This window comes from Mus caroli, unplaced genomic scaffold (genome assembly GCF_978045245.1).
Source record: "Mus caroli unplaced genomic scaffold, Mus_caroli_1 scaffold_12, whole genome shotgun sequence".
Classification (NCBI taxonomy): domain Eukaryota; kingdom Metazoa; phylum Chordata; class Mammalia; order Rodentia; family Muridae; genus Mus; species Mus caroli.
In genome coordinates this window covers 66,767,679-66,911,857 of record NW_028227267.1, presented here as the reverse complement: position 1 = coordinate 66,911,857, position 144,179 = coordinate 66,767,679, and the positions used below count along the sequence as shown (strand labels likewise).

The 144,179-nt window shown below is 42.7% G+C and overlaps 2 protein-coding genes and 2 pseudogenes across 3 annotated transcripts; 2 read left to right on the top strand and 2 right to left on the bottom strand.

Annotated features, from left to right (window-relative positions):
• Positions 1–34,017: 34,017 nt before the first annotated feature.
• Dok2 (docking protein 2) lies at positions 34,018–40,801 on the bottom strand. 2 transcript variants are annotated; one of them, XM_029468736.2, is made up of 6 exons: positions 40,622–40,801; positions 38,995–39,055; positions 36,790–37,071; positions 36,473–36,560; positions 35,540–35,721; positions 34,018–35,054 (listed from the first exon to the last, which is right to left on the bottom strand). In XM_029468736.2, exons 1-6 carry the CDS (start codon positions 40,660–40,662, stop codon positions 34,440–34,442), a joined length of 1,269 nt encoding a protein of 422 aa, XP_029324596.2. In that variant the 5' UTR covers positions 40,663–40,801; the 3' UTR covers positions 34,018–34,439. The 2 variants fall into 2 exon arrangements, with proteins under 2 accessions (XP_029324596.2, XP_021037910.1); XM_021182251.2 differs by lacking the exons at positions 38,995–39,055; positions 40,622–40,801 and adding an exon at positions 38,035–38,206.
• A 4,900-nt stretch (positions 40,802–45,701) lies between these two features.
• Xpo7 (exportin 7) lies at positions 45,702–138,529 on the top strand. Its single transcript, XM_085828755.1, has 28 exons — positions 45,702–45,825; positions 97,066–97,212; positions 99,712–99,805; positions 100,955–101,121; positions 102,264–102,356; positions 104,973–105,077; positions 107,210–107,375; positions 108,222–108,295; positions 109,817–109,936; positions 111,239–111,385; positions 112,864–113,036; positions 115,711–115,904; positions 116,298–116,403; positions 118,507–118,642; positions 119,127–119,200; positions 120,337–120,420; positions 121,218–121,278; positions 121,655–121,763; positions 122,729–122,835; positions 126,013–126,101; positions 127,163–127,270; positions 132,333–132,415; positions 132,798–133,012; positions 133,375–133,513; positions 134,393–134,553; positions 135,115–135,213; positions 135,934–136,061; positions 136,992–138,529. Exons 1-28 carry the CDS (start codon positions 45,808–45,810, stop codon positions 137,083–137,085), a joined length of 3,291 nt encoding a protein of 1,096 aa, XP_085684881.1. The 5' UTR covers positions 45,702–45,807; the 3' UTR covers positions 137,086–138,529.
• LOC110309055 (PCNA-associated factor pseudogene) lies at positions 81,510–82,376 on the top strand (annotated as a pseudogene).
• LOC110309054 (large ribosomal subunit protein uL23 pseudogene) lies at positions 129,131–129,595 on the bottom strand (annotated as a pseudogene).
• Positions 138,530–144,179: the final 5,650 nt, after the last annotated feature.

Here is a 144,179-nt window from a genome sequence, read left to right as displayed (position 1 = left end):
ACTTCCAAGATCACAGGGTAGGGACAGGGGTGATCACATGATCAATTTTTGTTTTTAATCTCACACTCTTAAAAACTAAAAAACACGAGAGACCTGCCCTGCAGAGAGCGCCATCTTGGCTCCGGGACTCCGCCGAACTTAGTCTACAGGTTAGAGTGAGGACCACAGAGGCAGACAGCTTCTGGGACAGGCGGGAGCCACAGAGCCGCTGAGGCAGCACCCTTTTGGGGCCGCAGACATCCGGCACCCTCCCAGTCGGAGGACAGTGACCTGCCCTGCAGGGAGCGCCATCTTGGCTCCAGGACTCCGCCAAGCTTAGTCTCTACAGGTCAGAGTGGGGACCACGGGGGCAGACGGCTTCTGGGACAGGCAGGAGCCACAGAGCCGCTGAGGCAACACCCTTTTGGGGCCGCAGACTTCCGGCACCCTCCCAGCCGGAGGACAGAGACCTGCCCTGCAGAGAGTGCCATCTTGGCTCCGGGACTCCGCCAAACTTAGTCTACAGGTTAGAGTGAGGACCACAGAGGCAGACAGCTTCTGGGACAGGCGGGAGCCACAGAGCCGCTGAGGCAGCACCCTTTTGGGGCCGCAGACATCCGGCACCCTCCCAGTCGGAGGACAGTGACCTGCCCTGCAGGGAGCGCCATCTTGGCTCCAGGACTCCGCCAAGCTTAGTCTCTACAGGTCAGAGTGGGGACCACGGGGGCAGACGGCTTCTGGGACAGGCAGGAGCCACAGAGCCGCTGAGGCAACACCCTTTTGGGGCCGCAGACTTCCGGCACCCTCCCAGCCGGAGGACAGAGACCTGCCCTGCAGAGAGTGCCATCTTGGCTCCGGGACTCCGCCAAACTTAGTCTACAGGTTAGAGTGAGGACCACAGAGGCAGACAGCTTCTGGGACAGGCGGGAGCCACAGAGCCGCTGAGGCAGCACCCTTTTGGGGCCGCAGACATCCGGCACCCTCCCAGTCGGAGGACAGTGACCTGCCCTGCAGGGAACGCCATCTTGGCTCCGGGACTCCGCCGAGCTTAGTCTCTACAGGTCAGAGTGGGGACCACGGGGGCAGACGGCTTCTGGGACAGGCGGGAGCCACAGAGCTGCTGAGGCAGCACCCTTTAGGGGCCGCAGACATCCGGCACCCTCCCAGTCGGAGGACAGTGACCTGCCCTGCAGGGAGCGCCATCTTGGCTCCGGGACTCCGCCGAACTTAGTCTGTACAGGTCAGAGTGAGGACCACAGAGGCAGACAGCTTCTGGGACAGGCGGGAGCCACAGAACCGCTGAGGCAGCACCCTTTTGGGGCCGCAGACATCTGACACCCTCCCAGCCGGAGAACAGTGACCTGCCCTGCAGGGAGCGCCATCTTGGCTCCGGGACTCCGCCGAACTTAGTCTGTACAGGTCTGCTGACAGAGGATACTCAGAATCCCCAGAAGAACAACCTCTGAACAGAGACAACTATAACAACTCCAGAGATTACCAGATGGCGAGAGGTAAAGGTAAGAATCTTACTAACAGAAACCAAGACCACTCACCATCATCAGGACGCAGCACTCCCACTTCGCCCAGTCCAGGGCACCCCAACACACCTGAAAAACTAGACCTGAATTTAAAAGCATATCTCATGATGATGGTAGAGGACATCAAGAAGGACTTTAAAGAACTACAGGAGAACATGGCTAAAGAGTTACAAGTCCTTAAAGAAAAACAGGAAAACACAACCAAACTGGTAGAAGTCCTTAAAGAGAAACAGGAAAACACATCCAATCAGATGATGGAAATGAACAAAACCATACTAGACCTAAAAAGGGAAGTAGACACAATAAAGAAAACCCAAAATGAGGCAACACTGGAGATAGAAACCCTAGGAAAGAAATCTGGAACCATAGATGCAAGCATCAGCAACAGAATACAAGAGATGGAAGAGAGAATCTCAGGTGCAGAAGATTCCATAGAGAACATCGGCACAACAATCAAGGAAAATGGAAAATGCAAAAAGATCCTAACTCAAAACATCCAGGAAATACAGGACACAATGAGAAGACCAAACCTACGGATAATAGGAGTGGATGAGAATGAAGATTTTCAACTCAAAGGACCAGCAAACATCTTCAACAAAATTATAGAAGAAAACTTCCCAAATCTAAAGAAAGAGATGCCCATGAACATACAAGAAGCCTACAGAACTCCAAATAGGCTGGACCAGAAAAGAAATACCTCCCGACACATAATAATCAGAGCAACAAATGCACTAAATAAAGATAGAATACTAAAAGCAGTAAGAGAAAAAGGCCAAGTAACATATAAAGGCAAGCCTATCAGAATTACACCAGATTTTTCACCAGAGACTATGAAAGCTAGAAGATCCTGGACAGATGTTATACAGACACTAAAAGAACACAAATTCCAGCACAAGCTACTATACCCAGCCAAACTCTCAATTAACATAGATGGAGAAACCAAAGTATTCCACGACAAAGCCAAATTCACACATTATCTCTCCACGAATCCAGCCCTTCAAAGGATAATAACAGAAAAAAACCAATACAAGGACAGGAACCACGCCCTAGAAACAACAAGAAGGTAATCCCTCAACAAACCTAAAAGAAGACAGCCACAAGAACAGAATGCCAACTTTAACAACAAAAATAACAGGAAACAACAATTACTTTTCCTTAATATCTCTTAATATCAATGGACTCAACTCCCCGATAAAAAGACATAGACTAACAAACTGGCTACACAAACAAGACCCAACATTTTGCTGCTTACAAGAAACTCATCTCAGAGAAAAAGATAGACACTACCTCAGAATGAAAGGCTGGAAAACAATTTTCCAAGCAAATGGTCTGAAGAAACAAGCTGGAGTAGCCATTCTAATATCAGATAAGATTGACTTCCAACCCAAAGTCATCAAAAAAGACAGGGAGGGGCACTTCATACTCATCAAAGGTAAAATCCTCCAAGAGGAACTATCAATCCTGAATATCTATGCTCCAAATACAAAGGCAGCCTCATTCATTAAAGAAACTTTAGTAAATCTCAAAGCACACATTGCACCTCATACAATAATAGTGGGAGACTTCAACACACCACTTTCACCAATGGACAGATCATGGAAACAGAAACTAAACAGGGACACAGTGAAACTAACAGAAGTTATGGATCAAATGGATCTGGCAGATATCTACAGAACATTTTACCCTAAAACAAAAGGATACACCTTCTTCTCAGCACCTCATGGTACCTTCTCCAAAATTGACCACGTAATTGGGCACAAAACAGGACTCAACAGATACAAAAACATTGAAATTGTCCCATGCATCCTATCAGATCACCATGGACTAAGGCTGATCTTCAATAACAAAATAAATAATAGAAAGCCAACCTTCACGTGGAAACTGAACAACACTCTTCTCAATGATACCTTGGTCAAGGAAGGAATAAAGAAAGAAATTAAGGACTTTTTAGAGTTCAATGAAAATGAAGACACAACATACCCAAACTTATGGGACGCAATGAAAGCATTTCTAAGAGGAAAACTCATAGCTGTGAGCGCCTCCAAAAGGAAACTAGAAAGAGCACACATTAGCAGCTTGACAACACACCTAAAAGCACTAGAACAAAAGGAAGCAAATTCACCCAAGAGGAGTAGACGGCAGGAAATAATCAAACTCAGGGGTGAAATCAACCAAGTGGAAACAAGAAAAACTATTCAAAGAATCAACCAATCAAGGAGCTGGTTCTTTGAGAAAATCAACAAGATAGATAAACCCTTAGCCAGACTCACTAGAGGGCACAGGGAAAGCATCCTAATTAACAAAATCAGAAATGAAAAAGGAGACATAACAACAGATCCTGAAGACATCCAAAACACCATCAGATCCTTCTACCAAAGGCTATACTCAACAAAACTGGAGAACCTGGATGAAATGGAGAAGTTCCTAGACAGATACCAGGTACCAAAGTTGAATCAAGATCAGGTTAATGATCTAAACAGCCCTATATCCCCCAAAGAAATAGAAGCAGTCATTAATAGTCTCCCAACCAAAAAAAGCCCAGGACCAGATGGGTTTAGTGCAGAGTTCTATCAGACCTTCAAAGAAGATCTAATCCCAGTTCTTCACAAACTATTCCACAAAATAGAAACAGAAGGTACTCTACCCAACTCATTCTATGAAGCCACAATTACTCTGATACCTAAACCACAAAAAGACCCAACAAAGATAGAAAACTTCAGACCAATATCCCTTATGAATATTGATGCAAAAATCCTCAATAAAATTCTTGCTAACCGAATCCAAGAACACATCAAAACAATCATCCATCCTGACCAAGTAGGTTTCATCCCAGGGATGCAGGGATGGTTCAATATACGGAAATCCATCAACGTAATCCAGTATATAAACAAACTCAAAGACAAAAACCACATGGTCATCTCGTTAGATGCGGAAAAAGCATTTGACAAGATCCAACACCCATTCATGATAAAAGTCTTGGAAAGATCAGGAATTCAAGGCCCATACCTAAACATGATAAAAGCAATCTACAGCAAACCAGTAGCCAACATCAAAGTAAATGGTCAGAAGCTTGAAGCAATCCCTCTAAAATCAGGGACTAGACAAGGCTGTCCACTTTCTCCATACCTATTCAACATTGTACTTGAAGTCCTAGCCAGAGCAATTCGACAACAAAAGGAGATCAAAGGGATACAAATTGTATTGTGTATTTTGAAGTCAAACTATCACTTTTTGCAGATGATATGATAGTATATATAAGTGACCCTAAAAATTCCACCAGAGAACTCCTAAGCCTGATAAACAGCTTCGGTGAAGTAGCTGGATATAAAATTAACTCAAACAAATCAATGGCCTTTCTCTACACAAAGAATAAACAGGCTGAGAAAGAAATTAGGGAAACAACACCCTTCTCAATAGTCACAAATAATATAAAATATCTTGGCGTGACTCTAACTAAGGAAGTGAAAGATCTGTATAATAAAAACTTCAAGTCTCTGAAGAAAGAAATTATAGAAGATCTCAGAAGATGGAAAGATCTCCCATGCTCATGGATTGGCAGGATCAACATTGTAAAAATGGCTATCTTGCCAAAAGCAATCTACAGATTCAATGCAATCCCCATCAAAATTCCAAATCAATTCTTCAACGAATTAGAAAGTGCAATCTGCAAATTCATCTGGAATAACAAAAAACCTAGGATAGCAAAAACTCTTCTCAAGGATAAAAGAACCTCTGGTGGAATCACCATGCCGGACCTAAAGCTCTACTACAGAGCAATTGTGATAAAAACTGCATGGTACTGGTATAGTGACAGACAAATAGACCAATGGAATAGAATTGAAGACCCAGAAATGAACCCACACACCTACGGTCACTTGATCTTCGACAAGGGAGCTAAAAACATCCAGTGGAAGAAAGACAGCATTTTCAACAAATGGTGCTGGCACAACTGGTTGTTAACATGTAGAAGAATGCGAATCGATCCATTCCTATCTCCTTGTACTAAGGTCAAGTCTAAGTGGATCAAGGAACTTCACATAAAACCAGAGACACTGAAACTTATAGAGGAGAAAGTGGGGAAAAGCCTTGAAGATATGGGCACAGGGGAAAAATTCCTGAATAGAACAGTAATGGCTTGTGCTGTAAGATCGAGAATTGACAAGTGGGACCTCATGAAACTACAAAGCTTCTGCAAGGCTAAAGACACCATCAATAAGACAAAAAAACCACCAACAGATTGGGAAAGGATCTTCACCTATCCTAAATCAGATAAGGGACTAATATCCAATATATATAAAGAACTCAAGAAGGTGGACTCCAGAAAGTCAAATAACCCCATTAAAAAATGGGGCTCAGAACTGAACAAAGAATTCTCGCCTGAGGAATACCGAATGGCAGAGAAACACCTGAAAAAATGTTCAACATCCTTAATCATCAGGGAAATGCAAATCAAAACAACCCTGAGATTCCACCTCACACCAGTCAGAATGGCTAAGATCAAAAATTCAGGTGACAGCAGTTGCTGGCGAGGATGTGGAGATAGAGGAACACTCCTCCATTGTTGGTGGGATTGCAAGCTTGTACAACCACTCTGGAAATCAGTCTGGCGGTTCCTCAGAAAATTGGACATAGTACTACCGGAGGATCCAGCAATACCTCTCCTGGGCATATATCCAGAAGATGTCCCAACCGGTAAAAAGGACACATGTTCCACTATGTTCATAGCAGCCCTATTTATAATAGCCAGAAGCTGGAAAGAACCCAGATGTCCCTCAACAGAGGAATGGATACAGAAATTATGGTACATTTACACAATGGAGTACTACTCAGCTATTAAAAAGAATGAATTTATGAAATTCCTAGCCAAATGGATGGACCTGGAGGGCATCATCTTGAGTGAAGTAACACAATCACAAAAGAACTCACACAATATGTATTCACTGATAAGTGGATATTAGCCCAAAACTTAGGATACCCAAGATTTAAGATACAATTTGCTAAATGCATGAAACTCAAGAAGAATGAAGACCAAAGTGTGGACACTGTGCACCTTCTCAGAATTGGGAACAAAACACCCAGGGAAGGAGTTACAGAGACAAAGTTCGTAGCGGTGATGAAAGGATGGACCATTTAGAGACTGCCGTATCCAGGGATCCATCCCATAATCAACTACTAAACGCTGACACCATTGCATACACTAGCAAGATTTTGCTGAAAGGACCCAAATATAGCTGTCTCTTGTGAGACGATGCTGGGGCCTAGCAAACACAGGAGTGGATGTTCACAGTCAGCTATTGGATGTATCACAGGGCTCCCAATGGAGAAGCTAGAGTAAGTACCCAAGGAGCTAAAGGGATCTGCAACCCTATTGTTGGAACAACATGATGTACTAACTAGAACCCCGGAGCTCTTGTCTCTAGCTGCATATGTATCGAAAGATGGCCTAGTCAGCCATCAATGGAAAGAGAGGCCCATTGGACTTGCAAACTTTATATGCCCCAATATAGGGGAATGCCAGGGCCAAAAGAATGGGAATGGGTGGATAGGGAAGTGGGGGGGCGCTATGGGGGACTTTTGGGATAGCATTGGAAACGTAATTGAGGAAAATATGTAATAAAAATATTAAAAAAAAAAAAACTAAAAAACACAGCAGAGACTAAGACAGGAGCTGGAGAGATGGCTCAGCAGTTAAGAGCACTGACTGCTCTTCCGGAGGTCCTGAGTTCAAATCCCAGCAACCACATGGTGGTTCACAACCATTTGTAATGAGATCTGATACCCTCTTCTGGTGGGTCTGAAGACAGCTACAGTGTACTTAGATATAATAAATTTTTTTTAATGATATCGACAGAGGAGCCCAGAGAGATGCTACAGAAGTGGTCCAGCCACTGAGAGCACCAGCCAGACACTAAGCCTGTGTTCAATTCCTAGTACCCTAGTACCCATATAGTGACTCAGTAACTCCAGTTCCAAAGGAGCTCTCTTCTGGCCTCCTCCAGCATTGCATGTGCATGATGCACAAATATACATGCAGCAAAACACCCTTATGCATATAATAAATAAATAAATAAATAAATAAATAAATAAATAAATAAAGTTTTTTAAAAACTTGGCTGGTGAGATGGCTCAGAGGTTAAAAGCACTGTCTGCTCTTCCAGAGGTCCTGAGTTCAATTCTCACCAACCACATCTGTAAGTATTCTGGCACATGGTTGTACATGCAGCAGAGCACTCATACATTAAATACACACACATACATACATACATACATACATACCCTCAAGTTTAAAAAAAAACAAAAACCTTAGAGTCTCTATAGAGAAAAGTCAACGAAGGGAAGTGGTATGGCTTTAAACTTCTGTAGTCAATCCCAGATCAGGAGAGTAAATAACAAGTAACAGTCACAGGACACCTCTTCTGATTGGACTTTGCACATATCCTTCTAATGTCACCTATGCATTAAACCATAAGCCAGGGGGTAGTCTCTAGGCTCAGGGAGTGGCTGAAAGACTGTGAGAACCAGAGGTTTGAGGGAACCCGACACAATGGTGTCTTCTTGACCTTAGAGGATTGGTATGCTTATGAATTCATCGCAGCTGTGCTTGCTTGAACAAGATCAAGCCAGTCACCATCCAGCACAGAGAGGAGAGGAGCTCACAGGCTTCCACTCCCTGCTAAGGAGCCACTGACAGCCAATGGCATCTGAGGAAGAGAGAGTCGGTCTTCTTTAGAGGTACGGTCCCTGGTAGGTTGCCCACATTCCATGTACACACCATGTGCACGTGGGTATCACATATTGAAGAGTAGGGTGGTTTTTTTTAAAGGGGGGGGTTGACGTTAAAAGCGAAGGTGGAGGGATGAAGAGTGAATCTGAGAGGAGTAGGGACTTAATATAATCAAAATATATTGCATACATGTATGGAGCTCTCAAAGAGTTAGAATACTATATTTAAAAGAGGATTAACAACCTAACACTATTGGTGATACTCCACTATACTTGCAGACAGGAACCCAGCATAACTGTCCCTTGAGAAGCTTTATCCAGCAGCTGATGGAAACAGATGCAGAGACCCACAGCTAAGCATCAGGTGGAGCTGGGGAGTCTTGTGGGAGAGTAGGGGATGGAAGTGAGCAAGTCAGAGAGGTCAAGGACACCATAAGAAAACCTACATGGAGTTTTTGCTCATCACCTAATTTCATGTTTTAATACTTTGATTATTATAATTTTGAGTTCAGATAGAGAACAAAGAAAGAAAATGAATGGTTGGGATGGATGGATGGATGGATGGATGGATATAGGCACACTCTGAAGGGAAATGGAGGAGTGAATCTGGGGTAGAAAGGAGTTTGGAGGGACTCAGAGGAGTGGGGAAGGGGAAGCTGCAGTTGAAATGTAATGTGTGAGAGAAAAATAAATTAGAAAAAAAAAAGGTCATCACTGTTTTACATACATACATACATACATACATGATACATAAGACAGGTAGATGACATTTATCCACAAATGTACATAGACAAATACATACATACATACATACATACATACATACATACACACATATGTCATTTGATGAGAGAAAGAAGTTCTGAGAAATGATCATTAGACAAGGTCATTGTCTGAAACAACCATCATGGAGCCTGCATGTGTCTATGCTAGGTCTTTTGCATATAAGCTATGGTTGTGTAGCTTGTTATTCTAGTGGGATCCTAACAGTGGGAGTAGGGGGTATCTCTGACTCTTTTGCATGCTCTTGGGACCCTTTTTCTCCAACTAGGTTCCCTTGTCCATCCTTCACATGAAGGTTTGTGCCTAGTCTTGTTGTAACTTGCTATGCTGTGTTCAGTTGATAACCCTGGGAGGCCTGCTCTTTCCTGAAGAGAAATGGAGGAGGAGTGAATCTGAGGAAAGGGAGGTTGGGTAGCATTAGGAGGAGTGGAGGGACAGGGACAGGGACAGGAAACTGTGGTCGAGATGCAATGTATGAAAGAAGAATAAGTTAGAAAAATAAGAGATCATTGCTATACAAACATTGTACGCTGTTCTTCCACAGACCAAGTATACCATGACTCCCTAGCCCATATGATCTTAAGTGTCCACTGCCATGTATTGGATCCATCTTTGACTGGAACATTCTTATGTAGCATGTGGGTGTACCTATGCACCCACACACATAGGAACACGCATACTGTATCTGTAGACTAAAATGAAAGAACCAAAGTGTGGGACATGCTGATAAAGCCCCCAAGCCATTGATCCCTTCTGTAGGAAATAGAGGCCCAGAAAGGGATGCCGCCAGAGTTTCAGCAGAGTCCAGATGAGATCCATCTTTTGCTCCCTGTGGAAGCAAGGTGGCCCTAGGAACTTTTACCCTGCTCAGCTCTGGACCAGAAAGCTCATCCTTGTGACCCCTGCAGAGGAAATCACAAAGCAGGGCTAGCTCTGCATCTGACTGAGCAGGAGGAATTTCATTTCAGTGCCTCTCTGATGAGTTCCTTCTCCCAGCACCCTGAAACACCCACAGCTTTCCTGCTGACTTCTCCCTCCCTCTATGAGAAGGCCTGGCCTCAGGAGAGGACCATTAGGTCTCTTCTATACATGAAGCTGTAAGTCACTCCTTCGTTATCTTCTCCATAGCTATTTGCTCTTTTCCTGGAGGATTAAAAATCTATGTCCAAAGATGGAGCAGACTGAGGAAATGGCCAACCAATGACTGGCCCAACTTGAGACCCATCCCATGGGCAAGCACCAATCCTTGACACTATTAATGATACTCTGTTATGCTTACAGACTAGGAGAACTGTCCTCTGAGAGGCTCCACCCAGCAGCTGATTGAAACAGATGCAGAGGCCCACAGTCAAACACTGGACCAAGCGCCAGTGTTCTTGTGGAAGATTTGGGAGAAAGATTGAGGGACCTGGAGGGACTAGGAACTCCATAGGAAGACCAACAGAGTCAACTCGCCTGGACCCTTGGGGGCTTCCAGAGTCTTAAACCACCAACCAAAGAACATATAAGGGCTGGACTTAGACCCTCTACATTTATGTAGCAGATGTGTAGTTTGGTCTTCATGTGGGTCCCCCAACAACTGGAGCAGGGGCTTACCCTGATTCTGTTACCTGCCTGTGGATCCTGTTCCCCTAACAAGGTGGTCTTGTCTGGCCTCCGTGGGAGAGGATGTGCCTGATCCTGCAGTGACCTGATGTGCCAGGGTGGGGTGGTACCCAGGGTTGGGTGGGGAAGAACTGTATGAGAAGATGCTGGAAGGAGAGGGGGCTGCAACCAGGAACATGAATAAATAAATTAAGTAATGGAGGAAACGTCTACGTCCAACACGAGAACTTCTTATAGTGGCATTCCCAGCCCCTGGCATCAGCATTCCAGTCCAGAGGGAGAGAGCAGGGGAGCATATCCATGGCTTCTTTGCCTCCTGAGATAGTCATGGGTGGTTCTGAGGCACCGGTGAGGTAAGGGTTGGCTTCATTCTAGCCCATGTGATCTCCTTCAGCTGTCCTCGTCTGTGACCTGGAGTCCTCCGGGTCTCCTGCCTATAATGCTGATAAAAGAGAATAACAGATAAGATTATGAGGTTATGAATCTGCGATTTTTTTTTTAACACACTTAGCAAAATTTCTAATTCTAGATAAAGTCTGTCCCTTCAAAGCCTTCACCTTGGGGGACGTGACATTTCTTTCAACAATGATCCCATTCATTTTAGATCACTGTTTTGGGAATATTAATAATTAGCAATTATGGAATGCCGACAGATCAAAAACTAGACCGGGTACCTCACCCATCATTCTCCCTACACGCGTGAAGAAGCCTCTGCCTTTACATAGGATAAAGTAAGCCTTCTCCTGGTGGCATCAACCCGCACCAGAGGCCATCAAAACCTTAATCTCCCATTGGAGACATCATGCTTAGCTTTCAATAACTTTAGGCTATCTCCAGAGATCAAACTTACCCTTGAAATGCAGAGTGACCCCCACAGAGAGTGGTCAGAAGGTGTCACATGCACAGTTGGGTTTCCAAGGGAACTTAAAAATGCTTTAACATCTTTGCAAAAAGTTTAAGGTCTCTCGAGATGTTTTTGTTTTATTTTGTTTTCTTACTTAAAAAAAAAAAGTTGAGTGTAAAAGGGTACACGACAGCCTGTGTGCTGAGATCAAAGGACAACTTGCAGGAATCCATTTTCTCCTTCTTCCTGATAGAAGGACTTGAACCCATGTCTTCAGGCCTGGCAGCAATGGTATTTTCTCCCTAAGGCATCTTGCCTTATGCTTCCTCCTCCAAAAAGAATCCTGGATGTACAAAGTCACATGTTGTGTGTTGGAAGGGGAAGGGAATGTATGTGTGTGCAGATGTGTATGCACATGTATGCATCTGTATGTATTCTATTGACTGAAGTCAGACATGCCTAAATGTCTGTGAGAGGGAAGAAGGCAAGAAAGGGGTGTTAGCAAATTTCCTTCCTGTTCAGTGGGAGGCCCAGTCCTATCTCTGCAAACTCCTGTCTGGTTCTGACCCTCCTTCTCACCCCACTGGCTGCACTTCTGCTGACCGAACACAGCTCAAGTAAAGGAACTAGCTCTAAGATAGAGTGTCCATCTTGCCCAAAAGGCCCCTTTCTCACCTCCAGCTGATTACATAAGACTCAACACTTAGTGGGCCATGAAAGAACTTCAAGGTCAACATACCCTCTGCCCACTTCAGCTTATCTTATCCTTTATATGAACATTTTGAGGTTTTCTTGATCTTAAGAATTTAGAGAGTCTATTGTCAAAGTCCTTTCTAAGCTGGCCCATGCTGCTCCATGACTCTGGTATAGCAATTCTAGAGTTGCAGAGCCAGCTTAGAAAGATGCCTACAGCCAAGGCTGGTGAGCTGAATTCAATCCCAGGGACACACATAGTTGCAGATTTCTTCTTGACCTCCACTTCCTTACTGTTACACATATTCCAGACACACATACACACACACACATGTGTGTGTGTGTGTATTTGTGTATGTGTACATGTACGTGTATGTGTATGTATATAATTTGATGGTTTGAATCAGATCTGTTCCCCAGAGCCTTTGGCCTCCAGTTGGTGGTGCTGTTAGGGAGGTTGGGAGGTTTAGGAAATATATCAACGGAGGTGGGCCTTAAGACTTAGAATACCCAAGATATAAGATACAATTTGCAAAATGCATGAAACTCAAGAAGAATGAAGATCAAAGTGTAGACACTTTACCCCTTCTTAGAATTGGGAACAAAACACCCATGGAAGGAGTTACAGAGACAAAGTTTGGAGCTGAGACGAAAGGATGGACCATCTAGAGACTGCCATACCCGGGGATCCATCCCATAATCAACCTCTAAACACTGACACCATTGCACACACTAGCAAGATTTTGCTGAAATGACCCTGATATAGCTGTCTCTTGTGAGGCTATGCTGGGGCCTAGCAAACACAGAGGTGGATGCTCACAGTCAGCTATTGGATGGATCACAGGGCCCCCAATGGAGGACCTAGAGAATGTACCCAAGGAGCTAAAGGGGTCTGCAACCCTATAGGTGGGACAACAATATGAATAACCAGTACCCCCCAGAGCTCGTGTCTCTAGCTGCATATGTATCAGAAGATGGCCTAGTCGGCCATCAGTGGAAAGAGAAGCCCATTGGTCTTGCAAACTTTATATGCCTCAGTACAGGAGAACGCCAGGGCCAAGAAGTGGGAGTGGGTGGGTAGGGGAGTTGGGGGAGAGGGTATGGGGGACTTTTGGGATAGCATTGGAAATGTAAATGAAGAAAATACCTAATTAAAATAAATTAAAATTTTAAAAAATTTTTTTCTTTTGGTTTTTCAAGACAGGGTTTTTCTGTGTAGCCCTGGCTGTCCTGGAACTCACTCTGTAGACCAGGCTGGCCTCGAACTCAGAAATCCACCTGCCTCTGCCTCCCAAGTGCTGGGATTAAAGGCGTGTGCCACCACACCCGGTTAATAAAATTTTTTTTTAAAAAAGTCTCACTCCAGCCACTCTCTGCTTCACGCCTATGACTGAGGATATGAGCTCACAGCTTGCTACTGCTGTTTGCTGTATACCTGCTGATTACTGCCAGGCCCTCCTGCCATGATGGATTCTCCCTCTGGAAACTTAGCCAACTCAAAGTTTCTCCTTTGAGTCATTGTGATAATAGTATTTTATCACAGCAACATTAAAAGTAGCTAATATACACCACATTTTAAAAATATGGATATAAAAATTTTTAAAAGAAATTCTGGAGTTACTACTGGTCATATGAACCTTTGTACCACTCTCCTAGAAGCCCCTTCTCTTTTCTTTTCTCTCCTTCCCTCTCTTTCCCCTCCCCTCTCCTCCCTTAACCTCCCCTCTCCCTTTCTCTTCAAACTTGCCGCAGATCTTCCTTTCCCTCCACAGCCCATGATGTTCTTCTGTGGCTCTGCACTCTGCCTCTCTTCCTGTTGAGATGACTCAGCATCAACAGCCAATGAGCAGAAGGATTATGAGATGACTCAGCATCAATGAGCAGAAGGATTACATCTTCTGTGCATCTCACTGTCCTTCTCTCAGACTGCAGGTCACACCCTCTCTATTGTTCTTGCTGATTGGCCAACCCTGGCCTGCTGACTACACAACCCCAGGGACTATCCTTTGATTTACTATCTTTTTGACAAACAACACTTTCAAAGTAAGTTCAATGTCTTGTGACCTTTAAATACGAAGAAACACCCATCTTCCTAACTCTAGCCCAGGCTCTCCTGAGTACTAGACTCACACTGGTTACTGCTCAGCCACCATAGACAATTGGAAACCACATCTTAAGTGGGATCCCTGAATCTCCCCTACAGGTCAATCCCCATGTCAATCAGTGCTGCTCCATTCTCCCCTGCCTAAAAACCACCCTCGCAATGAGTGTAACCAGCAAGCATCATTTCTCAACATCCGCCGCCTCACTACAGTCGCCCAGACATTCACCAACACCATGTTGCCTGGTTTACTACAGTGGCCCCTCTATGCTTCGACACTTGCCCGCCCCCCCCCCCCGCAAGAAAAGCCTATTCTCAATACAACAACAGAATGAGGTGCTTTAAATTCAGTCAGATCCAGAGCATCTATGTGACCCAGTTAGGGAGAAGCATCACTATATAAAAGAACAGACTGGATCTGGTATGGTAGTGCGGTCCTAGAATCCCAGCACGCAGAAGGCAGAAGCAGGCTAATTTCTGTGAGTTCCAGGACAGCCAGACCCTATCTCAAAAAGAAAGAAAGAAAGAAAGGAAGAAGGAAAGAAAGAAAGAAAGAAAGAAAGAAAGAAAGAAAGAAAGAAAGAAAGAAAGAAAGAAAGAAAGAAAGAAAGAAGAAAAGGAGGGGAAGAGAGGTAGGAGGAGGGAGGAAAAGAAAAAAGAAGAAAGAAATGGAAAAGGAATGCTCCAAAGAAAGAAAAGAGCCTCCACAATCCACAAAGTTGGGCTAAAAGAGCGAAAATACCAAGAAAAAGATGGACCACAAACTAAAAAGAAGCCAAGCTGAATACTGTCCTGGTTGTATAGCTCCCTTGCAGGGAAGGGAAAACAGACATATCCAGAAGTCAGCCAGGCAGCCTAAGAGGAAAGAGAGTGGGTGGCAAGCCCACACAAACCTCGCACAGTTGTGAGTTTCGGTGCGGCAGAACTTCCTCCAGCATGTGGGTCAGCAGTGGTGCAGAACCCCTTCGTGTCATTCTGTATGACTAGCAGGACAGTGGCTAGCCACCATCTACATAGTGGTCCTTAATCTATGATACTGAGGAAACTAAGCTATCCTGAGAGACCAAAGAACAGACCACAAATCTGTCCTGCCCTGAGACAGCCCTGAGAGGCAGTTATAAAGAGCAGGACAGCTAGACCCTGACCAGTCAGAAAGTACAGACAGCAGGAGGCTCTGCTCACGGTAGAGTAATGTATGTCCCTGTGCTCAATGGCTGGGACAGAGCTTGTTAACTGAGGCTAACATTAGAACTTGGTAGCCTTGAGCCTGAGGGCAGAGACAGAATCAACCTCTAGAGTCGGCCATCTGCCATTCAGTTCAGAACTCCAAAGTGCATCCCCTCCTTTCGTCATGGAGACGAATACTTGGGACATCCTGAAAACACAAAGACTTGTCTTTCGCCTATACAGATGACAGTACTGGGGTTACTTCCACTTGGGAAACACCCTCTAAGTAAGATATTAGTCACCCCCGTCCCCTGCCAGGGACGATGAGCTTAGGCATATATCCAGTGTGTAAGAGAACCGGCCCAGCTCACAGACTAAAGCTAAGTGTGGCCAGCAGATTCCCCTATTACACAAAGAAGTATGGATAGCAAATAGTTCTGGTAGGTATCACTCTTGTGCAAGACAAGCTCAACACCAGCATAAACCACAAGAAAGAGTCTGCAAATCCAACTGACCCGCCACAGCCCTGTGCATGCAATGGCCAGTCTCGACATTTTGTGGGGCACAAAGAAGCTGCTCCAGGAGTTGGAGGGGAGGGTTCCTCTTTAATTCTGTATCCTCTCCCTCTCTTCCCACAATACGCTTCCTTTTATTTTTTCCAGCAACCGTAAAAGCCAGGAGAACATAGAACAATATCTCTCAAGGCCTGAAAGTAAGAACTTCCGACCAAGATTGCTGCCTCCAGCAAAGCTATTATCGAAAACGGACAGATAAATAAAGATATTGCAGGAAAGATAAGCCCAGACTGAGGCCATATCCACCAAACCAGCACTGTAGAGAGTGCTTAAAAGAGGACTACACAGCAAGGAGGAATACAGACACAAGCTCAGCCACGAGAGCACAAGAGTCGACTCGGTGGTAGGAAGAGAGGAACAAAGGCCTAACACTAATGGAGAAGAAAGGAATGAATACTAATCCAACCACTAGAAAAACAACCCAGAAAAATCACAAGGGCGAGTAAACAGGAAACCAAAGCCAGGTATCCATAGTGTGTGTCCAGAATCATAAATGCAAATTAAATAACACCAAAAAAGAACAACATCTGCGGCCGGCAACTAGCAAAATGGCAGTGTTGGGCAAGCTGCCTCCACACTTGCCTGGCCTGTCCATGCCTGTTGCTTGTCCTCTCTCACCTGGGGGCCCTGTGCTCACATTCAGTCAGGCTTCCTCTTGTCACCAAAGAAAACCACTGTGATAAACTGAAGCCAGCCAATCTTCAAGTCAGAGGACCCAGGTGTCAACCACATCACTGTCACCAACATGATGAGCAGTGTTGGGTAAACCCCATGGCCTTCAGCTTCCTTCCAGCAAGATTTCAGACTATTCAGAATCCCTTCAGTCAGAGTTCAGTGTCGCTGGGATGGTAGTGATTTTGTGAACTCCCTCATAGAGGAATGTGTTCACTGCAAAGAGACCTGGGAAGGGGCTCAATATATTCCCAGGCATACGTATCCAACGATGAAATTCAGAGGGAGTGGCACATGGGGTACCTTTCTTAGATCTATGGGATGAGACACTCCCAACACACAGTTGGCAATCTGACTATATGCAAAAACCTGTTTCACCCTAGATTCTAGGCCTCCTATGAGCCTCAGACTCTACCTGCTCAGCAATGCAGTGCCTGTCCCCCCCCACCCCACCCCCCCACACACACACACACATCAAAAGTCAAGAAGCCAGGCCAAAAGCAGCAGTTTTAAGTTTTGAACAGAAAACCATCAGTACTTTATTCATCTAGGTGTCTGTACACGTGCATGTGTGTGTGTGTGTGTGTGTGCACGCACGTGCGAGCGCACACACATGCTCACACACACACAGAGAAAAGGGGGAGAGGGAGGGAGGGAGAGAGGGAGGGATGGAGGATATTAAGGGCAAGAAAGGGCCAAGAGGAAAATCAGCCTTGACAACCTAATAACTGTCAATTTCTGAGGGGGGCTAAGTGGAAGATGAATCCTTAGAACTTTAATTGGAGACATGATGCTTTTCCTTTGCCAACAGCCCCGCCTCCTGCAGATCCCTCTACAGATAGTAAGTCCCTTGCCTATCTCTAATTGATGGTAGGCCTCTGCATGCTAGGATTTGTTTCTGGGCTGTTGAGACACTGGCAGGATGGGCTGATGCCCCTCCGAGAGGAGCAGGAAAGCAGCAGGATAGGGCACCCCAAAAGTAAGAAGCCCAATGGGCTGACTGACCTCACAAATAGCACTCTGAGAATAGACATGCTCCCTCCTAACTGGGGATACTTACTTCAGACCAAGCAGCTAGTCTTCCTGGTGTCTTAATGGCTCCTAATCAGGGCAGGATGGGAAGACAGGGCATTTTAAAGAGACATCTCCTTTTATTTACTGCTGGGGGTGGATTTCAGGGCTCCCTGGACAGTAAGAAAGTGCTCTACCACTGAGCCACACCCCCTGGCCCATAGATACCTCTCTTGATGAACACTGATATCATTTCAATTTTTTGTCTGTTGCAATCATCACTACAATAGAGAGCTGTTAGAAGATCCTTGGCACGTATGCAAATATATTTATAAGATACAGTCCCAAAAGTGGAATTGCTAGGTCAGAAGAGCTATGTATTTAAATCATTGATAGCTATTACTAAAATACCCTCTGCCAAGGCACCACACACTTCTCTTCCCTCACAGTATCCCCATTACAGGGGTTATCAAGTTTCGGGCCTGTTGCCAATCTGAGAGGTGAGAAAATTGTTTACCATGGTGTAATTTTAACTTACCTTTCTCTTACTCTGAATGAGGTGCTGAGTAGCCCTCTGCACTTAAGAGCCATTTGAGTTTGCTTACATCAGACACACTTTGCTAGCCATTTATCTCCTTTGGTTTTCATAACATCCCTCTGAGATGTGGGAGGCAAATATTTGTAATATCTGCATTTTAAAGTGACAAAGCAGAAAGCTCACAGCATCTAAGACTCTGATTCAAAGTTACAGGTTGATGAGGCAGATCCAAAACACCTTGAGGGCTCCCCCTTACACACACACACACACACACACACACACACACACACACGACAACACGACATCGGGATATGTTAGAAAAAGCAAGCAAGGGACAAGGAGGCTTCTGGTGTGGTGAGTTACTGACTGTGTTTCTGAGCAAGTCCCTTGACACTCCAGGCAGGCCTTCCATACCTGTAAAACCAAGACTTGAACTAAATCATCAAAGCCCCTTCTAGGAAATGTTTATAGTGGGCAGAACTCCATGAATTTTTTATTATTATTCCTTTTCGAGGAGAGGAAGTAAACATCCTAAGACGAGATCTTTCAAATCATAACCATCTGTGTGCACCTAGTTTAATCAAAGGTGGGGAGTGGATGAGCAGGAGGGGGAGGGAGAGGGGCTTCAGGGAGAGTTGGGAAGGAAGGGGGTGCCATTTATAGTGATGTGCTGGAGCCAGACGAACCTGAGAATCCATTGTAGAGTTTGCAGCCGATTGATGTTCGGTTGAGGGCTTAATGTTGGCCATGGAGGGAATCAGGCCACAGTGGAAATATTTACACCACAGCACTGAGCAAGGGATGCAAATGACAGTATCCCATCTCACTGGCCCAGAGCTGCTCCTTCACCATATCCAGTTCTGTCTGAAGGAGAGCAAAAATAATAAGGAACAGAGGCACCAAGAGGTTGACAAGCAGGGTGGAGGGTAGGAGAACGAGACGTTCTCCCAAACGGCATCGTCATGCTTAGACAAGAGCTATTGACCACAGTCATAGTTAGGACATCAAAGGCTACCTCTATGAGGAAGAGCGTGGACCCTAGTGCAAACTGCAGAGTTCCTATCTCCACTCCCCATATACTAGCTGTGTGACCTTGAGTAAGTTAAGGCTGCACCTAAGGTTCCCCATCTGAAAGATGGGGTAGTAATGACCACGGTAGCTCTCTTGGTAGGGAGTGGAGATGAGAAAGTTAGTACTTCAGACTTGTTAGAACAGATCAGAATGGCAGCTACAGCTACACTGAGCTGAAATACTCAGGCATGAAGTTCCCGGTCCTCTGGTAACTATGGGGTTTTGGGCATCTCCCCTCTATACCTGGTTCTATTTCTATAACCAAGAGGTTGGAGCCAACAGACTTCTTCTGCAGTGTCAAGGTCCTTTAATCCATCATAAGGGTTCTGCTCATGATAAGCTCCACTCTCATTAAAATGTCCTCCCCAGACTACCCCTGTCTTTCCCACAGTAGACCACAATGTCCTCTTCCCCTTCTTTCTCTGCAGGGGCCTCCCTTGTGGCTTGGCACCCTTCCTTTCCCCACTGCACTCACAGAACATTCTAGAGTGACCAAGCATGAGTCTCTCAACCTACAGTACTATTTTTCTTTTCTTCTTCTAGTTTAGGGATGTTTCTTTGACACCATCCCTAGAAATCTGTGATGCTCAAGTAGTTGGACCTTCTTCCCCTGTATCCCAGATCTACATCCTCCATCAGCCCCTAGCAGTGGCACATTATGCCCTAGGGGGGTTGTAAACCTCTCTTCCTCTTCTGAAGGTCCCCAACAGGGTGAAGTACAGAAAGAGTCTTAGCACAGTGTGAAACAAACCCAAACCTACCCTGCCTGCCCTTACACCGTAACACATCTCTGCCTGGTGATTCCCCCAGAGTCAGACTTGGAAAAAACACTCCAACCTTTTAGGCTGCCTGCAGGCTATACAGTGTGCTTGAACTTCCCAGTTTTTGTGAGCTGTCGCCCATGCTGGAGTGGGCCCTGGTGATACAGTTGTCTTTGAGTCATTTCTACTCTTGTGAGTAACCCCTCACTATACTTCTGTAAGTAGCCCAATAAAACCCGTTGGTTCACCAAATTTGACTTTGATGGTATCCATAATTAGTCTCCCTCTTGGGCTCCCTCTGTGGAGTGAATAGATATGTGTGTTGCATCTCTCCGGGAAACATTTTGTCACACAACAGGGACAAGCCATGTGAGGTGAGCTAGTACCTCATTAGCTGGTGTGACAGCTAATCTGAGTTATTACATTGATTGAATTGAGAACCACATGCATTGGCAGAGCACATACCCAAAAATGTATCTGTGGTGGTGTTTCCAAAGGTGACCAGGTCACTAGGGTCCTGACCTAATGAATGGCTTCATCAATCTCTTAACAGATTCATAAGATGCAGCATTATTGGAAATAGTGAGAAGCAAATGGGGCGTGTCTAGAGAAGGTGTGTCACTGGGTTGTGTCCTTGAGGTTGTATCTTGTCCTTGCCCCTTCTTGTATCCCCTTGTCTGTCTCCTGGTCACCAGAAGGCAAACAAGCTTGGCTGCCTTAATGTTCTGTCTCAGCACAGGGTCAAAAACACAGAGCCAAGTGACTATGGACTGAACCCTCTGTACGCATGAGCCAAAACAAATCTTTCTTCCTTTCACCTGTTGTATTTCAGTCACAGCTAGGAAGAGTGACTAATATATCGAGAAACTGGCTGGACGGGAGCTTGCCAGCTGCTCTGTCACTCTGCCTGCCCAGGAAACACCCCATCTATGGCTTCTCTTCCACTGGGCCCTGAAAGTTCTCTGGTTCTTGGAACACTGGCTGAAGGAGGAGAAAACAAGGAGGAGAAGGCTTGGGGGCGCGGGGTGCATGCGCCTCCAGGATGGAGCAAGGATCTCCTTCAGGATCATCCCCTCATCCTGGCCCTTGTGGTCACAGGCTGGTTCTAGCCAAGCCCTGCCATAAGGTCAGTCCCTCCCCCAACTATCTCCTCCCCACCCACTGCTGTATTTTTATCCGTGTTGCTTGCTGCCCTCTGACTCCCATTCACCTCCAGCTGTGCTTGTTTCTTGTCCTTCTTCCTCATGTGAGCTCCACAGGGGCAGAGGTGTATAGGGTCTTTGTTCTGGCTCCGTTCCAGCAGAACCATGGCTACCATTTGGCATTCTAGTAGTGTTTGATCAATATTTGTTGAGTGAATTAAAGAAGAAAAAAAGAGCTCCTGCCCTCAACTCAAATACATGCGCACACATGCACACATGTAAACTATTAAGACCAGATTTCTGGGTGCCACCTAATTCCTTCTAAAGTGATCATAATTAGGGTGTTGGCTGGTAATGAACTCCAGGCATGAGCACTTTATGGGGAGCATTTGCCTTTTATAAGGTAGGCTTTTAGGAATAGTAAAATATTTTATGAGCCCATGGAGGGTAGCCATCGTGAGTGAATTATATGGCAGAGGTATTTACTGCCTTGAAGGAGGTCTGCACATAGGAGTCAGGCCCCCAAATCACACAGCACCCAGCACCCAGCCTCACGGCCTTGCTGGAGCCCTTTGCTCTTCAACTCCTAGGGAAGACACATCTTGGTTCTAACTCCTGATGTCCCCAGTGCGCTCCCCTTCCCCAGACTGGCTCCTCCACATAAAAACTCCCTTTGCCTTTGTTCATAAGCTGCTGTACTTACAAGTGGATCCTGTGGCTGGCGTACTGGGATGCATGGCTCCTCTCTAGAGCAGGGCTCCCAGCCTGGCTAGGAGATGCTCCTGCTCCTGAAGCTCCTGACATTTCAGTGAGAAGTCATTAGGCCAGGGACCTCGAGTGCCAGGAGCACCTGCACGCTGGCCCTGAGCAGCAGACCCTGTAAGCAAGGGTCACGGTGGTGGCAGGTGACGGGAAGGACCTTAGCAGGAGTGCCCAACCTCTAACACTGTGACATGACACTGTCACATACAAAGTTCATGCTGTAGAACTGCCCAATCAAGTTACCGACAACCACAACAAACAGAAAAGTCTCCCCGTGTTCTGGAATAAGTTTGTGGCTTTGTATGTCGGGCTGCATTCACAGCGACTCTCTGACACATCTGACCTGCCTACCGGGAAAAGGAGCCAGTGAGTTTATCCTGGCTGTGCAGGACCCTGGGGGAACTATTTCCCACCCGTTACCCTCATCAGCTCCGGTCTTGGCCAAGGTGCTGACTTTAGAGGATCCAGACAGGAGTGCCTCTGAAAAATGGAGATAGGGGCTGCAGATTGTCCCTCCTTATGAGAAGTTCCCCTTAGTTTGATGGATATGGAACTCCAAGCTGATGGGCAAATGTTACCCTACCTTGGGGACAATGTAAAGGGGACAGAATCTAGACACACACACACACACACACACACACACAATCTCCTGAAGGAGGAACTGGTGAGGTAGCAGGGTGTAGCCATATCTCTAGCAGAGACCTAAAGGTATTCATAGATTGCAGCAATGACATATCTATAGATGTTCAGAAGGTGTAGGCACTATAATATAAGGACTATTTGCCATCCTGCCCAGTGTGAACAAAACACCTCTTAACTACCAGGAAACAGAATCCTAGCTAGACAATACAGTGTGAGGATTCCCTCACAATCTTGCCCACTGTGAACAGAACATCCCCTAAGCTACCAGAACACTGGATCATAGCTACCCACACTCTAGAGTCTCAATTCTTGTGGGCTCTATGGGAAGGGCTCCTAGGATTTCCTAATGTTGGGGAAAGGGCTGCAGATAGCACTGCACCCTTCTGTGGGGGCAGGGCTGTAGATGCCAGGCCCCAAATCCAGGTGCTCACTATTTAGCCTTTAAGTGCAACCCCACTGTGCAGGTGGTCTCCATTGATCTGCCAGAGACTTTGCCAACTGATCTGTTCTCCAATCAATTCTCCTTCCAGCTCTCATCACTCCTCCTCAGACCATCATCCGTCTCCTCACCTGACCAACAGGAAAGAGCCAAGAACAGGTGAATTATCCAGGAGTGGTGGTTCATGCCTATCACCACAGACAGAAGAATTGTACATTTGGGTTCCGGCTTGGAGGAAGGAATGAAACGAAACCGGTGAATGTAAGTTGTGCCTTCTGTGGGTCCATCCTGTGTGCTCTTCATTGTTCTTCAAGGCGGCTCCTGGGGACTCTGACAACCCTGAGATCTGAGAACGTTGGCATCTGATTGGCATCAGGTGCTTTGAGGGCCAACGATGACTTGATACTGAATAAAGTAATGCAATTCCCACTCACCTTATTTAACCCCACTGGGTTGGTGGAAGCTACTACCCATAGCTGAGAGATAAAAACACAAAGACTGAGGTCTCTCCTCCCAGCCCACCTCCATCCCCTAATGCAGTGTGGACCCAGAGTCCCCTTACCCCTTTCTCACAACCCCTCTCAGCCACTATTTCTAGCACATATCCATTCCTTTGTGATTTCTTCTGGCTCATAAAGACACTCTCTATCAGGTACCCCATAACCACCACACTTGGCTAGGACCCAGAGCATGCAGTAAGCAACCAAAGAATGGGACACCCACCCAATAAGTGTGAGACCAGATCTCCACACCAAGAAATACTCCAAAGGGCATAACTCCTGATGCTGAAGAAAAAAAAAAAAAAACAAAAATCAAAAACAAAAACCACAGCATAAACAGCCAAGACAGAATGTCTCCTCCAGAAGCCAGAAACACTATTGCAATAGGTCCTGAAAAAGAGCAGTTTGGCTGAAGCACAAGACAAACACTTCAAATAGCAATTAGGATTGTATTAATGACCTTAAAAGGGATAGGAATAAATTCCCTAATGAGACCATGACCGCAAAGAATATAGTTCAGTGAATAACGAAAACAATTCAAGACATAAATACAGAATTTAACAAAGAAATACAATCACTAAAGAAAACCCAAACTGAATTAAAACTGGAATTGAAAATCTCAGGATGTCAAACAAATCCTCAGAGGTAAGCCCCAGCAACAGATTAAAAGACATGGAAGAGTTAATTTCAGGTCCTGAAGACAAGGTAAAAGAAATGCATATAGCTTTGTCAAAGAAAATGTTAAATCTGAAAGAATCCGGGTACAAAGTATCCAGGAAATCTACGGATGCTACGAATAGACCAAACCTACAAATGATAGATATATAGGGAAAGGAGAAGAAACACAGGTCAAAGACTCAGAAAATATGTTTAACGAAATCATAGAAGAAAATCTCTCCAAACTGAAGAAAGAGATGCAAGATACAAGAGGCATATAGAGCACCAAACAGACGAGGCCAGAAAAGCAACTCCCCACAACTTTTCTTAACAGGACACCAATAGCACAGGCTCTGAGACCAGCAGTTAATAAATGGAAAGGATCTCATGAAGCTGAAAAGCATCTGCATGGCAAAGGAGCAGCCCACAGACTAGGAGAAGACCTCTATCAATTATACATCTAATAGAGGGTTAGCATTTAAATATGCATATAAATAAACAACATCAAAAGCAAAAACAAACAAATAACCCATTTTAGGATCACGTAGGAGACAGGGCATGCCCGTGAGTGTACCTTTCGGAACATTTTCAGAAGGACCTGGGAAGGAGTGAGCCATCTTGAATGTGGGTGGCGTCATCCCCACAAGGTTTGGAGATACTGAAAGAGCAACACTGGAAGAAAGCACCAGTCTCCCTCTCCCTCTCCCCAGCCCCATCTGGCTGTGCACTGCTCTCCTCTGCCCCACTCCACCACTACAATGGACATTTCTGACCCCATATGCTGAAATAAATTCCCCCTCCTGTAGGCTGTTGGATATTTCAGCCACAAAGACATCAGAACCACGTTCCTCATTCACAAGATTAGCCCTCAGCTCAGACAATCCAACCTCTCCAGCCACTTGGCAGCTTCAGGAGCTATTTCCCAAAGAAAGGACTTCTGGGAGGCTGGAGTGGGAGGGTGGATGTCAGTGAGATGATGGCCTCAGTTTCCCAGAACCAACATTAAAAAAAGAAATGCAGATGTGACGGCAAGCGTCTATAATACCAGGTGGGATGAGAATCAGTGATGAGAGAAGCTGGGGGCCAGCTAGCCTGGAGTACACAGCATAGCGGCAGAAACAAGAAATCCTGTCTCAACAGCAAAGAGGCAGAACCACCTCCCGAAAGTCATCCTCAATCCCCATGCCCTGGCACGTGCGCCTCCCTCCCCTCCACACACACAAATAAGAATAAGCATACGATCCAGGCGGTGGTGGCTCACACCTTTAATCCCAGCACTTGGGAGGCAGAGGCAGGCAGATTTCTGAGTTTGAGGCCAGCCTGGTCTACAAAGTGAGTTCCAGGACAGCCAGGGCTATACAGAGAAACCCTGTCTCAAAAAAAAATAATAATGATAATGATAATAAGCATAAGAAGAAGGAGAAGAGAGGGGCGGAAGACGAGGTAGAGAAAGAAGAAAGAACTCGGAGACAGGCAGAGTCCTCTACATCAGCTGCTGCTCTCCGGGCTCCTATAGATGACCCCCAGTCCCAGGCACTCTCTCTCTCTCTTTCTCTGCCTGCCTGTCCATCTGTCTTTCAGAGGGTATGAGGGAGGTGAGGTGGGATGGGCCCAGTAGAAGACAGTGTGGACTCATGAAGAATGGGCCTGTATGAAAGACATTAGAGGCTCTGTCCTCTGCATCTAGCACAGACTCTCATAAAAGGTAAACATGGCTGAGAGAGATGGGGAAGCCCATGGGGCCTGTCTCCTCGGGTGGGAAGTGAGGCTGTGGTCCAGGGTTGCTAAGGCCCCTTCAGGCTCAGGTATCCTGTCCCTTTGCGTTCTCAGTCCCAGGGGCCTCCAGGGAGCTCTAGCCTGAGCAGGCATGGAAAAAGGAAAAGAGAGGGGTCTGGGGAAAGACATGAGCCTCTAAGGGGAAACATGGTCATGCCCAGGGTTCTATCTGTGCCTCCTACAACTTCAGAGCAAGCCGCTGCTTCTTTTTTTTCAAACCCTAGCTCCAGAGACAGGACATGGCCACCCTCACCTACATCACCTCCTGGCAGCTCTGGGGCCTCATTTAATCAGAGGTGTTGGACACTCTAAACATTTCACAGGAGGGAATTTTAAGAGGCTAGGAGAGTACATGCTAGCCCGGTGTTCTATCCCCAGAAACACACACACACACACGTCTATTAGGCAGGATAAGCATAGGTTGCTGGCAGGCAGGCATGAGGGATGAGAAGTTTCTAGGAGGGCCATCCCCCAGAGCACCATCACTGTATATTATTAAAATATTGAAAAGCACCTGTGTTTCTCCACCTCAAGAGAAAGCTGAGTTGCATTTGGCCTTTCAATCAGGGTCAAGCGCACACTTACAAGCCTAGCTACTTAAAAAAACTCAGGCAGGGAGAGGGTGATTTGTGAAGCCAACCTGAGCTACATGGTAAGATCTAAGACCGTGAGGAGAGAAAAAGAAAGGGGTTGAAGGGAGACAAAAAAAGGAAAGTGGAAGAGGATGAGGCAAGGAAGAATTAAGGGAGGGAGAAAGAGAAAAAACGATAACTGTAATGTGTTAAGTGTTTTCTGGGCGCCTTATCTTATTTTATTCTTATTCATTCGGTCATTCATTTATTTAGAGATACGTTCTCACTGTGTAGCTCAGGCTAGCCTCAGACTAACAACCCTGACTCAGCCTCCCGTGTGCTGGGATTGTGGGCCTGCTTACCAAACTTGGCTCCCAAGCAGTCCCTCAGCTTTATGCCCACTCCTCCTCAACTTCCTCCTTCATTACCCTCAGTTCCTCTTTCTGGCTTCAGTGCAGTGGTCCCAGGATCTGCACAGACCACACCAGTTGGCAAGTGGCACTAGCTGAGCCACCTGATGCTTCTTCCCAGCCAGCGGCTAGCTCCCTTGCCCCAAAGTGCTCACTGCCTGGTGCCAGTGGATGCTGTGATCATGAAAGGGGTGCTTCCCTGAGGCTGCCTAGCCTCCAATTTTGCTTCTAGCCTATGCAGCAGCTTGCCCAGCTGGTGGCACCATTCCTAGGCATAATAGATCATGTGAGCATCAGATTCAGCCACAGGAATCTACCCTCCCCTGCTGAGTCCAAAATAGCCATATAAGGGACAGTATGGCGGTTTCCTGCCCCTGGAACAGAGCCAGCAGGGCGTGGGACTTCTTGAGTATTGGTGGTTGCTGTGGGTGTAAGGCTTGCTTGTATAATGTACATGTTTTCATGGTTCCCCTCTGAGGAATGTCCTCTCTGCCAAGGTTAATGACTCCATGATAATCAGAGACATAGTGAGCCTGGGAGGCAAGAATGTGTTCTAGGTCTCAGCAAATGTGGCAAGACAGTTCCTAAGGCTGTGGGAAAGAACATTGAAAACATGAGTTCAAAAATATATCATTTCTCAACCATGAAAAATGTGAATTGTGTAAGGAGTGTCACAGATCTGAAGAAGCAGGGGCAGCTGCATCACAAGCCATCTTGACAGAAAGGCACAAAGTCAGGCAGATTCCTGAGTTCAAGGTCAGCCTGGGACAGAGGGAATTTAGGCCCAGTCATGGTCCGCATGGTAATTCCAGGACAGGTCTGTGCTTGCTGACTCTTCCTAAGAAAGCTGAGGTCAAGGGATGCTGATTCATGGGATAACCAAAAGGAAACCTGGGGTAATGACTGAATTGATAAGAAAAAAAAAATGGGCTTTTGATCTCTAAGAGTTGAGCTATCCAGATAATTTTTAGAATAACAAAAGAGAACTGCTTAGAGAAGAAGAACATAGAGCAATTTAGAAAGCTGTCTCAAGCAGAACTTAAGCTGTCAGCTTGGACTCACGGTTTGACTTCAAGTCATTCGTTTTGCAGGTCTCCAACACCCTTCTCTCTATCTCAAACATTCCTTCTCCAAGAACCCCTCTCCAAGCTAAGGCTGAGGAGTCCTCAGCACTTCCACTCCTAGTGTGGAAAGGAAAGGCTGCGGGCAAAGCATTTTTGACCTCTCCTTGACCTCTCTTTCTCCTTTCTTCATTCATTAGAACCATGTGTCCAGGCAAATCCTTCCACCTCTACCAAGCCCAAGTCTTCTCTGCAAAGACTGTGGGAAGCTGCTTGCCTATGACCCAGTGACCCTATTACTAAGATAAGCATAACTTGACTGCTGGTTTGAGAGCCAAATGAGACTGTGGTGGACACCAGAGATCAGCATGTGCCAGGCACTGTCCTGGGAGCTATGCTTTCATTCATCCCTTTTATCTTTGCCACAAACTTCAAAGAGGAGAAGTGTTACCCTCTCCTTTTCCACCAGCAAAAACTGATGCAGGTGCCAAAGACACAGCTGCCATTGAGCAGAGGTAGAACTTGAACCCAGGGAGTCAAGCTGCAGCCTGTGTGCCCAGCCCACAACATTAAGCTGTCCCAAGCACGTTTGCTAAAAAGATGGAAGTGTTGTGAACACTGCATACCACTGCCTTCACTCTACCATCCCTATCCACAGTCTGGAGATTGATGGACTTGCTCTGTGCCGGGCAGTAGAGGACCAAAGCCAAGCAATGATGTACAGCCTCCTGCCAGGGGGAAGCCAGCCTAGCACCTAATTGGATCAGACCCCCCTTCCAGGATTCCTCTACCTCCTCTCAGCTCGCTATCTCCCCAGCCCTGCCCTGCCTGAGGTTCTACAGCTGCCCCAGCTGATTTTATAAATGGCCCTTGCAGGAGGTGGGCACCTTGGCTAATTGAATCAACGCCCAGAAGGCAAGAGGCAGGAGGCTGGTTAGCATCAAGGCCGAAAAGTGGTGGCAGCAGCAGCCTGAGAAGAGTCCCTAGGGAGGGCTGAGTGAGCCAGAGAGGCTCAAGCAATCAGGGCCTTTCCAGATGCTGAAAGTCCAGGTGGAACCTCCTGGGGGGGGGAGGGGGGCTGACATCCCCTTCTGTAATCGTGGGGCAGGTTTACTCAGATCAGCTCACACACACACGCACACGCACACGCACACGCACACGCACACACAGTTTATACACTCTGAAGAAAGTAGGAACGAAGAGAAATGGGAGAGTCAGAAAAGAATGGGAATGACACAGCATTTGGCAGTAGTGAATTTGGGTACATGCCTCCAAGCTGGGGACCTGAACCCTGAACTTCTATCTGCCCTGATGCCAATGCATGGTCCATGACACACAATGATGTCTCAGTCAATGACAAGCTGTATATAAAGTCTGTAAGATTAAAGCAGATGAAAAAAAAAAATACCTCCTGCCTGGCATGTTTATGGCCCCTCTTTTATCTTGGATGTTTATATATACACATATACCATTATGTTACCAATACATCCAGTATTTCACATATAACATAGCTCTACATGTTTGTATCCTAGGTGAAACAGGCTATGCCACACATCTATAATATATACATATTACAGATATATTGTGATTATATAGAATATATATAAATTATATATTAATGCATATATGTGTTATATTCTATATAGCAAATAGTATAAATTATATTTACACACAGACATATATAAGCATATATACAAACATACCATGTACCTTAGGTATGCAGTTATATATCACATAGGTATAAAAATTCAGTGGTGCAAGATAACCTACAGAATCAACTAACATGGGCCCCTAAGGGCCCACAGAGACTGAACCACTCTCCAGGGATCCTGCATGGGACTGACCTAGGCCCTCTGCACATATGTTACAGCTTGGTCTTCAAGTGGGACCCCTAACAGCAGGAGCAAGGGCTGTTTCTGACTCTGTGGCCTGCCTTTGGGACCCTTCCCTCCTACGGGGCTACCTTGTCTAGCCTCAATAGAAGAGGATGTGCCCAATCTTACTGCAACTTGATATGCCAGGGTTGGTTGATAGGAGGTCCCCCACTTCTGAAAAGACAGAAGATAAGTAAATGGAGATTGGCGGGAAGGACTGGGAGGAGGGGAAGGAAGGGAAACTGTGGTCGGGATGTAAAGTGAAGAAATAATTAATAAGCTGGGCGTGGTGGCACATGCCTTTAATCCCAGCACTTGGGAGGCAAAGGCAGGCGAATTTCTAAGTTCAAGGCTAGTCTAGTCTACAGAGTGAGTTCCAGGACAGTCAGGGCTACACACAGAAACCCTGTCTGGAAAAACCAAAAAAAAGAAAAAGAAGAAGAAGAAGAAGAAGAAGAAGAAGGAGGAGGAGGAGGAGGAGGAGGAGGAGGAGGAGGAGGAGGAGGAGGAGGAGGAGGAGGAGGAGGAGGAGGAGGAGGAGAAGAAGAAGAAGAAGAAGAAGAAGAAGAAGAAGAAGAAGAAGAAGAAGAAGAAGAAGAAGAAGAGAAAAAAAGAAAAGAAATAATTAATAAAAGAATATTCAGTGGTGACAATGTGTAGTGACAAATTTCTCAGAACATGTCCATTCATTAGACAACCTATGACTTCAATTAAAAGATTAAACCAGTCTATAAGAGTCCTAGATACACCTAAGTTTCTCATAGTATCAACAGGTACTAAGCAGCTTGCCTAGAGCCAGAGACCCATTCTGGGTGGCAAGGTCTTTGTAAATCCTTTGCTCAGCCCCACAATGGCAGGTCTGTTTCCTTCCTTGCCTGTGCACTTTCCCCTGGCCGCCTGGGTGGCTCAGCGGCTCTTGAAGGAGGCCTTGCCTCAGTGTGTCTGTCTGTGGTGCTCTCAAGCGCTTCTCTCCCTGACCCATCAGTGACCACCTCTGCTGCTCCCCACTGCTTGCTCCTTTGAGTTGGGGCTGGGGCTGGGGAACCTTCCGGAATCCCAGCTTCTGAGAGAGAGGGACATACACGTGGCAGTTGCTCTGTAGTATTACTGGATGAATGATGCACACACATCGCGGTGACACAGACACAGCTAAAGCTAGCTAAGAAGCATTCAGAGCTCCCTGCAGAATGGGGCACACCCACTGGCTCATTTCCTCCGAGGACACTGAAAACCTAGTCAGCATTTCCCCAACAGCCTTCTAAGGACTTTCATTGCCCCTCCCAGCTTCCCCAAATGCTCTACTTCCGCAGCTACCAACCCCTCACCCCACTTTTCCCCAATCAAGCTGTCCACCACGTCCCCTGGTGAGATCACGTGATCTCAGAGTAGCGCAACCAGAAAGTTCTGTCTCTTGAAGGTGAAGGGCGCAAAGAGATAGGGATCGGCTCAGGATCCCATATTTTGAAAGCGTGTTCACATTTCCGGAGGGGAATCCCAAGGTTCGGAAGGTACCCGCTCTAAAATGCAGACTCCCGAAGCTGCCCCTCACCCCCAGATCCTTCAGGTAGAGAAATTCGTCCCTCAGGACCAGGCACCCACCGCGCCTCACAAGCATAGTCCCTAGTTGCAGTTTCCACAGGCTGGCACTGCCCCCTGCTGGGCACATTCGGGATGAGCGCGTCAAGTGCCAAGTGAGGAAATCAATAATGTGGCTTTCTTTGCTTTGAGACACAAAGCATCTACCTGACTCCTGCCCCAATGCTCTTCCCCCATGCCCTGAGAAGCCTGGGCTCCTTGGAGAATTGGGCCCGCAGACTGAATGCAAACCTTGGCACAGACAAAAGTGACAGAGAACCTCTTACCTGCTCCAGCTCACGTACTCCGTTAATAACTGTCAAAAGCTACCATAAGACAAAACCTAGGAGGCCACACACCCGGGGTCTTGAAGGCATGGATCTGTGAGTCTGCTGCTCATTACTCTCCTGGATGCTAGAACCTTGTCTTGCACTAGAACCTCACTGTGACTGGACACAATGCAGCCGCCGTCTTTCTGTTTGGTTGCTTGCTTGCTTGCATGCTTGCTTTTTTGCTTCTTTGGTTTTTTAGGTTTTTGAGACAGGGTTTATGTATGCAGCGTTGACTGCCCTAGAACTCTGCTCTGTAGAACAGGCTGGTCTTGAACTGAGAGATATGCCTGTCTCCGGAGCACTGGGATTAAAGACACACCCCCTGGCTACTGTAGCCATCGTAATTAAACTCAGCATGTGAGGATCCAAGCTCACTACCTGAAACTTAAGTGCCTCCTTGGAAACCTCTCTTCTTCGTCACCCAAGCTGCACAGGAGCTAACTCTGTAGCACCTTTGAATCCAGGAACCCTTTCAGTGGCGTCTCTATGCTATACCTCTCACCCCCAAGTCCAGCTTCCCAGAGCTGCTGTCCCTAAAGATTTATTCCTGTGGCATTCCTTACCCAAGAGCCTCAAACCTCCCTTCCTTCTCCCACTAACAATGAGCTTCCCACAACATACTCCGAATCTGCTGCTGCCAACACTACCCCTCCACCTATAGCAGGTTTCTGTGTTGCTAAGACCTCCCAATGTTCATGTCCTCCTAAGTCAAAGTGGCATGTGACACACCTGACCTACCAAGAGATTGGAGGCCATTGCCAATGCCCCAGTGCCGGCGCTGAGGAAAAGGAGCCGATCCATAGAGATCAGCTGATCAAAGTTCAGTGTTCAAAATGTGGTTTCTACTGGATGGATGTTTCCTGCTATCACTAAGTCAACATTCCAACTGAACAGTGATGGGTCAGTTCACTCTGGGTCCAATTCCTTCCTGACTCCTTCTGTAGCTTCATTATCGTTCCTTCCAAGATGTTCGTTCTCTCTCTCTGTCTCTCTCTGTCTCTCTCTCTGTCTCTCTCTGTCTCTCTGTCTCTCTGTCTCTCTCTCTCTCTCTGTCTCTCTCTCTCTCTCTCTCTCTCTCTCTCTCTCTAGACCTATTAAGTACCATCAAAGCCCTTCCCACCCTGAAAGGCCCACCTCAAACATCACCCTTTGCTATGAAGTCTTTCTTGGACAGTTAACTGCTTCTGAAGCACCTGGCCTTGGGTTGCCTCTGTGGCACTTAACATTCCCTTCTCAAGGACAGACATCTGTGCCTTGTCTCTCTCAGCTTTACACATAGATGTAAGGAGGGGTGGGGTGGGAATCATGTCCTAGGAAAGGCTGGCCAGGGCCACACAACAGGTAAGTCTTATTTCTAGTGCATAAAAGATACTATAAGTCACTCAGATCTTGGGACCCAATGAGATGGTTCAGTGGGGAAAGATCACCAAGACTGACCGATGGGCTGAGCTCCATCCTGGAACCAACCCATGGAGGATGGAGAGAGCTGACTCCTGCGAGTTGTCCTGCATCCTCCATGTGGGAGCCGTGACAAGCCCTGCCTGCCCATACACACAGAAGAAGTAGATAAATGTAAAATCTGTTAACTGCTAAGTCTTTCTCGAAATCCAGATTTGCCATCAACCCTTCACGCATCCACTGCCATTTTTCTGTCCTTGCAAAAAGTAAAAAAGCAGACGTTTGAAGGTTTCTCATGCTTTGAGTGGACCTCATGTTTCATATGTTAAAAACAAAACCTCCAAAGTTATAGGCTCATGGATTTGGAAGCAGGGCTTTGGGATTGGACGATGAGGGCACTGTTTCTGTAGATGAATGAAGTCATTCAGGAAGCAGTGCATGATCCAGGGAACAGCTTTGCTTTCTCTATATGCTTGCTGTCTTCTTGACACATCATGTCCACTGTGGTATTACCATGCAAGAAGAAGGCTCTCACTAGATACCATAAACACTTTGTGTTTGTGGACTCCCCAGCCTGAAGATCCACAAGCTGAAAATAAAATCTTTTTTCTTCATAAACTACCTAGCCTGTGGCATTCAGTTATAGAAACAAAAGACAGATTAAAATAAAGATTTTCCTCTTGGGGCCTCTGACCCTTTAGACAAATGCTGAGGACCCAGCAGAGGCCCAGGGAAGACATCCCAGCCAGGGGAAGAAGCACTTGGCAGGTCAGCCCCAGCATTCTCTCCCCTCACAGCATTACAGGCCACAGAGTAGTAGTTCGAAATTGGTTTAATGTATAGAAAACTCTGGGAGCTAGAGGGACAACAGCCACTCTCGCTGCTAACCAGAAGCCAGGGTTGTCCCAGGAACAAAACATCTATAGGCAGGAGGCCTGCCCACACCAAGGAGCCAGGACATCTGTGGAAACCCTTTGTCTCTTAAGAGAAATGGCCCCAGTTCCCTTTAGACCCAAGGCAGTGGGAGGAAGTGGAAAAGTGTAGGAGGAGGGTGGGTCCCTCCAGGGCCCTCTTCCTGCTCCAGGCTAGTGACTCACACGGTACACAAATAAGGCACACCGAGCCTGGGGCCCAGGAAGGGGCAGTAACCAAAAGGACTCTACCAGAAGCCGCCATTTCCCCTCCACAGCTTCCGAAGACCTCCCTGGGAACCACATATCCCATCTGCTGGCCGTCCCCTACTTTGGGCCTTTTTTAAGTATGACATTGTCATACTCAGTTGCCTGTGGCCAGTCAGGCACAGAGGAGTCTTGCTGGAGGGAGCTGGGACCCCCATCGGCAGTGGCCGGCTCCCTCCATGTCTCCCCTGAGGGCCTCTGTGTCCTGTCATAGAGGGACAGGGCAGCCACACCCTCAGGCTCATCATATATGTGGTCAGGTAGAGGGGCCACAGGATCCTCCTGAATGCTGTCATACAGTGGGTCGGGAAGGAGTGGAGGGGGGCCCGTCAGGAGGCCCCTGAAGCTCTTCCTCAGGGAGTGAGCCACCGTATCAAAGGGGACGGCATACTCCCCCTCAGGGCCCCCTGGCCTCATGCCAGGCACCAGTGTGCCAGGGGATGGAGAAGGCAGAGAGTCGTGGGGCCGGGAATAGGGGCTTTCAGGTCGAGGCAGCACAGTGGGCATCATGGGCCCTGTGGCTGGCAGGGATGGAGGCCCGGAAGGGGTGGCATTCTTCTGGACAGCAATGGCCTTTTCTAAGGCTTGGAAGATCTCATTGCCGTGCCGTGTTTCGAACTCAAAGCTGCCCTCTCCAGAGAGACAGCGTCTGCCAGCCTCAAAGGAAAAAGTCGCCTACAGTGAGGGGAAAAGAGAGGGAAAGAACTGTTCTTCCCTGGGCTCCACCCACATGGGAAAGTGCTGACCCTGGCACCGGAAACTTCTCTTGAAGCTCTTGCCCCTCTGCCTCTGCATTTTGTTTGTTGGGGTTAGTTGTTTACTTGGGAAAAGGCACTCACCACGTAGCCCAGGCAGGGCCTTCAACTCTGTCTCCTGCCTCAGCCCCCTCGGTGCTGACATTATAGCTGTGTGCCACCACACCTAGCAAGAACATGCTCCTCTCCCTCCCTTCCACTTCTGCTCTTCATTCCTCCCCATCCCTTCTCCACATCATCTCTCCTCACCTAGGCCTCTTGGCTTTCACTCCTTCCCCTCCCACCTCTACTGTCTCTCTAGATGACCTTCCTCCTTGCTCCACTCTCTCTTTATTGGCTCTCTGCCCCTCCCTCGTTGTTCCCCTTAGGTAACTCATCTTTGGTCTCAGCCCTTCACTCACTCACCTTGTCACGCCCAAAGCGTCGAAGAAACCTGTAGGGCCAGTCATATAGCTGTGTGCCTGGCTCAGGGCCACCCCACAGCTCCAGGGCACTCACCCCGGTCCGGAGAGTATAGGACCCTCGGAGCCGGCAACGCTCACTGGCTTCTGTGGGTCGTATGGTCACTGTATATTCCTTGCAGAGCCCTGGAGAGGAGAAGAAAAAGAGGCAGCCTCAGGAAACAGTGGGCTCCTTCTACACCAACCCATCCTTAGTAAGCATGCCAGAAATTCTCAAGAAAACCCTGTTTGTGTTATCTGTGATCCCACCACAGATCTTAATGCCTAGGCTGCTGACCCCACCTCCTCCCCTGGAAGGCGTCCTTCAGGCCCTCGGCCACACCACCCCAACCCTGTGCCCACATCCTTCCTGCCACTGCTGCCAGAGCCACAGCTTGGTTTTCTCCACACCATCACTCCCCAAGACCCTGATGTTAAGCTACAGGTGAAGCCTGCCCCTATGATTCTCCCATAGCCAGTGCCCCTTCCCGTGGGTGGAGCGTAAATGGAAGAGTTTCTCTCCCACGCCTCCATGATGAGCCTAGAAAGCACAAAGGAAGCCAGAACTAGGCCTCCCTTATCAGCACCGCATTTCCCTATTCACAGGACGCCCTGCACAGCCAAACTGACATGAAGCAATTCTCTCCTCACACAATCACTTCAGGACCCACAAAGAGAGAGTCAAGACCAAGACCCTCGGCCTCAGTCAGGACAGGCTGAGCCAAGGCAGACACTGGGGTAGGCCGGGTTCCAACGACCTTGAGCCACACCAAGAAGCCAGGAAGAGACGCTGATAAGCTGGGCCCAGGGTAACCACAAGGCAGGAAGACTTGACCTCGCAGCCAGCCCATGCCTCCTCCCTCCCGCACTGATAGAGCCCCTCAGCCCCAACGCTCACCTGTGATGGAGCTGCTATACAACTCGTTCTCCTCCATGCAGGGACTGCCGCTCTTTTCCTCCAGTCCTGGCGACCCTTTCCTCTGTCCCTGAGGAGGCAGGTCCCAGGTCTTAGCACCAGAACCCACCCCAAGGCCTCTCTGACATAAGCTTTCAGCGCACACCCAGCCAGCTGGTTCTGGGTGCACTTCAAACTGGGCTCCCTTAAGGAAGAACTCCCCTAAAAACGTTTTGGTTCTTCTACCACCTGCCCACAGGAAGTATCTAACTAACATCGCCCTCCCCTGGTGCGCCGATGGGCCGCTTTGTACCCCTCACCGGGAAAGCCAGCAGGCAGATGGCCTGTATCCAGTCACTGCGCTCTGCCGAGGGGGCTGCCAGTAGGTACAGGCGCTCCTTGGTCTCCAGGATGAAGGCACTGGTGTCCCGGGGGCTGCTGGCCTCACTGCCTACCTCTGCTACCCGTAAGCAGTCACTGAGGCGGACAACCTTCCGAGTGGCCTCTCCTCGCCGTGTCTTCTCAGGGACGTCCTGGAGCTCTAGTCTGGCTAGGGCACAGCCAGACTCTCCATATAACACGGCTGCAAACCGGCGCCACTTCTGAGCCCAGGTATGGCAGGTAGAGGCCAAGTGGGAATGGAGAGATGGTCATGAAAGGGGAGAAGAGGAACTGTGGGAGAGGTAGAGGGGCTGCGGCAGCCACACAGGATGGGGAGAATGGCAAACATCACACACAGCCAGCCAGAGAGGCCCGAGAAGACAACAGAGACCATGGAATAACAGAGCTGACCATTAGCCAGGAGACCAAGATCCGCAGGCTAGCCAAAGGCCACAGTAAATGTCCAATGGATGTAGAGTCCAGGAAGATGACAGGCCCATCTGCCAGGTAGTGAGAACAAAAGTCACCCAGCCCAGAGAGGAACAGTGAGGGGAGGGTAGCCTAGACCAGGGACAAGTCTTCAATTCATAGGAAGGCTCTGGCTCCAAAAATTCCCACCTCCTCTCCTTTATTGTCTCACTGATTAAGGAGTTGGACCATGAGAGACAAACAAAGAAACAGAGACCTAGACAAGGAGAGGTGGGTGTTGGGGTAAGCACAGCTGGGTAACAGCAGGAGGCAGAAGAGCTTCCCCTTCAAAGAGGCTAGGGAAGGAAGAGGTTGGAACACCCTGGGGCCACAGCTCAGTAGCAGTCAAAGATGAGAGGAACCTCTGATGTCATCCCAAACTGACTGGCCCCCAACTCTCCCTTCCATACCCGCCCAAGGTACCCCCAAAAATCAATACTGAGCAAGAGAAAAAGAGAGAGAGATGATGTCAGAATCTGCTTCCTCCCCCACAAGCAAGGACAAACAGCCCTCAGCAAAGAGCGATTTGGGGCCTGGTTTAGAAGGCAAGGCACATTGAGAAGGCAGACATCTTCCCTAAGTAGTGTTCTTGTCTAAACTGGTGGAGCACATGGTCTCATAAGGGTCAGGGACATTAAGACACCCCTCTACCCAGGATAGTAACAGCCCTCCCCCCCAAGCTGCTCCGCCCAGCGAGAGCCCAGCCTTACTCTTACCTTGCCAAAGGTCTGCTGCTGCTGAAGATGCAGGAAGCCCTGCTTCACAGCCTGCTCCTCCATCCTGACCATTGCAGCTTCAGCTCCCCACTGCCATTGCCTCTGCCCTCTCTCTTCTCTCTTCTGGGCCTGTTCCCCCTTCTCTTCTCTCTAGTTCATTTCCTCTCTGACTAGAGTTTTTCTACACTATTCTAGTCTGCTTGATGACGACAGGCTGATAGGCCCTGTGGTTTCTTGCTCTGTGTGCGCCTTTTTTTTTTTTTTTTTTTTTTGAGTGCACTTCACGAGCAAGCTTCCTTCCTGCATTTCCAGTGAGTAACATGCAATTTCCAAAAAAAAAAAAAAAAAAGCCAAATTTCACACTTCTGCAGAAGCTGGTGTGAAGGACTGAGCCATAAGAACAAAGAGACCCCAAAATCAAGTTGTTCAAGAAAGTCAGCAGCGAGGGCTCTACATTCAGGCAGGATGCTGAGTGTGTCAGGGCTGAAAAAGCCCTTTGGAATCAATCACCATAACCTACTCATTGAAAAGAGAAAACTGGGGCTGGAGAGGTGGCTCAGCAGTTAAGAGCACTGACTGCTCCTCCAGAGGTCCTGAGTTCAAATCCCAGCAACCACATGGTGGCTCTGAAATGGGGACTGATGACCTCTTCTGATGTTCCTGAAAGGAGCAATGTACACCACAAGTCTCCCAGCTCAGGCAAAGCTGAGCCATATACTGGGTAATGTACAGATAGATAAAACATGCGCGTGCACACACACACACACACAACACACACCAGTCCCATTGTATGAAAGTATTTCCTGCCTGCCAAAAGTACATACAATACACAAGTGTGTGGTGAATCTAGAAATAAGAACATTCTCTCTAGAAAAGGATTTCCTCCCCAAGTCCACCTCAGCTGTTGGCTCCCTTCCTCACGAATGTTCCGAAGACCCTTGGGTTTCAAGTGGAACTTACCTTAAACTGTGGGAACTTCAGAACTTCCAATTCTTCTACACTTGCCAAGCCTGGTGTAGCCCTGGTGGAGACAGAGTGACGTGCCATGGCTCCTGCCCCTGGTGTGAGCCTCCACAAGTGTCAATGGCTGCTGTGAGCGGACTTGTTTGTGTAATAATGTGCATATTTTCACACTCTGAGGAATGTCCTCTGTTTCAAAGTTAATGACTCCATGCAAATCAGAGATAGCATGAGTCCAGGAAGCGAAAGTGAGGCCTGGAGGCAAAGGTGAGGTGGCTATGTCTCCAGAAAAATGGTAAATGCTGAGACTTTCAGGACAGCCCTTGAGGCTATGGGAAAGAACTCTAAATACATGAGTTCAATATATATATAGTTTCTCAACTATGCAAAATATAGGAATGCGATATGAATTACAAGGGGCTTCATGAATCTAAAGGAATAAAGGCAGCTACACTATGAGTCAGCTTACCAGGCAGATTCCTGAGCTCCAGGTCAGCCTAGGACAGAGGGAGGTTAGGCCCAGGTGTGGTCAGGGCAGTGTCTCACCTAACTCTCTTATTGTCTGTTCTTAACAAAGGCAGACAGACCTCTGAATTCTTTTGCAATATTAAGGGGAAAAAAATGTATGTTTGCTGTCTCCTAAGAATCAAAGGTCTGGGGTCATGGGATGCATACTTGATTATCCTATGAGATAATCGAAAGGAAAACCTGGAGTAAATGACTGGAGTAATATGTGAAATAAAAGACTGGACCTGTGCTCTTCAGGAAATGAATGAGCTATCCAGAGAATTTTTTAGGAAAAAAAAGTGAACTACTTGGAGAACAGACAGACATGCACACACAGAGACACAGAGACAGACAGACAGACAACACACAAACAAGGAAGCAGGGCATGGACAGAGAGATCTCTTCGAATAGCAAGCAAGCAGAACAGAAATCTCCAGAGAGAAAGCAGAATGACATAGAGAGAGGCAGACTGGAAAAGCTTTATCAAGCAGAACACAGCTTGGACCCACAATGTGACTACAAGTCGTCCTTTCCACTGCCCCCAGAAACCCATTCTCTCAGAACCCCTCTCCATGCCGAGGCTGGTCCTTGCCATCTACTATCTCACCAGTCATGTTTTATTCTTTGACAGAGGCCGGGGTGGGGGTGGGGGGTAAGCATACCTGCTTGCAACTTTCCTGAGATCACAGAACTGTTAGGGGTGGATGGGTAGCAATGGGGTTTTGGTTTGTTCATTTGTTTGTTTCATTGGTTGGCTTTTGATCTTTTGAGACGGAGTCCTATGTTTCATGGGCTAGTTTCTAATACATGTGCCATCATAACTAGCTAGTACAACTTTTTTTAATCGTGTGTGTGTGTGTGTGTGTGTGTGTGTGAGAGAGAGAGAGAGAGAGAGAGAGAGAGAGAGAGAGAGAGAGAGAGAAACAAGCATACCTGTGGAAGTCAGAGACCAACCTCAGGTATCCCTCCTCACCTCCCATCCTGTTTGAGACAGGATCTCGTTTGCGTTCCCATAAGTCAAAGTAGCTGGGCCCATGAAAGGCAGCTTCTGGAAATTCTCCTGCATCTGCCTCCCACCGCGCCTGCTGTGATTGAAGGTGCTACTGTGATATTGACTTACATAAACTCTGGAGATCTGAACTCAGGTCCTCGGACTTGCATCGCAAGCCATTTAGCCACAGACTCATCTTCCCAGATCTGTAACGCAACTTCTCTCAGGCTCCACTCAGAATGCAGATGCCATGCAGAAAGAGAATCTCTTCTGGGAAAAGCCGTGTTCCATGGAAAATTTCACCTTAGAGCCAGATGACTGAAGAAGCAATCTGGAATAGTTGGAAAAACTGTGGACCAGCCCATACTCCTGGGAGCAATCCTATGAAGGATTTATATAACTTAGCCCATTTCTTCTACTGAGACATGGTTCAAGCCTTCTGCTGTAGATGACCAAAACAGCTTGGAAAGGTGAACACAAAAGCTCTGGGGTTTGGAGCTGTGTCAGCCCAGCTCACCTCACCCTTGCTGCCAGGATTTTAGCAAGTTGGGTCAAACACTAAAGGAGAACCATGGAGTTGTGGGAGCACTGGCTTGGGAAGTGGCTAAGAGTATGAAGCGAGGCATAGCCTCCTCTGTCTCTAGAGCATCATAGATTCTTCATTTCTGAGTCCTTTTCACCTGGGAAATTTTACTTGAGCCCAGGTATATAAACCAGATATACAAATCAAGCTTTTACTGATAACCAATCATAAACTTACTTTTAAAAAAGTCTTTGGTCGGGCGTGGTGGCGCACGCCTTTAATCCCAGCACTCGGGAGGCAGAGGCAGGCGGATTTCTGAGTTCGAGGCCAGCCTGGTCTACAAAGTGAGCTCCAGGACAACCAGAGCTATAAAGAGAAACCCTGTCTCGAAAAAAAAAACCAAAAAAAAAAAAAAGTCTTTGGTGTATGCACTACCACTTATTAATGACAGGCAAGAACAAAGAGATGGCTAGGCTCATAACCAAAAATATAAGAACAGAAGCAAATTACATATTGAGATGGGTACACTTGCTCACTTTCACACAATAACGTCATGATGGCTGAATATTTGACAACGAAGGACATGGAAACCTCATGAATCAATCAGTCCCCACAGTCCACTCCTTGAAAAGGAAGGAAACTGAAGTTAGGGGTGGTCTGGAGAGCCTTCCAATGCAGGCAAAGCTGAGCCACATACCCAGTAAAGAAAAGTTCGTTTTTCAAAATTCACCTCTCTGCGTGTCCCATCCTGCCTGCAGGAATTGCAGCTGCTACTACAGTATCAATTTTCTCTGGTTCTAAATGCTTTTCAGAGTTGAGTGCTATTCTGACGTTATAATCATCAATGCTGAGAACTCACTGCACACTCACATAGTACAGCTGGACCTGGGGTCCACACCTGGAATCCTAACACTTGGGAGGTGGAGGCAGGGGGACTAGAAGTTCAAAATCATCCTTGGCTACACAGGTTGTTGACAAGGTAAACCTTTGATACAGAAGACCCCTCCCCCCAAAGTGCATACATCCAAGCATACATACATACATACATACATACATAGTATGAAGTGGCGCTAGTATGTTTAGGGACATATCAGAAACTGCTGGGAATTCTATGCTAACTCCAAGTAAAATACATGTAATATTATCTTTTGTGAAACAAGTGAGCAACTCAAAGAACAGTCTTTAAAATAAAATATTCTAACAATATAATCCAAGGATATACTGTTATAGGTGCTAGGAAGGATTGTAGAAAAATATTGGCTTTGGTCTTTCTTTCTTTCCTTCTTTCTGTTTTTGGTTTTTTGTTGTTGTGTTGTTTTGTTTTGTTTTGTTTTGTTTCCAGACAGGGTTTCTCTGTATAGCCCTGGCTGTTCTGGAACTCACTCTGTAGACTACATCTGCCTCTGCCTCCCAAGTGCTGGGATTAAAGGCATGCACCACCACTGCCCGGCAGGATACAGATTCTTATCAGATGGCTCTTCTTATCGGATGGCTCTGGTGTGACAGTGCTGTGGAGTTCACCAGCACATGCCTCACAGGAGTGCAAAGGATGCTTTCTTTCTCAAACACCCTGCTTACCCTCCAACATGTAGGGAAACAGGATACACACCACTCAGAACCACAAGGGGGCGCCCGAGTTTACTAGATTCCTTGGAAACTTTTTAAACCTGAACCCACGTATTCCAGAACACACCCCCACCCCTAATCCCATCCCTGGTCTGTGGAAGCTGGATACTTTTCTCATAGCCATAGTGTAAAAGGAGCTAGAATCTACTAAGAACACGTCTTCCATCAAGCTGAACTTCACCCAGCTGGGGTAGGAATCCCACTATGGGAATCCTGCACTAACCACAGTGACCTTCTGCTTGGCCTCTGGGGAGCCACAAGAGCAGGATCTTGTGCACTGTCCCCAGACACAACAGAGGTGCAGAGACTTAGAGGACTTCCGGGTCTCCAGGCGCCAGTGTAGGAAGCAAAGGTGTCAACAAATTCCCATAGCCCGTACTGAGGACAGTTGGGGTTTCAGCTGGCTCTCGGCTTCCTCACTCAGGGATTAGGTAACTCCGAAAGATCTTCTAGTTGAAGAGAGATACCCAATGGGAAGCTCTGGGCAGCCAAGAGAAAGGTTTAAAATGGGCAGAGAGATGTGGACATGAGAAAGATGGACTGGGCAAAGGACAGGATGAGGACAGATGTGGTGCCTGCCATCCTCAGCTTCAAAGGTTCCTGACTGTAGAGGGTCGGACAGTATACATCCCTAATCTCATTGCAATTTACCCTTTCCCCATTAAGTATGTAAATGGTCCTCCTATATCCATGGTTTCATAAACTAGAATTCAAAAATACTAAATGGAACACTCCAGAAACAAGCAACCCTTAAAAAAAAAACTGTGTAATGCCACACTGTCATTGTTCTATCTTATTATTTATTACCATTCATCTTACTGTGGCAACTTTATAAACTTTATCTTAGATATATATGAAGAAAACAGGATATAGATACTGCCTGCTCTGTAGCTTCAGGCAATGTATCCTCCGAGCATAAGGGAGACATATTGCACTAAGAAAAGAGAGGGTTCAGTTCCCAGCACCTTCGGACCAGGAAAGGTACTGACTAACGGCAAAAGAAGAGCAGAGCAGAGCCAGAAATGAGCAGAGCATTGTGAAGGAGCAGGGGTACAGGAGAGGTCAACCAGACCATACCAAAGATGCTCAAGAAGAGTCCTCTCAAGGGCTTCAAACACGAGTGTACGCTATCTTGTTTTGTGGGGTTAATGTTGCAGAGGTATGGGGACTGAGCCACCAAGGAGAAATACAGGGAGAAGGGGAACATATAACAGGATTCGCTATAGGACTTAGAAAAAAAATGTAAGCCTCAGACCAGCAGGATATCAGCATTGAAGACAGGAGTGGAGTGGGGTGTGCATTAGAGATATACACAGCAGACATCGAGGTGAAGACTGTGGAGGACTTACAAGGCTGAATAATCAAGATTATTCCTGAGTTTATTTTAAGAAAGTAGGTGAACTGAAGGTAGGGAAGAGAAAGGGAGAACCAGGAATCGGGAGATAGTGGACAGAGATCTGAGTAGTCTGGCCTACTAAAAAGCTACCTTATCAATCAGTCAAGAAGAATGTCACTGCAGGGCAGTGGTGGTGCACGCCTTTAATCACAGCACTTGGGAGGCAGAGGCAGGCAGATTTCTGAGTTCCAGGACAGCCTGGTCTACAGAGTGAGTTCCAGGATAGCCAGGACTACACAGAGAAACCCTGCCTCGAAAAACAAAACAAAACAAACAAACAAACAAAAAAAAAACCCCCAAAAAAAAAACAAAAAAAGGAGGAGGAAGAGGAGGTCACTGCCACTAAGACCCCAAGAATCTACAACTGTATTGTAACACAAAGTCAGGAATCCCCTGACACTACACACACCCTTGCCTATTTATACTCATGGAATTAATGATTGGCTACTGGAAGGTTGGAGAAAGAGGGAGAGGGAGAAAAGAGGGCGAGAAAGTCAAAGATTAACAGGAAGAGCTTGCCAGAAACAACAGTTGAAAGCTCTGCCTTACTTCTGCCTCCTAAATCTTCTGAGTCAGTCTCTTTCACTGAGTCAATTTTGCTGGCCGAACCCCAGTTACAAGGAAGTCTGGGTAATGTAGTTCCTACTTGTCCTACCTTTGCGAACTAGAAGACACAGCAGGAGGAAGACACGCTGCTGCTGAAAACCAGCCCAATAAATCTGCAACAGTAATACTGTGGGCCTCGCTACCACCTTCACTTGCCCCCCAAAACAAGGCAGATGTAGTCGTGTTAGCCAACTTAAAACAATGTTATCAAAATCCCGCTGATTTAATCTAGGAGCCTTGAGTACAAACTGGAGTGGAAGCCAATAGAAAATAGGAATCGGCATTATCTAACACAGAAAACTGATGGGGACTCGGCCTAGGCGTTCAGATATTACCCTCATCTGACCCCTTCGGGGGTGGAGGGGAAGTAGGGTGGGCTGCCTGTAGCACTGGTCCAAACAGCAATTGATTTCGGAAGATTTAACGGCAGCTTGTTACATTTTTGATCATCGGTATCTGGCGGCTATATCATATCATGGCTGTTTATAGAGGAGAACAAGACATTAATAAAAACAAGGCGATTGCTACCGGGGTTGTTGGTGAAACCCGGATCAGAAAACAATGACCCTGGTCCAGTAGAACAGGCTAGAAAAGCACAATCACAATCGCGGCCCAGTTCAGAGCAGTGTCCTGGGAAGTCGCGAAGGGTGCAGGTATCCCAGGTTGGAGGTCTTTGGCCCTGGGGCAGGGACGTCCAGAGAGGAGTCAAGCAGGCCGCACGTGGACAGGCAATGCCCCGGGTGCACAGTGCGGGGTGGAGCCATGACAGCACCCGGAACGACAGGCAGCGTGCTCCGCTCCCACGCGGCGCTGGCCCGCGCGCGAGTTCGAGCGCGGCCCCTTTAAAACCCATGTAAACAAAGCTTTGTTCCCCCAGCTCCCCTCCCTTGCGCTTCCACGGCCCTCCGCTTCCTCCCACCCGGCGTCTCCGGGCCGCTGACGTTGCCCGCGCCCCTACGCCGTCCCAGCCACGCTGCGCATTCTCCAACCCAGAGTGGCCGGCCGGGGCCTGCGCAGCAGAGCGGCGCTACGCCACGAGCGTAGCGCGCCGAGCCCCCAGCGCGCAGGCGCAGCGGCGACGGCGGCAGCAGCGGCGGCGGCGGCCCCGGCCGAGGTGCGCGCTGGTGGGGAGGGGGGGCCTGAGAGGAGCATGAATGGAGCAAAATGGCGGATCATGTGCAGGTGAGCGAGAGCCGGGGGAGGGGGCGGCCGAGGGAGCCGAGGCCGCCGAGTGCGGGGCGCACGCGGGCCCCGGGGCTCGAGCCCACCCGGGGCCCCGACAGGCCGCCGAGCCGTCGCCGCCGCCGCTCGGAGCCACCGAGCCGCCGCCCGTCCCGCAGCGCGGGGCCTTTCCCGCCTCCCGGACCGGGGGCCTCCTCCATCCCCTCCCACCCGGCCCCACGCCTCACGCGAGGCGCTGGAAGGACGGACTGGTCCGCGGGCGCGCACAGCCGCGGCCCGAGGCCTCCGTGCAGCCCTTGGGGGGAACCCTCCAAACCCGGGAGCGAGAGGACCCCTCGTGACTGTCCTAAGGGGCCCCCCCAGGTCACAGCGCCGGCCCTCCGCGATTAACAAAAAGAGCGCCTTACCACGCGAACCCCGCTCTCCTGACTCTTTCCGGTCGCCTTTCCTCCTCGCGCCCCCGAATCCGAGAGACCCCTTTTCCCTATCTGGCCCTCTACCTCTGCCCCGAAACGCCCTCCGCTCCCACTTTCCATTGGCACAGCCGGGAGGCCCGAGCACCCTGCCCTCCAAAATGGGAGCTGAGGCCTTGCTCGCCTCCCCTCGCGCCCCCCTTGCCATAGCCTAGGAGTTGAGCGCCCACACCTCCAGTGAAACACGGGGTGGAGGGGGGTGTGTCTGAAACCAGAGCTGCTGGGTTGGGTGTAGACAGCCCTCGGGAGGGTCTTGATCGTGCTCCGGAGCTGAGTGGGGGGATGTTTTGGGGTCCTTATAGAATAACACAAACCGGGAAGGGAAAAGGGTAGCCCACACCTAACCCAGCAGTAGCTGAAGCAAGTGCAAGCTGTTTCTTGCAAACTAGGTAAAGTTTTTGCTATCTGGGGCTTCTGATACTCTTTGACAGTTACTGATGTAAATCCATTGTCAGGAACCTTCGGATTTCCTATGCAACAAACCCCACAGGTTTGGGGCTATGGGAAGTAAAGATGATCGAGCAGAGTCGCCTTTATTTTGCATACAGTGTGGCGTCTTTCCCCAAGTTCTAAGAGTAATCTTATTCCGAGTGTGTTCAAGAAAGTGGAATGGTGAGACTTCTAGTTGTTTCTTTGACCGAGAAAGAGACTGATTAAAGACTCAACTTTGAAGGCTCGAGATTGGTGGAGTTGCACTCTGGAATGGGAGGGACTTATCAGGGTAGAATTATATCGCAAAACTTAACCACAAATAGAAGACCACAAGATTCACGTTCTGAAGCAGTGCGGTGGCCTACTTCAGAAGGAGCAGTAAAACATGACAGAGTGTTAATAATAATAATAATGTTGAAGATACAGTAGTAGATGGTTCTACTACAAAGACAGGAAGGTGTTTATGTGATTTTTTTTTTTTTCATCTTAAAAAGTAGGTAGTGTGGTTACCTCTGCACTTCAGGGAACCAGAACCAAAGCACAGAACTGCTGAGACTTGCTTAAAGTAAGTCCAGGTGAACCAAAGTTTTTTAAAATTTGAGTCCAACTTCTGCTAAGGATGTGCAATGAGTCTTCCAGAACTTTCTGTTTGTGCTAGGGCTCAAACCCAGGGTCTTGAGAATAGAGCTCATGAACAGTGCTTTGGGGAGTGCAGGGGGTGTCATTAGTTTAAAAACTATATATGCATTCATGTGTATATGCCTATATAGAGAGGAGGGTAAGGGAGATGGCTCCCAGCACACACATGATTACCCACAGTTATACAGTACTCCATATCTAGGAGATCAGACACCTGACATCTACAGGTATCAGGTATACACCATGGTATACATACATACATACATACATACATGCAAGCCCTCACATGTGTAGAATTTTTTTTTTTTAATTTTTAAATGTGGGTTCTGTCTCCTCTAAAGAAGTGTCTGCTCATGGAGTCCCCCAGTCCAGAATTCTTTTTTTTTTTCCAGGATTTTTAAAAACTGATTCTGTTATCATCACTCATTAGAATGTCAAAATGCATCAAAGCCACCTTCATAGCCTTTGTGCCACAAAAAAAGGTCTCATTTTTTTTTTTTAGAAGGCTGTTTTTCTCCCACCTACCCAAAAATAAGTAGACCAAAGTAAGACTTCATCAACTTCTAGATGAAGGGAAGCATACTCAAGACTGTAATGTGTCACTCTGAATTATTTTGGAGTGCTGGGATATACTGGGTTTTATTTTATTAGACCAACAAGCTAAGTGTTAGTATCGGATATTTAGACTCTTTATAGTAGTATTTTAATACAAAACCTTCCCATGAAAAAGACACATTCTTCCTCAGGTTGGTTAGAAACTCGTCTGCAGAACACTGAAGGAGGTACCTGATTACACTATTGATCACACACTATTGATCTTACTAAGGGAGTCTGATGATCAGGCAGCTGCATGTGTACAATACACAGAGTATATCTATACTTTTGTAGAACCGCTAGCGTGAGCAATTTTTTTTCTCTTAATGACAAGTAAGTGTATGGTAGATTTTTCTCGGGGTAGATTTTTCTCGGGCTTCTGAAATCTTCAGACATTGTTTTTCTAAGGTATATAGGGCCTTGGGGTTCTTTCCAGTATGTGTGTGAGGGGCTAGATGGAATCCCCATCTGACCTCAAACTTCCTATGTAGCCAAGTGTTGGCCTTGAACTTCTGATCCTCCTCCACCGCCTCCGTTGTGCTGGGATTATAGGTGTGTGCCAGGTTGTGTTTTATTGAAGATTTTAAGTGCTGTGAAACTTTAGTCATGGAAAAATTATAATACTTGGTTTGTCTGTGAGCCCTGTTATTGTCATAGTCAAGGGTCTTTAGAAAAGTGGCCTTAATGTAATGATTTTCTTAGTTAAAAGGTGTGATCTAACCTTTGAATAGTGTAGTTACAAAGCATTACCTGGTTGGGAAGAGGGGAGGACTAAAACTGTGTAATCATGGATGGGTGGGTGGATGGATGGATAGTTAGGTAGGTAGATAGGCAGAGAGAAAAAGAGGATGTTATATAAAGTTAAGTGGAAGTGATGTGGCAATTCAATATCTTCCCATACTAGCTTGTTAATGCAACTGAATCAAGATAACTTGGAGAACAGTGATACTGCAAAGATTAAGAAGGAACTTGCTGACTTTAATAGCTAACAGGAATTTGAGACAAAAGAAGGAATCCAGGAATTAAATAGGTTGCTAAATATGTACATGTATTAGACATACAAATTTAATAAAAAGAATAATTCTGGAGTTTTGATGTGTTATTGAGCTCTGCTTTATAACTATGTAACAGGGAAGACTTTGCAAAGTAATCATAGCTTGAAATTTCAGGTGCAGTAATTAAATATTGACTGCCAGTGTGACTCTAGGAAGTTATGAAGAATCAGTACAGCTGGCAGGTTAAAATTTAACAGAGTCCAAAAATGTAGCCTGATTATATAGCAAACGTGGTTGTCTCAGGTTTCTGAAACGTGCAAGGAGAGGATAGCACGGTAAGTCAATTTTGAGAACTCTACGTGAAAATAAATAGTAACTTCCGGAACTTTGTCAACTAAACCTATTAGTACCAAAATTCTTACTGTTTACTGTGTGAAAGATGCAGAAGGAGAAAGACCCAGGAGCCTGAAACTGAAGTACTAAATACTCATGCTCTCTTTGCACAAGCATCAGAGAGCAGGCTTCTGCCACACAGATGGAGACAGAGGAGACACATTTCAGAGCAAGGTTCCCTTCCCTAAATCCCTCTCAAATGGCAATTTACAAAATAATGTCTGGGATTTATTTTTGTCTCGGGATCTCCCTGTGTTGTCCTGGCTGGCCTTGAATTCCCAGGGTCAAGTGATTCTCATTCAGCCTCCCAATAGCTAGAACTGCAGGAGTGTGCTCTTCTGCGTAAGTATTTGCCAGCAAGTGTCAATCTTAGAATCACCTGTCTATATTTACTTGATAACTCGTGTTTGTTAGATTTCCTCCTGTGAGAAAAGCCTTGAGAACAATGTGTGTGTGGTACCATCCAAACACTGAGCAGTCTCTGATTTAGGTTGAAGTACTAGAAGCGGCAAGAAGATCCCTGTCCATCCATACCTTACAGGAAGTAGCTTCCATAGTCACCAGCTGCATTTTCTGTCCGGGTTGGATTTTAGAAGCCATATTAGCATTGCTCTTCAGGAAGGGAGAATGGCTCACTTAAGCCCATAAGCTAACAGTTCTCTGTAGCTACAGCTACTACTTCACTCCCTTCAGTATGTGTAAAGAAGATAGTGTTCTGAATTTTTTTTTTTCCTATTTTAATGCCAGACATCTTATCTCACAGATTTTCTCAGGGTCAGAGACCTGGGAGTGGCTTATCTCAATGGTCCTGGTTCAGGGTCTACTGTACAATCTGCACTGTCAGCTGGGGCTGCAGTTTCAAGGCTTGACTGAGGATGGAGAATCCTCTTTGAAATGCACCTTCTTTAATAGGCTCAGTTCCTGTAGGTTCTTGGTTGGAGTGAGGGCTTTACTTCCACACCAGCTGCTGTTTGGAGGCTTCAGTTCCACCAGCCTCACCTAGGACACCATCTTACAATCTTAACTTTTTAAACTGTCTAATAACGTCTACTCAGTATGAGTGACTCATCTTTGTTTCTTTTGTAAGTTACTGAAATGTGGTCTACCTAAAGACAGGTAAAGAAAATTCATTATTCAGCTTGATGAAATTTCATCAAGTGAAAATTCCTTTGTAACCAGCTCCCAAATTAATATTGTCAGTACCCAGAAGCCCTCTTGATGCCCCTGCTTCTACCCTGTAACACCACCACTCCCTTCTAGATAACTCCTACCCTGTCATTTAGTTTTTTTAATTTATTATTATATCTAAGTACACTGTAGCTGCCTTCAGATGCACTAGAAGAGAGCGTCAGATCTCATTACGGATGGTTGTGAGCCACCATGTGGTTCCTGGGATTTGAACTCAGGACCTTCGGAAGAGCAGTCGGTGCTTTTAACCACTGAGCCATCTCTCCAGCCCGTGTCATTTAGTTTTTAAGTATGCTTTCACAGCTAAGGCTTAGTAACTTAAATTCAACTGGAAGGCCAGGGGGAAAGCAGTTGTTACTCAGCTTATTGAGTATTTTTACTCATTTTTGAGAACACATTAGAAACTGTGTGAGTACTCTGGTGAGAGAAAGGGGAAGTGTACCTAGACAAGTTTAAGGTAGTGGTACTTTATGGGTATAAACAACCACAATATTTTATTATTAAGTTTACAAGTTATTTACAAGTGGTTCTCTTTGACCTCTTGATCCTAGTGGAAGGTCATAATATATGTTCCTAGACAGCTGTACCCAAATGAATTTTTAGGTAAGGAGATAGATTCCTTTTTTTAACCCACAGTAGCAGAGGCCTTGCATCTATGCAAGGGCCATACACACTTTTAACCCATTAACAGTTTCTCCAGCTCCTACTTTGGTTGTTTTTTGTTTTTGTTTGTTCAGTTGGTTTTGTTTTGTTTTGTTTGAGACATAGTTTCTTTATGTAACCCTAGCTGAAACTTGCTCTGTAGACCAAGCTGGCCTCCATCTTACAGACCCCCCTGCCTCTGCCTCCCTGGTGCTGGGATTACAGGAGTGTGCTACCTCAGATACCTCCAGCCCCTACTTTTTAAATTTTGAGACAGGTTCTCAATTGTTCAGATTAGCCTTAAACTTTGAATCCTCCTGCCTCAGCCTCCCAAGTAGCTAAAATTACAGGCATGTGCAACCAAGCTGTACTATGAGTTACATTCTTGAGAATGATTTGTAGTGATAACCATAAACCATCTTCTGTTTTCTGTTGTTGTGGGGACTTGGAAAGGATGCACAAACGTGGTACTCTACCTTCAGGGTTCTCTGTGTGAATTGGAGAGATAATAAAAGCCTGAGTTGTCAAGTTAAGACTTCATAATGAGAGTCCATGCTTTTGTCAATATGTCCCTAAATATGTGATTATTAATTACTCTTTCTTCACATTACAGTACCTCTGAAGAGTGCAGCTCATTCTTATTTATAGCCTCTTTAAAAGCAAGAAATTCTTAATAGAATGAGCATAGCATGAAGGAGCTGACTTAAGAGTCTGTGCTGCTGCAAAGAAACACCATGACCAAAAAGCATGCTGGGGAGGAAAGGGTTTAGTTGGCTTACACTTCCACATCAAGGTACGAACTCAAACAGTGTAGGAACCTGAAGGCTGCAGTTGATGCAGAGGCTATGGAGTGGTGCTGCTTATTGGCTTGTTCTCCATGGCTTGCTCACCCTGCTTTCTAATAGAACCCAGAACCAGGGATGGTGCCACCCACAATAGGCTGGGCCTTCCTCCATCAATCACTAATTAAGAAAATGCCCTACAGGTTTGCTTACAGCCCCATTTTATGGAGGCATTTTCTTAATTAAGGTTCCTTCCTCTCTGATGACTTTAGCTTATGTCAAGTTGACATAAAACTGTCCAGGACAGGAGAATATATTAAAGTCATTGGAAGGGAAAGGAATTGCTCACCACAAAAACTCAACCCTTAGTAATTCTGATACCTACATCCTTGGCTCGTGACCATGTCACACAAATATGTGCTTTTATGTCTGCCCACACTCTTGTGCCATAAAAGTGATATATTTGAGAGAAAGTAGAATTAGAAACTACCTACACATTAGCACTAATTGGACTTTTAGATGCTTGCCATTTTATAGTGTTGTCATTTGACATTCGGAGCCATTCTATAAGATAGGTATTGTAGAGATGTTACTAATGGAATTTTCCTTGAAATGGGTTGATTAAATAAAAACCTGCTATCCCTCGAAGAGTGGAGAACCACCGGAAGATTTAGATATGAGTGTAGTGGCTGTAACTGTCAGACTTAAGGAAGTTCAGGAAAGAGGAATGTTATCATCTGACCTTCCCAGGAGTTTGCAGACTTCTGCTATATCTCCTTTGAGAAAATGTCGTGCCTAACTTCTATTGTCTGAATTTTAAGAAGGGCTAATACTGACCCAGCATGTCTGTAACCAAAGCCTAGATTGGCAAGAACCAAAGTCAGAAATTCCTTGATAAATGTATCAAGTTTGTTTGCTTTGCCATTCTGGAATTTCTAACTGTCCAAATGATAACCTCTGGCAACAAGTCACTGTTTCAATCACATTTAAATTTAAGCTCTCTAGGCATACTATGTGTCTAATGGCTGTCATAATACATCATGCAAGCATAAAATCTTTACATTATCATGGACATTTTGGTGTGTGAGTTCATGTACAGGCTAGAGCTAGACATAGAGTTTCTTTCTCGATCACAAGGTCTCAATGAATCTGGAGCTCACCAATTTGGCAATACTAGCTGACCAGCAAGCCCCAGAATTACTCTTGTATTTGCCTCTTCTACACTGGAATTCTAGGTACCTCCCGCTACACCTGGCTTTTTGTGTGGGTTCTGGGGATCCAAATTCAGGGCCTCATTCTTGCCTGGCAATGTTTTATCAAATGAGCCACTGCCTCCTGTCATAGACATTTCTTTTGAACAGTGCTGATTAGAATAAGTATGCTTTTGAACCAAAGAATATGCAGAAGTGGAACATGAGTTTGAAAGTGATAGGTCCATATGCCAATAAAAATAAGCTAAAGTATCCTCTCAAGTGTGTATGAACACAAACAGATGTATGGGGTGACTTATTTAAGATTATTTCCTACACCATATTCTGTTCTCTTGGCCAAGTGATGACAAGAAGCAGTATACTCATAAATGAAATTTAAGAACTTAAAAGAAAATGAACTTAATGTTTCTTGTCCAAAGCACTTAGTAAAAGCAAACCTAGGTGATATTCTTTATATAGGTGTAAACATAAATATGTCACAAACATAAAGATGTCTTAGAGGCTTTTAGAAGGTTCATGATAAAACAGCTCCTGCCATTTCTGATTTTAGACATAACTTGTCACATTGTTACCTGTCTGGATGTTTTACAGATGTTCCCTAAATATGCCACCTACTTGCTAAGTAACAGACTGGCAGTGTTTAGGACAGAATTAATGTATTGGTGATTTGTTAAGGTGAAGAAATGATGGCTAAATATAGTCATCAGTAAACATTTATTAATTGGGTTTTTAAAAATATTCTATATCAAGATTGCTAGGCATATGAGGATATAAATGAGAATAAGACATAAACAGCTAGAGATGTACACCTCTAAGGGTTTTGAAGTGATATCAGTAATATGACATAGGTACACAGAGAACATGAAACACAGGTGTCAGTTTTCCTTCACAGAACCAAGAAAGGCTTCCTCGTCTAAAGTGGTTAGATGGTCAAGCTAGATGTAAAAGTACCTGGCAGTCTCCAAGTTAATAGTCCATACCCACAGAGAGAGTGCCATATGCAGTTATGTGTCCCCAGATTACTCCAGGAAAATAGAAATAAAAAGACGTTAGGTGAGGAATAAGGCTGCTGGTAAGAAGAGACCAAAACATGAAGAAACCTGGTAGGTGGCAGAAACTGGCAAACATGGAGGAAATTGATACAGTATAGACAAAGTAAGAAGTGAAGCAATAGTATATGCCAGAAACAAATAGCGCTTGAGGGGATGTATAACTGGGGATAGAAAATAGAGGCTGACCAGGGTAGAAGTTAGTTGACAAGTATAGTATGTATACGTGGCTTTGTGTGCGCGTGTGTATGGTACAGATATTTGTACACCACAGCTCAGTGGCAGGTATCTTTCTCAGGCCCTCATTTCTTAAAACTGTCTCAACCAATTAATAGTGATATGAATGTGGATAGAAAGAAAGCAGGCTCCCATCTTTGTTGGCTGCCCAGTGGAGCGTGGGTGAGGCAGTAATCCTGAAGCAGTAAGTGAGGTGAGTCTCAGGAACGGAGTGTGGGTACTTATGAACATTTGAACACAGGTATCCATCAGCAGTTGCTTTTCAGTTACCACGCTGGGTTAGGATCCAGGTTTTCTCTATGTGTGTTTTGTTTGACTTGTGAGACAGGCTCTCACTACGTAGTGGGCCCAGGCCAGCTGCAAATTCATGGTGTTACCTTAGCCTTCTATTTTCTGTCATTTCAAACGTGTGCCACCTGTGTTCAGCTCATATTTTCATAGTGAAAACGTTTAGCCTTAGATGTTATAAATATGTTAAGTGCTAACTGTCTAGCTGGTCACAATGTATACCTATCTGTTATCCTTTTAGTTTGTTCATCTTCAAGACAGTTTCTGTGTGTAGCCTTGGCTGTCTTGAAACTCACTCTGTAGACCAGGCTGGCCTCGAACTCAGAGATTAGTGTGCCTCTGCCTCCGGAGTGCCAGGATTAAAGTGTGCATCTCTACACCTGGCTAACTGTCTTATCAAATAAGTGACAGCAAATGAACTTTAGTGAATCCCTGATGGTTTCTGTGTGTGTGTGCGTGTGTGTGTGTGTGTGTGCGTGTGTGTGCGTGTGTGTGTGTGTGTGTGTGTGTGTGTGTGTGTATGTGTGTTCTGCAATAGTAGTATCTTAGGGTTATGATTGCTATGATGAAACACCAGGATCAAGGGGGAGGAAAGGCTTGTCTTATACTTTGATATCACTGTTCATCATTAAGGGAACTCAGGACAGGAACCTGGAGGCAGGGGCTGATGCAGAGGCAGAGGGAGGGTGCTTACTCGTCTGTTTTCTCAGCCCACAGTGGGCTGGGCCCACATCAATCACTAGTTAAGTAAATGCTTGATCTTATGGAGACATATTCTTAACTGAGGCTCCCTCCTCCTGACTTTAGATTCTTTTCTTTTTTTAAAAAAAAGATTTATTTTATTTTTAATTTATTTTATTTATATGAGTACACTGTGGCTATCTTCAGACACACTAGAAGAGGGCATCAGATCCCATTACAGATGGTTGTGAGCCACCATGTGGTTGCTGGGAATTGAACTCAGGACTCTTAGAAGAACAGTCAGTGCTCTTAACCACTGAGCCATCTCTCCAGCCCATGACTCTAGTTTCTGTCAATTAAGATGACATAAAACTGTCCAGCACAACTGACCTCTTAATAAACTTAAGACACATCACTATTATGCCACAACCTTCCTTTCTTGTTCATCTCCAAGATCACAGATTAATATAAATATTGCAATATGAAACATTTTACAAACTTAAAAAGTCCCACAGTCGTTACAAATTCAAACACTTTAAAATTCAGTTTCTTTACAATCCAGAGTCTGTAACTGTGGGTGACAACTGTGGGCTTCTATAAAATGAAAATCAAGTTAAACACTTTCTTCAAGACTGAAGAACCAGAACCAGAGCCCAGTAACAATGGGACAAAGCAAAGCAAACTCAGTCTGTTTCAATTACCTCAGTGTCTAATGTCTGGTGTCCACTCAAGAGCTTCTGGGCTCCTCCAGAGGCTTGGGTCATGCCTCTGGCTCCAATCCCTGCAGCAGACACAGCTTGTTTCTATGTTCTGGCTGGCCCCATGCTGCTGCTGCTGCTGCTCATCCCATCCATGGTTCTAGCAATCTCCAAAGAGCTGGAGTCTCTTGCTGCAATTGGACTGTGCTTTCATCAGTAACCCCTTCTGGAGGCTTTTCAGGGACTCCAGTTCTGCCACACAGTGCCAAGCCTGTGCTCCATGACCCCTTCATGCTTTCAAAATGGGTACTACATAGGTGACTCTGCTACCAAGTTTGGCTGCCAGCATGTGATACAACCTTGGCTACCTCTGGAACACAGCTTTTGTGTTCTGACTCAGGAAACACTTCCCAGATATCACCTCGCTGATGCTGCTAATTTCTCAGCTGCAGTTGAGTAGTATCAATGGTCCCAGCAAAGGTTTCACTGTCACAGCTGACTCTTCAGCTAACCAGAACCACACAGTACTTAACTCAAGATATGCAGTAGCCCAGGAGAGCCTTTAAGTAACTTTCCTACTTCCCTCTGGATTGTCACAAGCCAGGTCCCCATTGTCTGCATTGCTCTCAACAGTCATAACTTCTGTAGTTCTAGGAGTCAGGGATGAACCTAGGGCTTTACACATTATAGGCAAGAACTCTTAAGCTTCCTCATTCTGTTTTTCCTCTTGGAAAAACATTCCCTTTTCTACATTGACCTCATCTGCTTATCCCCCATCAACTTGTTTTGGAAATATCCAGAGAAGACTTCTTTTTAAAATTTCTCTATAAGAAGATTCTTTTAAATTTTTTACATCACATCTATCTGGCCTTTCTTATTTGCTGACTTAATTTTCCTGAAAAGTGTTTTTTATAGTTTATACAGCAGTGTAAAGTTTGAAAAATGAATTGAAAATGCTTTAGCTTTCCAGAGACTTAAGAAGAGCCAGCAGTGTGGTGTGTGTGTGCCAACCTCTTAAGAAGTATCTACTTGGGACCCTCTCACTTTTTTTTAGAGAATAAATATGGAACTATGATTTTTTTTCTTCTCAGAATCAAAGTACAGTGCTCCAAGATTAAGTATTTTTGATTTTTTTTTTTTTTTTTTTTTTTTGCTTTAATGTTCTGTTTTGGATTTTCATGTTTCTGCCTTGTTGAGCCTTCTAAAAAGAATTCAGAGAGTGTTCATGGTTTTCTCGTAGGAAGAGATAAGGAGAGATGAGATGCTTTCTTGGGAATTTTTATGTTAGTAAGAACTCTGTGACCTTTTTTGTGCCTATATCTCTTGTCTTCTCTTTCATTCTTCCTAACTTTCAAATGTTTGTATCAGGAGTTAGGCTACATGTAAGTAGGCCAGAGGAGATTCTAAGTCTTAAAAGACTAGCAGCTAGTGTCAAACTTATAGGTTGTTCATCGTGTATGTGATATGAGTCTAAAGAAACAAAAGTCAGAATGAGAGCATTCAAGGAAAGTTATTTGGCTATTAACCTGTTAGGGGGCGAAGGACATGTTTCTGTGGAGTCGGGAAGTATTACTTTGTGTATGATAGATATCCTGCCGTACTCTTCTGCCAAGATCATAGGCACAAATCACATTCTCGGACTTCAGAGGAGAGGTAAATTGCCTTCTTATTTTGGTGGATCTTTTTATTAATGTTTTATGTGTACAAATATTTTGCCTTCATGTATGTCTCTGCACCACAAGCATGTCTGGTGCCTGCAAAGGCCAAAAGGGGACACTGGATCCTCTAGAACTAGACATGGAGCCAGTTGTGAGTTACCATGTAGATGCTAGGAGTCAAACCCCAGTCTTCTAGAAGAGCAACCAGTGCTCTTGTTAACCGCAGGACTGTCTCTCTGGCTCCAGGTTTTTGCTGGATTTTATGTTAGTATTTTTACTGTTCTCTAATAATGTACTATAATTTGAAAATTCCTGTACTTTGAGGTTTCAAAGTTTTATAAATCATTAGTTCTCCAGGCATATGCACTTTTTTTTTTTAACATTAGATTATTGTCCTGACCCTGTTTTTAAACAGAGATAGGAGCTGGAGAAATGGCTCAGTGGTTGAAGAGTACTAGCTGCTCTTCCAAGGGATCCAGGTTCTATTCCCAGCACCCACATAGTGGCTTACAAATGTCTCCAATTCCAGGCGATCCAACAGCCTCTTCTGGCCTCATAGGCACCAACTGCACACATGATACACCATTTCAACAACCATAAACATAAAGTTAAAGTAAAAAAATTTTAAGTATATAAATAAATAGGCTTAATTATGTAGAGCAGTAGTTTGCTTCATGTTGAGTATTTTACTTTTATTACTATACGAGTATATTAAGAGAGCATTTTCAGTAACAGCACTTCTGCCAATTTACTGGTGTTTTTGTTTACTCATAGCTGAATATTTGAAACCTTTCATTTGTGAATGCAGTAATTTTTCTACATGTCTGTATTTATCTGAATAATAGCTGTCAGGCTAATGAAATGTGATTTATTTATTTTTATTTTATGTGTATTGAGTGCTTTCCTGCATTAATATATATGTGCCATGTATGTGCCTAGTACCCACAGATGACAGAAGAGGGCGTTGGATCCCTGGAACTGGAGTTGTGGGCTGCCATGTGAATGCTGGGAACTGAACCCATGTCCTCCAGAAGAGCTTTCTACCCACTGAGCTATCTCTCAAATTTGTGTACCATCTGAATTTCAGTTGCAGGGGTGTTATAATAGCAAAAAGATTAAGAAAGTATATTCCCAAACAGATTATCATTATCTGTGTGATTAATTTTTTAAAAAGTTTTCAGCTTGGCTTTTGTTAAAATTTGCTCTTAAAAAAAATAATATAAAACAAGTCATGGTGGCACACTCCCTTAATCCTAGCACTCAGGAGGCAGAGGCAGGCGGATCGCTGAGTTCAAGACTCCAGAACAGTCAGAGTTACATAGGGACACTCTGTCTCCAAAAACCAAAAATTAAAGTAAAATATAAAAAAAGAAATAATATTAAGCCAGGTGTGGTAGCACACATCTTTAATCCCAGAAGCTGGTAGATTTCTGAGTTGCAGGCCAGCCTCATCTACATAGTAAATTTGAATTCTAGGGCAGCCAGGGATATGTAGAGAGACCCCTGTCTTAGAAAAAACAAACAAAAAAGAAAGAACTAAAATACGGACATTTGTATTAGTAAATAGACTGTCTTTCAAAAAAAATGCCATTTTCTTTTATGATGATCTCTAAGCACTATATTAGTTATGGTAACCATTTTCAAAAGGCTTAGCACCAGAAATATTTCAGGTGTGTGATTTTGTGGGGTTTTTTTGGGGGGGAGGGTGTCTCATTTTTGTTTTTGTTTTTTCATTTTGGAATATAGGCCAAGTATTTTATAAGATCTTAGAGATGGGACTGAAGTTTAAGCATGAGGTTTGTTCTGTAGTACTTTAAGCATACAGTCTGGTTATTTTATCCAGTATTTTCAGCTTGGACTGTGAGCCCTCACTTAAGGTCACTTACAGACATTTCTGTTTGTAGGTTCATGTCAGCCTTTAGAAAGTTTTGTACTTGGGGTTTTCAGACTAGAAATGGCCCACTACATACTTAGGTTGAAGTTGTATGTTAGCATATATGTGCTCAAGCACAGATCCATGTACATACAACTTACTATGTCATAAAAATATAACCTAAGTTTTAATTCAGATTGGTTCTTATACCTATTCTAGTATTTTACAGTAACCTAAACTTTTCATTAAGAAAATTGAATGTTCTTTGATTGAATCTATTCTATGTTGCTATTTGTATGAAACAAAGAAAAAATGTATGTTTCTTTGGATTTGGTTGTATCTGTTGAAATATCATATTGAATCAAGATCTAGTCTTTCTCCCTGCCACCCACCCCCAAGAAGTTTATCAGATTTTGGTAGTACTGTCCTCTTAACTGTTGTCTGGGATCTGTATTTCTGTCTTTGTGATGCTGGCTTCCTTTCTCAGTGTTTATTACTCCCATCGCCACGCCATGTGTGTGCATTCTTATACCTGTGACTTCCCTTTTCCTTCCTCACCCCCACCCTTTGCTCTTTTCCAGAACAAAAACTTTAGTTTTGGTAGTTTACTTAGAGTGTGCATGGCCCACGTTTTTGTCTGTCTGCTTGTTTGTGTGTGATATTGGGGGTCAGTTCAACAATTTACTCATACCAGGCAGGAGCTCTTCTGCTGAGCTTATTTAAATGCCAGCTGTTGGTGTTTGTGGCTGAACATTTGAAGCTTAGTAGCCTTTCATGTTGCTGGACCCAACTCTCACTTGCTTGCTTAATTTACTTACTTAGGGTCTCTTCTCGGTGTAGCCCTGACTGATCTGCTGTGTAGATCTGGGTGGGTTCACGGTCTCAGAGATCCTTCTGCCTCTGCCTAGGTAGTGCTGGTATCGAAGATGTTGTACACCACCACACCTGACTCACCCAGTCTAGTTTGCAGAGTATTTTCATGTTTTTTTTTTATTTCAAGATTCAAGCTTCTTGCAGATTAACAAACTTTGAAAAGTGATCTTTTTACCCAAAGCCATATAACCAAAGGGAGCCAGGATTAAAGTTTTAATCTCAAACTCTGGTTCAAATGACAAATGTTCCCATAGTCTCTTGTACTTGAATACTTGGTCAGTTGATGATACTGTTGGGAAGGTTTGAGGGTAGGCCATCTAGTACTCCTTCCTTTCTGCTAAAGCATGGAGTTGTAGCATGTATTTGGCAAACTTTCCTTCTTTTTCATAGTTAGGATTTTAAAGAAAATTATTTCTTTTACATAGTGTGGCTTAACAGAACAAGCATTGGATATGAAGAAATACCTAACTTTTAATATTGAATAGGGATACAACCTTGGATAAGTAACTTTAGCCCTCGAAGCTTTAGTTTTCTTGTATATAAAATGGTTTTGAGGCTTTATACTGACTAAATCCACAGTACATTAAATCTGTGAGGATACCAGAGAGGAAAATGCATAGGGGATGAGGTTCAGCGAACTGACCTGCCCGCTCCACTGCCTCTCTATCTCCCTAATTCATATTAGGTAATCCTGGGAACTGTGTAAGTGTATGCAACATGAGTATGGGTGCCCATGGAGGCCAGAAAAGGGCATTGGATCCCCTTGAGAGCTATAGTTACAGGTGGATCAAACTTAAGTCCTATGGAAGAGCAACAGGTGTTCCTAAACTCTGAACTATTCCTCCAGTTAGGTTTTCTTTTCAAAACAGTAAAAACAACAACAGAAATGTAAGGTTTCTTACAGACCTTTGTTTCATCAGGCAGTGTTACTCTTAACCACTAGTGGATAGATGACCCACAATAGTAGAACAGCAGTCTCAGCTGCTTAGGCACTAGGATCACAAGTCTGTATCACCATCTGCTCAAGTGAGGATTCTCATTCTGGCATTTTAATTTACTCTTTAAAATTGCACCCGCCAGTTCTTCTAGATAACTATTATTCTGCAGTGGCCACTCCATGACAGTAGATGTAGCTAGTTGGAGATTCTTTGTCTTTTTGCTTCGCTGGGACCGTCTGAGCCACAGCATCTGTGGTCCTGTCCCGCAGGTCACTGGGTTTATGCCCTATAGAGAATGCTTCTGTGCAGTATGATCAGTGTTAGCTGCCAGGATTAAATAATACCGTCAACAGTCTGCAAAGAATAATCTCCGAAGGGGCCTGAAAAGCAGCGTTTCCTAAGCATATCGTGGCTCGTAGGTCTTAGAAATCGGTAAACTATATATTGTGTATACTTTAGTTTAAAAAAACTGCTTTTACTTTTAAATTGGCAGTTCCCAGACTGAAATTTCTTTGATTCATAGAATCTTAATAGCAGATGTGAAATGCTTGCTGTTCTGTAGGTAAGGTTTTCTGGAGGTGTTTTGGTTTTGTTTCCATTGGGTATAAAATAATACCTTCCTTACTAGGTGATATTGAGGGTAAAATGCAAGTGAGAGTTGAGAGCTGAGTGGTTTACTGTACTCCTGCTCACTATCTAACTTAATATCTGTTACCCAATTCAAGTGCCTTAGCACAGTGAGAACTTAGGCTGGAGCCCACAGGATAGGTCAGTGTATCAAGGTGCTTGCTGCCAAAACGTTCATGGCAGAAGGAGAAAACTGACTCCTGAGCTTCACATGGGCACTATAGTGTATAAGTATACATGCATAAGTGAAGAAGTATATGTTTTTAATATGTTAATTAAACTGTTTTAAGTTCTTACTTATTTTATGTATATGAATGTTTGTAATGTCTGTGTATTATATGCATGCCTGATGCCCTTGGAAGCCACAAGAAGGCATCAGATCGATCCCCTGGGATTGTAGTTACAGATGGTTGTGAGCCACCATGTGGGTGTGGATATCATATCCAGGTACTCTGGAAGAACAGCCAGTGCTCTTTACCCATGAACTAACTTCACAACCCCTTAAATGCTTTTTTAAAAAGCGTAAACAAAAACAAAAGCTTACTCTGTCATAAGCCCTAGACTTGATAGACTTGGGCTTCATCAAATCTATGTTCCAAATTGTTATATTCTTTAGTGGTAAGCATAACAAGGTCTCAAAAGAAAATTCACACCAGCGTGTCTTCTGTAGGTTTCAACATGTATGAAAACTGTTTAGAATGATGTCTATAATTTATGCTATTACTTATAGATTGTAAATTAATCAACCAATCTTGAGAATACGAAAGTTACTTTTTAAAACAAACTTGAAGCAGAGCAAGGTGACAAACGTTTTACTTTACCCCAGCCTTTGGGAGGCAGAGGTAGGTGGATCTCTGTGAGTTCAAGGCCAGCCTGGTCTACATAGTAAGTTCCATGACGGCCAGAACTACATGGTGAGACCTGACTGAAAACAAACAACAACAAAAAAAACCCGATTTGACTTTTAAAGAATCTCGAACCCTTGTGTCCAAGCTGAAGCATTTTGATCTCTTCTCAAGAGGAAACTTGTTAGTGCTCATGTATAACAGGAAAGACAGTTAATTGATGTTTTGCTGGCAGGCCCTGCAGGAGCTGGGCTTAGTGTCCTTTTTAAACATGTCTTGTTCTTTTAGATTCCAGGGATGCTCCTAGCTGTGTCCTGTTCCCATCACTGCTCCTTGTCAGTTCAGTGTCCCTCTGCAATAGCTGGTGGCACAGATATTCTTTTTGTTTGCTTGTTTGTTTGTTTGTTTATTAGTTACTGGAAAGTATGCTAAAACCACTAGAAGTCACTGCCTACTAACTTGGTTTGTCTGTAGAGAATCATGCAAAAACTGAAGTATCCTGAAGTGACAAAATTGGTACCTGATGCTAGGTGTCTTTCTTCCTCTTCGATGAAACAATTGGAATTTATTAAGAAGATACTATGTTTAAACCAATACATAGGTTTTACCAGTAGAATGTTATATAGATAAAGGACATTCTAAGGCTTTGGAGTAATATATAAAGGAAATACAAATTTTGTAATAAATTCCTACTTTTATTAAACTGTTTTATTACTGAGTGTCAGAGAATAAGATAAAGATAATGTTTATGAGTTTCATGTCAGTTTTTTTCAAAGTTTCTTAAAATATAGACCCTTTTAGAAGGGCAAATGGTATCTAAAAGATGCAATATCAATTTAGTATTTAGATTTTAATGTAATAAATATAGACAAACGTATAACTAGGTATGAATTCTTTGGGGCTGCCACTTGTTTTTGGGAGGGAGAGGTTGGGTTTTTTTTTGTTTGTTTTTTTGGTTTTTTGGGTTTTTTTTTGATCTACAAACTGATTTTTATTTTAGCCACCATGTGGTTGCTGGGATTTGAACTCTGGACCTTTGGAAGAGCAGTCGGGTGCTCTTACCCACTGAGCCATCTCACCAGCCCCTGATTTTTATTTTAAACAAAGCCAATTGCATTAAAATTGTCAACATACATTTAACATGCTTGGTGATACTATAATACTGATTGTAATGCTGTACATTCATTTTGGTTTTACTAAAATAAAAATCACCACTAGAAAGGTGATTCAAGCCCAGGTAGTGGTGGCACACGCCTTTAATCCCAGCACTTGGGAGACAGAGGCAGGTGGATTTCTGAGTTTGAGGCCAGCTTGGTCTACAGAGTGAGTTCCGGGACAGTCAGGACTACACAGAGAAACCCTGTCTCAAAGAAACAGAAGAAGGAAGGAAGGAAAGTAGGTAGGCAGGCAGGCAGGCTGGCTGGCTGGCTGGCTTCCAGTACAGTCACAGAGGTAGACAACCATCAGCACCATCTGATTGCAGAACATCTTCATCATACCCAGATCAAGCAGGATGACCATAAACAGCCCTGTAAATCCTGAGTTCAGCATGCTGGTACCACCATGTCGTGTAATGGCCTATTTTCACTCCAAGTATTAAGAAACTCTGTTCCTGGTGTAATCCCTCCATTCTGTAAGGGACACGTCTTCTATTTACCTAGCCTACCTCTGCTCCTTTTTAATTAGCCTTCAGTTAGAAAGTATACCTGTGTGTCAGTAGGCCACCAGCAAACTAGAAAGTATTCTAAAATCATGTGATCTACCAGATGATTCAAAATATACTTGTGTTTCTTTTTTTTAATAGTCATACAATGAAAATCTGTTATTTATGAATACCCACAAACTTGGAGATAAGACTGTACTTCAAGACCTCTGTTTAGGAAAGACCATTAGCAGTAATTCTTGAGGTGCCTCATGTGCCTCTTAATGAGAGTGAGGAGCATGGGTGTTTGAAACTCCATTTCAATGTTTAGGATAATGGGCCTGCTGTCTACAGATTAACTTTGGTTGGAGTAGTTTTATTTGTTTCTCATTTTGGTAACAATAAGATTTTAGTTACATAATTCTTTTCACTGGGAAAAATACTCTTGAAAATTTAAAGTGGGTAATAAAGGGAAGTGATTTTTATATTTTCCCTTACATTCTTTCTTTGCTCCATATATTAATATTCTTTATAGCTTAATAAACAGGTATGAATTTTACCTGCACAGTGTATCCATTGTCTTCTAGGAGTAAATATATTTTTAAAGATTTATTTATTTTATGTTTGTGAGTACACTATAGCTGTCTTCAGGCACACCAGAAATGGGCATCAGATTCCATTACAAATGGTTATGAGCCACCATGTGGTTGCTGGGAATTGAACTTAGGACCTCTGGAAGAGCTGCCAGTGTTCTTAACCACCGAGCCCAGGGGTAAATATTTTTAGATATATAGTTTATTTCTTTTTGAACTTCATTGTTGATTTAACTTGTTTTAGAAATAACTTTCATATACCCAAATAAAGTTAATTGACTAGGTAAACAGTATGAATTTTTGTATGCTCAATAGTGGAAATTTATAATCTGCCAATAATTATGTAAAGTATAGATGTTCTAAACAGTCTTTGGCCATGTTGAAAACTACAGAAAATATGCAAGTTTGGATTTTCTTTGAGCCTTTGTTACACCATTAAAGAAGATAATACAATTTTAGAACATGAATTGAAAAAACAAAAACAAGAAAAGAAAACAAACTTCTAACAAATAATAAAATATAAGATAAATCTAACACATTGGAGTTTGATAATACAAACAGAAGGAAGAGTCCAAGATAAGGCACAAGAATCAGAGAATCACTCAATCATGTACAATTAAAAAAAAAAAAAAAAACTAAACTAAACTAAACTGGAAGCCATAATACATACAGAAGACCTGGTGCAACCTTTGCAGGCCCTGTGCACACAGTTTCAGTCTCTGAGTTCATATGAGCTTTGATCATGATGATTTAGAAAGCCTTGTTTTCTTGATGTCCTCCATGCCCTCTGACTCTTATACCTTTACCTTTTACCACCTCCTCTTTTTTAAAAAAAAAAAAAAAAAAGATTTATTTATTATTATACATAAGTACACTGTAGCTGACTTCAGACGAACCAGAAGAGGGCGCCAGATCTCATTACGGGAGGTTGTCAGCCACCATGTGGTTGTTTGGATTTGAACTCAGGACCTTTGGAAGAGCAGTCAGTACCACCTCCTCTTTAAAAGAGTTTCCTGAGCCATGAAGGAAGGGATTTGATGGAGCCATTCCATTTAGAGAGCTGAGTGTTCCAAGATCTTTTACTCTGTATAACATCTGACTGTAGTCTCTCAATTTATTCCTAGCTGCTACTGATGGCTGAACTAGGTGCACGGATCTATGAATATAGCAGAATGTCATTAGGAATCATTGGGGGTGGGGGGAGAGAAGAGAGAGAGCGCACTTTAGAACCCTAGGTCTCTGAGCTATCTAGACTCTGGTTTTGGTTGCCCAAAGATGGGAAGATGGGTTTCATCTTGTGGAATGGGCCTTGAGTCAAATCAGCTATTGTTTGGTTCTTTTCACAAGCATTGTCTTGGTATGTACGTTTCTCCTCTGGGAGTGTCCAGAGTACCTTTCTGTACCAAAACCACTAGAGCATGAGTTGTGTGGGTGTCTTCAACAGTGGGACCTCTCCATCGATTGTGGAGAGCAGCCTGTGTGTATAGTCTTGCTGACAACCTAGGTTATGTGGAGAGTCCCCTGGAACCCCTCCCTTTGCCAACAACCCTGTTAGATGTAACCCAGTCCTGGTACAGAAAACTTCATTTGGTGACCAGAGAATGCCAGTTGGGACTCTGTCTCCCCCATTTTTTGGTAATTTCACTCAGATCACTTTTATATCTGTATATATTTTAGGAAGCTTCTACTATATTAGATTTCCATACTCCCCTCCCCCAAAGGCCCTTAATTTTAGCTATCTTTCCCCATATTTCTTTCCTCATCCCCTCACCACTACTCCCCATTTAATCTTCTTGTTCCAGTTTCCCCATTTATCCATAACCATTCCATTTCCCTTTCCTAAGAAGATCTAGCTATACCCCATAGTTCTTTGCTCTATACCTAACCTCTATGTTTCTATGAATTGTGGCTTGGTTATCGTTGACTTAGAGATATAATACACATATAAGCAAATTCATATCATATTTGTCTTTCTGGGTCTGAAATAACTCAATCAGGGTGTTTTTTTTTTTTCTTGTTCTATCCATTTGCCTGCTAGTTTTATGGTTTCACTTTTTAAGTTGATGAATAATACTCCATTTATACCACAAATATACCACATTTTCTTTACGATTCTTCTTTTAAGGGACATTTTGGTCATTTCCAACTTTGGGCAGTCATGACTAGAGTAGCAGTGAACATGGTTGAGCCAGTGTCTCTGAGGCAGAATGAAGCATATTTGGGTATATGCCCAAGAGTGGTATCATTGGAGCTTGAGGTGGATCAATTACAATCTTCTTGAGGAACCACCCCACTGATTACCATGGTGGCAGGCAAGTTTCCATCCCCACAGCGATGGGTGAGTGTTCCCTTTACTCCACTTCCTAACCAGCATGAGCTGTCACTTGGTTCATTGTTCTTAGCCATTCTGACAAGTGTAACATGCAATCTCAAAGTAGTTTTGATTTGTGTTTACCTAATAGCTAAAGATTTTGAACATTTCTTTAAGTATTTCTCAGCCATTTGAATTTCCTTTTTTGAGAATTCTATTTGGATCTGTACCCCACTTTTTAATTGGATTGTTTGTTTTATTGGTACCTAGGGGTTTTTTGTTTGTTTGTTTGTTGTTTTAGTTCTTTATATATTTTGGATATTAGCCCTCCATCAGGTGCGTATTTGGTAAAACTCTTTCCCATTCTGTAGACTGCTGGTTTGCCCGAAAGATGATCTCCTGTGTAGCAGCCTCTCAGTTTCCTGGGGTCCCTTTGTTGTTTGTTTACCTTTATGACCCAATCTCAGCCCTTCCTCTCCTCCCATCACCTCCTCACGCAAGTCTTCTTCCCATTCCAGGAGAAAAGGAAACCTCCCCTGGGTGTCACCTCCTCCCCCACCCTACTAACACTGCACTTCCTTACCCCTGCACATCAAGTCACTGTGGGGCTAAACACATCATCCTCTCCCACTGAGGCCAGACAAGGCTGTCCATTTAGGGACACAGGATCCACGGGCAGGCAGCAAGATCAGGGACAGCCCAGCTCCAGTTGTTGGAACCCACATGAAGATCAAGCTGCACATCTGCCACATACGTTCAAGGGCCTAGGTCCAGCTTGTGTATGCTCTTTGGTTGGTGATTCAGTCTCTGGGAGCCCCCAAAGGTCCCGGTTAGTTGGCTCTGTTGACCTTCCTATGGAGTACCTGTCCTCTTCAGCTCCCTCAATCCTCCCATCTCTTCTGTAAGATTCCCTGAGCTCCATCTAATGTTTGGGTGTGAGTCTCTGCATCTCTTTCCATTGGCCACTTGGTGGAGCCTCTCTGAGGACAGTTATGCTAGGTTCCTGTCAACAAGCATAACAAAGTATCATTAATAGTGTCAAAAATTAGTTCTTGTCTTTGGGGTGGGTCTCAATTTGGGGCAGTTATTGGTTGGCCAGCCCCTCGGTCTCTGCTTTATCTTTGTCCCTGCACATCTTATAGGCAGGACACATTTGGATCGAAGGTTTTGTGGGAGGATTATTGTCCTTATCCCTCCAGTGGGAGTCCTGCCTGGCCTCAGGAAGTGGATGAGATCTCATTTATTATTTAGTAATTGTTGATCTTAGTGCCTGTGCTAACAGTTCAGAAAAGGTTTTTCTGTGCCAATGGAATTTCAAAGCCATTCCCTACTTTCTCCTCCATCAGGTTCATTGTATGTGGTTTTATGTCGAAGTGTATGTGTGTGTGTGTCTGTCCATGTCCATGTCCATGAGTATATACAATGAGGAAAGCCAAAGGTTTCTGATCCCCTACAACTGGTGTTATGCAGTTGTGAGGTGCCTGATATGGGTGCTAAGACCTGAACTCGGTTCTTCTGGAAGAACAGTTCTGCATGCAGCCATCCAGCTTAACCAGCATCATTTGTTGAAGATGCTGTCTGTTTGCCAGTGCGTGTTTCTCAATTCTTTATCAAAAGTCACATGTCCATGGGTATGTGGATTTGTGTAGGTCTTCAGTTTGATTCCATTGATCAGTGTGTCTGTTTTGTACCAATATCATGCTCTTTTTATTACTGTAGCTTTATACTACAACTTGAAATCTGGGATTGTGATACCTCCAGCAGTTCTTTTATTATTCAGGATTATTTTAACTATCATGTTTTATTGTGTTTCCATATGAAGCTGAAAATTGTCCTGTCAAGGTCTGTGAAGAATCGTTTTGAAATTTTATGGGGATTTCATTGAATCTGTAGATTGCTTTTGGTAGATGGCCATTTTTATTATGTTAATACTGCTCATCCATGAGCATGGGAGATCTTTCCATCTTCTGACATCTTCAGTTTCTTTCTTCAATATCATGAAGGTTTTTAATCATACAAATCTTTTACTTTCTTGACTTTCTTGGTTAGGTTACACCAAGATATTTTATATTATTTGAGGCTATTGAAAGGCATTGTTTCCCTAATTTCTTTTTTCAGTCTATTTGTTGTTTGTGGGGTGTGTGTGCGTGCGTGCGTGTGTGTGTGTGTGTGTGTGTGTGTGTGTGTGTGTGTGTGTGTGTAGACCAGTTTTCTGTTATAGCTCTTGCTGTCCTGGTAACTTACTCGGTAGACCAGCAAACTGATCTTGAATTTAGACTTGCCTTCATCTGGGACTAAAAGTGTGTGCCGCCACCCCCACCCACCCACCCCCACCCCCCCGCCCAACTCCTTCAGTTTTCTTACTGCTCTAAGACTTCAAGTCATAGATACAAAGAGTACAAATTGAAGTAGAAAATTTTGATTTTCTTTTTTTGTTAGAGACTTAGTTATATCATATGATGTTTTTTAAAAAATAACTGTCTAATGAGAGGATTTTTTGCTTGAAGCAGACACGTGAAAAGATGTTTTACTAAAAACAGACCCATATGTTTTTCTGGAGACAACCTAGAAGAAGGGCATGTGATATTTTACTAGAGCGAATGTTTGAGAGAACATGTGATATTTAGAAAGCTATAAGTAAAGCCAACAGATAGTGGATGATACTGAGTAGTAGTGGTACAACTTGCCATTCTTTATCGGTCATCATTTGTCATGACGTCATAGAGAAAAGCATACCTAAAAACTTCTAATGATATTATGATCCCTGCAGAGTCAGGCAAATTGGCAGAGCCTTACAGTTTCTCAACCTGCTGTTCATAAATGGTGTTTGTGAGTCCTGCCATTGCTGATTCATAAATGGTATTTACAAGTAGTTCCTTTCCGCTGCCTCTAATAGGTGATAGACTAAAAAAGATATTAAAAATTTAAAAACCCTTAATTAAAAATCAATTTTAAAAAATCTAAACCTACAGTGGACAACCTTGTCTTCTTCTGTTTTGTTGTTGGTTTGGGGGTTTTTTTTGTTTTGTTTTTGTTTTTCGGGACAGGGTTTCTCTGTATAGCCCTGGCTGTCCTGGAACTCACTTTATAGACCAGGCTGGCCTCAAATTCAGAAATCCACCTGCCTCTGCCTCCCAAGTACTGGGATTAAAGGTGTGCGCCACCACGCCCGGCTATTGTTCAGAATTTTAATGGAGCTGCTTTGATCTTCTCTCCATTTAAGTTGATTTTGGTTATAGGCTTTCTTTATGACTTTATTATATTAAATTATGTCTCTCTTATCTCTAATTTCTTCAGGGCTTTTATCATGAAAGGGTGTTAGATTTTGTCAAAGTCCTCTTTTGCATCTACTGAGATGATCATGTAGGGTTTTTTTTCTCTCAATTTGCATAGAAAGTGGATTACATTTGTTGATTTTCGTATATTGAACTGGCCCTGCATCTCTGGGATGAAGCCTACTTGATCATGGTAGATGATCCTTTTGATGTGTTCTTAGATTCAGTTTGCAAGTATTTTATTGAGAATTTTTACATCTGTGTTCATAAAGGAAGTTGATCTGTAATTTTTCTTTGTTGGATCTTTATGTGGTTCTGGTATCAGAGTAAATGTGGTTTTGTAAAATTAGTTGGGGAGTGTTTCTTGTTTCTATTTTGTAGGATAATTTGAGGAGTATTGGTGTAAACTCTTCTTTGAAATCCTGGTAGAATTGTTCACTAAAACCATCTGACCCTGGGTTTCTTTTGTTTAGGAGACTTTTTTTTTTTTTCCTTAACCACTGAGCCATTCTCCAGCCCTGGTTGGGAGATGTTTAATGGCTGCTTTTATCTCCTTAGGGGTATTAGGTCTGTTTAAATTACTTATTTAATGCTTACTTGACTTTGAGAAATGGTTTGTGTTTTCCAGTATGGTGGATTACTGGGTTTTAAAGTATGTTTAGATTCCTTAAGTGTTTTTATGTCCCCTTTTTCATTTCTGATTTTATAAATTTGGATTAATCAGTCTTTTAGTAAATTTGAATAACAATTGTCAGTCTTACTGATTTTTCTCAAGAACCAACTCTTTTTTTCCATTGATTCTATTGTTTTTGTTGTTATGATTGTTGTTGTTTTTTCAGCTCTGAGTTTGATTAATTCTTGCCTTCTGTTCCTTTTTTGGGTGTGGTTTTTATTTTTGTTCTAGCACTTTCAGGTGTGCTGTTACTTAGTGTGCCATCTCTTTTTTTTTTTAATGCAGACAGTGCTATGAACTTACCTTAGAACCACCTTCACTGTGACCTTAAGTTTGAGTATGTTGTTAATTCCTTTTCATTCTGTTCTAGAAAGCTTTTAATTTCTGTCTTGGCCCACGTTTCATTCAGTAGTGAGTTGTTCAGTTTCCATCAGTTTGTAAGATTTCTGTTCTTTCTGTTGTTGATATCAACTTTAATCTGTGGTAAGATAGTATGCAGGATATTATTTCAATTTTCTTGTATCCGTTGAGACTTGCTTTGTGTCTGAGCATGTGGTCAGTTTTGGAGGAAAGTCTTATGAGGTGCAGAGAATGTGTATTCTTTTGTGTCTGGGTGAAATGTTCTCTAGATAACTGTTAGGTCCAAATTGTGTTCGGTGCATAGATGTTAAGAATTGCAGTATCCTCTTGGTGAACTTTTCTTTTGATAAGTATGTAGTGCCTTCCTTGTCTCTTCTGATTAGTTTTGGTTTGAAGTCTGTTTTGTCAGATACTAAAAATGGCTCTCCCAGCTTGCTCCTTAGGTTCATTTGTTTAGAATATCTTTTTCCATCCTTTTATTTTGAGGTGATGTCTATCCTTGATGTTAAGGTATGTTTTAGATGCAGCAAAAGGATGAGTCCTCTTTTCACATCCATTTTGTTAATCTGTGTTATTGGGAAATTGAGACCATTGATATTGAGAAATATCAGTGAACAGTGGTTGGTGGTTCTTCTGCTACTGTGTGTTTCCTTCCTCTTCTATTATTTGCTAGTCTGTGGTTATCTAGTTCCTGTGTTTTCTTAGGTTTAGTTAACCTCTTTGGTTGGAGTTTTTCTTGTACCACAGTGATTCTCAACCTACCTAATTCTGCAACCCTTTAATACAGTTCCTCATGTTGTGATTACCCCCAACCATAGAATTATTTGTTGCTACTTCATAGCAATTATGAATTGTAATGTAAATATACAGGGTATCTGATGTGCAACCTCTATGAAAAAGTTATTGGACCTCTAGAGGTGTCACTGCCCACAGGTTGAGAACTGTTGGCTAGATTTCTAATAGATACTGTTTTAATTTGGTTTTCTTACAAATGTCTTATTTTCTCAATCTATTATGATTGAAAGTCTTGTTGGGTATAGTAGTCTAGCTCATCTGTCTAGGCCCTTCTACTTTTTAGAGTCTCCATTGAGAAATCAAGTGTAATTTTAATGGTTCTGCCTTTATATATGCCTTTATTTTCTTTCTTTGTTCTGTACATTTAGTGTTTTGATTTATTAATATTATTATTATTATGTGGCAAGGGAACTTTTTTTCTGGTTTAGTCTATTTGGTGTTCTGTATGCTTCTTGTACCTTAATAGAAATATTCTTTAGGGCTGTTGAGATGGCTCAGTGGGTAAGAGCACCCAACTGTTCTTCCGAAGGTCCGGAGTTCAATCCCAGCAACCACATGGTGGCTCACAACCATCCGTAATGAGATCTGACTCCCTCTTCTGGAGTGTCTGAAGACAGGTACAGTGTACTTACATATAATAAATAAATAAATCTAAAAAAAAAAAAAGAAAGAAATATTCTTTAGATTGGGGAAATTTTATATATTTCCCGTGCCTTTTGTGCGTTTTAATTGGGTTTGTTTTCTTTTTTTTAAGATTTATTTATTATTTTATGTATATGAGTACACTGTAGCTGTACAGATGGTTGTGGGCCTTCATATGGTTGCTGGGAATTGAATTTAGGACCTCTGCTTACTCAGGTCAACCCTCTTCGCTCCAGCCCAAAGATCTATTATTATAAATAACTACACTGTAACTGTCCTCAGACATTACGGATGGTAGTAGATAAGAACTGACTCCTACAAGTTGCCCTCTGAGCTGGAATTGATGGCGTACACCTATATAATCTGAGTACTTCAGAGATAGACTGAGTTCAAGGTATATGGAGTGCAGGGGGTTGATTTTGAAACTGGCTTGGTATGTAATAACCCAAACTGGCCTTAAACTCTCAACTACCTCAGCTTCCTGATGTTTCAATTTTTATAAATTTCTTCCAAATCTGGCTTCATAGAATATGGCTGAATTCTCACGTTTACTCCCATATTTAGCCTATGATGATACATTTATTGTAAAGAATACAGTGTCTGAACAGAATCCAGTCTCACACAAATATTGTAGTGGGAAGGGAAGAGTATTTTAATAGCCTTTTCAGATTGTTTTGGGTATTCTACAGATGGTAGTTTTGTGAAAGTTAGTTTCATTGTGTTATCTAAAATCTTTTCTGAACATTCATTCCTCTGGTAAGTGAAAACCAGTGGTCTGCAGAAGTATTTTATAATTCTCGTATTGTTATATACAAATATTTTATGTCCACCTTTTTTAAATAGTTTTGGTTTGGGTTGGGGGGGAGTAAATTTTTTATTGTTTGTTTGTTTGTTTTTTCCAGACAGGGTTTCTCTATGTAGCCCTGGCTGTCCTGGAACTCACTCTGTAGACCAGGCTGGCCTCAAACTCAGAAATCCTATCCCAAGTGCTGGGTTAAAGGCGTGCACCACCACTGCCCGGCTATGTCCACATTTTAATTGCACTACTAATTGTGTGCATGTCAGAAAGTAGGATGCGAGAGTGGTCCAAGTGGTTGATACCATGTGTGTCCCAGGTGTCAAACTCAGGCCATCAGGCTTGGCAGGAAGTGCCTTACCTGCTGAGTCATTTCTCTGGCCCTTACGATTGAGACTTATTTAGTAAAAGTCATTTTTCTCCATCAAGCATAATCTCAAGTAAAACGACTACGCTTTTACTTTGCTTTAAAGGAATGGGTGGCAGCCAAGAATTCCAAGACTGTCCATATGCTTTGAAGTCACTGTCGTGGTTTGCACTAAAGTCCCGTTGGATTATCTACCATTACTTTAGTGCCTTTTCAGTACCATTTGTGTAAGTGTCAGTAAAATAAAAAGATATAAAGTATTTTAGTGCCATTGTGTACAGTCTTAGAGACATCTTGGAAGTCTCAGCGAACTCCCTAGGTCTGTGAGCTATATTTTTGAGAACTTTAAACCAGAGGATTTTGTATCTATTTGGCACTCTTCTTGTTTGTATTTGGAAGAAAAAAATTAAAGACGTGTTTTTAAGTATCTGGCACACAATATGGCTTTCCTTGGCTCATCAGAAATTAAGAACTTGATATTTTATGACTGTTTCTTTAGAATGTCATCAGTTAAATAAAATATTGAGAATTGTAGTGTTAGAGTTGTAGAGTGAGTGACGGTGGGTTCCAGAATTCTTTTCCACATCGTCTGGGAAACATATAAGCCCCTACTCTTTGGATTGCTGTAACTGAGCACATTTCTTTCTTTCTTTCTTTCTTTCTTTCTTTCTTTCTTTCTTTCTTTCTTTTTTTCTTCCAAAAACAATTTTTATTAGATATTTTCTTCATTTACCTTTCAAATGCTATCCCAGAAGTCCCCTATACCCTCCCCCCGCCCTGCTCCCCAACCCACCCACTCCCACTTCTTGGCCCTGGTGTTCCCCTGTACTGGGGCATATAAAGTTTGCAAGACCAAGGGGCCTCTCTTCCCAGTGATGGCCTACTAGGCCATCTTCTGATACATATGCAGCTAGAGACACGAGCTCTGGGGGTACTGGTTAGTGCATATTGTTGTTCCCCCTATAGGGTTGCAGATCCCTTTAGCTCCTTGGGTGCTTTCTCTAGCTCCTCCATTGGGGGCCCTGTGTTCCTCCAGTAGATGACTGTGAGCATCCACTTCTGTATTTGCCAGGCACTGGCATAGCCTCAGGGCTTGTGTCTAGTTTTACTGTAGCTTGTGTCATGTTTGTTTGATATCTTTTGGAGGCCTGCTCTGTTTTTTAAAGGGAAACAGAGGAGAAGTGGATCTGGGAGAGGGTAGGCGGGAGAAAGAACTGAGCTATATCAGCACAATCTTGCTGGCATATGCAATAGTGTTTGGGTTTGGTGGCTGTTTATGGGATGGATCCTCGGGTGTGGCAGTCTCTGGATGGTCCTTCTTTCGGTCTCAGCTCCAAACTTTATCTCTGTAACTCCTTCCATGGGTATTTTGTTCCCCATTCTAAGGAGGAATGAAGTATCCACACTTTGGTCTTCCTTATTCTTGATTTTCATGTGTTTTGCAAATTGTATCTTGGGCATTCTAAGTTTCTGGGCTAATATCCACTTATCAGTGAGTGCATATCAGCACATTTCTTTTTCAAGTGTATGTTTTAATACATATGTTTGAAGATAAGAATTTTAAGATAGAAAAACAAATTTTAATAATACTAAGGGATGGGTTATATTATTACACTGGCATAATAATCCTTATGTTGTTCCCTCCTGTTTTGCAGATAAAACTGAAATGAGAGTTCTTATTTTCTCCCCAAGTATCACAGACATTTAAATGTCTCTATAGTAAAGAAGTCTATATTTGGGCCTCATAATCCAAGCATTTGGGAGGCTATGACAGAATTTCTGTGAGTTCAGAGCCTGGGCTACATAGTGAGTTCCAAGCAGATCTACCTTGTCTCACAAAACAAAACAACCAAAAGTACCTATTTATTGGCTGCATGCATGCATGTATGTATATACCACTTATACATTCAAAATGATTGAATAGTGTAACCAAGTAAGTTATAAACTCAAACTGAAGTGACAAACACAGACCATGTATGGGTCTGAGCTAGGTCTCTGCATATATGTATGTTATGGTTGAATAGCTTGATGTTGTGGGACCCCCAACAGTGGAAGTTGGGGCTGTCTCTGACCCTTTTGCCATCACTTAGGACCATTTTACTCCTACTTGGTTGCCTCGTCTAGTGTGGATTAAGGGCTTGTGTCTAGTTTTACTGTAGCTTGTGTCATGTTTGTTTGATATCTTTTGGAGGCCTGCTCTGTTTTTTAAAGGGAAACAGAGGAGAAGTGGATCTGGGAGAGGGTAGGCGGGACAAAGAACTGAGAGGAGTAGAGGGAAAGAAACTGGTTGGGATGTAATGTATGAGAGAAGAATAATTAAAAATTACAAATCAAAGTTATAAACTCATTAAACAAAGGATAAGTTGTCTGGAGAGATGACTCAGTGGTTAAGAGCACTGGCTGCTCTTCCAGAGGTCCTGAGTTCAAATCCCATCAACCACATGGCGGCTCACAACCATCTGTAATGGGATCTGATGCCCTCTTCTGATGTGTCTGAAGACAGCTAAAATGTACTCACATAAATAAATAAATTTAAAAAGAAAATAAAAGAATGTGTTAACATGATTTATGTTTTAAAAATATGTCCTGCTAAGTACTTGAAATCAATATGATCTGAATATTCAGAACTACTTCATGGGGGGTTTACTTTTTGGCTTTGAGACAGGTTCATTATGTCACCAAGGCTGATCTTTCAGATTTGCCATTATTCTGCTTTGATGTTTTAGGAATGCTTGGGTTTTAACAGTCCACAACCACATTCATGAGAGATTAAAACAAACCAGTAATGTCAGTAGACATACTTTATCTGGGACAAGCAATGTATTTGATAAATATAAAAAAATATTCTCAGAATACCCTCCAACATTGAGCAGTTGGATGAAACATAAACTGTAATGTCAAGTGTTTAGTGATAACTAAGTGCTTCAGTCAAGTACTGTATCCCAACAGTGCTAACCAAATGAATGAGTCATTGTTAGTGAGGGAAAGGGACTCTCATCTGGCCAAAGTCTCTGGTTTGGTGGGGGGGGGGGGGCGGCATTTAATGTAAAATATTTCATTGGTAATTTAAATAAGGGAATAAGGGTTTTTTTTAAAAAATATGTACTGTGTGTTTGCTTGTGTGTATCATGTGGAGGCCAGAAGGGATCATTGGATCCCCTGTAACTGCATTGCACACTATTGGGATCCATGCTTTGATTGCTGGGAAGATCCTCAAAAGAACAGCAACCACTGAGCAAGCCAACTCTCCAGCTCCTAGACAAGAACTTTATTCAGTATATTTATTTAATAACTTCTGTGAACTGTATATTCCAAAATTATCCTATATAATCTCAGCAGGAGACACTGGAGCTCTTGACTCAGGAGACTACACAACAGTCCACTGAGAAAGTTTAGCACACTGGTCACACAGCACTAAGCACTGTTTGGGCATTGTCCTGTTCTTTTATATACAGACTGGAAATATCTCATCATGCTGAAACACTATTCCGTGTTTAACAATATAACATGTAAATACATAAAGACTCCTCCATGTAGGTGTGGAAAAACCGTGTTTGTATGCAAAAGATCTAGTTTACATGCTTAGAGGGGAAAAGGACTATGGAGTTTCTGACACTTTGGCATGGTATAGTGCCTAAACCTACTGGATAACCCAAGCAGTGGCCTTTAAAAATCTTTTTAAGAATGTTGCTGGTTCTGGTGGTTCGGGTGGCAGGAAGTGGGGGGGGGGGTGGAGAAGAGGAGGAGGAGGAGGTGGTGGTGGTGGTGGTGGAGGTGGTGGTGGTGGAGGTGGTGGAGGTGGCAGCAGTGCTGGTGGAAGTTTCTAAGTATGTACAATCCCTTGAGACCAGAAATGATAGAGGAATCCAGGGAGATGGATCAGAGGTGTCAAGAGCACTTGCTTTGCAGCTCTTTGGATCCAAATTTGGTTCCCACTTGTTACTCTAGCCCCAGGGGATCCAACACCATCTCTGGGCTCCAAGGGCACTTGTATTCAAATGTGCACATTGACAAATAGACATATACTTTAAAATGAAATCGTTTTTTAAAATCACGAATCATGATAAGAAAATTTTAGTTTTAGCCATATAAAGTCACCATTTTTGCAGGTCAAGAGGAGTGTGCTTTTGACATTTTCATATGGTTCAAATAAAAGATGAAGAGTTGAGCTTTTCTGGATTTGTTGTTGTCTTGTTCATCCTCAGGAAAATAAGCATTGGCCCATATTCAGAAAGCATCTATACCAGAATATTCCTGAATGAATTTATTACTTAACACACCAAAAGGCATCTTAGGTGCTAGTAAATGTCACATTCTAAAACTAGTGGGTATGGGATTGTTTCAGTGAAACTGTGTCCCTTTTTAAAAGCCAGTGAGAACTTTAGTGGATGTGGGTCCTAAATGTATATGGTTTCCTCCATGGCTAAGAGTTCTCACCAGGGAAAAACCCTGGTCATTAATACCAAATTAGCAAGCCAGGGTTCTGAAATGGGAACAGGCAAAGTCAGAGTAATGTTGTAAGGTTTGCTGGTACCCAAGGAAAGTTCTGGATACATTGCTGCTAGTTTGTGTTTTACTGTTGAATCACAGCTTTCCCCCAAATTCGTAAATTGATGGAGTAGTTGCAGAAACTTACACCACAAGCCAGATTTGTTTATTAGCAATTTCCATATTTATGTTAAGTGGCTTCAGGTGTAATAGGCTCTTTGGAATTCAGTTGTTGCTCCAGCAACCATCAGAGACTGACCCAGACAGCCTCAGCTTTTCCTGCAGAGGTCACTTCTAGGAGGCCCACTTTCCACTGAATAGCATGGCCGGGACAGAAACTGAGATGTGTGACGTCTCCCCATGACTGCCATTCGGTGGAAGTTGATTTTATGCATTAGTTGTTCCTGAGTAGTTACAGAAAAGGCTAGCATTTAAAATCCCCACAAAAAGCAATGTGGGGGGAGGGAGGTGTGTGTGTGTGTGTGTGTGTGTGTGTGTGTTTGCATATCTGTGTTAAATTCAAAGGGCTTAACTTTCCCCAGTCTATCTCTTAAGTATGACAGCCATTCTCTTAACCTTGCCCAGGATAGTGACCATTGTTGACTAATTTTGTTAGGGACTTGACAATAGATATTTACTTTTTTGTAGTGTAGAAAATCTTGAATTTCTGATAAAATAGTTGCTAACCGTGAGCACTTTAATTACCAAAATGGTAAGATAAGTTAAAAATCTTGTTTTTTTTTTTTTGTTTGTTTGTTTTGTTTTGTTTTGTGACAGTGTTAATCTGTAGCCCTGGCTGTCCAGGAACTTGCTTTGTAGACCAGGCTAGCCTCTAACTCAGAGATTGGCCTGCCTCTGCTTCCTAAATTCTGGGATTAAAGGCATGGGCAACCACAGCCCAGCAACTTGGATCATTCTTATTTGGGATTTAAGTTTTGTTTGTTTGAGGTATTAAAAATTGTATGCGTACTAGGTAGTTTGGTTTTGCTTTGTTTTGCTACTTCACAGCCATACACTAAAATATTTTCGTATCCAGTTGAGCTGAATGGACCTAAAATTACCTCATTTCCTCAGATGAAATGCCTTTAATCTTACTTATTTCTAGACTTTTAAGGACATTTCCAAAGAAACACTTGCCTGAAGATTTAATTAGCATAGTACCATTTGTGGAAAGAATACTTCGTGCTCAGAAACTATAGGAGCCAATTTCTGCTTGTCTGAGGAAGAACTGTCAGACGTGTAAGCTTTGTAAGTGGGGCTCTGCTGAGATGTTTAGGAAGCTCACATCTGTGTTCCTGGAACATGGCTTCTACAATGTCAAGTTACTTTCAAGTGGTAGTGTACACAGAATGTCTGCTGTCTGCCTTAGGAGAAATCCTTACGCTAACTGGTACAGAAAATCATGTGTACCTTTTTTTTTTTTTTTTTTTTTTTTTAAAGATTTATTTATTTATTATTATGTAAGTACACTGTAGCTGTCCCCAGACACTCCAGAAGAGGGAGTCAGATCTCGTTATGGATGGTTGTGAGCCACCATGTGGTTGCTGGGATTTGAACTCCTGACCTTTGGAAGAGCAGTCGGGTGCTCTTACCCACTGAGCCATCTCACCAGCCCCCATGTGTACCTTTTATTATATTTTAAATAAGAATTACTAAAAATCTTACATTTATACAGAAAACAAAACATGTATAAAGGGTCTTCTGCACATAGTTGGCATCTAACACACTAGTCTTCCTTTTAGGAAGACGCGGTGTGCCATCTCCATTGAAGACACAAGTAGATGACCCTGCCTATTTAACTAACCCCACTTGACCACTAAAAGTTTGGACTCTTTTTTTTGTTTGTTTTTACTTCTCTCTAAGAGCTGTCTTAACTATTCAAGACTAGCCCACAACCCTGTAGACCTTATAATGCATTCTGCTTTTCGTGGTGTGTATCACCCCTCACATTCCCTATATGTGCTTCCTATGTTTAGTACATTTATCTTCCCTAACTGATGCCAACACCAGGAGGCCAACAATCTTTGTTTTTTGTTTTTTTTTTAAAGATTTATTTATTTATTATATGTAAGTACACTGTAGCTGTCTTCAGACACTCCAGAAGAGGGCGCCAGATCTCGTTACGGATGGTTGTGAGCCACCATGTGGTTGCTGGGATTTGAACTCTGGACCTTTGGAAGAGCAGTCGGGTGCTCTTACTCACTGAGCCATGTCACCAGCCCACAATCTTTGTTTTGATCACTGATATTACCAAGCATTTAGAATGGTGTTGGCACATAGTAGGCACTCATCTGTCATTAAATGGATCTTATTTTGCATGTGGTAGAAAAGGGGCTTTGAAGAGTAAGACTGTTTCTGAGGTTATGAAAACAGTCCAGTAGAACTACACATACACTACTGCAAACCCTCCTCAGTGTTCTTTTCATTAGCCTACCAGTCTGCCCATTTAGCTTAAATAGCAATTCAGCCCTCAGCACTTGGTCTCACTTGAAGAAAATAACAGCCTTACATATGTGATCAGTTGGTGTGTTACTGAGCTACTACTGTTTCCAGAACATTATGTTCTTAGTCAGTAGTTTGAGAAATCCTTTTTAAAGAATATTTATGGTACTCAAAGTTTCTTTATGCTGACAATAATTATATACATAAGTTGCTTATATCTGACTATGAGTCGTGTGGTTATGTTGATGCCAATGCTGTCAAGACAGTGGGAATCCCAATACGTGATGGAAGATTGGTGCCAGCCCAGCCAAGTTTTAGCTGACTGAAGTAAAAGCCATCCAGGCCCACACTCACATTGTAACCTCCTGACATGTCAGATACATTCTTCCTAGCTTTTTTTCTTTGTAAGAATTTAGATTGGGAGTTCTTCTCTCATTGAGACATCTGCAGTTGGGGTGTCGATGAAAGTTGTCTCTTCCTGTTGAACATGGTGCAGACCAAAGCAAACTACGTCCCAGGAGCCTACAGAAAAACGGTGGCTTCTCAAGCCACTAGGAAGGTGCTTGGCTCCTCCACCTTTGTCACCAATTCTTCAAGTTCATCGAGAAAAGCTGAAAATAAGTATGCAGGAGGGAACCCAGTCTGTGTGCCCCCAACTCCCAAAAAGGCATCGGGGAATTAATTCTTCAGGCTGTCCCCTAAAGAGTCTACAAAGGAAAACCAGATTCCTGAAGAAACAGGAAGCAGTGGCTTAGGAAAAGCAAAGAGAAAAGCTTGTCCTTTGCAACCTGATCACAGAGATGATGAAAACGAATAGAATTTACTCATCTGAATAATGTCTTCAGTTTTTCTACATTACTTACATGTAAATTCGGGTAAATGAGTTTGTCCAATTGGCTTGTTGGTGGGAAAAAAATTAGGCTAAAATTTAGCCATTCAAAAGAAACCAGATATAAGAATGGAGAATTTTTATAATTTGTAAATTTGAATTGCATACTTACATTTATGTCCTATGCTCCTCCTTTCTTACCTGTTAAAGCTGCTTCTTAAAACCAACCTTACCTGACACTCTAATTACCACTCTACGGTCTTTGCTTAGATTTTTGTACTGATGTCATTTTATGGGCATTGATTATGGAAATGGCACCATACTGTTATGGCATGTTTGCTTTAAAAATTTGACTTAGGCCGGGCAGTGGTGGTGCACGCCTTTAATCCCAGCACTCAGGAGGCAGAGGCAGGCAGATTTCTGAGTTTGAGGACAGCCAGGGCTACACAGAGAAACCCTGTCTCGAAGAACCCCCCCCCCAAAAAAAGAAATTGACTTAGTCTTTTTTACATTAAAATTTTCAATATTAATTAAGTAAAAAAAAAAAGAATTTAGTTTGGAAAAACATGATCCCAGTTTAGGAAGTAAAATGAAGGTAAATTACCTTTAATCGTTTCCTGCAACAAGTTTCAAATACATACATAAAACAAAGACTCTGCTCTTTCATACCTTCTGCAAGCAGGTCTCAGTGAGAAACTGACTTTGACTCTGTGGGTTTCTTATTCAATATTTTTATTGCCTATCATAAAAGTGTTGTGTTTTGTTTTGTCTTGGTAGGGGTTGGGGGGTTGTTTGGGTTTGTTTGTTTGTTTGCTTGTTTATTTGAGGCAGGGTCAAACAAAGGGAAGATAAATGTGCTAAACATAGGAAGCACTATGTCTGTGTAAGCCTGGCTGTCCTGGAACTTGATCTGTGGACCACACTGGTCTCAAGCTCAGAATCAACCTGGCTCTGTGTGTAATACTTCCTGGGTGCTGAGATTAAAGGTATGTACACCTCCGCCCCACCCCCCACTGTGTGTGGTTTGTTTGTTTGTTTGTTTGTTTAAGATTTAATTATTTTATATATATGACGAGTACACTGTCACTGTCTTCAGTCACACCAGAAGAGGGCATCAGGTCCCATTACAGATGGTTGTGAGCTACCATGTGGTTGCTGGGAATTGAACTCAGGACCTCTGGAAGAGCAGTCAGTTCTCTTAACACTGAGCCACCTCTCCAATCTTGTGTTTTGGTTTTTTTATTACTACATTTATTTATTGGGGGAATGTAGAAAGGTGTAGAGGACTGCTTTCAGGAGTTGGTGCTTTCCTTCCGCCATGTGAGTCCCACAGACTGAATTCAGCTCCTTAGGCTTGCTAGTACCTTTACCCACTGATCCATCTTACCAGCCCTGTTTTTAATTTAATTTTATTGTTAAGGTTGTTTTTCTGTGCGTGACTTTTTTTTTTAGATTACTGGAATTTTGAGTAAAAACACAGTTTCTATATAACCCGTCATCTCCTGTCCTGTGCCCCTCAGTTTACCTGTATTTCTCGTTTCTACTCTCCGTGGAATGTGTTGTGAATGTTTGCGTTTTAACAAGGCTTATAGTACTATGTATTTGTTGTTCCGGTATCATACAGTCATTTCAACTGCTCTAAACACCGCCTGTGCTCTCCTTGTTCACCCATCCAACTCTGAACTGGCACGCGTTAAGTTTGTACTTTTTCTACTCTGCCTGTGGTGTTTGCCTTTCCCAGAATGTTTACAGTTGGGATCATTCAATATGTCACTTTTTCAGTTTAGTTTTGTATATATTTAAGTTCTTAGTGTCTCATCCAAATTTTGTTATAAAGTTTGTGTACAAGTTTTGAGGCAGACGTGAGTTTTCAGGTTTGAGGGATATATATGAAAAACTTAGTTGGTATATGTTGAGTATGTTTAGTTTCATAAGAAACTGCCAGACTGACTTAAAAAGTGGCTGCGCAGGGGTGTGCCCTCACCAGCAGTCTTTATGGTTTACATCTTTGGCAGTATCTTTATTGTCAGTGTTTGTGTGAGGGTGGCTCCTTGCTCTTTGAATTTAAAGCCTCTGACGATGTTAAAATTAAGTGCTTGTCATTGTCACATACTTCCCTGCCAGCTGTGTATTTGGTGAGTGTCCTGATCTTTGAGAGATTTGGGGGTAAGGGGTTGGGTTGGTTTAGGAAGTTTTTGATTATTTTGTTTTGTTTCCTGGTTTGGTTTGGCTTGGTTTTGTTTTGTTTTGTTAAGACAGGGTTGAACTAGCCTAGGCTAGCCTGAGACTTAGAACAGTCTACCTGCCTCAGCCTCCAAAGTGTGGTAAAGTTATAGGTATGAGCTACTGTGCCTAACGTGTGTGTGTGTGTTTAATTGGGATGTTTTCTTATATTTGAGGTGGGAATTTTAAAGGGATTGTTGAGTTTTAAGCAGTCTTTGTTTTGTTTTTTTGTTTGTACCTGCCTGGTTTCAGGTTTCTGCGAAGATTTTTCTTCCATTCTCTTGCTAGTCTTTTTATTCTTTTAAGCAAGTTAGTTTTCCTTTGTTAATGCATTTTAAGTTGATCATAGAAATTGTAAGGGCTAGAAGTGTAGAGAGAAGGGGGGACCCTGGCATATAGATAGTCTAATCACTGGGGGTCATCCTTGGCAACCTAGCTAGTCTAAAGCCTGAAAGAGATAAATATGATCACTTCTTTCCTTTGTTCTATTGGATATAATTCAGCTTTTACTATTTTAATTTTAATATTTTACTATTTTAATAGGATTTTGCATAAAGTACTCTTAAGTTTGAATGTGATGCAAAAATATTATTAAAAGCATAGATTTAAAATCGTCAGTGTACACTATGCAGCAGTGGCCCATTGCAGTGTAAGTTACCTAATAATTCAAAACAAATAGCTCAGCCGGGCGTGGTGGCGCACGCCTTTAATCCCAGCACTCGGGAGGCAGAGGCAGGCGGATTTCTGAGTTCGAGGCCAGCCTGGTCTACAAAGTGAGTTCCAGGACAGCCAGAGCTATACAGAGAAACCCTGTCTCGAAAAAACAAAAAAAAAAAAAAAAAACAAAAACAAAACAAATAGCTCTTAAAAACTAAGTCTATCAACATAAAAGTTTATGTAACATTCACACATTGACTCCATAAATGCCTAACCAATAGCTTATCACTTTCTGAACTTTGAAAGTCAATTGTTTAACCTAACCATTCTTGCTGCATAATAAAGATCACTATTACATTTCTTTAAAATCTGATAATATCAAGATAGTATCATACCAGTTTAACGTTAGAGATGTGGGGTGACATTGTTACCAGGAATATATGTTGAACTGTTGGGAGGATTGTTCTTCCTATAGAGTCCTGCTTGTAGAAACACAGTTTTTAGGGGAATGGTTTGTTAGTTATGTTCTTGTTGCTGTTATAGAAGACTTGGAAAAGCCAACTTAAAGGGAGAAGTGCCTATTTGTCTCACAGTAAAGGAATGCATCCTATCATGGTGGGGAAGCTGTGGCGGGGAATAATCTCTGGGCTATGATGGTAGAACATTTGGTGTCTGGTTCACATCTCTTAGCAGCTAACCAAGAACTAAGACTTCGGCCTCCAATCGTAAGTGCAGCCTCTATGGCTTATAACATTGAGGCCATGTCTACAGTGTTCCATAACTTCCCAAACCAGGGCTTCCAGTTGAGGACCAAGTGCATGAAATACAGGGAGCAAACCATAACAAATGCTAAAATTGCAGGAAATACGCATTTACATGTGGTGGTTTTAAACTGCAGATTTGGACTCTCAAATAACTAGGTATCCACTTACTTTCTTGGGGTGACCTGCTTGCTGTATATCTTTTTTTACCTTGCTATTTTCATAGCAATGTACACTGTTTTTGATCTTTTAATGCTGTTAACATGACAGAATCAAGTTTTATAAAAAAAAATTTAAGAGACAGGTTGGTGGTTTTTATGAAGAAAGGAAATGAAGATGACAAAAACTAAGGTTCTTTTTCCTCCATATTAGAACACCATTATAAATCAAAAGCAAAAACAAAACCAAACCAAACAAACAAAAAACCCACACACAGGCCTGTAGTAATTCAAACCAGATAGGTACCAGAACTGAGAAGGGGGAGTAGACATGGGCTCCAACCCCTCACCAAGTATCTGTCTGCAGTAGAAAAATCACTCTTTCTCCAATGGAGTCTTACTGGGTCTGTTAAACCACTTCTCAGGGCAGGCCCTGTGCCCAGGAGTAGTTGACCAACATAAATGAACTTGAAGTTATTTGTTTTATAGTTTTTGTCCCATTTTGCTTTGTTTGGGCTTTTGGGGGAAGGATTATTTATCTTTTGCTTGTATATTTTCATTTTCATTTGTGGGCTTTAGGGGTGTTTCTTGGTGTTTTTGTTGTTGTGTTTTGGGGTTTTTTTGGTTGGTTGGGGTATTTGTTGGTTTTTTTAAGAGAGAGAAAAATAACTTAAAGTTGGGTAAGTAGGGAGTGGTACACATTTACTGTAAGGCAGTGGTGGCACAGTTAATCCCAGCACTCAAGAGGTAGAGGCAGGCAAATCTGAGTTCAAGGCCAGCCTGGTCCACAGAGCAAGTTCAAGGATGGCCAGGTCTACGTAGAGAAAACCCATCTCAAAAAATAAAATTAAAAACTAAGAAAAAAAAATCACAAGCCCACAGAATTCTGTATACCTAAAGCCTCTTTTAAAAAGATTTTTAAGTTATATGTATATGTATGTTTATGGTTGGGTATTGTGCACTTCAGTGCAGTGTCCCTAGAAGCCAGAAGAGGACTTTGGAGCTGAAGTTCAAACTGTTATGAATTGCCAGATGGATGCTGGAAACCAAACTTGCATTCTCTGGAAGAGCAGAGAGTGCTCTTAACCACTGAGCCATCTCTCCAGCCTTTATATAGATCTTCCTGTGACTTTTAAGTGTAATTCTATTACCCCGTGCCAATGTTAAAGCTAACATTATATTTTCCTGTGCTAAGGATGAAATCCAGGGTACAAGGCAACCTGTTGAAGATCTTGAATTTCATTTTATGTTTGGAATATTAGTTTAAAATACTGTGCAGCTCAGTAGAATTTTTATTTTGTAATTAGGTTGTTACTTTACTGCCTGGCTGCTTTCTTTGTATGGACTAAACTTCGGTGTGTGATACATGTATGTGTGATGTGTACCACAACACACATGTGGAGGTCAGAGGACAATTGAGGTATCAGTTTTAGACTTCTAGTCCATGTGGTTCTCAGAGATTGAATTCAGGTCATCGGGCTTGGTAGCAGGTGGCTTTACTTCTGAGCCATACCATTGTAGCTCTTTGTACTCAGGGCTCTTGGATGTAGGTTTCATCCATTATACTAGGCACATCCATTACAGTGGATCACTCCAGTCTGCTGTTCTTGCGTTCTGAGAAAGCCTTTGAAATTACTCTGCTGAAAAATTCTTCTTCCCCATTCTCTGTTCTGTCTGTAACTCCTATTAACTAGATGTTACTAGAACCTAGACTCACCGCTCCTTGTCGTAACTCTTCTCTGATTTTCCGTCTTAGACTTTTTCTTCCTCTGTGTAGCTTTAACTTTATTCCCAACCTCTTTCTCTGCTGTCATATTTTTATTTTCTAAGATCTCTTCAGTGTCTTGTTTTCCCCAACATCCTGGTATTTCCCAGTCGTGGTTTGTTGTTGTTTTAAATCTGGTGAGTCCATCCCTTTGCCTTTCTTCGAATCCTTTCCTGCTGAGTTTCTGTTTGTTCTCAGTTGGTTCTTCTTCTTGTTTATCTCTGCCTTCTAAACTAAGGTCTGTTGGTTATCCTTAATTGCTTGTTGATAGTCAAGATGAAGAGCCCATTCTGGAGCTAATAGGGAGATCATAGGATGAGACAGGTGAGCTTGGGTGTCACTCCAGCTCTCCGTGTGCATTTGTTGTGTCCATGTCAGTGTATCTTCAACACTCAGTATTTGAAGGGGAAATTCGTGCAAGCTCCTGCCTGAAGAGTAGTGTCTATCCACCAGCAGGGTGAGGGAAGACTCAGTTTTACTCCATGTAAAAGCAGCCAGTTGTGAGCCTGTTTGGTATATAGAATGTATGTCCTCAGTGTACTTTCTAGTCTCTCTGTCTCCCATACTTATAAAGAGGCATTTAGAACCATGGAGTAAGGGACAATATCTAGTTATCTGACTTTTTAAAAGCTTGCCTGTACTTTTTTGGGGGGCATCCACTTCACTTTACTGTGAGCACGTATTATAGATCAAGTTTGTATTCTCCTTTATTCCTGCTGGAAAGGAACTACACCATCTTAGACCATTTAAATCAGTTACTACTGACATTTCTGGACTCTCTCCTATCCTTGTTTGATAGAGTTGACATCTTTTGGTTTTTTTCCTCCCTAATCTTTTTACTTGTTTTAGTTGAGTTTGGGGAAGAGTAAAATTAATGTGTGCTCAATTGCAGTTTTAACCCAAAGTCACTTTAGAACTCTTCTTAAGAATTTAGAGTTAGCTATCTAAGATGTGTTCTCCTACTGTGTGCCAGACATATTCTTGTCTTTTTCATTCAGTGTTTGTATTAGTGCTCAGTAAGACTGTGGGAGGGTGGGAGTGGGGGTGGTAGTAGTAGTAGTAGCAGCAGCAGCAGTAGTTAAAGCAAACGTTTAAAATAATTTTCCAAGAGTTTTAACTACATTATAGACACTAATATAAAAGTTATACAGATAGAATAGTAAATTCCTATTTGATCAACTATGTAAGGTCAGAAACACAACTGTATTATAACCTCATTATTTCCTGTAATTATGCTGAATAAAATGACTGGGAACACTGAATTGGCAGCTTCTGGAGCGTTTCTCCTAGGAGAAATACAGGGTTAGGTTCCTGCCAACCTTTGGACACATTTTAATCAACCAGTCAGGCTGGCTTTTGTTTAAAGACAGACACATTATGGGGGCTGGCAAGGTAGCTCAGCGGGTAAGAGCACTGACTGCTCTTCTGAAGGTCCTGAGTTCAAATCCCAGCAACCACATGGTGGCTCACAACCATCCATAATGAGATCTGACACCTTCTTCTGGTGTGTCTGAAGACAGCAATAATGTACTTACTTATAATAAATCTTTTTTAAAAAGACACATTATTTGGTACTAATTATTGGTACATTAAACACGCACAAAAAAAGACTGTATACTTGTTTATATTGTGAAAAGCTTTCTTTGGGAAAAAATGTATGTTCAACAACTCTAGCCTTTCCCTGTGTATGTCCATTGATTTTGAGAACTGTGAGTGAATATAGATTTGTGTACTGTAAATATGTTTTAGCAAGTGAATTAGTTCAGAAGAACAAATTCATGACGAGAAAGATCCTTTGCCCTCAATTCCTCTAGCTCCATAAGAAAAAGACATTTATAATCCCTGTAGTAAACCATTGCAGAGTTTGTGTACATTTCTGTTCAAGCAAATGTAAAGGCTCCTCAAGTGATAACCAGTAGCAATTTAAATATATTACTTCATTGGTTTTTACAAGTTCATGAAGTAGGAGTGACTTCTGTTTAAAAGAAGGGGAAATTAAGATGATTTCAAATACATTCTCTTTCCTTCCTTACCCTCAGCTAATAGAATAGGGATTGAATGTAATTCACTCTTTATCGAAGTCAGAGGTCAACTTTGGGTGTCATTCTTCAAGAGCTGTCCATCTTGGCTTTTTGAGAAGAGTCTTACTGGAACCAAGGAGTTCACTCTTTAAGGTGGGCTAACTGACTTGCAGTTTCTGGGATCCACTTGTCTCAGCCTCTCAACACTGAAGTTTTAAGCATATGCCACCATGCCCAGTTTTTTAAACCCCTTAACAGAAGTTCAAACTCAGATACGAGCACTATATTGATCGAGTCCAACTCCTCCGCCTATAATTCACTCTTACAGAAAAAAACCAAAAACAAACAAAAAAACCAAGTGTTCTAATTGTTGTCCTCATGAGTACTTCAATATTTCTTGTCTAATTAAAAGTAGATGGATAAGCCAGGCATAGTGACTTATGCCTTCAACCTCAGCACAGAGAGGCAGAGGCAACTGCTTCTCTTAAGTTCCAAGACAGCTTGGTCTACATAGTTATTAGGATAGCCAGGACTAGACAGTGATACTCTATCTCCAAAAAACAGACATTCATATAAGGAAATCTGTTCATTTCTGCAGGAAATGAGATCCTGTAATTAACTTGCCCAGAGTCACACATTTACAAGATCAGTCTCTAAGCTGCTTTACATTTAGAATTACTCTGCCTACTTAAGTTGTTGGTTTTTGTTTTGTTTTGTTTTTGGTGGTGGTGGTTTTACGAGACAGGGTTTCCCTGTGTAGCCCTGGCTGTCGTGGAAATCACTCTGTAGACCAGGCTGCCCTCAAATTCAGAGATCCGCCTGTCTCTGCCTCCCAAGTGCTGGGATTAAAGGCATGCGCCACCACGCCCGGCTCCTACTTAAGTTTTATGTAGCCCTCCATGTTCAAAGGATTGTGTTGGCAAATTTTGGCAGCATTAATAGAAGAGTTTAACCAAAGTCTATTGTACATTCAGAATTGATCACGATCGTCTTCCTGGAGTGAACCACTAAAGTTTGTAGTAGGACACCAGAAAAGAGCCAGGTCTTTTTCAGGGAAGTGTAGGAGCCTGTTCGCTAGAAGAGCGAACTTCTTGGCAGCATCTGTCTAATGACACTACAAAATAAAGAACCAGTGTTTTCCAACCTTCTAACTTTTTGTGGAAAGCTGAAAAACCAGATTTTGTTCAACAATTTGTCAAACTTTAAAGTTACACCTTAAAGCCCAAACAAGAAATGTCTCTGTCATTTCATTTCAGGCTGTTTGTATGAAACTTCTATTTACAAATACATCTAAATGCTGCAACTTGTAAGCCTCTGTTCTGTTTGTCACTATGACAAGGAGCCTAAGCCAGCTTCTAGTGACAGATTAAATGAATACAGATGAGTTAAATATATAATTAAAAAAAACATTAAATGTTCAAGTAGTCAGTCTGCTTATTTCATAAAACAATTTGTTAACATATTTGGCTATATATTACCCACAATTCAAAGATCCTATGTGTTTATTATGTCAGATTGATTCATATTTTGAGTTAGCATGGTGTTTTGCAGTCTCACATGGTGGCACACTTGCTATCCTTATCTAATGCACACAGCCCTCTGAAGAGCAATATCAGTTGCTGAAGTGTGCATTTTATCTTGCTTTAAGTCAGTAGACATTACACAGCACCTGCAGCCAAAAAATTTTACCCTCTCAGTACTCTTAAAAGTAGGATGTCCCTAAACACATCCAGAAACCTTGACTTAGTTATTTGCTGAGCAAATAGCAGGAGGCCTAGCTCCAGTGGCATGAGTTTTCAGTGTGGTTGCAGGGTGTTGATGAACATCTCTAGCTAACATCAGAGAAAAATGGACAGAATAATACCTGGACAATTGGGAAGGGCTGTGTTATTTGTGTGTAAGCTGCACAAAATATAAACAGCTCAGTAGATATAAAGTAGACATTCCTAGGTATCCTGCACTCAGAATAGGGAGCAAAATATTTATCCATATTGCTATTAATGGGAATTTGGTGTTCCATTTGGGAACTGCTTCCATGTAAGTTTAGCTTTAATAGACACTACCAGGTTCTGATGTGTCTGAGTCAGCTCAGAATTGACTGTGTGTGAATTGATTTGAACTACAGCCCAACAGTGATCTTGGCTTTTCCATTTTAGCCATTCTAAAGAATATCTTTGGGATTTGAACTAAATTCTGGAGATGTCAGAGATTATGAACCTTTGCTACCTCTGAAAATGCATATTAATGTCTTTTGTACACTGGTTTCATAAACATTTTTCGTAAACATTTTTTGTAAAGAATTTGCATGTGTAGACATTCAGAGAGCCGGGTAATTCTCCCTACTATTGAGACTGACTAGTAAATATGTAAATAGACCAAATTAACCAAGCTGACTTTGACCCCAAAAGATTACCTTCCAATAACATAATAAATAGGAGAAGACCTTAATTTTTTTCGTTTCTTCTTCTTTTGTTTTGTTTTGTTTTGTTTTGTTTTGTTTTCAAGACAGGGTTTCTCTGTATAGCCCTGGCTGTCCTAGAACTCACTCTAGACCAGGCTGGCAGGCTGGCCTCGAACTCAGAAATCTGCCTGCGTCTGCCTCCCAAGTGCTGGGATTAAAGGTGTGCGCCACCACCTCCTGGCTTCTTTTTTAAATCATTTAAACTACCAGTGTTGGAGCTGAAGAGATGGCTTAGTGGATAAAAGCACTGACTCTTAGTGGATAAAAGCTCTTCCAGAGGACCTGGGTTCAATTCCCAGCACCTACATGGCAGCTTACACTTGTCTATAACTCCAGTTCCAGGGGAATAGACACCTTCACAAAGATACACATGCAGGTAAAATGCACATAAAATAAAAATAAACTAATTATTAAACTACCAGTATTTGCCAGGCTTGGTGGTACTTTAATCTCAGTAGTTGAGAGGTCAAGACAGTCAGAGCTCTGAGCTCTAAGACAGGTCCACACAAAACAAAACCACTAATATTTAGGACAAAATAGAAACAAGTTACAAATACAAATTTTCATTAGCTTCTGGAATAGACTGTCTTTTCTGGTTGCTATTAATAAATTATTGCTGCCAGGCATGATGGTACATGCTTGTAATCCCATGACTCTAGAAACATACAGGAGGATTGCTGCAAGTTTCAGGCTAGCCAAATTAAATATATAAGACCATTACTTATAATTTCTAAAGGTGTTGATTTCTAAAAACAAGAAAGAAAAATAATAGTTTGAACTGACTTCAAATAACTAAAGGTAAGACGTTTTTTCTTGCTTATATAGAGCACTATAAACCTTGACATGGGTGTTGAAGAGATGCCTACAGTTTAAGAAAGGATATTGTGTGGGGTGTGGTGGCACCCTCTTTTTGAACCCAGCACTTGAGGCAGAGGCCGGTCTCTGAGTCTGAGGGTTAGCCTGGTCTACAGAGACAGGTCAGCCAGGACTACATAGAGAAACTGTCTGGAAAAAACAAAAGTAAAGAATCCATACTGCTGTTACCAAGACTGGACTCTGGTTCCCAGCATCCACATAGGGCAGCTTATAACTGCCTATAACTCCAGCTCTAGAGGATCTACAGCCAACTTTGGTCTTTGTGAGTCTTGCATTCACATGCATGGATACACACATATACACAATTCCAAATAAAATATTTCTTAAAATAAATGACATAGTTGTAGTAAAATGAGGCTGAAGAGATGGCTCAGTGGTTAAGAGCACTTAATGCTCTTCCAGAGGACCCAAGTTCAATTCTCAGTACCTAAATCATGTGATATAACAACTGCCTGAAACTCCACTTTCAGTGAATCCACACGCCCTTTGGTCTCCATGGCTACCTACATACACATGATACTCATAAACTCACTTAGGTGCGCACACACATACACATAAATAAAAATAAATCTTTTTTTAATTTAAGTTATAAACACAGTATAGTGGTTCACTTCTATAATTCCAGCACCCCAGTGACAGAGACAAGTTCAAGACCAGCTTGGTCTGCATATTGAGTTCCAGGCCCGTCAAAGCTACACAGAAATTTTCTGTTTAAAAAAAAAAAAAAAAATCAAGGCCCAGCAGGATGGCTCAGCAGGTAGCTTGTTACCAAGCCTGACCTGACAACCTGAGTTCAATAACTGGGTCCCATGTTGTAGAAGAAGCCTGCAAATTGTCCTTCTCGTCACACTCCAGCCATAACAAGTTTACACACCACACACACACACATACAGATTAACTAATATAGTTTTAAAAGGTGAACCTTTAAATTTCTCAAGTTACAGAAATTTCAAGTCTCCCATAATCTTACTTCTCAGTGGTAACTAACTTCAAATTCATCCACATTTTCTTATATAAATTAATATACAAATGATAATATACCTCTACTTGGCAGTTTGTTCTTCTAGGGGTGAGGGACTCTCACTCTGTGTGTGTGTGTGTGTGTGTGTGTGTGTGTGTGTGTGTGTGTGTACACAAATGCCATAATAGGTGTGTTGAGGTCAGAGGACATCTTTGTGTGGAATCCTTTCTCTTCTTCCATTTTTGGATTCTGGGCTTGCCCTGTGAGTTTAATAGTAATGGATGTTTGGCTGTCCTAGAGTAAAGAGCTTTGTTGTAATGTACATCAGCAGCATCTTACATGCCAAGCATCATTGCCTGCCATCTTGGCCCATCATTTGTTCTTTTAACCTATCAATAATAATTGCCACTCATTTTTTAAGAGTTCTTTAGTTATTATCTGTGATGGTTGGATACTCATTATTAACAATAAGGTCCCTTCTTCAATATATTATTTTTCTCAGTATACCCTTGTACATCAAATTTACCTTCCAGGTCCTCACGGTACCCCCATTTTCTGGCAAAAGTTCACTATCCTCTCTTCTAATATCCCAAACATTCATGTTTTTTCAGTATGCAGAATGCCAGTGAGGAGGATCTAAATGGGTTGGGCATGGCCTAATTGTTTTCACCAATTCTTTTTTATAGTTGAAACATCCTAACTATGAAAGTTCATCCACTAAGTTAGTGAAGCCTTTCTGGTTTTGGTTGAGTAATTGGTTGGTTGGTTGGTTTTCCCTTCGGGGCTTGTATCCTACACCTTCATTTTATAATATCATGGTGGCTTCTGTCACTTCACATGATCAGATAGCAAGTCTCTCAGATAGCAAGCACACTCTCAGAAAGACACCTACGCATCTGATCCATGGGCTATGACCATTTCTATTTTACTAATTGTATTTAATGAATGGGAAAGTATTAAGCTCTTCCAAAAAAGCAAGAATCCTAATCTGTGTGTGGAAATCTCCCAAGGAGATTTTTTTAAGCAGTGGAGCTAATTTGACTATTAGGTAATTGTATGTACACAAGAATATGTCGGGGTTTTTTTGGTTTGGTTTTAACATTGTTGTGAATATTGGCAAAATCAGTTGGGCTCTAATCTTGGGGGTTAATGGTCTGAGTTTCTTGTAATAAAGCAATACTTTGCTAGTTAGCTTGAAGATCAGCTTCCATTTGTAAATGTGCTTTTTTTTAGTGGCACTAGGGAGAAGTTGCTCTGTGAACTATAGACATGACAGTTTTAGGAACAGAAAATACACTTTCCTATCTGGTAACTGTGGGGGTGGTGGGGGAGAGACAGAGAAGAGAATAACAGTATCATCAGGTCGGGCTGTGTAAGGTTAGGTTTATTTTGTTGTTTTGAAACAGTCTTGTTTCCTGAGCTGAGAACACATTACCAGTCTTACTCATCTAACTGTATATATCCCACAAAAACATATCTATCCAGGAACTCCCTGTGTATACTATGCTGACCTTGAATTTACAGAGATCCACCTGCCTCTGCTTCCCAAGTGTTGGGCAGGTGGGTCTCTATAAATTCAAGGCCAACATAGTGTACATAGGGAGTTAGTTCCTGGATACATTTTTGTGGGATATATACAGTTAGATTTCTCTTCTAATTCCATGTTTATAAGCCATGTGAAGTGGGTGAATCAGGTCGTTCTCACAGAACTTCAGACTTGAAAAGCTACAGATTCCTCTGCTCTGAAGCTGAGGCTATTAAGAAGTAGCTGGAAGTCAGGAGAAACACTGAGCCTCGCTGTAGTCCCGAGACAGTTTTGCTTATTCTTTTTTGAGAATGATAGTGTTTTACATTTTGAGGGTTTTCTGGAGTGATGCTGACGGATGCAAAGTATCTATCTTTGTCGCCTTTTACTTAATGGTGGAAATTTATTAATCATGTTTAATAAAATAGGAATTCTGCCCTAAGGGCTTTCCTGCCTTCTGGAAGTCATGACTGCATAAAAATCTTTAGGCAGGCATGTAATACATTGCAAGCAATTTCCACAGCTTGTTTCATTATCAGTATTTTAATTCTTGTCAGAATGGTCACTTTTAAAAACAAGATCCCTGAAACTACTGAACCTAAGCCTTGCTTTCTACTGTTGAAAGTTCTTAAAGTCCAAACCATTCCTTAAAGACTAACAGATGTGTGGATTAAGTATAAATGTAACTGGTTCTTTTTGCCTTTGCTTTGAACACATGTTGACTGGAAGTAGATTTGTTTGCATCCCTTTGGGGTTGTAACCAAAGCACACACCCATACTCTTCCTGCCTCTCTGGAACACGGTCAAGATTTGGAGAGTTGGGTTTGTTTGGGGGCGTTTCCCTTGCCTTATCTCCAAGTAAGCAGATGCTAGGGTTGAATTTATTTTGACCCTCTCACTTTAAATGTGGAACTGAAGCAAGAATTTAAACACATCAGAAGAGTGTGTGCTGCACTTGAGACATGCGGGACTCAGGGAGAAAGGTGTGTACTATATTCCCCAGTGTTCTCTAGACGCTTTTCAGAGGCACTGTCTTTATCCATATAGGTGGCTGCAAGCTAGCAGCTGTTACCCAAAAGGAAAGTAGTTACAACCACGTAAATATCTGTGTTGCATTTAAATTGTGTTTTTTGTGCTTGGTTTTAGCAGCATTTCCCCAGTGGTGCTTTTTACAATTAGCGACAAAATAAGTTTTGGATTTTTCTTGAAAATTTTCTTTTTAGAAGAATTTAGGAGGCATTTACTTACAGGAGAAAGTATACCATTTATTTCCCAAGCCTATGACTCAGAACTGTATAGATATTTTTTAAGTATTCTGTCATTTTGTTTTCTGCTTCAAATAAAGAGAGACGCATGTGATTATTAAATAAAGGCTACTGAGCTTCTGGTGAGTGGCAATTCTTGCTTCACTGAGCATGGTTGACTTTGTCTAGGAATTTCAAGTTAGAGTACATTAGATAGGTGGTTGCCTAGACTGACCTTTTTCTTACTGATCTTTTCCAGAGCCTGGCCCAACTAGAGAATCTGTGCAAACAGTTGTATGAAACAACAGATACAACCACTCGACTGCAGGCAGAGAAAGCCTTGGTTGAATTCACCAACAGCCCTGATTGCCTGAGCAAGTGCCAGCTGCTCCTCGAGAGAGGAAGTGTACGTAAGAGTTAAGTCCTAAGGGCAGCAGAATTAAGAAGAATGCTCTGCTTCTAACTTTAGGGACAGTGGGGTAGCCATTGCTGAGTCTTCAGCTATCCGATCTGTTTCCCTCTTGAACACTGTCATACCAGCCAGGTTAACGATGGCCTCCTCAGTAAGCCCAGTACGCGCCCTACACACACACTTCTGTTCTGCACCAGATTCCTAGAATGCATTCTCTATTCTTATGCTTCAGTGTCACCTCCTGTCCTTTATAGGGGGAAGGGGGCATATAAGTCCTTGTTTTATAAACTTGATTGTCTCCTATTGTTTTTTTCCTCAGTTCTGCTTACTGCTTACCTAACAGAGCTAAGGAAACATGACCATGACAGTGAAAATGAAAGGAAATTAAAGTGTTTTCTTTTGTTAGTTTTTTGAGGCAGAGTCTCACATAGTACAGGGTTGTCTCAAATTTACTATGTATCTCAGGATGACCTTGAACTTCTGATGCCTTGGCCTCCCTAAGATGGTGCTAACTAAGATTTAGTGTGACCATGTCTGGCTGGGAAGTTTAGGTTTTAGAATTAGAATCTCTTCCAACTGAGGCTGAGGAGATGATGGATCAGTGGTTAAGAGCACAAACTACACTTGCAAAGGACCCGGAGTTTGGTTTCCAGCACCCATGTCAGGTAGCACGCAAACACCTGTAGCTCTAGTGTCAGTAGGGATCAGCACCTCCCTTAGTGAAGTAACATACACTTCAATTCAGTCCTGGTTTGTTTTTGGGTTTTTTTTTTTTTTTTACTTTATTTATTTTTGATTTTTTTTTTTTTCTTTTTCCCAAGGCAGGGTTTCTGTGTGTAACCCTGACTGTCCTAGAACTCACTTTGTAGACCAGACTGGCCTTAAACTGAAAGACTCGCCTACTTCTGCCTCCCAAGTGCTAGGATTAAAGGCATTCAACACCATGCCCAGATTGTTCTTGTTTTTCTTAATACCCAAACAACTTTCTAGACATGCCTACCTATATTATCTTTTTCACAGGTAAAAGGAAAGAAACTAAGAAAAAGTATAAATATTAGCTATAATTACTGTGAGCCTGATAGAGTTGGAAATAGAAATGATGGTGCAGTTTTGTGTCTTAAAGAATAATATATTCTTCAAAAATTTGTTTATAAGTATTTAATTTTCAGAAGCCAAGGGTAGTGAGTAGCCAATGCCTGTAATCACAGCAGTCACCATGAGTTCAAGTCCAGCCTTGATTATAAAGTTAGACCCTATCTCTTAAAAAACACAAATGTAATAGTAATTTATTTTCTAAAGAATATCCTTTAGGCCAAAGGAATATAAAAAATGTAAAAGGGCTAATTTGTTAAGAATAGAATTCTAATTGGCTTACTGTTTAGTTTTCATTAGCATTATTCAAATGTTTATACAATAATTAAATTATAAATGGTTAAAATCATCCTTTTGAAGTTAGGGAATCTAGCTCTTTTTAAAAAATATCTGAAGATTACCAAGTCATGCCAGAATACTGGTGTGACTGAGGCCTGCACATAGTATTTGTGCATATTCTTTAATGGCTATCTGTGAACTGGTGCAGAGCACATGTCCTGGGAGATATACAACCCGCTCTCTCCTTTCACCTTGCTCCCAGAACCCACATGCACGCTCTGAACTGTTGACTCTAATTTCTCAGTGACAATTAACAAGATAGAGGAAAGCAGAATACAGTAGCTGTGGTGGATTCCTTGTATTTAATCTCTGCGGACTGCTCAGTGGCTTGGCAAGTCTATTAAAATTATGAATAAAAACTTTACAGTTTACATTTTTACAGTAAACCGCAAGTGTATAAATCACATCCAAGCCACTTCTGAAACTTTTTTTTCTGTTGTATTAGTCATTTTGTTTTTGAGATAGTCTCAATGTATATAGTATTAGCTAACCTTGAACTCACAGCTGCCCTTCTACCTCAATTTACAGGGGTGCACCACAAAAATTTTTTTATTTGTTGTGTTAAGAATCTTTTCTGCTTGTTGGTGTTATATAAAAATACTAGCATGAACGGATAGATGTCTTTAAGACTTAGTTTCATGGACGATTATCCTTGACCTGCAGTTAAATTTTTTAGTTCTGAATCTTTTTCTGTTGCATGATATAACATGTAAGATCACCACACGTGATCTCTCCTGGCATGTTCTGACCAGTTGGAATGTTTTAGTGAACTGTAAATCTAAAATGTATTAAAAGCTTCTGGAGAATGAAATAATATTCCATTGTTAGGACATCATTTTTCTCAGAAATAGTTAATCTGAAGTTACTGTAAAACCATAATATGCACTCCCCAGAACTGTGCAGCACAGTGGGCTCTTCTGTCTAATGTTCCAGTTAACCTTTCATTCTAATGCTACACTGCAGAAATGTCACAAGATGAAGCTTTATGAAATATCTCAAACAAAACCTGTAGCGCTGACTGACCCAGCACAGTGCTGAGTGTCCTCTCACTCTCTCCCACAGTCGTCCTACTCCCAGCTGCTGGCAGCTACATGCCTTACCAAGCTCGTGTCTCGGACAAACAACCCCTTGCCCCTGGAGCAGCGGATAGATATCCGTGAGTATAGAAGAATGGATCCAGAGGGGTTCCCCCAAAGTTTTGGGTCCAGTGCAATTACTGCAGATGATTCCTAACCCATCTTTTTGGTTGCTAACACACTTTTTTTTTTTTAATCACTTCTTTGTTTTCTTTTATTAGCATTTGAGATAGGACCTCTCTGTGTAGCTCAGGCTGGCCTCAAGCTCACATTCCTCTTGTCTCACACCTGCTAAGCATGCACCACCATGCTCTGCCTTTCATTTTTTTATTGTCACTGATACCTGGGGGGGGATGGTTTTTTTTTTTTTTTTTTTTTTTTTTTTTGAGACAGGGTTTCTCTGTGTTCCTCTGGCTGTCCTGGAACTCACTTTGTAGACCAGGCTGGCCTCGAACTCAGAAATTCACCTGTCTCTGCCTCCCAAATGCTGGGATTAAAGGCTTGCGCCACTATGCCCAGTTTAGGACTTTTTTAGTTCTGCATAAACAACATTATTTAGCCATGTGGGACTACAGTTAAGGCTGCTATATTTTAGATTTATCATTATGATATAACATTCTAAATTCAAAGCCTATATAATAACTTTTTCTTAAAAGAAAATCATGATTTTAAATATCTCTATCTTGTCTATTTATAAATGTCAGCATTCTCAGACTTTGAAAACACTTTTTAAAAAGTGCTTAACAATGTCTAAATTATTCTTGGTGATCTTGATAACCCTTGTCCATTATTGAGGACAGCTGGGCAAGCTTACAGTAGCCTTAATTTGGAGGCTGAAAATTAGCTAAATTGGGCACAGAACCCTGGATTCCGTCCCCAGAATCATGAAAATCGTCACCATCTTAAATCTGAAGCCCCATTTTTTTTTTTCAGTAGCATAAAGTATTAAAAGAGTTGGGCGGTGGTGGCACACACCTCTAATCCCAGCACTTGGGAGGCAGAGGCAGGTGGATTTCTGAGTTCAAGGCCAGCCTGGTCTACAGAGTGAGTTCCAGGACAGCCAGAGCTATACAGAGAAACCCTGTCTCGAAAAAAACGACAAAAAAAAAAAAAAAAAGCAAAGAATTATAAGAGTTAAGTTTTAATTTGCCATTTGTGGCTATTTACTGTATTTTAAGCATTGGCCTTCTGTTTTAGGCCTCCTTAACATGTACCGTGTCATTTCACAGGGAACTATGTGCTCAACTACCTTGCCACTCGGCCAAAGTTGGCGACTTTCGTGACTCAAGCCCTCATCCAGCTGTATGCCAGGATCACAAAGCTGGGCTGGTTTGACTGCCAGAAGGATGACTACGTCTTCAGAAACGCAATCACAGACGTCACAAGGTTCCTGCAGGTAAGCTGTGCATCTGTGAGTCACAAGGTTCCTGCAGGTAAGCTGTCCTTCTGTGAGTGTGCCTCTGTCCTCACAGATGTACCGTGGTAAAAGTGGGGAATCTCCACAGCTTGTCTTCTTTTTAAAAATTACATAAAATATCTTTATCTGAAATGCTCTTCACCATCTTTTTTTAACCTGTGTGATCATTTTTGCATATTAGCATAAATCCTGTCTATTCTGAAGATACCTACACACTGTACCAAATTAAAATGCAATAAATGAATTAACTGGTGTTCTATAAATGAACATTTAGTTTGCTTTAGTTAGGAGCTATCAAGTATTCAGTAATTATCACAGCACACACATCTTGTCACACTTTGCTATCTGTCAGGTGAACTAACCTTAAAGTTAATCTGTTAGACAGATAAAAGTATTCTGGCTTTCAAAAATATTTCCAAATTATCTTCAAAAAAGTTCAGTTTTTAAGAATAGACTCATCCTGTACCCCAGCTCTAGAAGCTAAGCATTTTTTGGTTTTAGGTAAAATTGTTTAATAGTGTTATTTGGATTATGAGTGAGGCAGAACAAGTTTGTATGTGTTCATTTGTTGCTTTATTCTTCTGTGAATTTCCTGTCCAGTGTATGTGAATGGTTTACCTACATAAATGTCTACAGACCCAGTGTCTGTTTGGTATTCCCTGGGAATGGAGTTAGAAATGATTACGAACCTCCATGTTGGTTCTGGGACTTGAACCCAGGTCCTGTGGGAAACTGCTGAACTGATTCTCCAGCCTCCATCTTCACCTTTTTATTAATTGTTGTAAACAGTCTCTCTTAAGACTTTGTTATTTATCATTGACCTCACAGAGATAGGTTTTACAGCTTCTCTTTTAATGTTTATGCTGTGGTACTTTGATAAACTTCCAAATTTATAAGGTCAAATGCAGCAGTCTTTTTCTTTTTCTTTTTTTTCTTTTTTCTTTTTTTTAAATTTTAGTAGAAGGTGGTTTCTGTGCTCTACAAGACAACTGGTTGAAACTAATTGCTTGCTGCCTTCTCTAGGCGGTCCTTTTTGGTTAACAAGAAATCTGAAATCTAGCGGTATGAGTACATTCCAAAGCCAAGCCATACCAACTTTCTCCTGTGTGTTTGCTTACCAGGACAGTGTTGAATACTGCATCATTGGCGTCACAATTTTATCTCAGCTCACCAATGAAATTAATCAAGTAAGTGCTACAGCCTTCCTTATTGAAGTAAGTGACACATTTTTTTTCTTAGTACTGGTGCTTTCTGCTGTGTGTGGGGTGATCTTTTTTGGCAGTTGTGTGCTTTTGCGGTAAGTGATTAATGCCTTCTTGGAACAAAATAACTCCATTCGGTTTTCCTCTGTAAAAGCAACCCACATCACTCTTTATCCTGACCCACCAGAGATTCTGATCTCTGAGATTATCAAATAATTTACTATCTCATTCATATAAGTTCTCCTTATTAGCATCAGTGTTCCTTTTAGAGATGAAAATGATGATCCTATGTCAAAACCATACCAGAATGTGGGAGGATCTACTAAAGTTATTAAAAGTCGGTCCTCAGGCTGAAGGGTTTGGTCAGTTGGTGAAGTGCTTAGAGAACAGGCACGAGACCCTGGTCCTTATTAGACTCACACACTAGGCATGTCTGAATCCCAGCAAAGGGCAGGTGTAGACAGAATGATCAGGAGTTCCAGGAGAGCCTGGACTAGAGATCCTGTCTCAGAAACAAGCAAAAAAGATAAAGTACAATTTTAAAATCTGTGACTTAATCGAAGTCATTCCCCATGTGTTACTACTGAAGATCTTGCTGGGAATCTTTTCATAGTGAGTAAAATATTCCTTTACCAGTCATTCTTTCAAGTAGTCACTGATGTCATCAAATATTACAGAGGAAACACGAGTGGCGGCTGTTCTCCTCTTTCCCTTCCTCCTCCTCCTTCTCCTCCTTCCTTTTCCTTTTTGCTTTGGCTTTATTGTTTTGTTGTCTATTTCTTTATTTAGCTAGAATTTTATAATTATTGAGCAAACCAATATTGATATTAGTTATAACACCTCACACTTAAGTTGCCAGCATATTAATTACATTGGCATTACTGTTGCTATTGCTAATAATTATGCAGCTGTCTATTAACCCTGAAAACTAGTATTTGTAACTGTAAGTCGGTACTCTTCTAATGCTCTATATTACAGCCTGCTAAAATTGGAAGTCCTGTTGTATTATCTCTTAGATGCAGCTGCCATTGTGAGCAGTAGTTATCAAAGTACCAATAGCTTAGCCTTTTGAGTAATTATGATGGGCCAGCCACCATTCTAAGCTCTTTAATGAAAGTTAACTATTTTTATTCTCAACAGTCATATGAGGTGGGTATCGTGGCTCCCATTTTTTAGATGAGGAAACTGAGATATATGATCATTTGTTTACAGTTTCACAGTTAGTGAAACTTACTTTGAGTCTAGATAGTCGTACATCAAACCCTGTGTTAATAATGGACTATTCAACTACTGTTACAGTACAGTAAAGAGAACATCCATTAACTAAATACAAAGACCATGGGCCTAATGTTCTCTCTTTCAGTGCTTCTTCCTCACTCTACAAATACACAAATGTTGGTATTTTTTGAAAAGTATCTGGGTTTTTCTTAAGTGATCGGGGTAAGGGACATCGCTCCATGGAGAGCATTTGTCTACAAGCACCAGGTGCTACAGTTCAGTCGCCACATTAGGAGAAGGGGTGTAAATGAAAATGGGCTTGACATAGTTAGCATGCTTGTTATGTACAGCAGTATATGGAACTATATATATAATGTAGCAATCGTCTGACATGATGGCACATTCCTGGAGTCCAGCACAATGGAGGGAGAGGCTAGTGGATCTCCGTGAAGTCAAGGACAGCATGGTCTACATAACAAGTTCTAAGACAGCCAGGGTTACATAGTGAGACCTGTTTCAAAAGCAAAAAAGCATAACTTCTTCATCATGTAAGACATATATAACACAGTGACATGAACAATAGAATTGGAATATTTTGATTCTCTGAATAATTCTCCATTATTTATTGGTTGTCACATTTAAATCAGAAAATATACTTCTCTTTACCATTCCTGTTTGAACCTAGAGATGACATTATGGAAACTTTTACTATATATGACTATATATGAAGACAATGTGACCAAAACAAAGTGAGACCCTCTTAGATGAATCGATCAATAAATAGAAGAAATTTAAGTTTTCAGTGAGTGGTTACAATTACAAGTATCATAGACAACCTTCATTCTTTTATTCCACTTGTTGAGTATCTACTGTGTGTTAAAAATACAGGACATTCTGTTCTGTAGCTGATGGGGGGAAAAAAAAACAATGAAATGATCGACCCTTGGACCCATTCAAGTTCTCATTTCCATGTTAAAGTAGGTTAGAGAATGAAGTGAGGCTGCAGGCCGTTCATTTATTCAAGTTCATGACTGTTGATGGCTGTTTTGAAATTATTCAGTTGCTTCAGCCCTGATGGGCTAATTTACCAAAGCCCAGCCTTGCTACTGTGCCTGGTTTTGTAACTAAGCCATGGTATGGCATGGTAGCAATTGCTAGCAATATATGCCAATAATGTGTGCAGTTTTGCTTCCTCTATACAATAGAGAAATTTGAGGTCATGATAGCCAAGAGAAACCACCCCCCACCCCCCACCCACATCATCCTACTTGATCTGATAAGCCATAAAAATGAATTTTGTGTTTATATTGTATTATTTGGAAATCCTTCTGGTTTGTTTAAAAATCTATGTGAACCCCCGCTACCCCAAGTAATTTTAAAACTTGCATTGGTTTATTCTTTCTTACACAGGCAGACACAACTCATCCTTTAACCAAACACAGAAAAATAGCCTCTTCTTTCCGAGACTCATCACTGTTTGATATCTTCACACTTTCCTGCAATTTACTAAAACAGGTATGGTTATAAATTAGGTCACAATTCCTAGTTCCTTTTCGAGAATAAAAGTGAACGGGATTTGTCAGAGGTCAGCACCTAACTGAGCCCATCATCTGTCGTGCTGTATGCATCTGGAGATGGAGAAGCACGAGCCAGGTTGATCCCTGACTTAGAGAAAGGTTGAGTGGTTCCCCCACTTTAAAGCTGTTCCTCTAGGTAAAAAGCACATTTATTTCTTTTCATTTATTTCATTTCATTTATTTCTAGGTAGATGAACATTTATTTCTTGTTCCCGTCTTCAGGGGATCTAGTTTACTACAGTTAGAGGTTTTCTGTTTGTTGTTTTATAGCCACATAAAAAGTCTCTATACAAAATGGAAACGTTAGCTTTATGGTGTTTAGATTCTTAAGTGTTTTGTGAGCAGGTTCAGATTACATTGTTACCATACAAAACTAGGTGACTTCTGTTCCCTGCTGAGTTAACAGCAACAAATCAACAAGCAACATCTGTAAAGAGGAGTAGGGTTTAAATCTTTTAGCATCCACTTAGATTTTATAACCTGAAGGGTGAGGCAGTATCCCATAAGGAAATTATCTGCTTTAAATAGAGAGCTGGTTTTAATTTCATTTATTGATAGCATTGAATTAATCAAAAAAGTGAGGTAGAGAACTTTACTACTATGCATGAGAGCCTGGCTGGGTTCAATCGCCAGTACCACAGAAACCCTGCACGATACAACATGCCTAGGCTACAGAATAAGGCCATGTCTCAGAGAGACTGAGGAAGGGGTGGGGAGAGTCAGTCCTACACATTATAACAAGGTCAGGTGGCTTTTTCAACATGGAAAGCTAATGAGGGATAGCCTCTGGCTTTTTGGTTCACTCTTACGTGTTTTTATTCTCCGTTTCTGATCTTTTCCAATTTTAGCTTCAGAAACAAATTTGTACTCTTTCTGTGTTCCTATTAGTGATGCCCATTTTGGGGGTTATACTCGAAATTTATAATGTTCCTTTGTCCATCAAGCTGCCAAAGCTGTGGCACCAACAAAGCCATGGCGTCCACTGAGAGAATTAGCTTTTGAGAAAACTAAGGAGCAAGTCCTCTTCCCTGATCCTGTCAAAAATGATTCGGAAACTGAGCCCCACCCCCACCCCCAGGTCCTCGGAAACTGCTATCACAGTTATGGTTCCAAATCTAGCTGTAAGTCTACAAATACACTGCAGATAAATATGTAATATCCAGGAATAACTTTGTTTTAATTCTCATTAGAGAAAAAATATTTTGGCCAGGCAGTGGTGGCGCATGCCTTCAATCCCAGCATTTGGGAGGCAGAGGCAGGCAGATTTCTGGGTTCTAGGACAGCCAGGACTATACAGAAAAACCCTGTCTCAACCCCCCCCCCCCCCAAAAAAAATGGGAGAGAGGGAGGGAGGGAGGGAGGGAGGGAGGGAGGGAGGGAGGGAGGGAGGGAGGGAGGGAGAGAGAGAGAGAGAGAGAGAGAGAGAAAGAAAGAGAGAAAGAAAGAAAGAAAGAAAGAAAGAAAGAAAGAAAGAAAGAAAGAAAGAAAAATATTTTGGTAATGATGGTTTTACAAAGAGGAAGGAAATTATAAAGCTTACTTTGAAGTCTGTCCATAGTTTGATTTCAACTAGGATTGAAATTACTAAGATGAAACATCTAACTGCCACATCCCATATTGTTTATGATTCCCAGTAGTCATTATGACTACAACATATGAAGAATTAAGTGTTAAGCAGGGAATTTCTCTAAATATCAGCTTAATAGTTTTACATGCATGTTAATACTAAAAGAGAGAGTAGAGTTTTCACAATAACATTGTGTTATAAAAGTGTAGCATCAGTTGGGCAGTGGTGGTACATGCTGCCTTTGATCCCAGCACTTGGGAGGCAGAGGCAGGTCGACCTCTTGAGTTTGAGGCTAGCCTGGACTACAGAATGAGTTCTAAGACATCCAGGGCTACACAGAGAAACCCTGTCTTGAAAAACAAAACAAAAGAAGTGCAGCATCTTTCTGGAGTAAAAACATTTTACTATGTTCAAGTACAATTCTCCTTTTCCGGCTTAGTAGCCTACTTCTGAACCTAGGAAGAGAGAATTATTTGAAGCTCATTATGTGACAATTTTTCCAGGCATCAGGAAAGAATCTGAACTTGAATGATGAAAGTCAGCATGGCTTGCTAATGCAACTGCTCAAACTCACCCACAACTGTCTGAACTTTGATTTTATCGGCACATCTACTGATGAGTCCTCAGACGACCTGTGTACAGTTCAGATCCCCACCAACTGGAGATCAGGTAACAGAGAGCTCCAACCTAAGTCAAAATCTGTCTGCCCTGTGTCTGTAGGATAATCCAGAGAAGCATTGTAATTCATTATTTACTTTGAACAAAATTTCATGTTTTCATGCGTTTGTTTACAACATGCTAAGGGTTAATGGAGTAGTAAATTCACGGAGAACTTAAAATTACTGAATAACTCCTCTGCCCAGACATTTCAGGGGTGGGTGGGTTTGTTTGTTTTTTAATTTTATGAGTATGGGTATTTTACTTACATCTATATCTGTGTACCACTTGTGTGCCTGGTACCTTAGAGGCCAAAAGAGGATATTAGATCTTCAGGAACTGGGGTTATAGACAATTGTGAGCCACCATGTGGATGCTAGGAGCTGATCCCAGGTCCTATGGAGGAGTATCAAGTGCTTTTAACTGGTTAGCCATCTCTCTAGCCACCATTTCATGCAGTGTCACTTACCTGTGGTTCCAGCTGATACAGGAGGATCCCAGGTTCAAGGCCAGAATGCATGGCAAGTCTCTGTCTTAGAAAAACAAAAAATGAACAAAAGAATTTCAGCTTGTGTTTTTTCCTAAGGACAAACATGTGGAAAGGGGGTTTAAGATTATCTAAAGCCCCTTGAGAATCAGAAAGACAAACACTTCGTAGAGAACTTTAAATTGGTACTTTTTTTTTAACCTAGAGGAAAAAAGAAGAAAACGATCTCTGCTAGTTTATCACTTTCTGAGAAAATGATACTTCTTTGCAGATAATCAGAAGAATATGGCCCCTAATATATACCACAGAGAAAAATGCATGTCGCTGTGCAGGCATAGTAAAGGCATGTGCTTTGTCTTCTTGTCTCCTAGCATTCTTAGATTCTTCGACTCTGCAGCTGTTTTTTGACCTGTATCATTCCATTCCTCCCTCGTTCTCACCTTTGGTAAGTCGGAACCACAGTTTGTAAAGCAAGCCTGTTTCTAGAAGGTAGTGTCGGTGCACAAATGGTGGGTCTATTTTGTTTCCAAAATCATAGAAGTGAGCCAGATGGTAGAACGATCTCTGTTCCAAGATAGCTTTGTCTGTATAGCAAGCTTAAGAACAGCCAGGGCTACGTAGGAAAACCTGCTTTAAAGGGAAAGAAACAACGCACTAGGATTAGTTACCCCGGTGATGCTGCAGCTGTCCTGAAGGTTCTAGTAGCAGAGTCTTCATTGTTCTTATTTATTCTTCTTTCTCTGCTCAGTTTATGGCTTTCAGCTCTTTGTGCCCCATCTTGTGTATAAACCTAGTGTTTGTCACAGGCTAGTGTGTGACGATTCATTTGAGTCTAGCTAAACTTTGAGACTGGCCTGAGGTGTTTTTACAATCCTTCAGGGGTTGCTGTAATCCCAGCACATGGGGAATAGAGGCCACTGTCTTGGAAACTCAAAGTCATCCTTTCTCCCTCATAACAAGTTTGAGGGAAAGAAGAAGAAAAAGTCCTTGGGGCCAAAGTTACATAGTGATAAGTGATAAAATGGAAGACCAATGTGCCTTTCTCCCAAAAAGCATTGAGATGCTGTCAGGAATGGTATGTCTGTTCTTTAAAGCAGTAGCTTAACCTTAAGTTGGAAGGTCATTCAAGTTCTAAAACCTAGTAGGTCCAGGGATTTGTGGACTTAAATACTGTTGAACATGAAATATACATAGGAACACAGTAAAGTAATGAATGTAAATCACTTCAGGAAGATACAGCACGGTCAGGAGGAACAGTCAGTGAAAACAGACTTTTTACAATGAGGCAAGTCACGGTGACCCAGCAAAGCAGATGACACATGCCCTTTGGGGCTGGTGAGAGTAGAGGCCTAGGAGAGCTCAGCCTGTATGCTAGGAGACAGCATTACAGCAAAAGCTATGGCAGTTTACAAAGGAACTACCTGTTGTGGTGCAGTGGGAGTGGAAGGAGAGCACCCTGTCTCTGTGCCTTCTAACTTCCTAGTGCTTCCCTATATCTGAAGCCAGGCCACAGCAAGAGCAACAGCTGTGCTGCTGCCGACAAATCTCCACCTTCCTGGGAATGGATTATAAGACCTGAACCTAGATCTGGAAGGACAAGCAGCAAAGAGCTAGTGCAGTGGGAAAGGGAAGAAAACACTTTTTCAGGACATGAATTTGGCCTGATTATTTTATCAGTTCTGTAAGCAGAATTTGATTTTATTAAAACAAAAAATCTAAACCTCAAGCTTTATTGAAACTAAGTTGCTTAGCATTTTAAGGCTTAAGTATATATGAAGAAGGATCAAAGAAGTGATTGGAGTAGTCAGAAATACTGTCTAAGGGGATTTTCCAAGCTCAGTGCAGCCATGGGACGTTGCTGTGATGAACTTGGGTGGGATGCTTCTTTCTTTGATAAAGCTAATGAGTATTACAGAGGCCATAGCTGTCAGTCTTACTGAGTGTGTGTGCTGCGCTTTGCTTGCAGGTATTGTCCTGCTTAGTACAGATTGCCTCAGTCCGGAGATCCCTATTTAACAATGCTGAGAGGGCCAAGTTTCTCTCTCATCTTGTTGATGGTGTTAAACGAATACTGGAAAATCCACAGGTAAGATTTCTGAGAATCTATATACTGAATTAGTGTATGGCTGGCTGTAGAAGTCTGAATGAATGAAGTTCATTAAGGCTACAAATGGAAGACAAGTGGGTAGTTGTGGTAAGGACGTGCTCTAGAGAGGAGCTTGAGCTATTCAGGAGAGGTCATCAGATACAAGCCAGCAAAGATGGAGCCAAGAATTGGGGGGTGGGGGGGATCATTTCTCTCAAGAAATTAAGAATCTAAAGGTTGGTTTTGTTTCTCAGTTGCTGTGTTTCTCAGTTTACCGTTGATATGAGTGACCTAACATGCAAGACTTTCTTTAGTTTGGAAGGGACATACTTTTTTTCTAAAAATACATTCCAGAATTTGATGGCTTTTTTTCCTTTAAATACCACTTTCTTCCAATATCCTCTATAGTTGGAAAAGAAAAAATTCTATGTCAGTGGGTTTTGTCCCTCTCTTTAAAAGTGCCTTTATTCATTCAGCAAACTGTATTAAGATTTACCATGTGCCAGGGTTGTATAAGGGAATAAAACAAAGTTTCTGTCCTGATCACTAGGAGAGAATAATATTTATTCATAAGGAAATACAAATATACTATTAATTTACATTTTTTATAGTACTGGATATAATTATATACTAGTATATAATAAACATCTAAGATACAGTGTGAAACACTTGTTCAGCTTTTGTTGATAAAAAACTAAGGTGCTTCACTTACCGATCATTTCGACGTACATAGAAATGAAATTAACGGGCTGGTGAGATGGCTCAGTGGGTAAGAGCACCCGACTGCTCTTCCGAAGGTCCAGAGTTCAAATCCCAGCAACCACATGGTGGCTCACAACCATCCGTAACGAGATCTGGCGCCCTCTTCTGGAGTGTCTGAAGACAGCGACAGTGTACTTACATATAATAATAAATAAATTTAAAAAAAAAAAAAGAAATGAAATTAACTAGCTTCCCTTTGATCTATAAGAAACAAATATATCTGAGATGATGCCCATTTCTGCCATTAATCACCTTTACATCATTAGGCAAGAAGTATGATCCCTCGGCCACTTGAGGCTAATGGTCCTGTCTCATGGGTACATGTTTTGAGTTGATGGGATAATAAATGTGATCAAACCATTTAAAAGGAGTGTTTTACTTGTTTCCAAGCCTTCTGTAACTGTGTTGTTCTGAATCATGATTATTTGCATCCCAGAAGCTGAAAAATAGATTCTTGCCCTTCCCCTTGCCAGGCCAAGCACATGTCATTCTTGTAGTGTTGTGTTAACATGTTCCATTTTCTTCCTATGCCATTGCCAGAGTTTATCAGACCCAAACAATTACCATGAGTTCTGCAGACTACTGGCTCGGTTAAAGAGTAACTACCAACTGGGAGAACTGGTAAAAGTGGAAAACTACCCTGATGTTATCCGATTGATAGCCAACTTCACAGTGACCAGCCTACAGGTTTGTCTCTGATCACTGTGTCTTTCTGTTTAATTATTGGGATCTCTTCTCTTCCATACTAATTTTAACCCTATAAAAACATTATTGAAGTTGGAGTATAGCTTAGTACTGAACACATCCCTAGTATGTGTGAGTTCTGATTTCAGTCTTCAGAATCACAGGAAGAAAAAAGAATCTATCTATCTATAGCATACAGCATTCCCTGCAAAGTAGTTACTATCATAGACTGTTTACATTTATGAGGGAAGGAAAGGGTAGAGTTAGAATTCAGTGGTAAAACACTTATCTCATATTTGTGAGACTGCATTTGATCCTAGCTAGCAGCACAAGAAATGCAGTTCAGCAACTTTGATTAAAGGAACGTGTAGAAATTATAAGGACAATATTTAAAATTGAGAAGGGCTAAGGACATAACTCAGTAGTAGAGTGCTTACCTACCATACTTAAAGCCCTAGGTTATATCCAGTACTAAGAGAAGTCTTTATTATCTCTCTGAAAAGCAGAAGATAGAACAGGGACCTAGACTGAAGAATAAGAGAAAATAGGGGTGTGCCTCCCGGCGTCGTCCCCCCCCCCCCCAGTCTTTATGTAGCAGCACATTGAGGGTCTCTTGCTGTGTGATTTATATTGTACAGCATTCATCTGAGAGCTTGAGTCTCATCCCTGTGATTTCTGGCTCACTAGTTTCAGAGTGGGACCTTGCCGTCTCATAATTTCTTAGAAACTGACCAGCAATTTTCCTGCATTCTGATGTCTTGGACCCACTTTCATGCATCTTTCCTTGTCACCTGGATTTATATAGCCAGCACCAAAGCACCTTCTATCTCATTAAACTCTTGGATCTGAAATACTAGTGTATTCATTCCTTTTTTGCTGGCGTAATGAAATACCATAACTAAAAGCAACTTATAGAACAGAGAGTTTGCTTGGTTTGTGGTTCCAGAGGGCTGAGTCTATTATGTGGTACTTGTCTTTAATCCCAGCACCCAGGAGACAGAGGCAGGTGAATCCCGGTGAGTTTCATCTATGTAGTGCGTTCCAGGTCATACAGAGCTAGATATTGAGACTCTGTCTTAAAAGAAACCAATCAATCAAAAGAGTCCATGGTGGTAGAGGCAAGCAGCAAGGGACAAGCACGGTGGCAGGATCAGGAAGCTGAGAGTGAACTTGGACAAAGCTATGAACTCTGAAAACCCTGCTTCTGTAACAGACTCCCTCCAACAAGACTTTACCTAAACCTTTCCAAACAGCATTACCAACTGGTGACCGACCAAGCGTTTAAATGCCCAGACTCAGGGAGGATGTTTATTAAACCACCACAGCTAGTATCTGCTTTAAATGAGTTAGCATACGCAGGTGTGAGCCCTTTACTCACAGATGTGAGTAAATAAAACTTACTTTGTTATTTTTGTGTCAGATGGCCTGGGATTTTGTGTACAGAAATGAAAAATATGCCTGTGTTCTTTTGTTGGTCTTAGCACTGGGAATTTGCCCCAAATAGTGTGCACTATCTCCTGAGCCTATGGCAGCGGCTGGCAGCCTCTGTACCATATGTCAAAGCCACAGAGCCCCATATGCTGGAAACATATACTCCTGAGGTTACCAAAGCCTATATCACATCCCGCTTGGAATCTGTGCACATCATTCTGAGGTAAGGAAACGTACTACCACCACATTCCCTTACCAACAGACTTGTGTCAGATTTACTAGAAAGCAGGGCCCAAATGTGAGCAAAGGGAGCCGTGCATTCGCACTATGTTTGTGGCCATCTGTCTTTGTCTTTCCCTCTAATACCTTGTTCATGTCCTTTTGTATCAACATCCACAGCTGTATGTATACAAACATACTGCATGTGCTTGCCCTTCTACTGATATTTTTTAAATGTGAGAACTGTTTATTGGACCCAGGAAGTAAAAGATAGAATGCCTAAGTATGGAATTTAGTGAGTCTTCCTAAAGAAATAAGTAGTAAAAGGAGATGACAAGGTCAAGTCATAACTGACTCTTAATTTCAGAGCTTGCAAGAAGATGTAATTCTAGCAAGCTTATCATTGGTTTGTCATGTTAGCATAAAAGTTCTCATCTACTTTGACTACTAACTGAACCAGAAACCCATAAAATAAAGAAATGTCTGACAGTGGCTAGAGAGAAGGCTCAGCAGTTAAGAGCACTGGCTGTTCTTCCAAAAGAACCCAGGTTCAATACCCAGCACCCATGTAGCAGCTCACAACTGTCTGTAATTCCAGTTCCTAGGGATCTAACACCCTCACATTGACATAGATGCAGGCAAAACACCAATGCCCATAAAATAAAGATAATTAAATTATTTTTAAAAAGAAAATTGGCTGGAGAGATGGCTCAGTGGTTAAGAGCACTGACTACTCTTCCAGAGGTCCTGAGTTCAATTCCCAGCAACCACATGGTGGCTCACAACCATCTGTAATGGGATCTGATGCCCTCTTCTGGTGTGATTTAGAAGAGTGGCAGTGTACTCATATACATACATACATACATACATACATCTTTTAAAAAAAGAAAATTATCAGGCATTTTAAGGCATGTCTTATATTAAATCAAATCGCCTTTCTTTAGGGACCTTTCTCATATCTGTGTTGATTGCATTTCTCATAATATACTTGGATCTGGGTCTACAATGTTTAGGTTTGTTTGTGATATTTTATTATTGGCATTTTTGTTTGTGGTTTTGGGGGTTGTTTGGATTTTATCCTTTATTTGCTCAGAGTCAAGGACATTCAGTTGTCTTTAGTCTATGGTTGGTGTACATTTCTGTGTCTGTGTGTCTATTTGTTTCTTCTTCAACCATGTAGTCCCAAGGGCCGAACTCACACCATCAGGCTTGACATCAAGTGCCTTTATCTGCTGAGTCATCTTCAGGCCCACGTTTGTGGTCTTAACTGTTTATGACTTGAGTCATTTCAAAATAGGGGCATTCATGAAGTTCACTGGAAAGCCTTCATCCAATCATTTGTCTTCCGTGAGGCAATGCTGGGGGTGGAGAAATGTGCAGATATTCTAGACCCAGTAAGCCAGTTTTAATAGCTATATATGCTTGGGCATGTTCCTGCATTTCCTTTTTTTATAAACAACAAGCAGTAATAAGACTATCTTGTGATCTTATGAGAATTCATACAAGTTAGCACTGTATGTAGCATGTGGAAAGGCTGCTGCTGTTGCTGGCATTGCCATGCTACTGTAGAACAGTAGAGATCTCACCATAGGACAGAGTGTTCTAAAATCTCTGAAGAATAGTAGATAAGGCAAGACCTGGTACAGAGCCACAATTCAGAAACCAGAGGTGAGAAGCTAAACTACCAGTTTGGTAGCAAAGTATACATGGCAGAATTGGGTATGCACCCAGCCTATTTAATAAGCTTTGTAAAAAAAATATTTAAATTGTACTTAGTATGATTATTCTTACAGTTATGTGGGGTTTTTTTGTATAGCAAGGTTGGGTTTGATAAGATAGGGGGTTCATCTAAATTTTTGCATTGCCGGGAAAAACATAGGGCCTTCCTCATGAAAGTTTTTGAATTCCCTAAACTCATTCGACCACAATAACTTCAATTATGGGAATATGTGTTTAGAGTCTCCAAAGTAATCAGAAAGATTGGCTGGGGGGCCTAGGGTAGTTCAGCAATATAGTACTTGCCTGACATGCACCAAGTTCAATCCCAGCACCACAAAAACAAATTATTAAAAAAAAAAAAAAGGAAGGGAAAAGAAGTTACCCTTTCTGGGCCTTCAAAATGACTCAGTGAGAAAAAAATGTGCTGGCCTCTGACCCTGACTGACAACCATTGATTTCCAGGGCCCACTTGGTAAAAGGAAAGAACTAGTTCCTTTAGATTGTCCTCTGATCTACATGTGCACACTTTAGCATGCATGCATACAGAGTAATAGTTCAAAATGTAACTTTTTAAAGAATTTTAAATAATCTGGGTTATAGTGGTACACACCTTTAATCCCAGCACCCAGGAGATAGAGGCAGGTGAATCTCCAGATCAAGGACAGCCAGGGCTACACAGAGAAACCCTGTCTCAGAGGGAAAAAAATTTTTTTAATTAAATAAAAGGAAAACACAAGAAGGGTTAGAAGCATAAGACTGCCAGGTTCAATATTAGACAAATACTAAGGAATTGGGAAGATTCAAGGTCAATAAACTATCTGATGCTGGGATCAAGACATCTGTCGTAAACTTTTAAAATATCCTTCCTTGGGTAAAATTAATGTTGCTCTTCTATCGTTAAGAAGAAAGAGCTGCTGTATCACTGAATTAAAGAGAACTGCCTTCTTTCTTGGGAGTAGGGATGGCCTGGAAGATCCCTTGGAAGATACAGGTCTGGTCCAGCAACAGCTGGACCAGCTGTCCACCATCGGGCGTTGTGAGTATGAGAAGACATGCGCGCTCCTTGTGCAGCTATTTGACCAGTCAGCCCAGTCCTACCAAGAACTGCTGCAGAGTGCCAGTGCCAGCCCAATGGACATTGCAGTGCAGGAGGGTGAGTGCAGTGAGCACAGAGACTGTCAGTCCCCTTTGCCTTTCTCTGCCTCCCTTTGCTCCCCTACCAAAAAAAAAAATTACTACCTTCTATCACATCCATGCACAGAGTGAATAAATGAATTAATGAACAAATGAACAAGTGCCGCCAAGGACTAGGGCCGAATAGTTAAGGAATATTACATTCCTAAAATATTGCTTGTATGATGTAGGAATATTGATTATCTGATCACTTTCCTCTGGCTATCAACCTTACCAGAGTAAAATGGTAGCCATCTTCTATCAGAAAAGTAAGATTTACTAGAGGATTCTGAGATTAAGAAGCCCTCTAGTAAGAAGTGTCTTAGAACAGTGGCAAGAAGGTAGTCACTAAAGAGTCTTTGTCCTACTCCAGGACGACTGACGTGGCTAGTCTATATCATTGGAGCTGTGATTGGTGGCCGAGTTTCTTTTGCCAGCACTGATGAGCAAGATGCAATGGATGGTGAGCTTGTCTGTCGGTAAGTGTGCCTGCCCTGTGGAAGCATTTCATTCCCCCTAACTGCTGAGTACCCGTTAGGGCCCTACTTACACTTGCCATCAACTCCACAGGTCTCCTTCAGCAGCTGAATGCCCATGAGGACGGAGACCTGCTGCTGCTCTAGCTAGCTTTCTTTTGTGCATGCAGTAAGAACTCTGCCTGTGACTTGTACTGAAAACATTTTAGCAGTGATCGGCATGGAAATGTTGTCTAGAATTAGGAAAACTGAGGATAACCATTGATCTGTTCAGGGGTAGTGTCTAGGGGTTAGAGAGTGTGGGCTGTATTTGTAGTGCTGACTCGTCTAAGAGGAAACTGGTTCCTTGGTCTCATCAAAAGTTAAATGGCAGCACTCCTGTAGCCATACCCTTGTTGACCCACAGGATTGCCCATTATTTTGTATCTGTAGTTCTCCTTTATTAAAAAAAATGGGGGGGGGGGGCCTGGTGAGATGGCTCAGTGGTTAAGAGCACTGACTGCTCTTCCAAAGGTCCTGAGTTCAGATCCCAGCAACCACATGGTGACTCACAACCATCCGTAACAAGATCTAACGCCCTCTTCCGGAGTATCTGCGGACAGCTACAGTGTACTCACATAAAATAAATAAATAAATCTTTTTTTTTTTTTTTAATCCACTAAGTGAGTGTTAAAATCAACTGAAAAGTTTTCTAAGTTAAAGGGGGGAAGAAGAATAAGTAGATCTCTGACTTCAAGGCCAGGCCAGTCTACATATTGAGCTCTAGGCTACCCAAGCCTATATAATGAAGTCTTGTCTCAAAATAAATAAATAAAAGTAAGTCATTTTACTATGGTAATAAGCCCATTACATGCAAACACAAATACTTGTAAGACCAGTGTGGTGGCATCGGCTGTGATTCTAGCTACTCAGAAAAGGCTGAAACAGAAGAATCTGTCTCAAGTGAAAACAGGGGCTGAGGATACAGGTTCATAGCATGAACATAGCATGAACGCATATGCCTAGCATACTGAATGAAGGCTCTAGATTCAATCTCAGAAACAAATAAATGAATAAACAAGAAAGGTGTTTATGAGAAAAAATAGTCAACAGTTTTCAAACCTCTGTCATGTAGAGGATACCAGGAATCTCTCTGCATCAGTCTGTGGTAATACCACATACCCTACAGCTTCTAGAAAGCTACTGTACATTACTGTAAGAGTGCAAGAGGAAGGGGCCAGAATGTTGGTGTATGCTTTAAAATGATTATGGAGCCCTGCAGAGAGATGCCACCTTTAAACATTGTGAGCTTTTCAGATATCCTTCCTAGGGAGGACACCCAGGAACCTGTGTCTTACATAGTATTGGTCCCTAGACACTCAGTCTGTAAATCTGAGTCTTCTGAAAAATTCCCATTTGTGTCTTTCTACCCCATGTTGTTTATTAGATGTTCTTTTGCCTTTTCTGTGGCAAAAATGTACATGGTATTGTCCCGCTAGTAATTCCTAAAGGTAGTGAACAAAGATGCCCTAAGAGTAGAATCAGGGTGTCTTTCTGATACCACATATGTATCATACTAAATACAGTTTAGACAGTGTCTTGTAGGCTGTCCCCTTGGGTTTGCAGCACAGTAAGTGAATCTGGTATTTACTCATCGGTCACAAATGGTTGCTATCTTCATTCTGTAAAATGCCAATTAATTCACCTATAAAAATGCCATGCTTACTTACTCTACTTGTTGGCAAAGATTGGTACAGAGAAAAGAGTGAAGTCACAGGTAGTATATCTACTGTTCATCCTTGGAAGTAATTACTGCCCATGATCTCTCTGCCATGTGTCTCCCTTCCTTCAAGGCTCCGTGAGAAAGGAAGATTAAGAAGCAGTGGGCTAGTCCAATCCCGTCATCTGTATAGATGAATTTGAATGCAGAAGATTGTTCCATCCACAGTCTCATGGAAATTCCAGAAAAAGATGATGACTTTAATATTTTTGTTTAAGTAGAGACTTAGATTCCTCACCAACATTTAGTGCCTGCAGAAAAGACAATTTCCAAAGTGTTTGATGATTTTGAGCTAGCTTACATTGTTTATAGTGCTTTTGAGAGAGTCATTGCTCCTCTTTTTCCAGGGTGCTCCAGCTTATGAACCTGACAGATTCCCGCTTGGCTCAGGCTGGTAATGAGAAGCTCGAATTGGCCATGCTGAGTTTTTTTGAGCAGTTTCGTAAGATCTACATTGGGGACCAGGTGCAGAAATCCTCAAAGGTAACAGACTCACAGCTCTGTTTCTCCCTTCTCAGATGTGGAGTTGCTGATGGAGGGGAACAGTTGATCACAGTTACAGTCAGGGTCCAGATTTCCAGTACTGGGTAGTCCAAATGTTTTCAGAATAATCAATACATTGGGCCTGTTTCTCTAGTGCTCCATATGCTTAACAAATGGCCAGTCGAAACATCTGTTGTACTTCCCCAAATTGGCAGTTCTTAGTCTCCATACATGAATTGATGTAGGGAACAGCCGGTGGTTTTGGCAGTGTTAGGAGAATTTCAGGATTGAAGGGGACCAATCAGAAAACACTGCCTCCATCTAGAATTTAGAACACTGGACCTAGCCTGTCCCTTCAGTACATGCTTCCCAGGACTGCCTGACATCTTACACCCTGAGTGTGGGCATATTTTAGAGAGCATGGGTTTATAATAGTTCTGATCTCTGTCATCTGATTATTTTCTCTTACTTTGCGTGATACCAGCTGTACCGCCGACTCTCAGAAGTTCTGGGATTGAATGACGAGACGATGGTGCTGAGTGTCTTCATAGGAAAAGTGTAAGTGTTGCGGCTCACCGTCAGCAAGGGCCCCTGCTGTCCTGTGCAGCTGAGCAGTGACCCAGGCACTGCGCTGCTACTGCCTACTATTCCAGCCTTGATCGTTTGCGTCAGAGAATTGTGCATTTGAGTGTGTGACACGCTGTGCTTAGATATGGCCCGGCCCCAGAGCATTCCAGGCTTGTGTAGAATTTTGCCGAATCTTCTCTTTAGCCTCTGGAATCATAGTTCAAATCCTGTCACGGCACTAACAAAATGGAGCTGCTCCCTGGTGGTTGGTGTTCGTCCTTTCACTCTCCACCACTGAGCTGTCTGGGAAGCCCAGAGTAAGCATTTGTTTTCTGGTGCTGATTTCCATAAGGAATGCCTGCCCCATGCCCATGGGGAAAGCCTCACTCTCACATGGGCGTACTGTTTTCAGGAAACATCATTTCCTTCAGGAGTCTTGAGTCTCCAAAATTTGCTCCTGCTATTTGAATGTCTCCAAAGTCAGTGCTCCTAATTGGCCCTTTTTCTGTTTTTGTTTTTGTTGTTTTTAAGTTATGTCCCTTGGTTACATTTTCCTCTTAAGGAGCTCAATTTATCAAAGTATACACTAGGAGTCAAATATTAATAACCCAGGGCTGTGTGCAAAGTACCATTTTGCTTCCTTGCAACTGTCCCAGCCTAAATACTGATATCCATGAGCTGGTTAATAATTTAAAACAGAAAAGCAAAGGGGGTCTAAAGGACTCTGCCAGCCAAGAACCCAGAAGCAAGGGCTACTAGAGTTCTGCAGCTGACAGTGGATGGTGCAGGTGCAGAGTTGCATACGTCTGCATGTTATCACTGCCGCAGAAATCTCTTACCCTTGCTGCAGAAATCAGCCCTGGAGTGCCCCAGAATTCCAAGGGCCTGGGTATGGGCCAGTGTAGCTTTGGAACCAAGTAGTGAAGATTATCTGAAGGATAATTTTTCTAGTCAACCAAATGTAAGTACAGAGATTTTATACCCTTTTTTTTTTTCCTGTGGTCGTGATGTCTGTGAATTGGTGATGCAGATGTGTGGTGACTTGACTGATGAGTTTCTTCTTTCTCCTCGAGGGAATCAAACACATCCAAAGTCTCTCTTGCTTCTTTTTTCTTTTTGTCCTTCAGCATCACCAACTTGAAGTACTGGGGTCGTTGTGAGCCAATCACCTCCAAGACACTGCAGCTCCTCAATGACCTCTCCATCGGATATCCTTTAAACTAGACTCTGGGCGACACAGAAATGTGCATGGTTTCCTGCTTGTACTTGGGTGTCTTCTGTTTTCCTGGCACCCAAGGCAATATGTACACAGAATCTGGAATAAGTCCAAGTCCCTAAAAGTGAGGCGCCACACAATATAATAGTTGACTACAGATTTATCACTGACTGGTCCTAAGATTTATAAATAAATACTAGACACCCAGAGTACAGCTCTCTGGTATGTTCTCTAACTAAGCTTTTAGCATCCATACTGGGGGAAAGCCTCATGACTGTTCAGTGTAAGCATCCTGGCACCAGGCTCTCACAGAAGTAGTGGCTTGCTAGCCTGGATTTAAACAATGTCTACTGTAAAGTTTGGATCCCTCCACAGTCGGGAGCCAGCAAGTACAGGAACTACTGTACAATTCCGTAAGCAACTTTTCCTCACTTCTTCAAAAGACTGTTTATAGCTAGTACGTTTTCAGAGTGAGAGAGGAGGCTATTCACAATGCACAGTGGATACCCAGGCAGGGCTTTAAGGCATAAAGTCCCTCTTGAAATCCCTGCCAGAAGGAGCTCCTGTACGATAATCTGGTTCTAAGAAGTTTCTGTGGTACTGATTTTCTTAAAAGTAGCAGTTTGGTATAGGTGTTCTCGTATTAATTAAATACTAACAAACACTTCTTATTTGGCAGTACTGTGCTCATATGGCTGAGAAAATAAGATATTTGGGGAAAGCATCCTCACGCTGGACCATTGCTTAGTTTGTGCTGCACTTTCCTTGACTGTGACCCTTTGTCTTTACATACAGTAGCGTAAGGAAGTTAGTGAAGCTTAGCGCTGTACAGTTCATGCTGAACAATCACACGGTGAGTGATCCCAGCCTCCGTCCCTGTCCGTTCTCCAGCCACCCTCATACACTTCCTCAGCACTGCTAAGCAAGTATTTCAGTTGAGTCCTGCATCCTGGGTCCTGCATCTCTGCCAGATTACACTCCCATCACAGAACTGTTTTGGGGGTCAGGATGCAGGCCTGACCTGTATTAAAGTCACCTACTGCTGTATATACTTGGGATAAACCAGTAATAACAGCAACAATAACTTTAAAGAGAGAAGCATCCTTGTATCCTTTAAGAATGACCATAGTGTGCAAGGGCTCAGTAATTCTGAAATTACTGACTTGCCTTCTACCTCTTAACCCTTGTTTTTACCTTTTTAACTTGTTTTCTTTTTTTTTTTTTAATAGAGCGAGCACTTTTCATTTTTGGGTATTAACAATCAGTCCAACCTGACAGACATGCGGTGTCGGACTACCTTCTACACAGCACTTGGGCGTCTCCTCATGGTGGATTTAGGTACTGCAATAAACCCTAGAGGCTCAAGAAGTAATCTGGCCCTGTACTAAATTTTTATCTGAGAACAGAGAGTAGAAATGGGACAAGTCTTCTCGATTGTTTCAACAGTGACCAAAAACATCTGAATAACCCCTTCTTTTCAGAAAGAACACATTAAACTGCCATGCTTCCTCTACTGGAATGGGGTAACAATTTGCAACCAAGTTTTCATCTTGATATGCTATCTTTTAAATTCTCTTCAAGCTGAATACAGTAGTGTGAAACTGTTATTCCATTGTTTAGTGGTTTTGAGACCAACCAGAGAAATATAGTGAGATTCTTGTCTAAAACAATTTTTCAAATATAAAATTCTGTCTTTGACTACAGTGTCTATAAAATAAGAGAATTCTTTAGATTCTTATCAGAGCTGGAGAGGTGGCTCAGCCGTTAAAGGCTAGGCTCACAACCAAAAATGTAAGAGATTCTTACCATCCAGAACCACCTCTACCCCACACTGATGAGCAACCCACTTGACCCACCCTGCCAACGGCGGTTTGGTTATGTGGGTCTCCAGTGCAGATGAACAGGGAAGGATAGTCACCTAAGTAGCACTGGGGCTTCAACTAATCGTTGTTGCTCAGTGGTGCCTGTCATTGTGACTGTGAGTTGTTTTCATTTAATCCTACTAAAATGACAGGACACCTTCTAGGTTTATGAAAAATAAGAAAAGTGCGTGTGGATAAAGCTTCCAGAAGCACCTCACTCATTCTAGCACAGCAGTCTTGGGCAGACAGCAGACAGCGCCTGCGCACATGCATGTTTCAGCTAACGTTTGACTTGAATTACTGCTGTCACCTGGTGGGATAGTTAAGGGAACCTTTGGGTTACCTTGAGACCTCCTCTTTTTTTGCCCAACTTATTTTTCAAGCATTCACAGCTTGGACTTGTTGGCATCAGAGTCACCCTCAGGGCTGTTTCCTTTGCAGGAGAGGATGAAGATCAGTATGAACAATTCATGCTTCCTCTAACAGCAGCGTTTGAGGCAGTGGCCCAGATGTTCAGCACTAACAGCTTCAATGAACAGGAGGCAAAGGTGAGTGAGTCCTCCACCTGTGAACCAGGTGGCCTCTGGCTGAAGGCAGTCCCTGGTAAATCAGGGATTAGGTAGCCACCAAAAGGGTGCACCTTATCCACAAATTACCCCCTGTTTGACATCTGACTCGCTTATGCCCTTGAGATTTTAAATTAAAGTCTTCTCTTTATATTAAAGTGGATCTTAATCCGTGCCTGGAGATTTTTCCTGTCTTTTGAATCACTGCTATCTCTTGAATTGTGTCCCATTTTAATCTCCAGTGCTGTTTACTAGCGATGCCACTGTTTTCTAGAAGAGTCCTGTGGGTTATTAGGCTTTGTAAAAAGCAAAAAGAAACTTTTTTTACTTTATTTTTCTGTGTTTTTCTACCTTTGTTTTCATGTTATTCTTCGATATTCTTCAAGTTACTCAATTCTTTTCAGCTCTTTCTTACTGTAAAGCTGTAAAACTATGCGTATTGAAAGTCCACTCTGTCATCTTTACTGTGGCACATGTACAGTGCTGGGCGCTTCCCCACTGTCATGAAACAGAGTTTCTTTTCTTTTCTTTTTTTTTTTTTTTTTTTTTTTTTTTTTAAGATTTATTTATTATATGTAAGTACACTGTAGCTGTCTTCAGACACTCCAGAAGAGGGCGCCAGATCTCATTGCCGATGGTTGTGAGCCACCATGTGGTTGCTGGGATTTGAACTCTGGACCTTTGGAAGAGCAGTCGGGTGCTCTTACCCACTGAGCCATCTCACCAGCCCCTTTTCTTTTCTAATTGTAAAAAATGTTTTTCACACAATGTATCTTAATCACAATGTCCCTTCTTCCAGATTTTTCCTACCTCCCCACTCACTCAAAACACATTTTCAAAACCCGTAAATTTGGTACATGGCATTTTCATTACCACTGAGTTCTTTGTAATTCCTCATTTCTGTGAAGGTTTCTTTTGAGGAGCCTAGGAATTGTGGCTCTGTCATATGCTGCTTACTAAACCACTTGAAGCCCCTGGGTTCAAACCCCAGCACTACAATAAAACAACAAAAAAAGAGCTTATTCTTTCAATTTCCATATTCTGTATGTCAAGTTTTAAGTTAGTTTTTTCATTCTTGATTTCTGGCTCTCAAAATTGTCGTTCGATTGTTACTCTTCTGTTTTTACTTTGTGCATATATTCCTGACCTGTAGATACCATATCAAATTCAGAAAACCTGAGGTGTTAACACTGGGAGTAGGACTGTGGCAGTGTCCTAAGAGCACGCAGGCTGAGCAGAGAGACGCCAAATTGCCAAGGGGTATTGATGAGAAAAATGTGAGGTTTTACCTGACAGTTCATCTTTTAAAGCCTCTTAGGAAACAGAACAGTAGCTGAGTGGGTAGGACACTCGACCAGTCCTGACAGCCTGAGTTCAATCTCCATTACCCACACAGTGGAGGGAGAGGACCAACTCCTTCAAGTTGTCTTCTGACGTGCACTGTAACATGTATGTGAGCACACGTGTGTGCACACACACAAACACACACAAATAAAGGTTTAAAAACATTTTTTTTAAATTTTGAAAGATGGAAAGCTAAGAGACTTTACAACAGGGTAGTACCGCTCTGTACAGCTTTCTCAACTTTATGCTTGTGTTGGGGCCTGAGTCATGCAAAGGGAGAGGTAGTTAAGAGTATCAGTGGATGCCAGTTCTTTCCCATCATCTTAGTTCCATTCAAAGCAAGTAACAAGGCTACCTAAAGAAACCACATTGACAATGAGCTGCAATGGTCACTCATTATTTCTTTCATGGCCCATGTACTAAGTCTTTTAGGTGAATGTGTCTTAGACTAGAAAGTTGAGCCATGGTATCAGCTCAGAACCGTTTGCTTAAAGACGACTCCTGTTCCTAGCATAGTACAGCAGCTTCTGCTAAACAAGTCAGCACCTTCAAATCCCAGGCATCCTGATAATAAGAGAATAGAATAGAATAGAATTGGATTTTCTGGTTTGTTTGGTTTTTTGGGTTTTTTTGTTTTGTTTTGTTTTTGTTTTTGTTTTCAAGATGAAGTTTCTCTCTGTAGCCCTGGCTGCCCTGGAGCTTTCCCTGTAAACCAGGCAGGCCTCAAACTCACAGAAATTTGCCTGCCTCTGCCTCCAGATCAAAGGATCTAAGATCAAAGGTGTGAGCCACTACTACCAGGCTTATATAATAGGTTTTTAAAATAGTTATCTTATTAATCAGGATGCCCAAGTAGAAATTCTATTGAGAAAGAAACTACTGGATTTAATAGCTCCAGAGAGAAATAGAGACAGAGTATGTGGTATGTAGGTGTGGGTGTGTGCCGTATGCTACAGAGTGTATGTGAAGGCAGGACACAGCTGTGTGGAGTCAGTTCCCATCTACCTTTAGATGGTTCAGGGATCAAATTCAGGTCACCAACTTGCAAAGAAAGCACACTGAGCCATCTTACAGACACCAGATCTGGCATCTTGATAGAAGCTCCATGTCCTACTCTGACAAGCAACGTGACCATGGGAAAGTCACTAGGCCCCTTGTGTAAATGGAGAGTATAATGTGTAAGCAGTTCTGAGGTTTACCACGTCAGTCTTGACTCTAGATAGCTGGGGTACAGGGAAGGCACTGTGTGTGCTCCCTTTCTCTCCTTGGCAGAGTCACACTTAAGTTCCTTAGGCACTGGGCCTGAAGCTAATGCTGTGCTTTTATTATTGGTCATGAGGATCTTCTTACTCTTCTGCAGTACAGGGGTGGAAGGGATCAGAGCACTGAGCTGTCTCATAGCCCAATGGTTCTGTATAAGAACAGGTTCATAACATAGAATTTCCATTTACTGAGCATACTGAAAATTAATTTGAGATTTTAGCAATGTAGGATGTGGAATCAGGTAAAGTGCTTTTCTCACACATGTGAGGCCCTCAGGATTGCCCCTGCCCCGCTTACCTAAAAAAATATTTTCTATTATAGAGAACATTGGATTTCAAATTTTGTTATAAGAAATCTTCAACCTGCATATCAAGTTTCCAAAACTAATTTTTCAGGTGAAAAGATTCCATTTTAGCATTAAGAAATAGATTTAGAATATTGGGAGGAGGGTGTTTTTGAGCTGTATAAAAAAGAGTTTGATTTCAGTTGCCAGGAATTCCTGCCAGAGGAGTATAATTAAGGTGTTTCTTCTCTTTCTGACTCCTGCTACAGAGAACTCTGGTTGGCCTAGTGAGAGACCTGAGAGGGATAGCCTTTGCCTTCAATGCCAAGACCAGTTTCATGATGCTCTTCGAATGGATGTATCCTAACTCAGACTGGGAACTGTTGCACAGACCATAACTGGGATGTGGTTATATGATAAGAGTGGGAAGGAAGGTTGGTGGCTCAAGAAGATGGTTATCCAAAAGGTCTGCTGTTTCCTAGGAGCCCACTACAATGGGCTCATGACACAACTCTGCCCTCTGATTGGTGCATAAGTAAAGTTCTTTCCCAGTTTCTCATCTGGGTTCCAGGTAAACATTGCTATGGAAGCAAGTCCAGTGTAGAACTGCTGCACATGAATTTTACTATGTGTGGAGAAGCCACAAGTAGTGCATACCTTTAATCCCAGCACTCAGGAGTCAGACACAGGAGGGAGGAGCCTTAACCTGGAGGCGAGGCCAGCCTGGACTACACAGCAAGTTCTAGGATAGCCATGACTACACGGAGAAACCCTGTCTTGAAAAAGAAAAAAAAGCCAGACATGTTCTTCTATGCAGTTGACTATAAGAAACCTTGTAGAACTAGGAAAAAAGGCCTTCTTTTTAAAGATTTATTTATTTTTATATGCGTTGGTGTTCTGTCTAAATGTCTGTGTGAGGGTGCCAGATCCTTTGGAACTGGCATTACAAACAGCTGTAAGTTGCCATGTGGGTCCTGGAATTGAACCAGGGTCCTTTGAAAGAGTAGTCAGTGCTGTTATCCACTGAGCCATCTCTCCAACCCCAGGAAGAAATCTTAAATTACAACCTTGTATCAGTCATCAAAATCTGAGGACCTGTTTCTCCTGTGGTTTCTCCAGCACAAAAGAAATAGTTGCTCTCCTGTCATAGAAGTGGTAAAGTATAATAAAAATACGGAGTACGCTGTGTTCTTCAAAATAAAAGCACTGAGAATTGAAATGTATTCCTTAAGTCTAACTGATAGACAGACAGACAGACAGACAGGCAGACAGACATTGCTCGCATAGAATAATTCCCCAGGTTAGTAAGCACACAGGAAAATAAAGAGCTATAGTATGGGTTTGTGTTTGTTGGGCACTGAAAAACTAAAATCTGTGATGTCTGGATTAAGAATGTCTTCCTTAGCACCTCCTTTATAGATACCCCTCCTACATGCCAATTCTCCAGCGGGCAATTGAGCTCTGGTACCATGACCCAGCCTGTACCACACCTGTGCTCAAGCTGATGGCTGAATTAGTTCATAACAGGTAAGCATGATGGTGGGTGCTCTACTTGAGAACCCCTAAGGTAATTCACAATTACCTTAGGCAGATTGTGGTGCACGCACTACTATCAAATTTGCAGATTTCTGAAAGTGTATGTGTTCTTGATATTTGAAAACTATTCCCAGCCAGACCAAGCCATCGCTATCTGCAGGAAATAAATTACCAAAAGGGAAACAGGGTGTTTTGACTCGAGGCAGGGTCTCAGTACTAGGATACTGAAACTACTGATCTTCATCCCTCCTCCTCAGTTCTAGGATTACAAAAATGTACCAACATACCTGATTTTTTGCAAGGCTTAAGATCAAACCAGGGCTTCCTGCATGCTAGAAAACACTCTTAACTAACTGAGGTAGATCCCCAACCCAAGGTGGCTATCCTTTTTTTCCCCCACTAGCCCTAAGATATCAGTTCTTTTTTTTTTTTTTAATAAAGATTTATTTATTTATTTATTTATTTATTTATTTATTATATGTAAGTACACTATAGCTGTCTTCAGACACACCAGAAGATAGATCAGATCTCATTACAGGTGGTTGTGAGCCACCATGTGGTTGCTGGGATTTGAACTTGGGACCTGTGGAAGACCAGCCAATGCTCTTAACCACTGAGCCATCTCTCCAGCCCCCTAGGATATCAATTCTTAAGAAGTAATCTTGGCAGCCCGGATTGGGTTTTTGTTTTGAGGGGAGGGGGTTATTTTGTTGTTGGTTAGTTTGGTTTGGTTTGGTTTGGTTGGTTGGTTTGGTTTGGTTTTTAGCCTTGGCTATTCTAAAATTCATTCTGTAGACCAGGATGTCCTCCAACTAATGGAGATCCACCTGCTTCTGCCTCCCAAGCACTGGCATTAAAGGTGTATGTTACCACCACCCCACCCCCAAAACACACCCAGGCCCAGAGTGATTCTTGATTTCGTCCACTGCCCAGACATAGACAAGTTGACACTTGGGGATGGTGCTGGTCATTTTGTATTTCAGAGTAAGGACTTACAAGAAAGATATGCTATTTTAAAGGACCTGTAGTTTGAGAATTTATTTTCGTTTTAATGATGAGTGCAGGTGCCTGCTGAGGTGAGTGGCATTGGCTCCCTCTAAAACTGAGATGTAATGAATTACAGGTGGTTGTGAGCTCCATGACACGGGTGCTGACAACCAAACATAGGTCCTTGAAGACAAAGTTTCTCTATGTAGCCTCGGCTGTCCTGGAACTCGATCTGTAGCACCCGCCTGACTTTGCCTTCAAGTGCTGGGATTAAAGGCTTGCCCCACTTAATCTTTCTTAATACAGAGTTATGGCAAATGGCTCACACTTATGATCCTAATACTCAAGAAGCTAAGGCAGGAGGATTGTTTCAGGATAACCCAGGCTACAAAGTGAGATCATGTCTCAAAACAACAGGAAAAGGCTAAGGGTAAAGTGCTGGCGGTACAAATGTGAGGATCTGAGTTTGTATTCCCAGCACCATAAAAAAGTTAAATGTGGCTGTACAGATTCATAGTCCATACACTGAAAGAAGACACTGTCTCAAAATATAGTGGGGAAGCCAGGCATAGTGGTACATGCCTTTAGTCACAGTACTTAATGAGTAAGGCAGGTGGATCTCTTGAGTTTGAGGTCTGCCAAGGCTACATAGTGAGACCTGGTCTCAGAAAAAGGAGGTGGAGAGCAGTGTAACAAGACCATAGCCATTGGTCTCCATACACATAGGCAAGCACACGTGTATACACACGTGTATACACACATGCATACACACACACATAGTTGTTTATTAGCCTAAAAGATTGACCTTTTTTTTTTATGGTGAAAAAAAAAGTATATATTTAGAATTAGCCATCTGGACTCAGTTTAGATGATTCCAATCTCGCTGGCAACATCTAGGGCATCATAATCAGGAGCCAAGCAAACATACGCCTTCTTCTCTCCGTCAGGCCTTATCAGGGTATTGACTTTGGCCACATCGATGTCATAGAGTTTCTTGACAGCCTGTTTGATCTGATGCTTGTTGCCCTTGACATCCACAATGAACACAAGAGTGTTGTCCTCTATTTTCTTCATGGCTGACTCAGTGGTCAGTGGGAATTTGATGATAGCATAGTGGTCAAGCTTGTTTCTCCTGGGCAAACTCTTCCGAGGATATTTTGGCTGCCTCCGGAGCCGCAGGGTCTTGGGCCGCCGGAAAGTGGGTGATGTCCAGATCTTCTTTTTATGGCTGTGAACGCCACTCAGCACCGCCTTCTTAGCTTTCAAGGTCTTCGCTTTGGCTTAGGCTTTGGGAGGGGCAGGAGCTTCCTTCTTTGCTTTCGAAGACATCTTGGCGAAAAGCGACTTTTTTTTTTTAAAGGTAGTAAAAGTTTTCAATACATCTAATTTTAGATTTGTTTTGCTTTTTAGGATACAAAGGAAAAAACAGTATGCTCATAAATTTCTCATGGCACCTTTTTTTTCTTTTTTGGATATATATTTTTTTTTAAACATGCTTTCTTTTTTTTTTGTTTTTCGAGACAGGGTTTCTCTGTATAGCCCTGGCTGTCCTGGAAATCCGCCTGACTCTGCCTCCCAAGTGCTGGGATTAAAGGTGTGCACCGCCACCGCCTGGCTGAAACAGGCTTTCTTTATGTAGCCCTGGTTGTCCTGGAACTCTGTGTAGACCAGACAGGCCTAGAACAAGCATTTTTAAAGCTACCATGGTGATGAGGTGTGTAATATTCAAGAGAGACATAACTTCCCGTGAAGCCTACTCAAGAGCTATTAATTTATAAAATAAGTATCTGAGAGCACCCAGTCTTTAAAGGTCACGCAACTTCTTAGCTGTTACGGACAGAGTCTCTGCCATCAACTGCTGTAGCACAGTAAGATAGACACCAAAAATGAGTGCGTTCATAGTGAGCAAGGGGATTGCTGTGAATTTCAGGTCAGGTTGGGCTTTTTTTTTTTTAAACAATTTATTTATTTCATGTATGTGGGTACACTGTAACTGTCTTCAGATGCACCAGAAGATGTCATCGAGTGCCCATTACAGATGGTTGTGAGCCACCATGTGGTTGCTGGGAATTGAACTCAGAACCTCTGGAAGAGCAGTCAGTGCTCTTAACTGCTGAGTTATCTCTCTGTCCCCAGGTTGGGCTTTAATGAGTACCAGACCAGCCTGGGGTGCAGCATCAGACCCTATGCCCCCAAAAGTAAAATGTACAGAAAGAATTTTAGCAGTGATTAAATACTGTTTTTTAAAAAATAATAAAATTGAAAGGAGTTAGAGGGTTCCAGGAAAACCTTTCACAGAAACTGATATTTAGGCTGGGATCTGAATGACAAAGATTCTGGTGAAACTCCAGGTAAAAATTGTAAGCAGACAATACTGTTTTAACATCCTATGATAGGCTCAGCTTGCTGGGACTTGAGGCAGAACATTGCCTCTGTGGCTGGGTCCTGGTGAGCAAGCACAGCTCGCAGAGGAAATCAAGTTGTGGACAGAAGTGCCAGTGCTCAGAGCCTTGGTACAGAAGTACCAGGTAGTATTGAAAAGCAGACACGTCTCCTCACTGCAGTAGGAAGGCACTAAGCATTTTATGCCACTTTGTCCATGATTTGGTTCCATCTCTTAAGGTTAGTATGGCTACCTGCCATGGAAAGAGTAGACGGCACTGAAGACAGCGAGAGTGGAACAGAGCAAGCACAGGGGAAGTGAGTGGCCTTAGGGCTTATTTTAGAAATACGTCTTGGGGCTGGAGAGATGGCTCAGCAGTTAAGAGCACTTACTGTCCTTCCAAAGGTCGTGAGTTCAAATCCCAGCAACCACATGATGGCTCACAACCATCTATAATGAGATCTGATGCTCTCCTCTGGTGTGTCTGAAGACAGCTACAGTATACTTACATATAATAAATAAATAAGTCTTTAAAAAAAAAAAAAAGAAATGCGTCTTGGCTGTCAGCAGCAGAGTGTCTCGAGGACTCTGGATCATGAAGGCCTTAATGATCCACATGACATTGCTCCAAGATTACGTAGTTAAAATGCATATTCTGGCTTTAAGAACAGTCGGAAACCAAAACTAAGATTGTTAACATTTATCCTTCCCTGTGTGGTATTTGAGTGTTAGAGCATTCCAGATCTCTTTGTATTCTTAGAAAGTGCCAATAAGCCAGGCAGCCAGTGGTGGGGTATAACATTAATCTCAGCATCAGGAGGCAGAGACAAGCATGGTCTACAGAGTGAGTTCCAGGACAGCCAGGAGTACACAGAGAAACCCTGTCTCAAAAAACCAATGGTTTTACCAGGCATAGTGGCACATTGCTTTTAATAACTACTAAGGAAGTAGAGACAGGCAAATCTCTGTGAGTTCGAGACCAGCCTGGTCTATTGCGTGAGGTCCAGGAGAGTACATACTGAGATCATGTCTCAAAAAGAAAGATAAAAAGTGGTAATAGTGCTTACTCTTCCTTGTGCCACCAAGCCTGTGAGTATAGCAAATGAAGACTTTTAAGGCAGTACTAATAAATGACTGGTAGAAGCTATACCATAAATAAAACTGAGAACTTTAAAACCTTAGTTTTATCTACTGTCCTGTTGTTTTGCTTGGTTTGATTTGGTTGTATTTTAATGGTTTCATTGTTGAAGAGCAGAACTTGAACCTAAATTGTTGGGCTTTAAAGAAATCCTGTCTTGAAGAGAAAAATAAAAAAAGAAAGAAAAAAGAAAGAAGCAACATCATCCAAGTCATAGTGGCGCACGCCTTTAATCCCAGAACTCGGGAGGCAGAGGCAAGCCAGATCTCTGTGAGTTTGAGGCCAGCTTGGTGTACAGAGTGAGTTCTAGGATTGCCAGGGCTACACCAAGAAACCCTGTTTGGGAAAAATAAAAATAAATGAGTGAGAGAGAGAAGGAGAGAAGAGCAACATCATTGAATTAGAAGCGTGGTTCTTTCCTTGGTGGAGTAAGCAGTTTGCAGCAGTAGTGCTGGGCCACCCGTGGAGCACCAGAGAGAGCCTAGAGGAACCTCATCTCCTAAGAAACACCTCTGACTTGTTGTCTTTCTGTATTTTCTGCTCAGATCTCAGCGACTCCAATTTGATGTTTCATCTCCCAATGGTATCTTACTTTTCCGAGAAACCAGCAAGATGATAACAATGTATGGTAGGTGCTTTAGAAAGATACGCCCCTGGAAGTGAATCCAACAGTGTGTGGTCTCGAGTTAGATAAACAATAGCTAGGACAGCATTTCCATGGGGTCCTGTGTTCCTTATTCATAAGTATCAGACTGCCAGATGTCACCAAAGACCTGCTGAAGTGTATGTTGTATATGCCTTTGGAGTAGGAGTGTTAGGATGACTTTAAAACTATGAATACCAGGTGTGGCATCAAATGTCTTTAATTTCAGCACTTGGCATTCACAGGGGCAGGCAGACCTCTGTGAGTTCAAGGCCAGCCAGAACTATGTAATAAGACCCCATTTCAAAAAAAAAACAAAAAGTACTATGACCATGGTTGTATACATAGTTCCTATATGTTTTTGCAGGCAATCGCATCCTGACACTAGGAGAGGTGCCAAAGGATCAGGTCTATGCTTTGAAGCTCAAGGGTATCTCCATCTGCTTCTCCATGCTGAAGGCTGCCCTCAGTGGGAGTTATGTCAACTTTGGGGTCTTCCGTCTCTATGGAGATGATGCCTTGGAAAATGCCCTACAGACCTTCATCAAACTACTCCTCTCTATTCCTCATAGTGACCTCCTGGTAAGCCTAAACCTCATTGGCAACTTCACGCTCAGGTTGTGTTCATTCTTTTTTCTGCCTGTGACTGTGATTTAATGTTTTTCCTAAGGAACTACAACCTCACTCCTTTAATCCCAACACTTAGGAGGAAGAGGAAGGCAGATCTCTGAGTTCAAGAACAGCCTGGTCTACAGCAAGGTCCAGGCCAGCCAGGGCATTATAGAGAGATCGTGTCTCAAACAAACAAGAAACTACAACCTCATTTCTTTCTACTATAACTTTTTTCTCAACTAAAAGAACTATTTTGCTAAACTATTTTGACCTCCCTCCCTGCTAAAGTATCAAATGATTCAACTGATTTTTTTTTTTTCTCCTCTGCTCAGGATTACCCCAAGCTCAGCCAGTCTTACTACTCACTACTGGAAGTCCTGACCCAGGACCATATGAACTTTATTGCAAGCCTGGAACCTCATGTCATCATGTACATCCTCTCTTCGATCTCTGAAGGACTTACTGCACTTGGTAAGCACCCAGGTTGTCTGGTTTATGCCTACATAATTAGGCCTTACATAGTAGTGAGTACAGAGGGGTAGGTAAGCCCCAGGTCACGAGAAGCTGGGGACCTGGAAAGCCTCACATCAAAGTGTACATGTAAAGCCTGGAGAGGAAGTCCATGGGGTACAGGAACAGCAAGCACTAGCATTTATCGGCAAGAGGAAACAGGAGGTCTAGCTGGCTTGTGTAGAAGGGTTATAGAGGAGTAAAATCAAGCTGAAATAAGCAGGCATAATGCAAATCAGGCAAAATCCCCTTGGCACATTAGGAGGTTGATAGTCTCCTGAGCATACTAGAAGCTATGGAAGTGTATGCTTGCCTAGACTTCATTATCTTGTCAACCACTTCAATATTCAGGCTAAATAGCCCTGATAAAAAGAACTTTTGAATTATCCACACCTCACTGTCACTTCCATGATACGTCCGTACTTCTCTCTAGGACAAAGCCATATCAAGGACAGTCTAGCCCCAAGGGAAATGATTTATGTGTTAAGTATTCTTCACTTAGCCTAGTAGCCTTCCCTAGTCAGCATGTACTGCTGTGTGTGTCCCTTGGGAAAAGCACACATGGCTGTGGTGGTCTCTCTCAGGCTGATAAAATTGTCTTTGCCAGTGTCCTCCTCTACCAGTAACTCGGGCTCCGACGTCAGGCTCTGTGTGTTTCTAGCAGTGTGATTTTACATGAGTCTCATGGCTTCTCCAAGCTGGTGTCTCTGTTGCCAGAGGCCACACTTACCTCCTAGAATTCTCAAGAGCATATATTAGAGACAAAATTGGAAAGGATTAATTATCTATTCACCCAATCAGCAGCAGCTCAGCACTCCTGTTCTTCTACATTTTTTCCAGACACCATGGTATGCACAGGCTGCTGTTCCTGCCTAGACCATATTGTGACGTATCTCTTCAAACAGCTGTCACGTAGCACCAAGAAAAGGACAACACCCCTGAACCGGGAGAGTGACTGCTTTCTGCATATCATGCAGCAGCATCCAGCTATGATCCAGCAGGTAAGGCATCTGAGGTCTATAATGGTGGTGTGTCCCACAGTGGTTGAGTGTCTCCGAGAGAGGAAAGGCCAAAATGACTCACATCTCACTGTGCATATGTCCTTTAAAAGGCAGTGGATTTTTAATTTTCTAGATCTGAAAAACATCTGAAATGAAGTGAGTGTCACAACCCCACACCTTCATCCTATCTCAGGAGCACTCTTCCTTCCATGCATTCCTCTCTCACTGCAGGGAAATGGAGAAGGAGTTAACCATGTCTAGCTTTCTTAGGGCTGGCTTGTGCTCCTTTTTTGCAAAGTAGAAACAAGAGTACAGCACAGAGCTGGGAATGTGGCAGTCCTTGCTGGATGTACAAAGGCCCTGGGCTCAGTCCTCAGCATTGACAAATAAACAGGGAAAGACCACCTGTAAATAAAATTTTACCATAAAATTTTTCCTTAAAACAAAAGACCAAAATGAAGCTTCACAGTATTTCTGCTTAACTTACACAGAAAAGGCCTGTTTGGAGCCTGTCCTCTCATCTTAGGTAGCCAAAGCAGATCACTGCCTTCTTACTTGTAGATGCTGTCCACGGTGCTGAACATCATTATCTTTGAAGATTGTAGGAATCAGTGGTCTATGTCTCGACCCCTGCTTGGCTTAATACTACTTAATGAAAAGGTAAGCAAGGACCAGCAAGAGGCTGTGGAGCTCAGGTACTTAAAGCCAACCCTCACAGCCTGAGCCTGAGTTTAAGGGTTTTTTTGTTCGGCTTTTGTTTTTTGTTTTCTTTTATAATTAAAATATTTTATTTTTTAATGTCTGGGTGTTTTGTATGCATGTGTGTATGTGTACCACATGGTACCTGGTACTCTTGGAAGCCAGAAGAAGACATATGTTCCCCTGGAACTAGAATTACAGATGGTTGTGAGCTGCCCTATGGGTGCTTAGAACTAAATGGAGGTCCTCTAAAAGAACAGCCAGTGCTCTTAAATGCTGAACCATCTCTATCTCTGTCTCAAGCCTTGAGATGTCCCTGACAGGACCTCTGATGCCAGGTCTAGAGGCAGGTGCTTACAGATCCAGCACTTGGGAAGTGCAGGAAGGAAGGTGGATCCACAAGTTCAGAATCATGAGTTCCAAGATATCCTGAGGCATTTGAGACACCCTGCCTAAAAACAAATAGTGTGGTGACTGTGCCATGGTCAGCAGCGAAAGGGAGGCACAGTAATCGTTAACAATCCACCTTACAAATTACAAGCTTCTATTTTAAAATAATATGAAAACATCCTTTAAGTGCTTGGATTTTTAAAGTATAAATTGAATTGTGGTAGATACTGCCTTCTTTGGGGAACATTCATCTGCCTTCTTTCACTTTCTGTCTTGTTCCTTGACCCACAGTATTTTTCTGACCTAAGAAACAGCATCGTCAATAGCCAACCACCAGAGAAGCAGCAGGCCATGCATCTGTGTTTTGAAAATTTGATGGAAGGCATTGAGCGGAATCTTCTGACGAAAAACAGAGACAGGTAAGTGTCTGGGTCTTGCCAAGAAGTGCTATTATTTTTCAAACTATTGAAGCAAGCACAGTTCCATGTGCATCTCTATTCACCAGATGTGAGGTACATAAAGCAGTGCTGTCTAGTAGAGAGGCAAGCTACATGTGCAATTTAGATTTCTTCATGAAAGTTTTAGTGGTAACCCAAAACATCCACAGTTATTTTGGTGTATGATGTTTTAAAATTGAGAATGTAAACTCTCTTTATTATTGAGGATGTAAGGTAAATCTTGAGAAGCATTTCTGTATTACACCTAATGACGTGCCTAAACTGAGATGCTAAGTGTTTGTCAGAAACACCTAATCTGAATTCTATTTCATAACCGTAGAGTTGATACAGGATTCTGTACCCTGGCTGTACCAGACATCAAAAATTAACTATCTGGTTTATCTTAATTGTATAATTTTAGTGAAAGTGTTTTAAAATAAAAGTGATTTGAGTGTGAATGGAGAACTGAATTTAAATATTATTTGATTCAGCTCTCACTGGCCATAGGCAAGTGCTCCCTAGCCGTTTATAGTTAGCAGGTTCCATATTGAACAACACAGCTCTATGTCCTTAGTCTCTCAACTCTGAGGACTGTAACAGCCTCATGTCATTTCTGCCTTTACTTCCTAAGGTTAATTCCCATCTCTTGTCAAGCAGTTAATATATCTGTGTTGCTGCCACAAGCCCAAGATGGCCCTCCCAGCTTCAAGTGTGACCATCTCTGGTCTGCCATGAAGTTTCCAGGAAAAGTAAAGGTGTAAATAAGACCACCTTTCCCTAATAGTTCTGAGACTGAGGTCAGCCGAGGAGGCACCATTTGCTGTATTCTGCTTCTCAGTAGCCATTTCTCTGCCTAGGAAAAGACCTTTCCTTTCTACCTCCTCCCCCAACCCACATGCATCCTTTCTGCAGGTTCACCCAGAACCTGTCAGCATTCCGTCGAGAGGTCAACGACTCAATGAAGAATTCCACTTATGGAGTGAATAGCAATGACATGATGAGCTGACAACTCTCGGACTCTACCTTGCAGAGCAGCGTCCCTTTGGTCTGGTCCAGAGGGTGAACAGTTGCAAGGGAGAGAGCCTGGCTGATCCCGGCTCCTTCCTCCAGGGGTATGGGGGAAATGGCAAAAGTCAACCAGCTATTTCCCCAGAAAGTACGGGGAAGTACGGGGTGTGCGTGCACTCACTGAGGGACAGGGCACTGCTGGTTCCTGGGGGACTGGGGTGGGAAGGGGTGGTGGGAGGAGACAGACGCACAGGCATCTGAGCCTCCGGCCGCTCCTGGGGTCACCGTGCAGGGAGAGCCCGGCGCCCTGCCGCAGCCTGCCTTGTATAAACATGTACATTTTTTCATAACGTTTTCAACAAGGTTTATATTGACTCAAGTTTAAAAACAAAAGTGTGACTGAAAACTTTTTACAGAGTCTAGTGCACCAATGCTGACGTGAGGGGTGATGTATGGCGAGTGAAGAAAATGTGCATTGTGGTGGCCTGAAGCTTTATTGGACAAGGATGTGTGAAAGTGCAGAGATATATTTAGTGACACAGTGTAGAGAGGCAAAAAAGGAAAAGACTCCAAATGTCTATTTTTTCTTACTGCCCTTTCCCTCCCCACCCCCACTGATGCGTTCCTGACGCTGTATTAACCTTGTTATTAGGAACTCTGAGCCATGCGGGAGCACCACCCTCCCCATCCAGCCTCCTGCAGTGACCGACAACTCCAGCTAAAAGACTCTGGTGTTTTATCTCCATCCTTTCTCCCATTTACTTAACCCTCATCCTCAGAAAGATGCCTCTTGCTATTAAAAGTTGGATTTATGTTTTAGGATTCTTGGTCTCTATAGGGAGACGGCAGAGAATTGAGCCATTTGCTCTCTTGTTGAGCAATTTGCATGAGTCCACCAGAGGCCTAATATGTGTGGCCATAACTTTTGTCTTCCCCAGCCTTTGAGGCAGTGTGTATGGATGTGTGTGTGGATATTTATGTATGTACCCTGCACTCATGAATGTATGAACTGGAGGAAGTTACTACAGGGGAGGGGTTCTTAATAACAAGGTCTACCTAGCATGAAGTATTTAACATTCTCCCTTGAAAAATATACATTTTTATAAAATAAAAACCATAATAAATGTTTTGAATATTAAAAAAGAAAAGTGAACCTACAGAGGAACATTGGATGGAGAAAACTCTTTGCCTTGTACTTTCCCACAACTGCTGCTAGTTGTACACATCTCTAGTTCAGCTCTTACCCATGGGACATTACCAATTAGGTTTTATTTTTATTTTCCTCAACCCTCACAAACAAGCTTATTAATTTTCCTTCTCCTCTGGCGACTGTGTGGTGAATCTTTTCTTGCGTGATCAGGTTGCGGATAGACTTGTAAGGGTGTTTGCTGCATACAGTGTAAGCATTGTGACCGCCAATAAACTTCGATGGTTTCTACTGACCTGGTTTCAGCAGTCACGTGTAGTATGTTCAGGGATGTGTCTCACTGTCAACACATGGAGATGTTTAGACAAACATGCTTTTTTTTTTAAAAGCCAGTTGGTGCAGAAGTCCCTGTATCTTGTAAAACTAACGCAGACTGTGTCTGCCTCAGCTCTTCTGACTGGTTCAGCTCACATACTTATAGCATAATGTTCTCACAGAGTTGTCAGAATGAAGACAATCTACCTCTTTCCGGGTAATAAAGTGGCGACCTACATATAAGCAGTAGCTGAAGAAAGGCCCATTGTGTTAGTCCTTACACCTGCCTCTCTGATACAGGCTGGGCTTCATTTATTAGGCCTTGACAAGGTCAGTAGCAAATGTTTTCCCCTGGAATACTATAGAATGCATAGGCCAAATGAAGCAAATAATGAAGACTAGTTTCTGTGATTTATGGCCCATAGTGCTTTCATTATGAGGGAGCCCATGGCTAAGACCATTGAAAAGCAGGAGCAATATAGGGCAGTTGTGGGTCTCTTACCTGCAAGGGCCCAAGCGCCAATCCTGAATAGGAGTCCTAGAAAAACCATCCTGGCACATGCTGAGGAGAACCTGGGATACTAATGCTGAAGCAAATAAGACAAAGGGACTAGAAAGCTTTCTCACAAACACTAGAAAAACCTTGAAGTAACAGCTGGTCAACAAAACCCCAGTGTTTCTCCTACAAAGTCACCCCAGGGGCAAGAAGAGGCTCACCAGGGATGGTAGTGCCTGTGGTCAGCCACAGCAAAGTGCTTAAGCTTGAGATCTCCTGTGGCCCCAAGCTGAGTAAGACTCAGCTGACAAGGGTTGCCCTGGCACACTAGTGCATGCCTTTAGCCCCAGCAATTGAGAAGCAAAGATTGGCAAATTGAAGTTTGAGGTCAGGCGGGACTACAAAGAGACCATGTCTTCCCCCAAAAAAAGGGCATGGGGAGAGAAAGGAAGGTTTTTAGGATTTGGGAAATGAAAACAGGATTAGTTCAATATATACCTTGGCTTCAGAACAAAGCCATTCTGGACTACATGTGCCTCCACCCCCAAACACACATTACTAATTTCATAAATTTTTTTTTTTTTTTTGGTTTTTCGAGACAGGGTTTCTCTGTGTAGCCCTGGCTGTCCTGGCACTCACTTTGTAGACCAGGCTGGCCTCGAACTCAGAAATCCGCCTGCCTCTGCCTCCCGAGTGCTGGGATTAAAGGCGTGCGCCACCACGCCTGGCTAATTTCATAAAATTTAATCTAATACGAAATTCAGTTATTTTTCTTTTTACTTTTTTATTTTGTTATTAATTTTCTTTTACAGTCCAGTCATTATCTCCCTCCCTTTCTGCCCTCCCACAATTCCTCATCCCATTCCTCCCCCCACCCCTCTGAAAGGATGCCCCCACACACCCCTATACCCCACCAGGCCTCCCCATTCCCTGGGGCCTCAAGTATTAGGTGCATCTTCTTGCATTGAGACCAGACCAGGCAGTCCTCTCCTGTATATGTGTCAGGGGGCTTGGACCAGCTAGTGTATGCTGCCTGGTTAGTGGCTTAGTGTCAGATCTCGCTGGGGAGGGGGTCCAGGCTTGTTGAGACTACTGGCTCTCCCATGGGGTCTTCAGACCATTGGTCAGGTGTAAGTATCTGCTTCTGTCTCAGTCAGCTGCTTGTAGAGCATCTCAGAGGGCAGCTGTGCTATAGACTCCTGTTATGCATGTCCTTTTGGGTCTGAGATGCCTCACTCTTGATATTTTCTAGTTCCATCCATTTGCCTGCAGAACTCATGATGTCTTCATCCTTGATAGCTGAATAGTATTCCATTGTGTAAATGAACCACGTTATCTGTATTCATTCTTCCGTTGTGGGACATCTGGGTTGTTCCCAGCTTCTGGCTATCACAAATAAGGCCACCATGGTGGAGTGCATGCCCTTGTGGCATGGTGTATGCCCAAGAGTGGTATAGCTGGGTCTTCAGGTAGGTCTATTTCCAATTTTCTGAGGAACCTCCAGATTGATTTCCAGAGTGGTTGTACCAGTTTGCAATCCCACCAGCAATAGAGGAGTGTTCCTCTTTCTCTGCATTCTTGCCAACATGTGATGTCACCTTAGTTTTTGGCCTTAGCTAATCTGGTCAGTATAAGGAGGTATCTCAGGGTCATTTTGATTTGCATTTCCCTGATCAGTAAGGACTCTGAACATTTAAGTGCTTCTCAGTCACTTGAGATTCCTCTGTTAGGAATTCTCTGTTTAGTTCTATACTCCCTTGTTTTTTATTGGGTTGTTTGGGTTTTTTGGAGGTTAGCTTTTTGAGTTCTTTATATATTTTGGATATTAGCCCTCTATCAGATGTGGGGTTAGGGATGAAATTTTTCCCAATCTGTAGGCTGCCGGGAATCCTATACCTTCCTCTTTTCTCAGATGGCAGGGAAAGGTGTATGTCGTGGTTATCTGTGCTGTTCCTGGACACTCAAGTGTTTCATCCACACAGTGATATCTGGAGTAAGCTACACTGAACCCTAAGTTCCCTTACTGATGTTTATTAAATTTTATTGTGTGCTATGTATTTATTAGTTTAACCCAAATAAAGGTAATATTTTCCTACTACAGTGCAAACCAAAGATGGGATTTTACTCAGAGTTGACATGTTAGATTTTTATATTCTGTTTTTGTTTTTATTTTGCTGGTTTTTTAAGACAAGACTTCTCTGTGTGACAGCTCTGACTGTCCTGGAACTATATAGACCAGGCTGGCCTCAAACTCAAGAGATATGCCTGCCTCTGCTTCCCAAGTGCTGGGACTAAAGGTGTGCACCACCAACAACCTCCTGGCTAAGTTCTGTTTTGATATGTGTTCTTATGTAGGCCAGGTTAGATTCAAATTTAATGTAGCCAAGGTTAGCCTTGAATTTTGGCTCTCCTCCCCTCCTAAGTACTGATATCATAGACATGTGGCACCATGCCTAGCTAGGCTTTGAAATTTTAAAAAGTAATGACTTGAGGCAGGTACCTCAATTTGTATTATCTTTTTCCAGAGCATAGGCTTACTCTAATTACTCCCTCCTGGAGAGGGATGCTCCAGTATCCTGTAATCAGTTTCTTCCAAGCACATAGGCCGTTTCCAGAATAGCCATGGGCCTAGAACATGGATTAACCTAGGTAGCCAAAACAGCACCCAGCCAGTTCTGTCCAAACCAGAACTGACAAGATCGACAAACCTACATGGTAACTACTAATGTGTCAAACAGCAAAGCAAAAATGGAGAGGAAGAACAGTTGGGTTAACTATAAAATTCTTGCCACACTTAGGAAAACAAATTTGAAAGAACTAAAATGTGTAGCCCCAACTACAATGAACCATCTATTAGCTCGGTGCAGGATGGGGGGCGGCAGGGGGGGGGGACCTCTTCCTTTCAGCTATCTTCTAAGTTGATGACACTTGAGTGTTTTCCAAACTCTAAATGCTGGCTGGTCAGCCACTTTGGTATACCTGAGAAACAATTTCCATTAAAGGAAGCTGCTACCGGACAATGGGGCTGAGATCATCAGAATGAAGGGTAGAATCGAGTTTGGAAATGACTTTCCTTAGCAGTTCATGGTTCCCTGTCCCCTTGTCATCTGTTCATTCATGACACTTGGCATCTATGGGCTGGGCCTTTTTCATAGTCAGCTACAGAAAAAGGAACCCAGGGAATCAAAACACTTGGTTCAGCTCTTCTGTGCAGAACCCATTAATAGTAAAAAGTGAACAGGGCAAGTTGTAGCCCGGTGGAAGAGTGCTTGTTCAGTTTGTACAAGCCCTGATTTTAATCCTCAGCAATCCCATTCCCCAGGATCAGTGAACAAACAGTATAATAAAAGCTGTATACACTGCATTATATACTTTGTGTGTGTGTGTTGTTTTTGGAGTCAGGACTTCTCTCTGTAGCATTGGCTGTCCTGGAACTAACTCTGTAGATTAGGCTGGCCTCAAACTCAGAGATCCTCCTGCCTCCACCTCCCAGAGTGTAGGAATTAAAGGCGTGCATAACCACCTCTTGGTGCATTTATACTTTTAATTGAAGACTTCATAAAAGCATTCAGCACACAGAAACAGTAACCAAACCCATCTCATCACAGGGTTGCAAAGGAGTGCAACCTGAGCAGAAGGGGATCACCTAACTCCACAAACATCTGGATCAAGGTCTGGAAAACAAGCCCACAGCATAAAAACGTCAAAAGCTGGATGCAGTGGCTCAGACCTGTGATAGCAGCACTTAGAAGGCTGGTGGAGAAACACCACAAATGAACTGAAATCCAGTCTTGGGACAAAAGGAAGGAAGGTGATGGTAGAGCCAGGCCAAAAGCACTTGTTGCTCTTGGAAAAGATCTGTGTAAGCTCCTAGCACCTACATCAGGCAGCTCACAACTGCCTGTGACTTTAGTTCCATGGGATCCAACAACCTCTCTGGCCCTGTATTCAAGTACATATATATACATAATTTTTGTAGAGAAATTTTTTGAATGGTGGGCATGATCTTATGAAAAAGCTCAGAGGAGTTGTACATGGTGTAAGTAAGAAGTAAGGAAACAAAAATCAAACCAAGGCTGGATAATATGACTGCCCTCTCCCCGAAACGCACAGAAGGGCCACTTACACAATCGAATACGTATTCCCCACAAGTAGTAAAAAGTGTGGAGAATATAGCCCAAAGTCAGGAAATGTAAGCCTCTCGGCTTTCAAGAGTAGTTAGTATTAAAACATCCGGGTGTGGAAATGAAAACAATTTTAAGAGTACAGCTGGCCATTTCTTCATCTGATTAGCCACCTCTTAAATCCAGTCTAGGGCACAGGTCACAAAGAATATCGCGTTACAGACTATTGACAAGCTATAAACACCACAAGCAGAACCCTCCCACTCAGCTAGACAGTTGCAACAGCGGTCTAGGCGGCCACACCCTTCCACGTCCCTTTTACATCTGCAAACCCCGCTTTTATCAGTGTATAAACTATACTGTGTGCTTATCTGCAAACCCAAATCTCCCCATCCCTACTGTCCCCATGTCTAGTTTTAAGACCTGCTCGTTTATTTGAGGTAATCGTAATTTTGTCCCTTATCTGTCCCAGCAACCAAAATCTGCTCCTTCCAAGTCAGCACCAAAGGATCAGGTCACGTCCGGATGGATGACAAGGACGGGATTTATGGCCGCAGATGCGTTTGCAGAAGACAAGCAGAGGGTGGAAAGAGGTACTGGAGTGAGTGAAGTTTCCTGCAGAGATCCCAGCCGGACCCGCCGCAGCTGACACCAAGCGCAGCGGCTGAAATCAAAGCCTGCGTCTGCGCGGCCCCGGAAGTGATCCTGCGCGGTCCTTGCGTCGGAAGGAGACGCCGCACCTAGGTTGCATCTGGGCTGCGCGGAATTCCCAGACCAGATCCCGCCCTTGTTCCACGCACGCGCAGTAAGGACTCTTGGGCCCGGTTGTTTCCGGCTGTAACCGAGGGGCTAACCTACTCCGGTTATATCTCCCCTGGGCCCTGCTCTTGCAGAAATCCGAGTTTATTTGCATCAGGTCCTCACACCGAAATTCACAGCGGCTGCCCCTGTCCCAAAGTTGAAGTGCTGAACCCGTGGAGGAAGTCTCAGACGCAAAGGGGAGCTCTGTA

What these genes read in the sequence shown, in the direction of transcription:
- Xpo7 (XM_085828755.1), top strand. An exon ending in TCTGTGCACATCATTCTGAG is followed by an intron (nt 113,037 to 115,710) that starts GTAAGGAAACGT and finishes TCTTGGGAGTAG; the next exon opens with GGATGGCCTGGAAGATCCCT. An exon ending in GGACATTGCAGTGCAGGAGG is followed by an intron (nt 115,905 to 116,297) that starts GTGAGTGCAGTG and finishes GTCCTACTCCAG; the next exon opens with GACGACTGACGTGGCTAGTC.
- Dok2 (XM_029468736.2), bottom strand. Translation starts at nt 40,662, where the DNA reads ATGCAAGTCCGAGGACCTGAGTTCAGATCTCCAGAGTTTAT. An exon ending in TTCAGATCTCCAGAGTTTAT is followed by an intron (nt 39,056 to 40,621) that starts GTAAGTCAATAT and finishes TGTCTCCACCAG; the next exon opens with GGCTACACCAGGCTTGGCAA. An exon ending in TCTGCCTGCTGGCTTTCCCG is followed by an intron (nt 36,561 to 36,789) that starts GTGAGGGGTACA and finishes CTGCCTCCTCAG; the next exon opens with GGACAGAGGAAAGGGTCGCC.